The sequence below is a fragment of the Nyctereutes procyonoides genome, unplaced genomic scaffold, assembly GCF_905146905.1.
Source record: "Nyctereutes procyonoides isolate TBG_1078 unplaced genomic scaffold, NYPRO_anot_genome, whole genome shotgun sequence".
NCBI classification, from domain to species: domain Eukaryota; kingdom Metazoa; phylum Chordata; class Mammalia; order Carnivora; family Canidae; genus Nyctereutes; species Nyctereutes procyonoides.
In genome coordinates this window covers 480,538-592,778 of record NW_026575122.1, presented here as the reverse complement: position 1 = coordinate 592,778, position 112,241 = coordinate 480,538, and the positions used below count along the sequence as shown (strand labels likewise).

Below are 112,241 nucleotides of genomic sequence, written 5' to 3'. Positions count from 1 at the left end.
GAGAGAGAGAGAGTAAGAGAGACAGAGACACAGGCAGAGGGAGAAGCAGGCTCCATGCAGGGAGCCCGACGTGGGACTCGATCCCAGGACCCCGGGGTCACACCCTGGGCCGAAGGCAGGTGTTAAACCGCTGAGCCCCCCAGGGATCCGCTAGCTTACTAACAAAGAATATGTTTATCTGTCTGTTCTGTCTGGGAACTTCCTAAAAGACCAAGGTGAGGCACTTGTCTTTGTTTGGTCCAACTCACTCAAGGGGGAAAAAAATCATAAGACAAATGAGCCACCTGCAGCTGTCTAGGGCAAAAGATTACAGTTGAAGCAGTACAACTGAGTAATAAAAACCTGTGAAGAAAATTTGGGAAATCTATACATTCCCCCTATATAGGGGATGTAAAAGGCCATTCACTTACCTAAGGCAGGACACACGGCTAAAAACTCTTGAGAAGATCTTATGCTTTCAGCTCATGGGCTCTAGGATTAGTCCAAGCAGAAAGTGGAAGGCGAGGCAGTAGATCCAAAGACACAAAGATGTTAAAAGTGAAATGATGGGGAAAGATATTGCATACAAATAGCAAATAAAAGACAGCGGAGTGGCTTATACTAATATCAGACAAAATAAACTTTAAGTTAAAAAAAAAAAACTGTTACAAGAGGGGGTACCTAACTAACTGAGGTGGCTCAGTTAGTTAAATGTCTGACTCTTGATTTTGGGTCAGATTATGATGCCAGGGTTGTGAAATCAAGCCCCACATTGGGCTCTGCATTCGGCGGGGGGTCTGTTTGGGACTCTCTCTGTCCCTCTCCCTTTGTCCTTTCTCTCTCTCTCTCTCTCTCTCTCTCTCTCTCTCTCCATTTCCGGAATAAATAAATAGATCTTTTTTAAAAACCTGTTACAATGGATAAAAAATACATTATATACTGATTAAAGGTTTAATTCATCTAGAACACATAACAATTAAAAATACATAAATATCAAACAAAAGAGCCCTCAAACATCCGAAGTGAACATTAATAGAATGAAGGAAAGAAACTGATGGTTCTTGGGACGCCTGGGTGGCTCAGGGGTTGAGGGCCTGCCCTCAGCCCAGGGTGTGACCCCGGGGTACCAGGATCGAGTCCCTGCGGGGAGCCCGCTTCTCCCTCTGCCTATGTCTCTGCCTCTCAGTGTCTCTCATGAATAAATTAATTAATTAATTAATTTTAAAAATATATTTTTTTAAAAAAGAAACTGACAGTTCTAAAATAATAGTTGAAGACCTCAATACCCTACTTCCAATAATAGACGGAACATTTAGACAGAAGACTAGTAGGGCAATAACTACTTAAACAATATCATAACCAACTGGACCTAAAGGACAACATACCCAATAACAGCAGAATATGCATTCTTCTCCTGTACAAACATTATCCAGAAGAGACCATATGTTAGTCTACAAAACAAGTTTCAATGTATTTAAAAATACTTAAGTCATACAAAGTATCTTTTCAGGCTATAAAGGAGTGAAGCCAAAAATCATTAACAGGAGGGGCATTGGGGAATCCCATATAGCAATGGGTCAGAGAAAAAAATCTCAGGAAAATTAGAAAACACTCAAAAATAAACGATAGTAAAAGCACAGCATACCAGAATTTATGAGAATTGATAAAGTGGTACTCAGTGGAAATTTATACCAGTTAATGCCTTTTTCATTGAAAAAAATGAAAGATCTCAATTCAACAAACTAATTGTATACCCTAAAGAACTAGAAAAAGGAGAGTTATCTAAAACTTAAGCAGCAGAAAAAATGAAATAAAAATGATTAGTTGGTGATAAATAAAACAGAATAGAAAAATAATAGCTCAATAAAACAAAAGTTAGATCTCAGAAAAGGCCAACAAAATTGACAAACATTTAGTTATATTTACAGAGGAAAAAAAAGATATAAATAAAATTATAAATGAACATGAGGGCATTACTACTGATGCTACAAATATACAAAGGATTATACAGAAGTGCTGTGAACAACTAACTATACATATATTATATAATTATATATTAATAATTAATATTATAATTATTAATTATTATAATTTACAATTATTGTATTATATAATTACTCATTAATGCATGTATTTAATCTGATATATACGTATGTACATATATGTATTTTTATATATGTATGTATATCTGATATATACACGTATCAGGTTAAATTGACAAATTCCTAGAAGTACGTAAATTATCAAAACCAACTCAAAAGAAATATAAAATCTAATATAATCTATAATAAGTAAAGAAATTGAATCTGTTATCAAAAACCTCACAACAACAACAACAAAAAGTCCATCCCATCTGGCTTCACTGGCAAATTCTACTAAACATTTAAAGTAGAATAAGCGACAATCTTTTTCAAACTCTTCCAACCAGAAGAGGAAAAAATATGTCTTAACTCACTATCCTTTGAGCCCTGTATTGCCTGACACTAAAATCAGACTAAGAGATCAGAAGAAAAGAAAACTGCACACCAATATCCCTATAAATATAGATTCAAAAATCCTCAATAAAATTCCAGCAAACTGAGTCCAACAGCATATTTAAAAAATTATACTCTATGACTCAGTGGGATTTACCCAAGAATGCATGAGTGATTCAACATAAGACAATCAATCAATGTAATATACTATATTAATAGAAAGAAGGTGGGTTAAAAAAGCTATATGATCGCCTCAGTTAATGCAGAATAATCATTTGAAAAAAAAGTATTTTCATAATAAAAACACTCAGTACACTAGGAATACAAGAGAACTTTCTCAATATACTAAAGAACATTTATGAAAACAGCTAACATAATAATAAAGGACTGAAAGCTTTTTTCTAAAATCAGCAACAAAACAAGGATGTCCACTTCCATCATTGCTATTCAACATTTACTGGTAGTACTAGCCAGAGCAATGAAGTAAGGAGAATAAAAAGAAGGCATCAAATTGGAAAGGAGAAAGCTAAACTCTCTACACACAGATGGCATGATCCCATATATAGAAAATCTTGAAGAACCCACAAAATAAGTATCAGAGCTAAAAAATTTTATAGCTGTGGAGTTCAATATCAACACTCAAAAATCGGTCGTCTTTCTATACACAAGCAAGGTACTTCCTGGAAACGATATTAAGGAAAAATATCCAGTTACAATAGCATCTAAAAAATAAAATACCTAAGAATAAATTTACCCAAGTCTAAAGACTTGTGTGCTGTAAAATACAGCATTGATGAAAGAAATTAAAGAAGAGCTAAAAAAATGGAAGTACACTTTTTGTTTATGGATTGGAAGAGTTAATATTGATAAGATGGCAATGCTACCCAAAGTGATCTATAGATTCTTTGCAATCCTTATCAGAATTTCCACAAGTCCCTTTTAGAACTAGAAAAGACAAACTTGCATTAATATGGAACTGGGAAGGACATTGAATACCCAACACAATATTGAATGCAAAGAACAAAGTTGGAAGAGACATTTCCCTGGTTTAAAAGCTAGAGCTTTTAATATATATTAGTTTATATATATATATTTTTTTAAATGTATCAATGATATTTCTCAAAACTTATTTAAATGGACTCAACAGCTAAACCTGAACATTCCCAGAAGAAAACTCCTGGGGGCTCCGTTGGTTAAGCGTCCAACTCTTGATTTCAGCTCAGGTCCTGATCTCAGGATTCTGAGATCGAGCCCTGGTTCAGCCTTTGTGCTCAAGATTCTCTCTCTCTCCCTCTGTCCCCACCCCCAACTGTCTCTTGTCTTTCTCTTCCTCTCTGTCTCTCTCAAAATAAATAAATAATTCTTTTTTAAAAAGGAAACAAAAGGTAGGGATAAATCTTTATTAACTTGGATTTGCAAATGAATTCTTATATATACACCAAAAGCATGAACAACAACAAAAATAGGCTGGATTACATCAAAATTAAAAACCTTGATGTACCAAAGAACATCATCAAGAAACAGAAAAGATACCTTATAGGAGAAATATTTGCAAATCATATATCTGGTAAGGGTTTATATCTAACACATACAAAGAATACCTACAAATCGAGAACAAAGAGCGGCTCAATTAGAATCGGGTGAAGGACTTAAAAACCCATTGCTTCAAAGAGAATATATACATTGTGTCATAACATGAAAAGGTGCTCAACTTCATTATTTTTTAGGGAATTACAAATCAAAACCCCAATGAGATATGTATCACTTCACACCCCCTAGAATGGCCCCCTAGAATTTTTTTTTAAAAAAGGAAAATTACGGATGTGGTGAGATTTCTCCGTAAGTTAAACTTTCAGTTACTATATGACCCAGTCATTCTATTCCTAGGTATATACCGAGGAAATGAAAGCAGGTACTCAAATAAATATATGTACATGTATGTTCACAGGAGTTCAGGATAACCCAAAATTGAAACAACCTAAATATTCATCAACTAAGTAAACAAACTGTACATAACATACAAAAGAATAGCATTCAGCTACAAAAAGGAGTGCAGTTCTGTTAATGCTACAACAGGTATGGACCTTTATGATAGTGAAAAAAGTCCGACACAAAGGGTCACATATATTGTATGATTCCTTTCCTGTTAAATATCCAGAGTGGGTCAATCCATATAGACAGAGAACAGATTAGTAAATGGCCAAAGGTTGCAGGAATGAAGGAATGAGACATTGGGAGTTACAATTTGATGGTACAAACTGTCCCCTTGGGTTAATGAAAATGTTTAGTAACTAGATAGAGTTAGTTGTTGCACAACATTACGAATGCACCAAATGTTGTTAAATAGTTCTCTGCAGAATTTTTTTTTCATTTTATTTGTGTGTACTTCACCACAATGATAATAGTGAATAGTATTTTTAAAATAGCCTAAAATAATTTGGATCTTATTCACCTCTTAAATTGGGAAGCTAGTGTCACCAAAAATGCAAGCTACATTTCATTGGGAGGAAATAATTGTGAATCTCCTAGAGATCTCCATTCACTTAAATGTTTTCCCTTAATTTTACAATTATCTACCATTTCTAGAATACAAAGTGATGTGAAATCAAAGCCATTCCATAAGCATTCTTTTTTCTCTTTGCATAAATAAAAGCAATAGGTTATAAAAGGAGTATTACTTTTACATTAAAAGATTTCTAAGAGAAAAGAGTAGGGAATAAAATCAGAGGCAAATCAAGAACCTCAATATAATAAATTTAATATAATTGATATATTTGATATATCAAATATCAATTGATATTTAGCTACCATTGTAGCTAAATGTAGCTACCATTTTATATTGTGCTTTGTATTTTTTTTATTTTTATTTTTTTATGATAGTCACACACACAGAGAGAGAGAGAGAGGCAGAGACACAGGCAGAGGGAGAAGCAGGCTCCATGCACCAAGAGCCCGATGTGGGATTCGATCCCGGGTCTCCAGGGTCATGCCCCAGGCCAAAGGCAGGCGCCAAACCGCTGCGCCACCCAGGGATCCCTGTGCTTTGTATTTTAAATCTTTTTATCTGTTTTCTTGATTACTTTCTGATTGCCTTAGATGTTTCTTCATGCTATTTATTTTCTTCTGTAGTTTGGACATTATACACTCAAATTCTGTTCTCTCAATAGATACTGACAAATTTATATAATTTATATAAATTTATTTAGTTTATAAAAGTCCAAAACTGAGATGCCTGGATGGCTCAGTCACTTAAGCATCCCAGTCTTGGTTTTGGATCAGGTCATGATCTCATGGGTCATGGCATTGAGCCCAGGCTCTGCGTTCAGCATGGAGGCTGCCTGAGTTTCTCTCTCCCTCTTCCTCTGCTCCTTCCCTTCTCCCTCTCTCTCATAACACAAATAAATAAGTCTATAAAGGAAAAGAAGCCCAAATTCATCAATGATTTTATCCTCCCCTTGAACATTACCTCAAACAACTCTCATTCCTGAAATTTTTATTATTGTAACATATTTTATCTCTTTATTTAAGATGTTATTTGAATTTTTAAATTTAGATAATAATAATTTACCCCCATTTATCATCATATATATAAGTAAAATAAAAATATATATCTAAAAACATACATATATATTCTTTATTGGAGTTCAATTTGCCAACATATAGTATAACACCCAGTGCTCATCCCGTCAAGTGCCCCCCTCAGTGCCCGTCACCCAGTCACCCCATCCGCCCGCCCACCTCCCCTTCCACTACCCCTTGTTTGTTTCTCAGAGTTAGGAGTCTCTCATGGTTTATCTCCCTCTCTAATTTTTCCCACTCTTTTTCTGTCCTTTCCGTGTTAATCCCTTTCACTATTTTTTATATTCCCTGTATGAGTGAAAACATATAATGATTGTTCTTTATCTTCTCTGATTGACTTACTTCACTCAGCATAATACCTTCCAGTTCCATCCACGTCACAATGCCGGATTTCAAGCTATACTACAAAGATGTGGTCACCAAGACAGTGTGGTCCTGGCACAAAAACAGACACATAGATCAGTGGAACAGAAGAGAGAATCCAGAAGTGGACCCTCAACTCCATGGTCAACTAATATTCGACAGAAGAGGAAAGACTATCCACTGGAAGAAAGACAGTCTCTTCAATAAATGGTGCTGGGAACATTGGACATCCACATGCAGAATAAAACTAGACCATTCTCTGACACCAGACACAAAGATAAACTCAAAATGGATGAAAGATCTAAATGTGAGACAAGATTCCATCAAAATCCTAGAGGAGAACACAGGCAACACCCTTTTTGAACTCGGCCACAGCAACTTCTTGCAAGATATATCTATGAAGGCAAGAGAAACAAAAGCAAAAATGAACTATTGGGGCTTAATCAGGATAAAAAGCTTCTGCACAACAAAAGAAACAGTCAACAAAACTACAAGACACCCTACAGAATGGGAGAAGGTATTTGCAAATGACATATCCGATAAAGGGCCAGTATCCAAGATCTATAAAGAACTTAGTAAACTCAACAGCAAAGAAACAAACAATCCAATCATGAAGTGGGCAGAGACATGAAGAGAAATCTCACAGAGGAAGACACAGACATGGCCAACACGCACATGAGAAAATGCTCCGCAATCACTTGCCATCAGGGAAATACAAATCCAAACCACCATGAGATCCCACCTCACCCCAGTGAGAATGGGGAAAATTAACAAGGCAGGAAACCACAAATGTTGGAGAGGATGTGGAGAAAGGGGAACCCTCCTGCACTGTTGGTGGGAATGTGAACTGGTGCAGCCGCTCTGGGACTGTGTGGAGGTTCCTCAAAGAGTTAAAAATAGACCTGCCCTACGACCCAGCAATTGTACTGCTGGGGATTTACCCCAAAGATACAGATGCAGTGAAACGGCAGGACACCTGCACCCCGATGTTTCTAGCAGCAATGTCCACAGTAGCCGACCTGTGGAAGGAGCCTCGGTGCCCATCGAAAGATGATGAATAGAGAAGCTGTGGTCTGTGTCTACAGTGGGTTATTCCTCAGCCATTAGAAACGACAAATACCCACCATGTGCTTCCAAGTGGATGGACCTGGAGGGGATGATGTTGAGTGAAGTAGGTCAATCAGAGAAGGACAAACATTATATGGTCTCACTTATATGGGGAATATAAGAAATAGTGAAAGGGAATAAAGGGGAAAGAAATGAGTGGGGAAAATCAGTGAGGGACACCAAACATGAAGACTCCTAACTCTAGGAAATTAACTAGGGGTAGTGGAAGGGGAGGTAGGGGGGAGTGGGGGTGACTGGGTGATGGGCACTGAGGGGGGCACTTGGTAGGATGAGCACTGGGTGTTATGCTCTATGTCGGCAAATCGAACTCCAATAAAAACAAATTAAAAAATATAAAGGGCTTCCTTTACCGATTCTTAAAGGATAGTTTTGCTAGTGAAAATTATCTCCATTTCCTTTGAGTGGACAGTTTTTATTTTCTCTTCATTTCTAAAAAAAAATTATTTTCACTGGATATAGAATTTTTAATTGGTAGATATTTAAAATTTCAGTTCTTGAAAACTGTGCTACTTCTGGCCTTCCTGGTTTCAGATGAGAAACCCAATGTCAATTGAATTTGTATTCCACTATTGGTTATGTGTTGTTTTTCTCTGTCTGCTTCCAAGATTTTTCTTTATTTTCTGTTTCCAGAAATTTCATTATGATCTTTGCTTTGCATGGAGTCCACTCTATAGGTGTAGTTTTTTTTTTTCCTAAATTTGGGGAGTTTTCAGCCATTATTTATTTGAGCATATTTTCAACCCCACCCAGTTTTTTTTTCTCCTCTGAGACTCCAATTTATGAACATTAGCTTTTTTTTGTATTGTCTCACTGGCCTCTAAAACTTTCTTTGTTCTTTTTCAGTCTACTTTCTGTTACTCAGATTGCCAAATTCTGTTGATCTATTGAAAGTTTACCAAATCCATCATACGTCATCTCCATATTTTTTTTACTTCTATGTCTTTGCTGGGATTTTCTATTTTTTATTTGTCTCAAAAGAATGTGCAATTGTAGGGAGCCTGGGTGGTGCAGTTGGTTAAGCAACTGACTCTTGATATTGGCTCACATCTTGATCTCAGGGTCGTGAGATCAGCCCCCCTGTCAGGCTTTTCACTTCGTATGGCATCTGCTTGTGATTCTCTCTCTCTCTCCCTCTGCCCCTCCCACTCATGCTCTCTCTGTCTAAAATAAATAAGTTTTTAATAAAAGAGCATGTGCATTTGCTTGTTGCAATACTTTAATGACAGATACTGTAAAATCCTTATAATTTAATCTCAACATTAGCTTTATCTTGGTATCAGTATCAGTGGTTTTTTTTTTTCTCATTCAGGTTTTGATTTCTCTATTGATATGATGAATGGCTTTTTACTGTATCCTTTGGACATTTTGGATATTATGCTAGGGGACTCTCAAGCCTATTTAATATGCTTTTTTAGAAAGTGAGGTAAGGTATAGCATGAGGAATGGGGTGGGGGTGGCAGTTCAGCTTTCTTGTAGACCTGCTGGCATCACTCTGGCTAAAGGAGCACAAGCTCACATTGCCTCCACGCAGAGAGTGACGTATTGAAGTTCAGCTTCGCTGGCAGGCTTCCTGACATCTCCCTGGTGAAAGTGGAATCATGCTTTCACTGCCTTGTTACTTGCCTCTGAGTGGGGATATGTATGGACCTTCCCTACTAGGCCTTGCCCACAACAGGGAAGGGGGAAAAAGGGTTCACTCACACTGCTCTGTTGTTTTAGGATGAGGATGGGAGCTCAGCGGTCACAGGAATGGATGCGGGACAGCGTTGATTAGTCTCTTGTGAAAGGACTTGTCACCAACTCATTCTTTCTTACTAATGCTGTTTGAGGGAAGAGGTTCAGCATCCTCCTTCCTCAATACACACACACCAGGGAAGGGGGTAAAAGCGGGGTTCTAATTAGCTCCACCTCATACCGCCTTGTTTATTCGCATAGATGCTAGGTCAGGGAGTGGCTGGATGGTCCCAATGGCACCTGGAGATGGTGAAGTGAGGTCGTGATCAGCCTTTCCTCAGACTACAAGAGACAGCAAGAAAACTCAGTGTCATGTCATTTCTCAAGTCACAAGTTTCCTATTGTTTTTGTGTTATGTCTAGTTACTTTGGTTGCACAAAGGAAGACCAAGGAGGAATGGGACTGCTCTGTCTTTGACTTTTATTAAAAGAAAGGAAGATATGGACATGTTAGGAAAAGTTTAGGCCTATATATATACATTTTTTTTACATGAATCAGTAACTGGGCCAAGGGAAAGCTTCACTTCTTCATAAGGTTATGATTTCATCAGTAATTTGTATGTGGCCCTTTTGTCATATATTATTAACCATATATGTATGGGTTTTTTATTTTTCTTTTTTTAAACATAGAACATTTCACAAATTTCCATGTCATCCTTATATAGAGACCATGCTAATCATCTCTGTATCATTCCAATTTTAACCTATGCAGTGACGAAGCAAGCATAGTATGTTATTTCTTATGCCAGCATTTGCACCTATAATTCGTATTTATCAAAATACAAATTTTTAATAAATGGCTCTTATAGAAGACCCTTTATAGACCTAATGCCAACATGATTTTCTCCTCTCATAGGAAAAAGGAATAAATTATGGTGATAATAATGCTTCTCCAGTAAATCTCACCAGGGTCTCTGCACATGTTTCACAGAAAGAAAAATTTCACATTATTACAACGAATGGAACATAAAATGCTTTTAGAGTTCCTGTATAATCTCTCTTTTCATAAGTTGTTCCAAGTTACTTTTTAAAGTTTTTGCTAAAAGTCAAAAAGGAAACAAAGGAAGCTTCCCATTAGACCCACCGCAAAAAGGTTAGATATAACTCCCTTTTAGCAGAATGACAGATTATAGGAAATAATCCTATTTTACCTCTAAAAATTAGGGAACCAGATTGGCTCAGTCATATGGAAAAAAAATCTTCATGTCTCCATCAGATTTATGAAACCACAAGTAAGAGGTAGAAACCAATGTGACGTGACAATCTATTAATATTGTGTATCAGTGTTTTGACTATAGAGGTCAGTAGAAGTCACTTTAATTTCTAAGTATTTTGGTGTTCAGCAATTGTTGCAGTGCACATTTTAAAATAATGTGAATGGGTTTAGTCTGAAAAAACTGGAGTCTCCTAACATGGCACATGCAGGAATGGGTCAGTTCCAGGTAACAGAGTATTCCTTTATCTCCAGACAAAATGAACCACAGGTGTATTTCTAAGCCAATGTAATATATGTATAAATAATATCATACAAAAGATTATCTTCAGTAAGACATATAGATAGGAGAGAGCAGACCTTTTAGCTCTGAGGATAAAATGTCCTGCTCAAGTTTAGAGTCTAAAATAGATTCCAAAACTATAATCTGAGGCTTAGATTATGGAGGGAAAGTTATTAGACATAAATTATTTATTATATATAAAATGCAGATGTGTGCAAATGGATTGAAAGGTGTACAGATTTAATACAAAGAGACCAATGATAAATTGATCACACCCATTGTATTTATTTGTGGGTTTTCAGTCGTTTATATACAATTAAAATCAAGCCAAATCACCAGCTATATTTTATTTTAAAGCCTCATTGGACTTATGCCAAAACTGTCATTCATATTTTTTTAAAAAGTAAGTCAAGATTACTAGATGGTAAAATATATATCTAAGTCATATAATCACATTTAAGTTAATTAGAGAAAATATATTTCTACTCCAGGATACTGTAATAGCTTTTTCTAGCCTTGATAGACTTTTACAAATTATGACATGGAGGAGGAAAATGCTGAGAATGTCATATTTGTTTACGCTTCTCGGAGTAAAATTTTTTCTTCGGTCACACACAAAAATCTTTGGATTTTCTCAATCAGTCCACAAACTAGCTGAAATATAAGCATTATTATTCAACTATCTAAGGAAGCCAAGATTAAAAGATATTAAATAACTTGTCTAAAGCTACTTATAAGAGAACATGGCAGGTTTGATCACAATTCTGAATCCAAGTGTTTGCTCTTTCCACTCCATCATATGTGTATTTCTGACAAAAAGTATGAGGATCGTAAAATATGACTTGAAAAATGCCCATAGCAACATTTTTAAGTGGTCTGGATAGTCTCTGTCTTTAAACTTCATCAAGTTTTTCAGAAAAGCTTTTACTCAATTGTTCAAATGCTAAGACCACGTTGTCGTCTTCATCTTCACATAGTTCACGCAAGGACACACTGTAAATGGAAACACACACACACAGAGCACACATTTTAGTGAGAGTCAGTATTTTAAGAAGGACTTTCTACAGGCAGGAAGAATTAAGTAAATACCACTAGATGATGTAATGTTAGCAAAATATTAAGAATACTGATAAATATATTTACCTTTAAAAAAACTTGTATACCAAATAATAATAATAATAATAATAATAATAAATAACAAAAGAGTTCCCATGCACTTCCTCTTCATGTCGATTAGCAAGAAGATTTTCAAGGCCACCAAATCCCATCTAACCTTCTCCCATCTCCCTTCAATAGCAGCAACACAAAGTCCCTTCCTTTTCTCCACACATTTCTTTGGAGCCTATTTTGTATTTTTTTGGCTACCGTGTCCAGTATATACTGAAATCCACAAGTAACTACTTCTATGAAGATCAAAATATTCCTTCCTTTACCTACATATGTGAGAAAAAAATTTTAAAACAGAATGTAATAAACAGAATAGTGGCTTTTATTTGTGTTCTAGGGACACCTGGGTGGCTCAGGGGTTGAGCATCTGCCTTCAGCTCAGGACATAGTCCCAGGGTCCTGGGATCGAGTCCCACATCGGCGTCCTCGTTGTATTTTGAATAAATACAAAATCTTTAGAAAAATTTATTTGTGTTCTAATTCACAGAAATCTAGGACCATGTTAGTTTACATGGTAACAGAGAATTAAGGTTGCAGATGGAATTGAAGTTGCTGATCAGCTGACTTTGTGATAGAAAAATTATCCTGAAAAAAAAAAAAGAAAAATTATCCTGGATTATGTGGGTGGGTGCAATATAGTCAAAGATTCTTGTGAGAGGGTTGGCAGGAGAGAGTTCAGCTCAGAGTGATGCAACGTAAGACTTCCCTCACCATTGCTGGCCTTGAAGGTGGAAGGGAACCATGATCAAAATAATGCCAGCAGCCTCTAGAAGCTGTGGAAGACAATAAAGGAGATTCTCCTAAAGTCTCCAGAAAGAAATGAGCTTTGCCAACATCTTTACCGTAACCCAGTTAGACCCATTTCGGACTTCAGGCTTCCAGGACCGCAAGAAAAATAAATCTGCTGATTTAAACCATGAAGTTTGTGGTAGTTTGTTATGGCAGCAACAAGAAATGAATATGCAGGTGAAAAGAAAGGAGAGGAAATCCAAGAATGAACAGTGCAGCTGAGCTGATGAAGTACTGACCACAATCAGGACCTGACATTTCATCAGCCTTTTGCAATTCCTTATCTGCCTTGGTTCCACTAGAGTTCCAAAATTTTTCCTAGTGTCTTCACTGACCTACTGCAGAGAGTGACCAGATCTGTATCTATAACACTGAATTTCTTCCTAGTCCTAGACCTATAATTATGACACTGACCATTTCCCCTCGAACGAATTCCCACAGGTATTACATGACATGTATAAATTCTAAGTCATTGTTTTTGGTTCTTGGTCCTCCTCAAGCTTCATCCTCACTTCTCTGTTTCTTACGTATCCTTAACTAAAATAGAAACCTCATTATCATTACCAGCTACATGAACTTTGACAATTTCTCTGAATTCTATCTCATAAATATTTCTCCAACCAACCATTCTTTTCTATCATTACTCTATTTCCTTAATTCAGATCCACACTCATTCTGACCTGCTTGGGTCTCATAGCCTTTGAGTCTCTGCCACATATATAAACCAACCATATGCCATGGACCCATAGCATATTCATGCCTATATACTGCCTATACATTATTCGGCATATTAAGTCCAAACTCCATGATATGAGAATTAAGACCCTTTCCAATACCTATCCAACTTGCCTTTAAAGTTGCTTTAAACAACTCAGTGTCTTTCCCCATCCTTGTGACAAGTCCCACATTCCCCATGCCAGTAGAATGAGATTGAAGCCTACGCCTGACATATCAGACCACCCTTTCTCATTTCTGTACATTGAAAACACTATTTCCTCTGCCCCATCCCTTAAGATCCTTTAAGGCTTAGTGAAAAAATTACTTCATTTGAAAATCCTTCTCTGAATCCAAGTTTGCCCCATTATCTGTCATCCTACCCCTTATTGCCTTTGAAATAGTTTACAAGTCAGTTTCCTCACACTACACTGTAAGATTATGTTTAAAGCAGGGATAGATTTGTTGATTCTGTACATCTCAAATCCTTAGACGTATGTCTCAGACTAATAGTATTTCAATACATTTTAGATAAATGAATGAATGATATTCCTAGGACCAGATTTTGAGATTAAACCAAAGTCTGTGGCGTTTCTTAGGGTACTGTTGAATAACTATGAGCCACTCAAGAAATACACTACCTAGAGATGCTCAAGATAGTGAGCATTTCCCTCTGCTCTAGCATCCCCATAGTTTCATTCTCTGTATAAAACCTCCAAACAGGTCTGATTAATCTCATATCAAAAAATTGAAAAACAATGACCCAAATACCAAGAGCTTCATGAAGAGATTCATGGTAAATTACATATGTGCATGTATGTGAAGATATATAATTTTAAAGTGTAGAAAAGGGAAAAACATAAAGTATTAAAGTATGTGTAGACTACAGGCTTTAGAAAGATGTATATTTAACCAGGCAATACTAGAAGGGCCTAAGAATGGACCTTCCAAAAAGTCTTAGGATGGATGTATCCATATAAAGTTTAGAGTTGTCTGGGTCCCCACTGAGTCCCACATTCCCCATGCCAGTAGAATGGCAGGATAAAAAACAGGAAGCCAAATGAGAGACCAGACTGATAAAGGCTGGAAAAAAACACTGTATAAAGCAAGAGAGTCTGGAATATGTAAGTTGATATAAACCAGGGACCTGGTGGAGCCCTAAGGGGCCTTCTGATGTATCATGTATCTCACAGACACTGGTTGTGAAAACTGAGAATACTGGGTCTAGGAATTCTTGAGGCTTTGGAACATTATCCTGCTGTTTGCAGTGCCTGAGGCTGGGGCTCTGGTTTGAATGAAACCTTCTGTCAAATGGGATTAGGAATTAATCCTATTATAGAACCAGTGCAACAGGGTGTTGAAGAGAAGCTCTGCAAAATGTTTGGGCAGTTGAAATTTGTCAATCTAACAAGCTTAATGGCACTTTTAAGTATGAGGTCAATGTTTTTCAAATTACCATTAAATTTTTGGAAAATCTGAAATCAACATTTAAAATATATAACATACATACCTGATAGATTTAATGGTAAGTGCAAAATCTTTCAACAAGTCATATGCAGCTCCTTCATGTAGCCTAAACAAAATATACTTTTGAAAATTAATAGTATGAAAACATCAAAGAACTTAATTCATACCGAAATGCTGGATTTGTTGATAATAAATTACTTTTGTCCATCAAGACATATTTACTAGAAATATTTTGCCACATGTCCTAGATGATGATTCAATCAACAGGAATAATAATTATAAATTCAAAAGTCATACGTACGTATCACAACCACACATAATCAATACACACAGGAGACTGATCATCTCAGGAGAAAATCAAAATAGGAAAATTGTAAGCTCAGGAGAGTGAATGGGAGCTGGAGAATCAAAAGGAAAAATAAATCAAATGAATCATTTACTAATGTCACAATTTTATTTACAATAATGAGTCATATTTTGAAAAATGATCAGAATCCCATCCAAGAGGGAAGATGGTAGTGGAGTAGAAAGACCCTAGGCTTGACTCATCCCATGAACACAACTACATAATGATAAAAACATCATAATACCCCAGAAAGCAACCTGAAGACTGACAGAACAAACTCCACAAATGAAGGCAGACAAGAAACCACATTGAAGGTATGAAGAGCAGAGACATTGTTTGGGAGAGAACTGGATTATGGCCACTGCAGTGAGTAAGAGCCATGGAGGTGGAGCAGGCAAGACACAGACTAGCACACAGCGGAGTATACAGGGAAGATGATTTCCCATAACAACTGGCTTGGAAAATGAGAGGGGTCAAATTTCATGAGTTCTTGCAACCAATGAAGCTTAAAGCTTGGAATTTTAAAGGTCAGTGAGCTTGGCTCGGATACGGCCCAGGGTCATTAGAGCTGCTTTTAGAGAGAAGGCAGGGCCAACAATCCATAGATATATAGCATGGAAACAGCAATTTGAAGAGTGCCTGTGGCACACAGTGGGGAGGTTATTTGCTCTTCTCAGAGCATATCCCAGAGAGGCAGTGCTCACAAGAGACCCCTCTGTGAACAAAGAAACTGGTCAGCACCACTTCCCTCCCCCGCCCCTCAGCATAAGCACAGGGCTACTTGAAGGAACCAGTACCATGCCAGCACTCAGTACCTAATTTGTTTATGCCAAACTCTGCACGTGCCATGCTCTGATGGAACCACCCTTCTGAGTCATACTTGCCTTAGTCCCAGCACTCTGGACCCTTTCTTCAGGAAGACCATCTCAAACCCCTCCCTACATTGCATCTCCCAACACAGGAGTTTTTCTGTATGAAGCTATTATCCTCAAAAACAAAAGTAGCTAACTTTCCTAACACACAGTAGCTGATGCAAACGTATACAAAATGAGAAGACAGAGGAATGTGTCCCAAATGAAAGAACAGGATAAGGCCATGGACAGAGATCTAAGTGAAACAGAGACTTTAAAGGAATGATCATAAAGATACACACTGGACTTTAGAGTGGAAGACATGAGTGAGAACCTTAACACAGAGATAAGGAATAACACAGCAGAAATAAAGGGCTTGATAAATGAAATGACAAACATGCTTGATGGAATGAACAGCAGGATGGAGGAAGTAGAGGAATAAATTAATGACCTAGACAACACAGTAATAGAAAGTAACCAAGCTGAACAAAAGAGAAAACAAATTATGCAAAATAAGAACACACTTAGGAACTCAGTGACTCTATCAAATGTAATGACATTCACATTATAGGAGTGCCTGAGTGGCTCAGTCAGTTAAGTGTCTGCCTTTGGCTCAGGTCATGACCTCAGGGTCCTGGAATCAAGCCCCATGTCCAGCTCCCCCACTCAGTGGAGAGTCTGCTTCTCCCTCTCCCTCTCTCCTCCCCATTTACGTCCTTTCTCACTCTTTTTCTCTCTGTCTTCAAATAAATAAAATCTTTAAAAAATTTTTTCACATTATAAAAGTCCCAGAAGAAGAGAAAGAAAAGGGGACATAAATTTATTTGAAGAAATGATAGCTGAAAACTTCCCTAATCAGGGGGAGGAAAAACATATCCAGATCCAGGAGGCATAGAGAATTCCCAACAAAATCAACAAAAGTATATCCACACTAAGACATAACTAAAACACCAAAATACAGTGATAAAAAAAATAAATAAATAAAAGCAACAAGGCAAAATAAGGCAGTTATATACAGGGGAAACTCCATAAGGCTATCAGGGTTGTTTTGGTTTTTTGTTTGTTTGTTTGTTTTGCAGCAGAAATTCTCCAAGCAAGAAGAAAGTGGCATGATATATTCAAAATGCTGAATGGGGAAAAAAAATTTGCAGCCAAGAACACCGTATCTAGCAAGTCTATCATTCAGAATAGAAAAAGAGATAGAGTTTCTCAGACAAACAAAAATTAAAACAGTTCATGACCACTACACCAGTCCTTCAAGAAATATCTTTGAGTGGAAATGAAAAACCAAAAGTGACAGTATGAATGTACAAAACACAAAAGCAGAAGAAACGAATCTTTTTGTAAAATGCCAGCCAAGGAACTCACAAAATAAAAGTATGTAAAATAAGACACCACATACCTAAAACATGGAGAGGAGGGGAGTAAAGAATGGGCTCATACCTAAATGACCATCAACTTGATATAGACTGCTATATGCAAAAGATGTAACCTAATGGTAACCAAAAATCAAAAACCACTAATAAATACGCAAAGAATAAAGAGAAAGAAATCCAAATACATCACTAACGAAAATCAGCAAACTATGAAAAAGAGAAAGACAAGAAAGGATCAGAGAAAATCTTCAGAAACAACCACAAAACAAGTAATAAAATAGCAATAAATGCATACCCACCAATAATTACATTGTATGTAAATGGACTAAACACTTGAATCAAAAAACACAAGGTGACAGAATGGACAAAAGAATAAATAAAATAAAAGACTCAACTATATGCTGCCTAGAAGAACATTTTAGCCCTGAAGACACCCACAGATTGAAAGTGAGGGGATGGAGAAACATTTATCATGCAAATGGATGTCAAAATGGAGGTCAGAAAGCCAGACTAGCAGTACTTACATTGGACAAACTAGACTTTAAAGCAAAGACTGTAACAAGAAACAAAGAAGGATGCTATATAACCATAAAGAGGACAATCCAACAAGAAGAAATAACAATTGTAAATATTTACACACCCAACATGGGAGCACCTAAATACATAAAGTAGTTAATAACAAACATAAATGGACTAATTGATAATAACACAATAATAGTAGGGGACTTTAACATCCCACCTACATCACTGGACAGATGATCTAAACAGAAAACAACAAGGAAACAATGGTTTTAAATCACACACTGGACCAGATGAACTTAACAGATATATTCAGAACATTTCACCTTAAAACAGCAGAATACACATTCTTTTCCAGTTCTCATGGAATATTCTTCAGAATAGATCACATAATAGGCCACAAAACAACCCTCAACAAATTCAAAAAGATCCATATCATACCATACATCTTTTGTGGCCACAACCCTAAGAAACTAAGAATTCAATCATAAGAAAAAATCTGGAAGAACCACAAATACATAGAGGTTAAATAACATGCTACAACACAATGAACAGGTCAACCAGGAAATCAAGGAATAAATTTTTTAAAAAATGAAACAAATGTAAATGAAAACATAATGGTCCAAAACCTTTGGGATGCAGCAAAAATGATTCTAAGAGGGAAGTTTATAGCAATACAGGTCCACCTCAATAAGTAAGAAAACTCTCAAATAAAAAAAAACTAACATTATACCCAAAAGAGAAGAAGAACAATAAGCAAAATTGTTCTTTAGAAAAAGAACAATAAGCAAAACCTAAAACCAACAGAAAGAAGGAAATAATGAAGATTAGAGCAGAAATAAATGATATAAAAACTAAAAGACAATAGAACAGATCAATGTAACCAGAAGCTGGCTCTTTGAAAAAATATCAGTAAAATTGATAAGCCTTTAATTACAAATGAGAGGGGAGACATAACTACCAACACAACCAAAATACAATTATAAGAGAATATTATGAAAAACGATATGCCAACAAATTAGACAACCTGAAAAAAATAACTAACTTCTAAATTCCTAAAAATATAAAATGTACCAAAACTAAAACAGGAAGAAATAGAAAATTTGAATAGACTGCATATCAGTAAAGAAATCAAATCAGTAATAAAAAAAAAAAACCAACAAACAAAAGTCCAAGACCAGATAGCTTCACAGGCAAATTGTACCAAGCATTTAAAAAAGAGTTAATACCTAGTCTCAAAATATTCCAAAACCTCCAAATTCATTCTATGAGGCCAGCATTGCCCTGATACCAAAACCAAATAAAGATACTATAAAAAAGAGAATGATAGGCCAATATCTCTGATGAATATAGATGCAAATATCTTCAATAAAATACTAACAAATCAAATCCAACAATATACTAAAAAAAAAAAAATAATTTACCATGATCAAGTGGGATTCGTTCCTGGGTTGCAAGAGTGGTTCGATATCCACAAAGCAACCAACATGATATGTCACATAAATAAAAGAAAGGATAAGAACCATTTGATCATCTCAATAGATGCAGGTAAAACCCTCAACAAAGCAGGTTTAGAGGGAACACACCTCAACATAAAAAGGCCGAAAAACCCACATGAAAAACCCACAGCTAAAATCATCCTCAGTAAGGACAAACTGAGAGCTTTCCCTCTAAGGTCAGGAACAAGACCAAGCTGTCCATCCTCGCCACCTTCTTCCACATAGTCCTGGAAGTCCTAACCACAGCAATCAGACAGCAAAAACAAGTAAAAGGCATCTAAATTGGTAAGGAAGAGGTAAAACTTTTACTATTTGCAGATGATATGATACTATATATAGAAAACTGGAAAGACTCCACTAAAAATCTGCAAGAACTAATAAATGAATTCAGTAAAGTCACAAGATACAAAATCAATGTACAGAAACCTGTTGCATTTCTATCCACCAATAATGAAGCAGCAGAAAGAGAAATTAAGGAATCAATACCATTTACAATCGCACCAAAAACGAGATACCTAAGAATAAACCTAACCAAAGAGCTGAAAGACCTGTACTCTGAAAACTATAAAATGCTGATGAAAAATGACACAAAGAAATGGAAAGACATTCCACGCTCATGGATTGGTAGAAAACATATTATTAAAATGTCTATATCACTCAAAGCAATCTACAGATTTAATGCAATCCCTGTCAAAATACCACCAGCATGTTTCACGGAGCTGGAACAAACGATCCTAAAATTTGTGTGGAGCCACGTGGGACTCTGAATACAGCAAAGCAACCTTGAAAAGCTGAAGGGATCCCAATTACAAACTTTAACTTACATTATAAAGCTGTAATGATGAAGACAGTGTTACTGGCATAAAATAGACATATAGATCAATAGAAAAGATACAAAACCCAGCAGTAAACCCAAAATTATATGATCAATCGATCTTCTACAAAGCAAGAAAGAATATCCAATGGAAAAAAAGGTAGTCTCTTCAACAAATGGTGTTGGGACAACTGGACACCATATATTCAGAAGAATGGAACTGGAAGGGGCACCTGGGGGGCTCAGTCAGTGAGGCGTCTGCCTTCAGCCCTGGTCATGATCCAGGGGTCCCAGGATCGAGCCCTACATGGGCTCCCTGCTCACTGGAGAGTCTTCTTCTCCCTCTCCCTCGGACCCTCGACCTGTTTCTTCTCTCTCTCTCTCTCTCTCTCTCTCTCTCTCTCTCTCTCTCCCTTTCTCAAATAAATAAAAACTTTAAAAAAAAAATAAAAAAGAATGAAACTGGAAAACTTCATTATACCATATACAAAAGTAAATTAGAAATGCATTAAAGACCTAAATGTAAAACCTGAAACCATAACAATTCTAGAAGAGAACACAAACAATAACTTCCCTGACCGTAGACGGAACAACTTTTTTCTAGATTAGTCTCCTGAGGCAAGGGAAATAAAAGCATAAACATAAACTATTAGGACTACAACATAAGTAGCTTGAGGGGCACCTGGCTGGCTCATTTGGTAAAATGTAGGATTATTTTTTTTTAAAATTTATTTATGATAGTCACACAGAGATAGAGAGACAGAGAGAGGCAGAGACACAGGCAGAGGGAGAAGCAGGCTCCATGCACCGGGAGCCCGACGTGGGATTCGATCCCGGGTCTCCAGGATCGCGCCCTGGGCCAAAGGCAGGTGCCAAACCGCTGCGCCACCCAGAGATCCCAAAATGTAGGATTCTTAATCTCAGGTTCATGAGTTCAAGCCTCATGTTGGGCATGGAGCCTACTCAAAAAAAGAAAAAAAAAGTAGCTTCTGCAATGAAGGAAACAATTAACAAAATGAAAAGACAAGCCCAGGGGATGGAAGAAGATATTTGCAAATGACATATCTGATAAAGGCTCACAACCACAATATATAAAGTATTTATAAAACTCAATACCCAAAAAAACAGTCTATTAAAAAATGGCAGAAGGTCTGAAAGGACATTTCTCCAAGGAGGACGTACGGATGGCCCACAGACACGAGGAGATGCTTATCATTACTTGCCATCAGGGAAATGCAAATTAAAATCATAATGAAAAAAAAATAAAACAAAATCATAATGAGATCTCACCTCACACCTGTCAGAATGGCTAAAATAAAAAACACAAGAAACCGCAGGTGCTGGTGAGGACGTGGATAAAGAGTAAACGTCCTGCCCTGTTGGTGGAGTGAGGCCTGGTACAGCCACTGTGAGGAAAAGGAGTGTGGAGCTTCCTCAGCAGGTTAAAATTAGAGCCACCCTGCTCTCCAGCAATCACACTCCTGGGTATTTATCCAAAGGAAACATAACCCTGACTCAAAGGGCTACATGCACCCTCATGTCTATAGCAGCATCACTTACAACAGGCAAGATGCGGAAGCAGCCGAGTGCTCACCAGCAGCGAATGGATAAAGAAGAGGTATATGTATATAAATACATATGTAATACTGTATTATTATATACCATATATATTTAATGAAATATTATCCAGTCATAAAAAATGAAATCTTGCCATTTGCAATGACATGGGTGGAGCTAGACAGTATAAAGCTAAGTGAAATAAGGCAGCCAGAGAAAAACAGATACCAAGGGCTTTCACTGCTCTGTGTAATTTAAGAATAAAACAAACCAGCGAAGAGAAAGAGAGAGAGATCAGATCACATCACAGAGAGAGGCAGACCAAGAAATGGAGTCTTAACGATAGAGAACAAGCAGATGTTTACCGGGGGATGGGTGGGGGTTGGGTAATGGGTGAAGTGGGTGATGGGGATTAAGGAGGGCACTCGTCATGACGAACACAGAGTGATTAAAATAAAAACTTAAAAAAAAAGAATAAAATCCAGTGAGTGAGCTGTGAAATATAAAACAAGCAAAGCAAACCCCAAAATATCAACATTTTTCTAGTGTCCCGAGTTTTAAATCCTTTAATTCAATAAAGATCGTTCAAGATTTTATGTAAAATGTCTATTGAATTCCTGGTTACTGTGAAGAAGGTCCGTCCCACATCTATATGCTCAGTGTCTGGGCCAATTTCTCCATTCCCAGGTAAATCCAAGAGGGTTCACCCCGCCTTACTGTTTTGGAAAATGATTTCCTTGCCAAAGCGCTAAAACAACTGCCGTATGCTCAGTCCTAAGATGAGTCATAGGCCTTCTTATATACTTTTCTCAGATAATGGTGAGTATTGCATTGTTTGTTATTGTCAGTTTTAAAATATCTTATAAAAAATAAATAAAATATCTTATAAATTGAATAAATAGGATGTTAACAAATGAAAACACATCTGTGAACGTATGGAAATATAATCGTAGGGGACATCTCTAGGTCAAGCGAGGGTGTCTAAGTCCCCAGATTTTGCCGGTAAGCCACAAACAAAAATAACACAAAGTTTGTTTTTCTCTCTCATCATTGATCTGCAGGGAAGAAGAAGTTCCAGTATATTTTTTAGCATGATTCAACTCTACTTTAAGTCATAAAAAGCTTTGCCTAAAATTCATTAGGTTCATCCACAAGATATAAGATGTAGAGACGGATACAGCAGTGGAACTGGAGGTGGAGGTAGAAATGCAAGAGGAAGACGGGGCCAGAGACACAAACGCAGACGTGGAGACAGAAGGAGAGCAAGACTCTAAGTGGTGGAGAAGAGAAGGGGGATAAGCCCACCTGTTGTCCTGGACTAGTCCAGTCAAGGAGCCATGTTTGTAGAAATCAAGTGCATAAGCATCGAGTGGCATTCTTCTCCCTTGGTTGTCAAATGTCTGTGACCACAGCACAGGAGCCCGACTGTGATCGATGCCAATTGTGCGCAGAACCACCTAAGGAAACACAACTCCTCTCGTTATTTGCGTGCAAAGAAAGCCTCCGGCCTCTGGCACCGAGCTGTGAACTTCCTTTCTGTCCTCGGCCTTCTTGAAGCACACCCTTCACCATGAAGGCAGAGGGTGTCTTCCATACACAGTGGGTTGGTGGCGTCCTGAAGCAGGCCTACAGGGTGCTGGGTACCACCTGTGAACCTACTGCCTCAGAGCACGCGGACACTTCCAACCACCCAGCCATGAGAATCACAGCAAGGCTCACTAGAAAAGAAAGGCTAATTTTAATTTTTTTTAATTATTATTATCCTAATTGGCCTAAGAGATACCTTGTAAACGGAGTATCGGAGAACCAGTGCCTTTTCTGTCTGAAGAGTCCGACTGAACGACTCTACCAATCACAAAAACCCAACCACCACCAGGATAAAAAGGAAGATATAGGGGGAAAGAGAAGAAAGATAAGAACAGGAGGTACACAAGTCACTCGCTTTTGATGTCTGCTTATTTTACAACGACTATACGGGGTCAGTAAGAACTACTCCGATACACTAATTGGTACGACTTTTCAAACGGCTTGGTAGTAGCATGGAAAGCTCTTTTATTATTAAGAGTTTCTTGGAATATTCTTATTCTCGCACGATCTAGAAAACTGTTGTGACCTCAAAAATCCAGAAGATTCTACACTGAAGGGGAAACTGCCACGCACGTGTACTAGACATTTGTGGCAGCGCGTTTGTGACAGTAAAGACTGTCACAAGACTTAGAAACAAACACAGTTTCTAAGAAGAGAATAGATCAACGGCTCTGAAATACTGTGAAGTAGTAAAAATAAAATAGAGCTTCATGCGACCACGTGGACGGATCTTGGGAGCATGGAGTTGAGTCCAGAAAACAGAAACAAGAAATGCAGGAGACTGCAGTGAGGATTCCTTTGCTTTTCATACAAAAGCAGCAAATATAAAAAGCGACTTTGGAATACGATGTTTTGTAAAGAATTAAAGAACACAAAATTCAGGATAATTGACATCCAGGCGAAAGAGGGGAGACAAGAGAATAAAATGGAGGAGGAGCCCATGGGTGTTGAGTCCGTGAGTCTTCATTTTAGTTTTATGCTTTACAGCGTATCTATGCGTGATTTAAAGATATCGTGAATGTCCATTTAACATTAAATTAAAAGGTTAACGACCAGTAAAAGCAAAAGAATCTTGAGAGTGTACTAGGATACTAGTAAAGTAAAAGTGTATGGAGTGAGTGGGGTAAGGCAAAGGGCGTGCTGTCTTCGAGGAATACTCTGGAAATCTTCATCAGTGCAGGATGCTTCAAAATAAATGAACTAGAACCACGCTCTTCCCTAGCGCACCATCAGGAACAACGAAAGGCCCGTCTTAGTTCATTCCCTGCACCTTGAAGGTCTCTTCTAATTGATGGTGACTGCGCAGCAACAGGACATAGACATTATATCCTATTAAAACTGTGTCAATCCAAAATAAATAAATAAATAAATAAATAAATAAATAAATAAATAAATAATAAATAAATAAAACTGTGTCAAGTCCCTCCAAAACTCGAGGGGGAAATTTGCATATGGAAAGGAACCAAAAGTTAATGGTAGGTACTGACCATCCGTTAATTGTAAAATAGAGGAAAAGGGAAATTATAATACTTAACAAAATGCCTTGTTTTCAATGTGATTAGCTGCAAACGTCTTATATAAGTAATTCATTGTAATTGTAGACATAAAATACAAGGGAAAAAACCTTCATAAAGTCATTGATCTTACAAGCGTGGTTCAGTCCGCTCTTATTTCTATGCAAGAATTCCACATTCCGTAAGACACCGTTCGACGAGCGTAAAGAACTAGCCTGAGAGCTTCCCCTAGGCCTGAGCAGTGGTCTCTAGTTCATTTTTAAACCATGTACATTATCAGTGAAAAAAAAAATTCTTTCTCATCTCTTCTTTCATAGATGCTTTTCTCTCATCTTATAAAACAAAAATCTTCCTCAAACTTACGTGGGGTTTGAAAACGTACAGGGGTAGCAACAAAGAGCAATATTGCTTTCCTAATGAGAAAGTGGGTGACTTTAAAGGCTACATAAGAAGTGCGTTTTTTTCTCTTTTAAATTAGGTTGCTTCCAATTCCTTGAATTCAACAAAATTAAAGTGGATCTAATTAAGTTGCTAATTAAAAGAACATTAAAAATATATTTGTGATACTAGACTGCTAGGTGACTTGAGACAAACAACTCAGAAGGAATCAGAAGAATCGTGTATCACTGGCATAACGAAAGTTGTTCAGTTCTAAGCTACTTATCTATTTGAATAAGGTTTCTCAACATTCAAATTGAAATTCGATGATGGAAACTTGTTTCATTCTGAAAATAAGTAAATATTCATTCTTAGTTATCTGGACTAATTTATAAGTAGTTTCAGCCACTGCATTAATACATATATTTCTAATACAATATTAATTTTATTTTTAGTAATCCTCATAATTCGTATTATATTTAAGTTTCTGTAATTAACAGAAAATAACCATTAAATTGAATTTGCATACTATTTAAGCTTAGAAATGGATAGGGTGGCTTGGTGTTTAAAAATATATTACATTATGTGAGGGAATGTATAATCTAACTCCAAGAGAAAAGAACTGTCCCAAATTTTAAGTCATTAGAAATTTTATTCTTGACTGTTTTTAATTTTACAATTATGGGTATCCAAATGCTTCAGTATTCATATTCCATTTTATTCATTAAAAATGATATGATGGCATTATTTTAACATAACAACATTTATCTGAAGCTGGAAATTATATCATTAGAAATTATTTGAATTTGTGATAAAAATGTACGTGTCCATATAAAATGCACAACAGTCAGGACTCCTGGGTAACTCAGTGGTTAAGCGCCTGCCTCCGGCTCAGGTCGTGATCCTGGGGTCCCGGGATCGAATCCCTCATTGGGGTCCCCATGGGGAGCCTGCTTCTCCCTCTGCCTGTGTCTCTGCCTCTCTCTGTGTGTCTCATGAATAAATACATAAAATCTTTAAAAAAATAAAATAAAATGCACAAGGGTCAACTTAGTTTCTCAAAATTCTTTTAGGTAGACTATATTACATAATAGAGGACAGACTGACTTGAGATGAGAATGGAATTGAGACACTAGTGTCTAACCGTATCAAATATCACGAAACTTATTTTTTTCACAAACTGTGTTAAAATATGCATTAAATTCCTACAAGATTCCAGCATTCAGAGGATTATCCAGCATATTCCCAATGTGCTAGTTCTCTGTACTCCACTTTGGATATCAGTGATCCAGAAAATATATATGGGATTTGTGGCCTCTGTAGCAATACTGGGAAAGCCCGAAGATAGTTTTAAGTGCTTTATGCATAGCAAACTTGCATCAACCTACAAAGACAGAAGAAAAGCTGGGAATTCTGTATAATGGAGCAGGGTTCCTCAGGCCAACACCGAAAAAAACCAGAAATCCTACAGGGCTCAAGAGTACCATTTCCTGGATATTTCTTTTCATACACCTGGAATTTTTGTTTTTCAATTTGTGAAATATCAAATCCTTCTTAAACAGCCTAGAAGTTTAAATCTCATTCTTTCTTAAAGATCTTTTATTTATAAACCCCATCTCCACTTACATGGTTTGGAGTATTTGGTTGAAGCAAATCACTATCAGAGTTTCCAGAGAGACAAACAAATGGAGAAATTGCTACTCTTCCTTCTTTGCAGCTCATCAAGTGAGACACAAGTTCAGAGTCCTCACATTCCTTTCCTGTGAAATCTGGTCATAATAGATTGGGATAGATCAGTGTTTTAAAAACCAGCCAAATTGGTAAGCTTCATGCACATACCCTAGGCCATGCTACAGAGGGAGTCATTCCGCGAGGCAGGGCCCGTATCAGACTGGATGGGATATATCACGTAAAGTGAGCAGCATGTCTTGGCACAGAATACACTCAGTAACTGTTAGCTACCAATACGTCATCGATATCATAAAATTCTGTATTATATTTGAGTTCCTTGATCAACAGGTAATAAAAGACTACATTTAAATTGCAATGCTAACATAGAATTATTGTTATTACCTTGGTGCTTTCCCCCCCACAATCCTTCCAGACAGGGTATTCCAAGAGGCCACTATCACTAGGTGTGAAAATGGCATATTAACAAGAAATATTTTTTTTTCCATTCCTACTCTTTTTGTTAAAAATTTTATCTATTCATTTGAGGGAGAGTGAGAGAAAGAGAGAGAGCACCAGCAGGAGGAGGGGCAGAGGGAGAAGCAGACTCCCCACGGAGCAGGGACCCTGACTCAGGTTATGATCCCGGACTCCGCACCCCCACCATGAGGGACTCTGGGATCACCACCTGGGCTGAAGACAGACGCTTAACTGACTGAGCCACTCAGGTGCCCCCTCTGTTCCTACTCTCAAAAAGTACCGGATTATGCACCCGAAGTTGGCTCTGATTTGTGACGAAGGCACTGCCATTTGGCCTTCTCTGGGATGCTCACAATGTTCCACTGCTCCCGTCTGCTTTTGTCCACGCTGCTTCCCACTTTAATAAGGCCCAGGAAGTAACAGGCTCTGCTTCCTTTACTTTTTCCAATTGAGGATGTTAGGGTTTAATGGAAGTGGGAAATTACTTCCCATGGCTCAACCCTTTCCTTTTATCCCAGCCAGCTTTTCCTGTTTACTTTCCCCTAGAAGATTTCTATCCAATAGCTTATGAAAAATAAGAGCAAAGATTAATGCATTTACTATGTGCTAGGTACCATTTTAAGATAGTCACATATATTAACTGAATTATTTAAAGCTTACCCCAACGAGGTAAGTAACGTTATTTTCTTTTTTATAGATCTTTTGAGAAAATTGAAGTATGAATATGGGTTATTGAAATAATATGGAATATTGCCCAAGGTCTCACTGCCAGGAATAGCAGGACCAGAGTTTGGGCCCAGGTGACCTGCCAAGAGTCTATATGTATTTCCTCTCAAGAAAATGAGCGATAGAGTGATCTCTCACTTCCGTTCATCTCATAGATATCCTTACTGTTTGTCAGGCTTGCCCCAAAAGCAACCTTTAATCAAGATGGTTCATAAATGACTCTAGTTTCATTCTCCGTTGCCCTTTTCACTTCTAATAACCAAGAGTTAAAAATAATAATAATTTAATAATAATAATAATTAATAATAATAACCAAGAGTTTGTTTCTTGGGGAAGCAAGAAGAATCTCCTTATTTTAAGGCAGACTGATCTTTCTCAGGCTCTACTAGTTCCTGGGAAAAAATAGTCTTAGGAAGATAATATTTTTCTTTAAATTGTTCCACAGTGGAGCTAAGATATACTTACTTATTTTTGACAATGGGAGTTGATATTCCTGTTTCATATCAGCCAATTTGGCAACATTTAGTAGGAAGGAGGCAAATTCCTTTGTAACATTCATGTTATACTCATGTAAAGCATCATTAAAATCCTCCGGGAGATCCTCAAGGAACACCTAAATCATCAGGGAGATCATTAAAAACACTGGAAGGCCAAATATTTTTTTTTTAAAGAGAGATCTATATACCTTCCTTGAAAACTGAAACTTTGGAAGAATGGTAAAGAACACTGCAATACAATTCTGTAGTTACCTCTTCATTTAATAATGTAATTGTTTCATCCCTTCATCCATGAAATTGAGGTAAAATTCATTTTTTTGTTTCTATTAGAAACAAAACTTGTATTTTCACTCTTAAAAATTTCATCCCTTCATCCATGAAATTGAGGTAAAATTCATTTTTTTGTTTCTATTAGAAACAAAACTTGTATTTTCACTCTTAAAAATTTACTTTCACACTAATTAATCAACACCACCATTTTTTTAAAAAAAGTTTTTATTTAAATTCCAGTACAGTTAACTGTGATATTGGTTTGAAGTATAGAGTGTAGTGATTCAACACTTCCATATAATACCCAGTTCTCACCGTAAGTGCACTTTTTCTATTATTGTAGGAAAATTTTTAAAATAATTGAACACATTTCTTTAATAGATACCAGACACAGGACTTTTTTTTTTTTTTAAATCTTCCTTGGTTAGTTTTGGAGGTTGCATTTTGTAGGACTTTGCCCATTTTGTCCAAATAATCAAATGTACTGGCATGAATTATTCATAATATCCTCATTTGTTCTTTTTGATATTCAAAGTAAGATCTGTAGTAATGTCCCACTTTCTTTCCTGATATTTGGAAAATTCATCCTGTTAGATTTTCTATTTGTTTTGTTTTCCTAGCTTCTGAAGCTGAAAAATTAAATCATTGATTTCTTTTCACCCTTTATTCTTTTCTAAGATATGATTATAAGGCTATCAATTTTGCTCTAATCGTTGTATGAATTACATCTTGTATGTTTCTTTTATTATTTTTTAAATAAAATATTTTATAATTCCATTTTATTTTTGTCCTATATGTATTTTTTCTTATTTTAATTTTTAAATTTTCTTTTTTGAAGAATTCTATTTATATTCAAAAGGTATTTATCACAGTAAGCATTACAAGTACAATTTTTTAAAAAATCAGTGTTAAAAGGCTTACTCAACTACATGAACCTGTCTAATTTTCAGGCAGTTAAGGTGTTTCTGATTCTTCTGGTATTTACCTGGAATATCCCATTTTCTATCATTTTACTTTCAATCTTTCTGGGACCTTATAGCTAAGATGTGAATTATATAAACAGCATACAATTGTTGGGGTTTTTTCTTAATAAAATAAAAAAAAAGTTAGTATTTTACCTGAAGTATTTATTACATATATATTCAATGTACTTATTTATACAGTTGAGATTATATATACTATTTTAGTATTCAGTTTCTGTTTGGACCATATATTATATATTATTTTCTCTGTTCTTATCTTTTTAATGATCAAATGTACTGGCATAAATTATTCATAATATCTTCATTTATTCTTTTTGATATTCACAGTAAGATCTGTAGTAATGTCCCATTTTCTTTCCTGATATTCGTAAAATTTACCCTGCTAGATTTTCTATTTGTTTTGTTTTCCTAACTTCTTAAGCTGAGAAATTAAATCATTGATTTTTTTCACCCTTTTCTTCTATTAACACTTATTTGTACACTATTTTAGAAGATAATTGATGTATTATGATGTCAAAACTATTACAAAACATATTTTTAATTTTTACAATTCTTAATACTGCAAGAACCTTAAAATACTCAAATATATTTACCCTTCCCAACACTTGTATTATGACTGTCATGCATTTTAGTTATGTATGCATATTATAAATTCCATAATACATTATAATTATTTTTAGATACAGTAGATATTTATTTATATCTACCCACACATTATCCTTTCTAGTGTACTTCATGCCCTGTTACATTTACAAGTTTAGATTTTTTTGTCTGCCTAAGTATACGATATTTCTTTTAGCACATACACCAAAACCTGTTAGAACTAATAAGCAATATCAGCAAAGTTGGAGAATACAAAATCAACATTAAAAAATAGTTGTGTTTCCAAAAAAAAAAGTTGTTTCTACATACTAAGTATCTGAAAAGAAAATTAGGACAATCTCATTTGTAATATATCAAAAAAAAATAAAGTATTTAGGTATAAACTTAACCATGGAAGTGAAAGACCTCTACACTGAAAAGCATAAAACACTGATGAAAGAAATTATAGCAGACAAAAATTATGCAAAGACATGCCATGTTCATGATTGGAAGAATAATTACTATTAAGATGTCAAAACTATCCAAATTGATCTACAGATTCATTGCAATTCCTATCAAAATCTCATGGCATTTTCTACATAAACATAAAAAACAATCTCAAAAATCAAATGGAATCACAAAAGACCTTGAATAGTCAAAATGATCTTGAGGGGAAAAAAAAAAACAAAGCCAGAGGCAACACATTTCCTAGTTTCAGAATAGATTACAAAGCTACAGTAATTAAAACAGTATGGTACCAGCATAATGAAAGACATAGGTTGATGGAACAACAGAATAAGTCCAGAAATAAATCCACGTGTATATGGTCAACAGATCTTTGACAAGGGTGCCAAGAACACACAATAGGAAAGGATAATTTCTTCAACAAATGATGTTGGCAAAATTTGGTGTACACATATAAAAGAATGAAATTGACCCTTACCATACACTGTACATAAAAACAAACTCAAATGTATTAAAGACTTAAATGCAAGACTTGAAACTATAAAATTCATAGAAAAAAAATACAGACATTATATTTTTCAGAATTGAAAAATATACTTAAATGTAAGAATTGAAACTATAAAAGTCATAGAAAAAAATACGGACATTATATTTTTCAATTCTGAAGTTTCCATTTAATTATATGGTAAAATTCTAATTATCTGGTGAAATTCTCTATCTTTTCATAAATTTTGTCTATCACTTCTCCTATTTTCTTGAACATATTAATCATACTTATATTCATTGTCTCTTAATCCCAATATCTGAATCATCTGTGTATCTAGTACTATTGCCTGCTCTTCTTCCTGCCAATTGGTCATACAGTCTTGCTTGCTTATTTACTTTTTAGTTCTGGGGCTTTTTTTTTTTTTCACCATAAATTTTTAGGACTTGATAGGATTTAAATGATGTTATCTTCCACCAGAGTGAGTTTTCCCATTTTTGTGTTTGGTTATGTGATTAAAATGTGATCACTCCAATCCAAGTAGCGATTAAAGTGGTATTGTTGGTATTGCTGGTATTGTTTTCCAGTTTTATTAAGTTTAAGTTGATACCTGATTTATATATTTTTAATTTTTTAAAAAAAGATTTTATTTATTTACTCATGAGAGACACAGAGAGAGAGGCAGAGACACAGGCAGAGGGAGAAGCAGGCTCCCCACGAGGAACCCGATATAGGACTTGATCCTGGGACTCCAGGATCACGCCCTGGGCCAAAGGCAGATGTTCAACCGCTGAGCCACCCGGGCGTCCCAAGTCTATACCTGATTTAACTCTGTTCCTGGGTCATGACCCTCTTGGGACTTTGAGTATGAGGCTGGTGGGTCTCGTTTACTCAGTCCTAAAAGATTCCCAAAGATCCACCTCTTTCCTACAGAGCTTCCTAACCTTTTACATCTTCCGGCTCTAAAAGTCTTCAAAAATGTCTTGAGAGGAATACAAGCCTGTGAATAAATGCAGAACCTTCCTTCTAGTGGGTTTTTACTTAATAAGTGCCACAAGACTAGAAACAGTTTGGTGTAGTAACCTAACATTTCACGCAGATCTGATGCTCAGTGAACATTCTCAGTAAACTCATAGAAACCCCGTCTCCTCAATTTCTGTCACTCCAGCCCCATGTGGTCACTAAAAGCTTTAATAGCTTTTTTTTTTTTTAATCTCACAGGAGAGGCTCTCTGAATATATGCTAAGTACAATTTTCAAACCCTGTCCAGAATCAACAAATCCTTTGGGAGAAAACCATGATTAGAGATTCCCATCACACCATTAGTAAGTTCTTGCCATTTTATAATTTTAGCCAGCCAAATCCTCATTGTTTCCACAGCTCTCTGTCTCAATACAAATAATAACCACTCACTACGTCCTACTTGGAAGTGCACAAATTTCCAATAACCTTTAAAAAAAAAGACAGAGAAAGAGACAGACAGCGAGAGAGACAGGAGATCTCCGTGCAAAACATTTCTTTATTGTATATTTTTAATATCTTTTTCCTTGTAAGAATTTAGGTACTAACTTTTCTAAGTTAAATATAAATCATTTAAACAAAATGAATAATACCTCAAGAGTATACTTGTGATGAAAAAAATGTGATGATAGATCAGTGACTAAAGTTGTGTTCACTGGTCAAGAGAATATTCCTTGAGGGCTAAGATTTGTAATTTGACATTGTGGAGCTAGACAATATAGATTTGCTCATCTCTCGGTTCCTTGTCACCTTTTACCAATGTTATTTAGTATAACCAGCCTATCCCACTTTCTCAGATCCTACTGGGGTACATTAGGAACAGTATTTGATGCTGATTTAATAATAGCAAATCCTGATCAAAGAATATGTTGCAAATAAAATTGGAAAAGAGTTTTCTTGCCTTTATTCTATGGGAGTCAAGGGATGATTTCTTCAACAACTGTTCTAATATTTTTCAGTGCGGACATTATAGTTCATAAGATGTATTTCTTACCTGGGCCCCACCTCAAGGTGAAAAGACCCTAAGGGAACTACAGATTCAATGATGGGAACTGTTAGTTCATTTACTGTCTAATTATCTACATTTTTATTTTAGCCACTGGATGTCCAGTGGCTAAAATCCCCATTTTTAACATTTAAGTTGAATGTTTGGCTGCATTTCATTTCATGGAAACTGGATGCTACAATTTGATACAATCATACAATAAAATGGAAAACATGAGCAAAATTCTTTATCTTATTTTTCCTCAAGGCATTTCATCTTTTGATAGATTTATGTGCAGAAGCTTATGAATTAGAGGTTAACTAGGACAGTAATCACCAATAGAACAAATTGTTATTCTATAAAACAAATGAGCCCTATATTGATAAAATTCTACTGCTGCTGAATCACTTACGGTGGGATCCACTCAATCACAGTAATTATTTAATGTCACCAGAAACATGAATTTTACCTTTGATTGATAAAACTTGATAGTAGTTTCCTGAAACTTTGCTGGAAGAATTCTTCTTCCAAACAGATTGGCCAATACTAACACTAGCTTTTCCATAACATCTTGAGAAAAATGTTTTGAACCTATACAAATCAAAGATCTTTGTTATAAAGGTAAAAAGGTGCATCAATCTCATCTTTAACATTTCTTTAAAGATTGTATTCATTTATTTGACAGAGAAGCAGGGGGAAGCAGGCTCCCCGCAGAGGCGAACCAGGTGCGGGGCTCGACCCCGGGTCGCCGGGATCATAACCTGAGCTGAAGGCAGATGCTTAACTGACTCAGCCACCCAGTCATCCCCATTTTTGACATTTAAGTTGAATGTTTGGCTGCATTTCATTTCATGGAAACGGAAAATCTGTAACAAATACAGCAACCAAGGAACCGACAGTGTGCAACGGTGCCTTCTTCTTCCTGCTTTCTACTCCCACACTAGTTCATACCATAGTCGTTGTAACCGCAAATCGCCCCATCTCCTCACCTGGATTCCATCCACTCCTCTCACCCTCAACTTCAAGCTATGATCAGTTTTCCTGAAGCATTTTATGATCACGTCTCTCGCCCATTCAAAAAAATCTCCAATTACACCTCAGTATCTAATGAGCAAAATCCAATCTCCTTAGCCTAGCATTTAAGGCTTTCCAAACTCAGCCCACCAATGACCAAGTCCTATCTCCCTTCCTTACCTTCTCGCCACTCACGTTAAGGCACCACCCTTTTGACTTCCTCTCTACCGTTCACGACGCGTGAATATTACACCGGAGTGATTAAAAAGGTGCTACCTTTAATGACTTGGGCTCTAGACTCAGACCATTTATACCTGAATCTTGGCTCTGACACTTATTACAATTGTATGGCCATGGCAGTTTATTTAGCTTCTCTGAGTTTGTCTGAGTTTCCTTATTTACAAAATAGTGATAGCCATGTCACATGCCTCATAAAGTCATCAAATTTTCTACCTCCATGATTATAATAGTATACACCCTCCCACCCCACGCCCCATGCCCACAGAGCTTTTGGGGGGATAGAATTTCCTAAGTACCCTTGTTTCATGGAACAATGCATGCTCAGAGCTTAGTGACTAGACTTCTTGCACAAAGTAAAGTGTTGCTATCAATTATGATACAAGATAAAGAAATGCTATGAGAGGCACTGCATTTGTCAGGAGTTGGGAAATATAACAAATTTAAGCACAAAAAGGAGAACACTTCTTTTAGGGACACTGTTTAAAGGTCTACGGTTTAATTTTAAAAATTGAAGGCTTTTAATTAAAAAAAAATATTAGTCATTGGAATATTAGGCAGGCATCAAAATGCAATTCACAAAAAATTCCATGATACTGGCAAAATATATTTCAAGGAAAAGAAGATTCTAGATTCTAATTAGTTATTTAAATATATAAATTTATATATATTTATACTATATACTTATATATTTACTATACTATATGTTTATACTCTAAGAAAATACGATTGGAAAAAAATTCACGAATACTGATGGTGAATATTATATTTAACATAAGGCTTTCCTATATCTCTTTTCTATGCTCTGCACACATTAAATTTAATTATAAAAGATATTTATTAAAAAATCATATATTTTTAAAATATGCTCTGAGTCCTAGAATCTAGAAATTACCAAAGCTCATAAGAAACTAACATTTTAAAATAGATGACACAAAAGACGGCTGTCTCTCATATAACCTATATTAGTAGGTATATAAAATTTTATTTTATCTAATTTAATATTTCCAAATTATCTAAATATTAACTTGTGTTATTTTTGGCGAAAAAATTTTCCTGAAGTGCTAGCTCCGCTATAGTTTCTGTTGCTATTTTAGTATTATACACAAGAACAGCAAGCTTACCTTTCCTAGTTGGCTGACAGAGATTATGGAAAAGGCCTTTTAGGAGAAAACTGACGAAAACAAAATTAGAAGGCTCATGGTAATGCAGATGTGATACGAGGCCAGCAAACCCCCTTGGTTTACCTTCTTGATCTAAATAGCCCTAAAAAACAAAAATAATTTATTAGTTTGACTCAACTCACCCACGTATAGTGATTAATAACTAACTTATTCAGTGTCAGTTTAAAATAGTATTTAGTACCAATATAAGAGGAATTGGTAATTGTTATCCGGCTCATATGTGACAATCACACCAAGTAAAGAAATATTAGTCATTGGATATAACCTTGTAAAGACCACAAATTAATTCAGCATGATAAAAAAACGAAGATGGTGCCATTCCTATTTCACAAAAAGACAAGGGGCAATCATACCTGTTTCACAAGGAATTGGAAAGAAAACAAGAAGTAAAGTTTCAATAGCTCCGTGATTCTGGGTTGCTTGAAGGACAGCAACGAATGCTTTAGCACGGACAGCACCTTTAGAGAAGAGTATCCGCACCGTGTTAGTTTCATGAAATATATTTGCAAATAGTAATATAGATATGCTCTAATTTTAAGTGTTTTTCTGTATCTTATGATGTTTAGACGTCTTAAAAAAACCTTTCCGGAGAAACAAATATCCTTCCTGGCTGGAGAGAGACTGCCGCTCCCAGGCCTAGCTAACTCCTGAAGGCGACAGCAACGTCTCCAAAAGCATGCCTACCGGATACAAACCACCCAGTCCCAAGTGCATACCCGCAGCTACTCCTCCCGAGTGCTCTCACACCTAGCCAATATTCCTTGCCCAACGTCACCCCGGAGCCAGGTCCCGGGCAACAAGAGGCCACCTGTAGAGCCCAAGACCCAGGAGAATCATTCACAGTCGCCAATCCCAGACTTGCTTACTCTGACCTGTCTCGCCTTTTCCACAGAAACCATAATGAAGGAGGCACCTAAAGCTTCCTGCTCCTCCCGTCTTTTGCCGCCAGCCCAGCCTGGTGTCCTTCACATACAGTGCCCCGTAGTGTGCCGTGACTCCTGTCTCTAAGCCTTGTGAATATAATACCTTATTTTCCCGAGCCTTATCTCTGTCTCCTCTTGTGGCTGCCCCTGACTGACTATCACATGAAAGAATATAAAGGCTGGATATCAGCCGTATGTGCCATACCACAGATACGACGAGCAGCATGTAAGATTCAGTTAAATCTCACATTACGTGCTTTACCGTCTTCTTACATGGCACATCCTTCCTTTAACAAATAGAACATATAAAACACAACCATCAGAAATGAAGCATATTGCCAAATAACCTGGTAATAAATGTGAACCCAGCTTAAGAGCTTACAGCCCTTAGTTTATTCTGGAAGAGAACAAGGTCTGCTGCCGCATGCCCTGCAGTGTCGTGGCAAAAATAACAGAAGTGTGTCGACTAAAACAGAAGTACTGAAAACATTGCTTGGTTTCCGCTGTGAAACAGCACTGGGGGCGTAGTTCAGGTACCTTGGGGCTGCGCACTAACACGTCTACGAAATACCAACAAGAGGAAAATTTCCCAACATCATCACGTTTGAGCCTGTCTGCCATCAGGCCTGGGAGTTTATAGAACCTGGGAAGAACCTGTATTCGTGGTATGGCCGGCGGACTCTGAAATGAAGGTGGGAGGATATGGATGAGAGAGAGAAGGGAGAAAGGCAGGGGGTATGGTATACGTCGTCCTTACTTTAGGATGATTCTTTATGAGGGTCCCCAAAAATGCCCTTTCCTACCACCTCTCTCTCTCTCTCTCTCTCTCTCTCTCTCTCTCTCTTGCTCTACATTTGGTCATAGATGGCAACAGCAAGAAAACAGCAGAGTAGTAAGAGGGTGAGCAAGTCATGGTAGTTCACTGTAGTCTTAGGGCTGTAGACACATAACTAAAGCCCTACTAAGATAGTGAGGACCCTGACGGCAATGCATGCCGCCCTCGTAGCGATGAGTGACATCTACGTGATCAATGTGGCAGCAGGACTGGCAAAAGTAGATCAATAAACTTCCAGTCCAGAAAAGCTACATAAGCGTTAAAATCTACTACACACTGGCATGTGGTTCAAAAGCTATTCATCAGGGATCCCTGGGTGGCGCAGCAGTTTGGCGCCTGCCTTTGGCCCAGGGCGCGATCCTGGAGACCCGGGATCGAGTCCCACATCGGGCTCCCGGTGCATGGAGCCTGCTTCTCCCTCTGCCTGTGTCTCTGCCTCTCTCTCTCTCTCTGTGACTATCATAAATAAAAAAAAAAATAAAAAATAAAAAATAAAAAAAATTAAAAAAAAAAAACAAAAGCTATTCATCAAGCCTCACATTTAATAGGGTATTTGAGCCCCACTTAGGAGGGCAGACAGAAGCCAGAGTGAAATCATACATCCTATTCTTTGGTAATCCAACAGATTGACACTAATGTACCTATATCCAAAAGTGAGAAAATAGAAAAACCCACAATAGATCAATTTTTTATAAGAAAATTGATCCCAAAAAAAATTGATCGCTTTCCTAAAGTTATTCAGTCATGCTAAAATATATTACATGTCTATACGAGGAATGAAGACAAAGATCTTTGGCCACAGAGTGCTTACATTCCAGTGGGGAATATAGAGAAAATAAGTAAAACCATGATTGATAGATAGATGATAGATAGATAGATAGATAGATAGATAGATAGATAGATAGAAGATAGATAGATAGATAGATAGATAGATGATAGATAGATGATAGGTGATAGATAAATGATAGATAGATAATAGATGATAGATAGGTGATAGATGATAGGTGATGATAGATGATAGGTGATAGATAAATGATAGATAGATGATAGATGATAGATAGGTGATAGATGATAGGTGATGATAGATGATAGATAGATAGATGATAGATACCTGATGTACGGAAGGAGGGGCACGCGCTGTATATAAGTGAATCAGGGTCACAGCGCAGCACACAGGAGAAACATTTACAACTTAGAAAGGGCAACGTCAGGAGGCTTTACTGAGAGTAACGTTAGAACCAAAACTTAATGAGGTAAAGGAGTGAGGCTACGCACACGACTGAGAGAAGATGTTAGAAGCAAAAGAAACAGCAACGCCATGGTCCTCAGACTGTAACTGCCTTGAATATCCCTGGGGCAGGCGGTGGGCTCATGGGACAGCAGGGAGACGTGAGAGACCATCTCATGGTCCATCATAAGAAGGGGTAGGGGGCTGACCTATAAAAATTGTTTTCTTGAGATGCCCGGCGGGGCTCAGTGGTTGAGCGTCTCTGCCTTGGGCTCAGGATGTGATCCTGGAGTCCTGGATCGAGTCCCACATCGGGCTCCCTGCGAGGAGCCTGCTTCTCCCTCTGCCTGTGTCTCTGCCTCTTTCTCTGTGTCTCTCATGAATAAATAAATAAAATCTTTTTTAAAAAATGGTTTTCTTAAAAAAGATGGTTTTCTTTATGGAGCAAAATTGTTTTTTGAGAAATGATTTGGCATCCTTGATGGGCACCGTAAGATACGACCTCTGCAAGACAAGGCAAAATAACATAAGGTAAATGGATAATTATGAATTGACATTTAAAAAAAATACTTTATTAATATGTGGAAGAGTGATGTAAGAAATAGTGAAGCATTTCAGGAAAATTAAAATTCCGGTAGCAGACTTAAAATCCACATGTGTATAACTACAGAGGAGAACTGAAACCGGAGAGCGGCAGCAGCGATGTGAAAGATAAATTTCACATGTTCTCCCATAATGAAGAAACACATAGCGATAGAGTACAGAGAAAGAATTCTTGATTTAAAGATTATAATTTTTCCTGATAGAAAATTGGACAAATGAAAACAGAAGCAAATATCAAAGACCTAACTTAAGAAATCTCTTCTTAGTTCCAAAACCACTTGACCGTAGCAAAATGGAAATGAATTTAACATTACTGAATCGTACGCTTAAAAACGGCTAAGATGGTAATTTTACGTTATTTATATTTTACCACAATTTTAAAAACTGATCATGAAGATTCAAAGTTCTTAGCATGCAATAACTAAAACATCAATTTAAAAAATGGCCCACAAAACAGATTTTAAATTTAAGGATTTTTTTAAAGATTCATATAAATACGTAGGCAGAAAAAAAATCAAATTAACGACAAGAGAGTAGGAATTACGTGGCTCCTTTAGGGGAGACTAAAAGTGTCTACTCCTCTTTATTTTTTTTATTTTATTATTTTTTTTCTACTCCTCTTTAACAGTATGCTCCAGAGGAAACGAAGCCATCTTACTTTGATGTGATGAGTAAAGAGAAAATTCTGAAAACTTTATGTCCGTACTTGAGCTTTTTATGTGTGAAGATTACAGAGAGATTTTCTTGAATATGCCAAGGCAAAGAAATAAACCACTCCAATAAACTCTCTTAAATTTTTTTAAAGAACTTGCTAAAATATCTATTCTTCTCTCCTACACAGGAGTAAAAATTAAGAATGCAGAAACGGGGGAGTTTTGGTCTAAAATGATAGGTGCCTGCACTGTTAGACCAGCACCCCCAGAAGAGCCAACTCATTACCAAAGTCCTAAAAGATTCCTCGCATCAACAAACAGTATCTGAATTAATATACAATATTAAATATTAATACTCAATATACAAAAATAATGCATCTTCATAAGAATAAAAATCAAATTGTTTTATTATGAATTTTAAATCTCTCATGGTGAGATTAGACACAAAATATCTTAGCGAAAATTTCAGGAAAAGTTCAAAGTCATATCGACGTCTAATCAACTATATCAGTGTTTAAAAACCAAATGTACATGTGTGGCCAAATACCAAAATGATAATAAGACTGTCCTTGGATGAGGAAACCTGTATGCTTCTTGTCTTCCTTCAACCTTTTATATTATCTAAATATTCTTTGATGAGTTTGGGTTACTTTGTGTTTTTGCAAAAAAATAAACTCATCTGTTACGAAATGATCACAACTAATCATCTTGCGCCTTTTGAAAATGGAACCTAACACAGATCTTTTAAGATCTACCGCCAGGGAAAATTGGACATCCACATGCAGAAGAATGAAACTGGACCACTCTCTTGCACCAGACACAAAGATAAACTCAAAATAGATGAAAGATCTAAATGTGAGACAAGATTCCATCAAAATCCCAGAGGAGAACTCAGGCAACACCCTTTTTGAACTTGGCCACAGTAACCGGAGAAGGACAAACAGTGTATGTTCTCATTCATTTGGGGAATATGAATAATAGCGAAAGGGAATATAAGGGAAGGGAGAAGAAATGTGTGAGAAATATCAGAAAGGGAGACAGAACATAAAGACTTCTAACTCTGGGAAATGAACTAGGGGTGGTGGAGGGGGAGGAGGGCGGGGGGTGGGGGTGAATGGGTGACGGGCACGGAGGGGGACACTTGACGGGATGAGCACTGGGTGTTATTCTGTATGTTGGTAAATTGAACACCAATAAAAATTAATTTATAAAATTAAAAAAAAAAAAAAAGATCTACCGCCAGGGGCATGTGGGTGGCTCCGCGGGGTGAGCATCTGACTCTTGATTTCCGCTCAGGTCGTGATCTCAGGGTCATGAGATGGAGCCCGGAGTCAGGCTCTGAGCTCAGCAGGGCGTCTGCTTGAGACTCTCTCTCCCCCTCCCGCTGCACCTCCCTCCCCTCATGTTCCATCTCTCTCTCTCTCTGAGTAAATAAATAACATCTTTTAAAAATTCAAATCAAGTCAAATCTAGAGCCAGCAGCACCCTTAACTACTCTAGGACAGCACCGATCCCACATGAAAAAAAAAAAGTAATCCTTAATTCCAAATGCCCGTTCAGCACAAATCCTGTGATTGACAGAGGAGACAAAACTAATGATTCTCCTCTCACTCTAGCCCCAGCCCTCCACAACGCAAGACATCGCAAAGCGCAAAAAGCCGGTGAAACTGAAAAGTCATCGCTACAGACCTCTAAAGGAAAGCGAAGCTGACCACGGCCAGGCTGGCAGTGAAGACTCTACCTCCGAGAGTATCAAGCACGGTACCTTACCTTGGCTTTAGCATCCTCTGGGTCGTCTGCCTTGGAAGCCAGCAGCATGAGTCGCAGGACCAGGGTGATGCCCAGAGGGAACTGTCCTCTCAGTTCAGGAACGTTGGATTTAATGAGTTTTTCTATTTTGGGCAATGGAATACCAAAGAAATATACATCTCCCATCAGGTCTTGACCTCGTCTCCCGGCTCGTCCAGACATCTGGAACCGAAGAGAATCACAAAGTAAAACTCCCCTAAACATTTGGTCCATCGCAGCGTGAGAAATGAGCCTTTCACGTGGGGCTGGAGCAAGTAAGCTGTGCGTGCGTCCAACCGTTAGGTGGCCTGAAACTAGAGTCCAACGAAGACAGAGCTGAGAACGAGGCAGTCATCATTATTACGCCCTTGCTTCGTGTCAGAAACGGTGCGAAATATTCATATCATGATATACATTCGAACGAGCACAACGAGAAGAGAAGACTGGCCCCTGACTTCAAATTCACTTAGCGCTGAACTGTTCACCCCAATTCTGTCCTTTCCCACTTCCTCTCCCGTGTTCCCTTCCTACACGCCGGTGTGTTGCACCACCAGCCACCATACAAATCGTGCACAGATTGAAGAAATACATGAGTAAGATAAAGTTCAGAAATGCTACTCGTAGAAAACAGACTCTTTATAGAAGCTGTATTAGTCCTCATCTATTAGGTGCTCAGAATGCGCTAGATCCTTTGCACTGTTCTGATACGGGCCTCGCAACACACACCACATGAGGGGAATATGACCGTTATCCCCGTTTTACGATGTGGGAATAGGAACGCGGGGCACGGAAGAAACTTGTCCGTAGCCAAACACCAGGAGGGGGAAGATCCAGGACTCACACCATGACACCTTGGCCCCAAAGCTCGTCATGGGAAATGTCATAACGCCCTGGCTCCGGAGCCCGACGCGACTGCAAAGGTGACGTGGGAGAGGGAGCTGGCGCAGAACACGGCCCCGGGAGGAGAGAGCACAAGGACAGAGGCCGGGGAAGAGGCGGGAAATAAGAGGGGTGTTCTGTGGGATGGAAATGGGGCCTACGGGGGGATAAGAAGGAAGTGTTTGGAGAGAAGGAGAGGAGGGCATCTTGACGACAGCCTGAAAGTTGGCTGCCAGATGTGGTCCCGCGCCCTTGCGCTCGTGTGCCACTGTCTTCCGTTTTTGTTTTTTGTTTTTTGTTTTTTTCTTATTGTAAATAACTAAAACTAAAACCACTATGTGGTAATGGACTGATTTAGGGAAAGATACCCAGCCAGCTAGCTAAGGCCACACAATCCCAGACCTATTGATTTTAAATGTGTTTGGACCAACAGTGTCACACCAGACCTTTGGGTCTCCCATTCCTGCCTTTGCAGTGTGAGTGAGACACACCACATTTACCCCACTTTCTCCCTGGGTTCTAGACAGAGCTATGGAGCCGTCCCACACTCAGAGGCGATGGGCAGGCCCGAGTGGAGGTCACCGTGCGCCGGCCCACGAGCTGGCAGGTGCCTTCCCGATGGCAGGCCCGGTGTGCCAGCGCGTGAGGGCCGCACATGCACACTGCGACGGGAGCGCCTGCGTGCTGCAATACCTGTCTGTAACTGAGGGCATCCAGGTAGATGGAGTTCTGAGCAAAAACCACGGATTTACAGGGCATATTGATTCCTAAAGCCAGTGTCCCGGTAGCTGTCACCACCTAGGAAGAGAAGAAAGGGATCCTTCACGAAATAGCATTTCAGGAGAAGGCCAAGGCTGGGCTTCCCGGCGCCCCCGAGGGAGCCCCCCTACCCCACACACTCCCGGGGGTCCCAGGGCCCAGGACGCTGTTCTCCTGCCAATGCTTATCTGGCTGATTCACTTCTCGGCTCAAAGGTGGAACAGAAAACCCGGGACCAGCCCAGCCACAGCAAGCACCGGCCCCCGGCCGGCCACGACCCCCCGCCCTGCACACGTGTCCTCGTGGGACTGTGATGCTCAGGTGGCAGTCGCGGGTCTGCTGTCCTCCACTGGGCCCCGAGCCCTCTTGGCCACTGCATCCCCGGGGACGAGCGTCCCTGGCCGGGGACAGGTCCTCAGTGACTGTTTCTTAATGAGGGACTGAAAAGGGGATTTCTTCCTGGCGGGGCAGCAACACCTAGCAACCCGCTTCTGGGCTACTGCCTGCTTCGCCCACGACCACTTACTCGTGAAGGTTATTTCTATGGAAATTACGGATCCTGTGATAATAAGAGCAAAACAGTTTCATTTCCCCCAGAATTGCCTCGACAAACTGACCAGAAAGGCACCAGGGCAAACTTTAATGTTTCTTAAATGATTCAACTTTTGCTCATTTTCTCATATAATGCTGAGTATTCTTTTTTCTTTTTCTTTTTCTTTTTTTTTTTTTAATGCTGAGTGTTTCCAGTGGCCCTCTCTTTCTCTTTTCATTGATTGTTTATATGCCTTGGCTTCATGTCAATGTGGAATAATTTTCTGGAGTTATTCTGTAACTGAGACCTACACATCTGTGAAAATGAAACACATACTCTATTAGCTTTTTCTAAAGTTCGTTAATGGAAACAAAAATGGGAAGAGTAAAAACGTTAAATTTATATTGTAACTAGAAGAAATGCCTCTTTAGAAATGTGTTCTCTACGAGAAAGTTATCACTATTTCCAAATTGCCTTTTCCGGAGTGATCTAATTACTCATTTAGTAAACTGGTAGTACTTAGGCCTCTACTATTTAACGTATACTATTTTATTTATTTTTATTTTATTTTATTTATTTTTTATTTTTTATTTTTTATTTTTTTACGTATACTATTTTAGACACAAGACATGCCAATCAAAATAGGTGTACCTTTCTTCCTCAATGTACAAGCGTGTAGAAAATCTTGTCTCTAGTTACTGTCCTTTTTCTTAAAGATTTATTTGAGAGAGAGAGAGGGTGGGAGTGGAGGGAGGGGCAGAGGAGAGGGACAAGCAGACTCTCCACTTAGCGGGGAGCCCGACGCGGGGGCTGCATCTAGGACCCTGGGGTCACGACCTGAGCAGAAGGCAGAGGCTTAACTGACTGAGCCACCCAGGCGCCCCTCTAGTTAATGACTTTTAAAGTAAATAAATAACTTATTAGTTAGGAGAAAAGCCAAGCAAAGTTGTTAATGATATGTCTTAGTTTTTATCCAGATTAAAATATTACCTTTTGATTTTCTTCAACACATTATTCAAAATTAAGAAATAGTTACCTACAGTAGTATCCTCTCCTTCTCTCCTCCCTCCCTCCCCCTCCTTTTGCTCTCTCTTTCTCACTTTCTTTCTTTTTTTTTTTTAAGATTTTATTTATTTATTCATGAGAGACACAGAGAGAAGCAGAGACCCAGGCAGAGGGAGAAGCAGGCTCCTTGCAGGGAGCCCGACGTGGGACTTGATCCCGGGACCCCGGGGTCATGCCCTGAGCCAAAGGCAGACGCTCAACCACTGAGCAGCCTAGGCATCCCTCTTTCTCGCTTTCTCACATACACAAATATAATATACATCATACAAAAGAATTTGATATGGATACTTTTAAAAACTCAGGGGCTATTTTTAAATATTACTCAAGGTCTGAACTGAGATATATTAATTGTCCTTGTGGATTTATCCAGACTATCTGCACACACCCTCATGTAACATACTACATAAAACGTAATAAGGCTGGCTTTCCAGCTGTGTAAGGTAATCTTCGTCTTGTTTGCCATCAGTGACAGGAGAGAGAGCACGTAGGGGCGACTCAAATAAAAACTGCCAAGATAGGCATGAGCCCCGAGGAAGTGACACATTCTTGCTCTGACTTCAGCTATTACACTGAGAAAAGATTTGACCAAAACCCTATTATAAGTGTCCCCTAAGCTCATGAAAGGATGTCTGTAACAAAGATCACGTGAACAACTGGCAAAATTCCCTAGAAATTATGAATGAAAAAGCAAGGGGTTGCTGTTGCAAGATCATAATAGGCATACTTCATTCCAGAAATATATGCAAAAGTATCTGGTTAGGGAATATTTTAATTCATGAGAAAGAGGTAATAATGAATTTCAAACCCCCTCCCTCAATTAAATAAGATGGAAGACTATGCAGTGATATCCTGAGTTCTAAATATATATATAAAAGATATAATTAGATAAGAAAGAATTGCTATTTTCCCCTTTCATGGACATTCACTTTCATATAGACACAGCTTCAAATTTTAGGATGAAAAAGTTTACCTACCCTAATAAATCCTTTCCTAAAAAGAATCTCAACTAACTGTTTGTCTTTGAAGCTTAAAGAGCTGTGATGATATCCAATACCCCTTCTTGCCAAAGCCTTCAGCTCTGCACCTTTTCTTGTGAATTTTACTCGATCAAACACCATCTGCAAAGTCTGAAAGAAGCAAGAGTATTAGGGACTTTGATCACTTATCTAAGTTGAATTTAAATCAGAATAAAATATTTAAATGAAAGTAGCAGTCATACTATGTAATAGTTTTGTTTTGTTTTTAAAGATTTTGTTTCTTATTCATGAGAGACCGAGAGAGAAGCAGAGACCCAGGCAGAGGGAGAAGCAGGCTCCATGCAGGGAGCCCGATGCGGGACTCGATCCTGGGACCTTGGGGTCACGCCCTGAGCTGAAGGCAGAGGCTCAACCACTGAGCCACCCGGGTGGCCCTTATGTAATAGTTTGACTAAATGAAGCAACTGCTTGAGATTAACTCTACATGAGAACCAAGAACATTTTATGGCAGCAACAGTAACTACAGGAAATATTCCCAAATCCTTGAACATGCTATCTCTGTTTCACCCCACTTTAGAGATGAAAAATACTGACAAAACAGTAAAGAAAACACCTAGCGGAGGCGTGAGTATATGACCTGTCCTAGCCTGAGTGAAGTCAGCTCTCTGTGGAGCCTCAAAGTTCTCCCTGGGCAGAAAAAAACTTCTCCAGGAAGGCAGAGCTGGCTTCGTACCCTGTATGGTCGGAGAGCGCTTACCTCTCACTGTAAATCTGTCATAAATGGTCTTAAACATGGCGATTCCCTAAGGAGGAAATCCACTTGTGTGGAGAGTTATATGTACAAAGATAAACACTGTGTATGAGAGAGAGAGGAAGAAGAAGAAAGAAAGAGAAAGAAAGAAAGAAAGAAAGAAAGAAAGAAAGAAAGAAAGAAGAAAGAAATAAAGAAGAAAGATGAAAGAAAGAAATAAAGAAGAAAGAAAGAAAGAAAGAAAGAAAGAAAAGAAGAAGAAGAAGAAGAAGAAGAAGAAAGGAAGGAAGAAGACAGAAAGAAAAAAGAAAGAAGAAAGAAAGAAAAGAAAGAAAGAAAGAAAGAAGAAAGAAGAAAGAAAGAAAGAAAGAAGAGGAAAGAAATAAAGAAGAAAGAAAGAAAGAAAGAAAGAAAGAAAGAAAGAAAGAAAGAAGAAAGAGAGAAAGAAAGAAAGAAAGAAGATGAAAGAAATAAAGAAGAAAGATGAAAGAAAGAAAGAAAGAAAGAAAGAAAGAAAGAAAGAAAGAAAGAAGAAAGAAAGAAAGAAAGAAGAAAGAAAGAAAGAAAGAAAGAAAGAAAGAAAGAAAGAAAGAAAGAAAACCCTAAGTATCCAAAAGCAAGAGGTACTTCAGTTGTTTAGTCATCCATGTAATGGAATATTGAGGAGATATTCATATGATGATGTAAATTTATGCTTATTAAAAAGGAAGAGACTGTGTAGTTTACAAAAAAAAAGTATACAGTAGAACTGTGGGTGTACATAGTCCCCAATTAAAAATGTATGAAAGGTTCGTCCAAAGGGCAGTGATTCCTTCTGATTGATGCCATTGCTTTTATTATTACTAACTTATATTTTCAACTTCATCGACCTTAAGCATGGATTATTTTCATTTAAAAAATTTTTGAGGAAAAAATGGCATACCACTTTTAGATATTTCAATGTCTTTTTGGTGGAATGTATTAACTATAATGTAGACAGCTTCTGATTTTGACAAATTCATTATTTAAAGAGTATTGAACCACATGTACCCAAATATTCGAATGAGGCATGTGGGATTGAAGTCTAGAATTCAGGATGTGAAAAAGCCTTTCTATGAAAGAATAAATAATAAAAGGACAGACCCGCTCAGGGATTAATTGTTAACAAGCAAGAAATAATCTATAAAGCCAGATCCTGTCCTTTTTAGATGTGCTCTGCAGAGCCCTCGAGTTACACGTAGCTAGGAGGTCACACACAGAGATCTCTGTTCTACTGGAGATCGCATTCAGTTATTACATTCAACACTGTCTACAACTGAGAGATAATGGCTGATGAGTGAAGTCATTTCCTGGAGTATTTCATTCCGAGAGCTGACCTCAGCGTCTATCGCTTTTTGATTAGCATATGTGCACTCCTCAGGGATTTCCAGGTTCTTCTCTAGAATCTTGAGTAGATTATTATGTTCAGCTTCATGTATTAGCTTTTGATCCATTTTTCTGAGATTTTTCTGGCTTCTCTCGTCTCTGTTCATAAAGATAAGTTTTAAGTAATAAATAGATTCAGCTACCATAGTGAGCCCAGGGCTTCCCAGATCCCCTCATCACCCAGACATTCACTCCTACAAACATCTGTACTATTTTGATTCAGACTTCTACTGCACTTCCTCTAATGCACTCCCCTATTAGCCTCTGGGACTGGTGGTCCTTCGGTAGACGTTTCTCTATGTACCCATATTTTCCTTGAATGTTCCCTTTCGTCTCTGCTGCAAGTAGCCTTCTTACCAAATCTAGTTCTCCTCTGTTGCTACAGTGGTGATCGTTTTCTCTGTCTCATGACATCAGGCTTGGAGGTAAGGTAGGTGTCTCCCTTGCTCCACATTGCCAATTTCAGGCCACTGTACCTCTCCCCTTGTGGTAAAGGCTGTGACAGCTCTGAGTTTGGTTGTTAAGCAAGGGCTTTCAGCTACACCGTCCCTGGAGAAGCGTCCTTAACTGACAAGAGCTTCCTAGAAATGCCTGCGAGGTTACAACCTCTCTTGGGAGAGAGGAAGAGTCTACAGCCAGTAATTGACCAATATGAGGTATAGAAATCAGCCCCCTGGACCCAGGCTGGGACATTCTGTGATGCTCCCAGATCTCCCTATTGGACCAGGACCAGCCAATGTTCCAGCAAAACTCACATCCATGCATGTTTTCTTTGCTTTCTCTCTCCCTCTCTTTTTTTTTTTTTTCTTCTTTCACTCTCTTGCAGGTCCTTCATAAGTGTAACCTTTCAATAAATCACTTACACAGTTATCTCCATCTCAGGGTGTACTACTAAGGAATCTTCCCTCAGACACGGTTGCATAAACCCTGGCTGTGTCATCAGACCATATTATCCATTACCTGTCAATGTAACAGCCTTTTATACCCAGCTCACTTACTTTTCTTTAATTTTTTTTTTTTACATTGTCTCCTAGCTGTGAATATAAGACTACTTCAAAATGATAAGAAGGGCTCAGTTGTATCCCATCACTAAGAGTTTCCACCTCCAAATAACATTAACCTTAACTCAAGGGAGAATGATGTGACTATGGAAAGGCCTGGCCCTAATGTTTGCAGAGCATGGGGCAAAGTACTAATGGAGGCCCACATATTGTTGTTTAACTACCGGTTTTAAATCAAAGTAACAAACTGTCAAATAAAATATATTCTCTCCTTCTACCTTGACACATATAGCTCCATAATAATATGGAATTTAAAAGGGGGAGAATGAGCTCTGGGTGGCTATGCCTCCCAAGATCCACCGACTCCTAATATTATAGGAATAGTTACAGATAGAAGAGGGTGGGCCAGAGGGGAACCCTCCAAAACACAAGGCTCAAGATAAGATCCCCTCTTACCCTCCATATAATGGTGGTATTGAACAAGATATTAAAACATCCTTTATATTTTAATATTTGAATTGTTGGTCACTAGTCCATTGGAAATGATGGCTCCCGGTGTCCTGAAGAAAGGTCGCCTAGAGATCAGCTCCTGAAAAGGCTTATACTACCGATGCTGTCCCTGTCTGGGCTCTTCACCTCCCACTACTTCCAAGAAAACATCACAATAAGCAGAGGGAAGATAAGAAAGGTCAGCAGCAAAGTACAGCTTGCTCTAGAGCTTGAGAAATCTGACTCAGAAAAGTTCTAAAAGCTGTGTCTACTTTGAAAAAAAATATCTGAGTTTGATTGCTCGGAATCATTTAAAAATATCTTACTTTCCAAGCAATATGCTGAGCATTGCGGATAAAAAGAGGAAAATATTAATAATGTAGGAAAAAGAAAGACAAGTGAAAAATAACAGTAATGCATCATAATAATTGATCTACTAAACACTGAAAGCGGAACAAGAACACAGGAAAAAAAAGATTACTAAATTTAACTAGGGAATTACAGCAAGATTCAGAGAAGGGAGCAAAATTATGAGTGTAAGCTTTGGGGACAATCAGAAAAGAGTGCACTTAAGGCAGATGGGTCAGATCATGTGAAAACATAGAGGTAGAAGAACAGGTCGTGTAAGGAGAACTGTAATGCTGAGTATGGGTAGAGGGGAGTGGTAGGGAGTAAAATGGGAAAAGTCATGGCAAAGCCCCAAACCTGTTGGCATACAGCAACAGCCAAAATAAGAAGAAAGAATACTGAACATGGAATAATTTAATCAATTTGAGTATTAGCAAGAGCAACTGTTAGCTACGCTGGAGAGTAGTGAACCCTCAGGCTCTGGAGTCTAAAAAGAAGACCCCTGCAGTCATTCAAGGAAGACTCATAATGAGCATCTACACCGGGTGGCAACAGAAGGAGGGAATTACGGGGAGACCATGAACTCCGAGGACCAGAGTTTTCAGGATTCTACATGAGAACAGCAGAGAAGAGGATTCAAAAGCAAAGTTCTCAACCATAAAACTGACATTGCAGTCAGTTCTCAAATCCATCAGATGTTCTCGTATGTGACCGTGATGCTAAATCCCTGTTGTGATCCAAGACACGACGCGTTCTGACTTTGTTCTGAGGACTGACCCAGAGCTGGAGTCACACGCTTCTTCGAGGCGTGATTATGGCAGGTAATAACCCCCCATGCTCACAGGCCGTGGTCCCGCCTCCCGGGAGCCCTGAAAGATACTCGTCTATGCAGCTAAGGTATATGCATATGAATAGCATGACCACCAGTCTTTACCCCATTCTCCCACCCAAACTTACACAATTTGCAAAGAAGTCCAGGCAGTTACTAGAACTTCTTTGTAGCACATTCAATGCATGATTCTGACTGGACTTGTGAAGTACTTTGACCTTTAACCACTAATTCATTTTGTTAAATACTTACATTGTCTTTTGTCTCTCGATGGATTTTTTGATTTTTCGAATTTTGTTAATCACGTCATGGGCCTCTTTATCAGCTTTGGGAGGTCTATTTATTGCTTGTTTTCGCACCAGGAAATTCCTCAAGCTGGCAGCCCTTCCTTCTACATCTCCTAAGTTGAATCTATGAATAAATGAAAAGACCGCTTACCTTGGAAACAATTTCATCAATAAAATCTAAATCATATTTCCATCTACTGTTCACATCCTGACATATACCTGTTGAGTTCTTAATATCCACCTTTAGGAGTTTTATCCCGAATAGGCACACAGGGTGCCTGGGTCAGCAGACTCCTTATTAATTACCTTCTAGGAAACAGTAAGCTCCCCTCCTTGCTGCAGACCTTACCCCGAGGCAACAACCAGAGCCCATGGAAATTTTTCCTGTAAATGTACTCAGATATTCCACAGGTAAAGGAGAGAGAACAATGGATTTTCTCTATTTACATACAGAAAAGAGATCGCTCCTTCCCCAAAACAAGATGAGAAAAAGAAGTTTAAAAACAAAAAAATATATATGTTCTTTTGCTGATTTGTATTATTGTTGTAGTTGCTCTTGTATTAACTCCACTCATCTTGAGGTCTGCCAAGGCCTTAGCATTATATAAAAATATGTAAGTTCAGATTTCACAAATCTTTTGTGAAATTTAGGGATTCCTCTGTGGGTTTTTTTTTTTTTTCATTTTACTGAAATCTAATTGACATGTAACATTCTATAAGTTTAAGGTATACAACACGATATATTTGATACATATGTGCACCACAAAGTGATTACCAATATAACATTAGTTAACACATCCATCACCTCTGCGTAGTTGCCTTTTGTGTATTAGTGTGAAAAGATTTAAGATCTACTCTCTTACTAACTTTGAAGTATATAGTACAGTATTCTGGGTCAGCAGACTCCGGTCTACTGCTTTCTACAGAATTGTGTTTCTTTCTAACTAAAATATGTAGCCATGCTCTAAAGTAAAGTAGGTGAGCTGTGTAACTTTTGGTACAAGTTACACAGTTTTGGTACAACTACCAAAAGTTAAGAATTTTTTTTCCTTGTGCCAACAAAAAAAGGTAAAAGGATTGCTATCTCCAAAAGTTCCAAACACAGCCATACGTCCAATTACCATCATTATTTTAAATATACATCACAAATAATGACCCCCTACTACATGTCTGTTACATATAAACAAGTTTCATTAAACTTTGCCAGCTGAGCAAAATTATGTAGCTTTATTGATTGATTGATTGATTGATATCTGTAGCCTGTTTAAACTTCTATGGCTGAAAGTAGTTTGAAATTGTCTAAAGTAAAGAAAGCATTTTATTATGATCCCAAACTATGTGATCAAAGTTAATCCAGGATATAGTGTTACCTACATAATGAATATATTTAGGTATAATTAAGGTATATAATATATATATCTTTATATATTATACACCTTAACTATATATAATTATATATAATTATATATATTATATATAAATATATAATATATATACCTTAATTATAAATATAATATATATATATGTATATTTAAGTATATAATTTATACCTCACCCAAACTGGATGATTACATTCAATTTTAAGCTATTTTCACGCTATAGCATATATATGTTAGCAAGATTGTGTCTCTAAGTTACAGTTCTCTTAACTTTAAATTAAAAACAATAAAATACACCACCAACAAATACGCTAGCATGTTGTAAGGATACTTTAATTCTACGTGGGATACTTGTGTGTGTTAACATTCAATTTATTTTGCCAAGAATCTCATTATTTACTGGAAATTTACAAGACCTAAATAAAAATATAATAGTTTGTAGTAAGAAGATAACAAAAAAAAAAATAGAGTAGGAAACTATTTAAAGATGGTAATTTGTAATGGCACCAGTAAAAATATTTTTTTTAAGAACTGAACTAGGAAGGTATATTTTTTAAATATGCATTCTGATAAGTGAACACCAGAAATAGTTATGAATACTTTATTACAACAGTGAATTTGTATAATTTTCCTCAACAGAATAAGCTTGATTCAAATTACAAACAAAAACAAATTAAAATGACTTACAAAAAAAACAATGCTGGTAACTTTTCCATTTTCCTTAGCTTTTCAACGAGAAGTGGAAACATGCTGACTGTGTTTTCTGAACTAAAAACTGAATCAGGACAAAGATTCTTCAGAACTGTTTTGGCCTGTAGCAATGAATTAAAAAAATCACTAGTTTTGAATTCTGCATAATAAAGAAAGGAACTACCACTTTCAGCTAAAATATTTTCATAATTGTCTAGTCTGTGTTTCTGTGCTTCTTTAAAATAAAATAGAATAACAAAATAATTATGAAAATATAAACTTTTGTAGAGAATGACCAAAGATATATATACAAATCAATGCACCAAAGAACAACAAAAAGACTAATCTATATACATGCACACATATATGCAATTTAACATGCAATTATGTAAGGCAACACAAATCAGTCAGAAAGAGGTCGCTCAGTAAAGGATGCTGGTGCCACTACTGCAAAAGGTGCAGTAAATCAGTTTCTCTCCATGTCGTGTATAAAAACCACTTTCAGATATGTTTTGAATGTTTTTAAATGACAAAAATAAATGGAAGGAAATGTAAATTAATTATGCTTCTGAGTGGAAAGAGATTACCTAAATTAAAATGTAATGGGAAAAAACCTCCAATGGGAAAAGTCTAGCACATGTCGCTCAACAGAAATGAGAAACCTCAATGTGTGACAACAAAACAAACTTCAAAAAATAAAGACCATCATCAACTTACTTAATATAAATATGCAAAACTTAGGACTCCAGGTTAAGGTTCTAAGACACAAGTAGTTTCTACAAATTGAAATAAAAATCATAAAATAAAATAAAAAAAAAATCCCTACGGGCACCTGGGTAGCTCAGTAGGCTAAGCGTCTGCTTAGGTCAGGTCATGATCCCGGGGTCTCGGGACCAAGCCCGGCACGGAGCTCCCTGCTCAGTGGTGAGTCTGCTGCTCTTTCTCTCTCTCCCTCTGCTCCTTGCCACTGCTCGTTCTCCTCCTATCTCTCAGGTAAATAAAATATTTTTTAAAAAAGAAAGAAAGAAAGAAGAAAGAGAAAGAGAAAGAAAGAAAGAAAGAAAAAGAAAGAAAGAAAGAAAGAAAGAAAGAAAGAAAGAAAGAAAGAAAGAAAGAAGAAAGAAAAGGGGAAGACAAAAAGATCCCAAGACAAACATGACAAAGGAGTAAAGAATGCTTCGGAGCTACCACTACTGTGATTTCAATCTCTCTGCTGTCAAGGCATCAACACGGACCCTGGATACGGGCGCCCCTGTTCTGGTCCTATTATGACGTTGAACAGGAAGGTGGCTTCTGCTGTAGGCTTTAGAAAGCCAGAGGATTAAGCAAAGAGCAATTTCCTTTTCCCCCTTCTATTCTATCTCAAAATCCCTAGACTTCCAGTTCAACATAAAACCCTAAAGTGAACATTGAAGACTAAACCAATAGCAGTAATGATGATGATGATGATGATGGCGATGGCAACGTAAGTCAAGAAAACAAAGAACATAGGGTTTTGCCAAAAAAAAAAAAAAAAAAAAAAAAAGTGAAAATTACCTCCTCGGCATGGCCATTTTTAACCCAACTGGTTAATTCTGCCTTTAAGCTCTCTTCGTATTTTCTGGCATCCAACTTTCTAATGACTATTTTATCCTTAAAATGAATGAATTTCTCCGGATCCAACTCCTTGAAAAGAAATGCCACAGAAGCAAACAAAAAAACATGCAAGAAAATCCAAAGATGTTTCTCAATTATGCATTTAATTAACAGAATTACAAGCTCCTTGAGAGTACAGATTACTGAAGGTCCTCTAACCCCCCACCCCCCCCCAAGTTTCCCTAATAGGATGAATTCTTCAAAGGAAGAATGCAGAGCAAAACCACGTGGAAGATGAAAACACACAGCACGTAGGGCCTGAGGAGGGAAGGGCAGTGTGATGAGAGAATAAAGGAACATGAATCCAAGACGTAAAAGGAGACTAAAATATTCTAACATCCCAGAGATTGAAAAAAAGAAATATTTTCAGGGATTCCGTGGCATTTTACTCCACTAAAGTGAAACACAAAATATTAGCAAGAAGAATGTCTGAGAAGGGGTGATTTTATTTTGGAGACAATCGATCAATAATTTTAGAAGAGGAGAGGCACAGGATCAGAAGGGGTGAGACTTTATCCTTCTGAACAACGATGTCACCATCCACTGTAGTAAAACTAATTCTAATTGAATGTGTAATCATTACGTACCTGGGCCCTGGGCCAGCTCTCCCAAAACTGAAGCATGGTATCATAAAGCTGGACCGTTTCTCGAGGGGAAAGGGTCAGGTCACAAGGGAATCCGTACTTTTCGATCTACAATTAAAATAAAATTTAAGAGTTTCATATCCTTTCATATTATCTCATGTTCTGTGATTTGTCCTGTGAACCAGTGTGACCTCTCGGCCCGGGAGAGCCTCTGTTCAGGGACTAAAACCTTATCTCGTTTTTGAAACAGGAACCGGGAATACGGGCGAAGACCTAGAATGGAGAACAGGACTGCTGGGTGTGTGCCCTTGGGAAAAACTGCCCCCCCCTGGGGGGCGCCTGCGGGGCGGTGGGTTAAGGTTGCCCCGGGCTGGGGTCCGGCTCCCAGGGCCCGGGAGGGGGGCCTGCTTCTCCCTCCCCTCCTGCCTCTGCGCTCTCTCCATTCTCTGTTGCTATCTCTTGCCTCTCAAATAAATAAATGAAATCTAAAAAAAAAAAAAAAAAAAAAAAACAGAGAGAGAGAGAGAGACACTGAAAAAGATATTTTCCTAGCCACTGACATAATGCACTCGGAAAACCAATAAATCATCAACTTTAAGCACATCTTCCAATCCTAATCTTTGGAAAACAACTTGTGTAAATTTCCTGATACTCCCCCAACTGGCTAATAAAGACCCCAGGAGCTTACTTTTCAAGTACGACACAATCTGCCTTTGGCCCCAATTTGCAATTCCAAGACCCCAAATGAATACCTCTCTTTCAGCTCCTGTTCTTCCTTTTTCCTCAGTCAGCCGCCTCAAAGTCACTACCAGGAGCCCAAAAACACTGAAAACAGCACTAAACTAAAATGTTCAAAGGGTGATAAGTGCTGACTATAAACAAAAACACTAAGCAAGAGCTTGACTGATTTTGTAAAAAAAAAAAAAAAAAAATCCACCAAAAAGTGTTTGCACTATTTCCTAAAACGTTTTAATTGGGCTAATTCTCCATAAACTGCTTCTGCATGTCCAATCGGAGTGTCGGAAGCTAAAAGATGGGCCGGGCTGCTTAGGCAAGAAAGCACAACCTGTACCCTGCAGCTGAAATGGGTTTAATTATGAATATGGTTCTTTGTTTCGGAGTACCAACCCAGGCTAAAAAGGGCCAAACCTATTTTTCTTAAGTTCTGAGGAAGGAGCTGGGCCGACTTCAAGACTAAGACGTGGGGATCGCCTTTGAGACACTCAGGACAGCTCCCTTCCCAGGTCAGTCACTTGGTTCTGCTCTAAGCCTTTCTGATATGCGTGTCATTAATTTTTCCACAAGCATTTTAAGGTATAAATTAAACACTCCCGTTCCCCAAAAATTTGCATTGTGGGATTTTTTTAGTGGTTTCAACCGCTGTTGCTACAAATCAATTGCCTGGCAAGCCCTGATCCCTGAAAGGTTAATAGGTCATCTTTAAAAGAAAGGGGGGGGGGCTTAAAGGTTTGTCATCGGAAATGCTAAGTCTTCAAGAAGGGACCATCCTACACAGATTTCTCCACGTCTTTTCACAGCAGGACCCCGTTTTAGCAAATAGCCGTGAAGTCAAGGAACTCAGGTTTGGAAATTCTGCACTAACGAGGCCGAGGCCGTACCAAACACAAGGCCGCTGGGCAAGAAACTGCTTAGTAGGATGGAGACTACAGCAGAGCCTGAATCAGAAAATCCCGTTCTATTTCCTCCTCTAGATGATTCCTCATCTATAATACAGGAATTAAAATATCTGTACTTCCACCTTATAAACCGGTAAAACCAAATGAGATAAACATGACAGGATGGTTTTTAAATCTCAGACTAGTAGGTAAGGAAGTCCTGGAGATCTAATGCCCAGTACAGCGGTTACGGCCGATGCTGTAATACAAACATCAAATACGCTGAGACTGGTCTAATTATCGCCACCACCCAAAAAATAACAATAATGGAAATAACTGTGGGACTGACAGAGGCGCTGGCTGGGGCTGCCCTGCCAATCGCAGTGCAATATATACTATACGTGGGTCAAAGGAGCATGTTGTATCCCGTCCTCCTTTACACTGTCATGTGCCCAATAGATTCGTTGAAAAGTCAATTCGCCTTTGAATTACACTTGTAAAAAAAAAAAAAACAAAACAAACAACAAAAAAAAAAAAAACTAAGGTGCAGATCATTGCCTGGAATGGGCTGCAGATGCCAACACAGTAACGGGATACGTGAGTTTGGATCCTGAGCGTTCTGTTCTCTAATTATTACGACTTGGAAGTGGTGACTCATTTGGCCTAAGAAACAGGTATGTACGATCAACCCGAAAATTATCACCGTTTTTACGACAGGAGTCTTATTTCTGTCACTAGAATGCTTGTGATCTCTATTTTTTTTTTTTTTTTTTTGCTTGTGATTTCTTAAGGCTCTTAACCTTTTATCGAAGGCTGAGTTTCTTCGTTTCTAAAATGTGCAACTCTGCCTACGCCATAGACTCGTCGTAAGAATCAAGTTAGATAAAAAAAAAAAAAAATTCGGTGATGGATGTAATAGGTCTAGGGAGACACCCGGCACCTGGTTGGCGCCTCAACTGTCAGTGACCAACTTACAAGGTTGACTTGTGAAAGCGGTTTAATGACTCTGGCTAAGAGCTGGGATTCAATCCAGTTGTTCTCCGCTAGAGTCACTAATGACCTGGCAAAGCCCGAGCCAGCCGAGGTGGAAAAGGATGGGAAATAGGTCACAGATCCGTACCATCCTTCCTGTGCACGTACTACAGCATTGTGCTACGATGCTGTTCTGCAGACCACATTGTCCCTAAGGCCACAGGCGATGGCAAGAATTGATATGCACTGAGCCGAAAGAGGCGATGGTTCTTTCAAGGACCTCCTGGGACTGACATCTCTCCGTGATGAGCAGCTGCTCCCCCCGGGCTTGGTATTTGGTTGCAAAGGCCGGGCTCTCCCAGAAAGAAGCCTCATGTGGATAGAAGCGTAATCCTTCCCCTCAGCTGGATTAACAAGTTTACCCATCCTGCTCCATCCCTTCCCATCAGAAACTACTTCTAGGATGGAGCTCTAGGGGCAGCGATCAAGGTGGATGTTTCTCTTCTTTACGTTGCCACAATCTATCAAGCTTTTTCTGGCCGATCAGCTCTTTCATGTTGATCTGCGGTACGGCACACAGCATCAGGAATAGTAAGTCTACTCCTTTGGGAAGGTCTGCTCACTCCGTATGGCTGCTGCTAGAGGGGACACACTACATAAACACGTGCCACACAAACAGCTACCAGAACACACTTAATAATGCCCAAGCCTTTGAGGGCACCCTCCATTCCTGCTGCAAAAGTCCAGAAGTCCTAAGGAGACTCTACGACAATACGACCTTCGCAGAAGTCATAGCGGGTCAGAGCACACTGCAGCAGTTCTGCTGCTTCCACTTTGTCCTGAAAATACAGGAAAGCACTTGGACCAAAAAGCCAGTCGTGCTAGGTACTCCAAGCTCACTACACTCATTGCTACTTAAAGATAACAGGCCTGAGGCACCTGCGGGGCTCAGGGGCTGAGCGTCTGCCTTCAGCCCAGGGCGTGATCCTGGAGACCCGGGATCGAGTCCCACGTCGGGCTCCCTGCATGGAGCCTGCTTCTCCCTCTGCCTGTGTCTCTGCCTCTCTCTCTGTGTGTCTCTCATGGATAAATAAAATCTTTAAAAAAGAGAGATAACCTGCCTGGAACCATCCTATGCAAAATAAATATATATATTTTAAATACTACACTGCTCTAAAAATGCCAGGTGACTGTGGGGAAAGAAAAAAAGAAACAGAAAGAGAAATAAAGAGACAGAAAAAGAAGTCTATTATTTATGTGTGGGTTATTATCTATATTCTAAGTTTGGGATGTGAGGTCACAGGAGTTTTGTCCATGTTTTAGTGTTATTTAGTTTGAATTGGGCCATTGCCACACAAGAGAGAAACTTTTGTAATAAAATCTTAGAAAATCACCATACACACCAAAAAAAAAAAATCATTCAGTTGCTCTTTAGAAGCCATTGCATCAGCCCAAAGGCTATAAAGTGGTTCTCACTCATTCACTCCTTCAGGTATTTGTGCAACAGATCACCCCGCGTGCGGTGACCACAGGGTGAGCTCTGGAGTCTCCCTTGATTGTATCCTGGCCCCACTATTTACTTGTGGAGCAATAAGGAGTTGGGTAAGTGCTCTAAGCCTCACCTTCCTCGTTTCTAAAATGGGAATATTAGGATCCCTGGGTGGCGCAGCGGTTTGGCGCCTGCCTTTGGCCCAGGGCGCGATCCTGGAGACCCGGGATCGAATCCCACATCGGGCTCCCAGTGCATGGAGCCTGCTTCTCCCTCTGCCTGTGTCTCTGCCTCTCTCTCTCTCTCTCTCTGTGTGACTATCATAAATAAATAAATAAATAAATAAATAAATAAATAAATAAATAAATTTAAAAAAAAATAAATAAAATAAAATGGGAATATTAACAGGACATCCATCCTCAAACTTTTGTGATGGTTAAAAGGGACAAAATGCATAAAATTCTTAGAATTTACAAAGTAAATGCTTAATTTAAGTTGGCTATCTTTACTCAACATACATGGATTGATCATCTCTTTTATAGACACAGGTTTTTGGGGACTCCTAAGAATTCAAATTTGTCTTCAAGGAGTTATTCTAGTGAGATAAAAGAGATAGCAACTAGCAGGAAGCTGATCATAATTGGTGTCATGCAGGAAATTACAGGCAAAGTACTATGGAGAGAAGGTTGCGTCCAGCTTAGGAAGTCACAGAAGGACTCTGAAGATGTTTCACACTAGAAGATTCATAAAAGATGAACAGGACCTGAACAACCGGCACTTGGCATCTGTGGTGAAATACCCTGGGAACAAAATGCATCACGAGGGCCTCCAGATCTGGGGGCCAGGTCAGAGAAGACCTAGGAAGCCAAGCCAAGGAGCCGTGCAATTAGTCACGTCCATCGGAAAGCCACTAAAGCATGGCGAGATCATAATTAAGTTTTAGGAGGTTTACCTGACAACAGAATTTGGAATGTTTTCTGCTTGCTAGGTTTTGTTTTGTTTTTTGGTTTTTTTTTTTTTTTTTTTTTGCTTGCTAGGTTTTGAAAGGAAGGCAAACTAATGACTGATTATCACTTTGAGAGGCAATGAGAGCTTGAATGGGCCTTTCCTAAGAACAGGATGAGAAAGAAAGATAATTATGCAAGGAAGACTAAGAACTCTTCCTCCACAGGCACCCCGATGCCCCAAATAATATCCTAAGACCTCCACTTTATTGACTCACACCAAAAAATCATGTAATTGCTGTTAAATGAAATGTCTTTTCCTTATTTGACCTGACTTGCAAGGATCAGATTCTCACACGTACTAGTAGCCGTCCGTACATCGTTGTGCGCTAAGGGTTAGTGTCACCAGGGTGGACAGAGAGATGTGGATGCTGAGAATTAAAAATGGACAAAGGGGATCCCTGGGTGGCGCAGCGGTTTAGCACCTGCCTTTGGCCCAGGGCGCGATCCTGGAGACCCGGGATCGAATCCCACGTCGGGCTCCCGGTGCATGGAGCCTGCTTCTCCCTCTGCCTGTGTCTCTGCCTCTCTCTCTCTGTGTGACTATCATAAATAAATTTAAAAAAATAAAAATAAAAAATAAAAATGGACAAAGATAATGTACAAGAATAAGTAAAATTAACAAAAAAAAAAACTTCAGGTTAAAAATTTTAGTCATTTTCAAGCTTTGTGGTTCTAGACACCACTGAGGTTTCATTGATGACCACAAAGTCATTTTTGTTAGTTTTAAAAAACTGAAGTTAGTAAATATTATTTAACCCCGAGAAAGGAGGATCCCCTGCCATTTGAAACAACATGAATGCATCTTGAACACGTCACGCTAAGTTATAAAGAGATAAGTCAGGGGATGAGAAAGAACTGCATCATATCACTTAGATGTGGAATCTAAAAAAGTCAAACCTGCAAAAAAAAAAAAAAAAAAAAAACAAACAAACCACACAGTAAAATGATGGCTAGCAGGGGACGTAACAAATTTGCAATGAGGAAACACAACATAGAGGTTTAACGCAAAGTATAGTAAATATGGACAATGATATTGAAGCATAATTATATAATGTGGCGGAGGTGCTAAATACTGCTATCCCACGTACTTTTCAAGATATGACCGTATCAAATCAGCATGTTGCACACCTTCAATTTATATTATGTCACACGTCACATACATTCAATGAGATAAAATACAGCAAAATAGCAAAATAAGAGATAAAACGACGGTTGAATATCCGTCATACAGTATCAGTTCCGTAATTTCCGTAAAATAGGCAGTTTTTCGATTATAATATGTATACAAGTAACTTGCATTACTCGGAACAAATATGGCTAAAGCTCTACTTACGTGATCCGTTGTTAGCGCGGCACATGGGTGAAAGTGGTCGAAGCAAACGTCGCGATGTTTTATGGAACATATGTGCTTCTCTAAATCGTTGTATCTCTCTCCATAGAGCACTAACGATGAAGAGCGAGAATTTCCAAATCAGTGGACACGTGAGGACTGGAAGGACTTTAAGGTAAAAGAAAAATCCCAAACATACCAAGTCTAACTTTATAGGATTCCTTTACTTGGAAGTAATCTTTGGGAGCCTTGGTGCAACGGCCAGCGTTTCTTTTAAAAGCAGTATTTTCTCTCATTGTCTTGTCTTCTTGTTTCCAGTAGCTTTTCACTGATTGCAGCCACCTTAAAAAACGAATTTACATATCATGTAGACAATAATATAGTTCCACTTCCTATGACATTAAGCATCTTAAATAAAGAAGGCTTCGTGTGCCTTAAAAATGGGACATAGAGGACTAGGCCCTGGAGGCCGAGCAGCCGAGCCTCCTCCCTGCTGCCCGAGGCTCTTGCTTGAATCGCTTACATTCCTCATGTCTCGTTTTCCACGTCCTACATTCCAGAAAAATGGAAATAATCGTAGGAGTAGTAGAAACACTATTTAATAGTAGTAATGGAAAAAAAATAAAAAAATAAAAAATAAAAAAAATAATAGCAGTAATGGAAATAGTAAATCATAAGGGTTGTTGGGTATTTAAGATAAATTAATATTTGCAAAGCGCTTAGAATAGCGCCCGGCACGTGGGAGCCTTGGCTCTAATTGTCACTATTACTAGGCAGAAATCTGGCCCGATGACAAAACAACAGAGACCTTCCAGTGAGTAAGGCTTTGCTCTCTTTCTAAACATCTACAAAGGGGGACAGTGACAGAAATCTCAAGGTCTGTGGCAGAGGATGTCATACCATTTCATATTTTATTTCTTGCTAACAGACCAAAAAAAAAAAAAAAAGGAACACAGATTTATCATTTCTGGTGAACTTTATTTGACAAATGGGAAAAAATGTCCTACTGGATCCCAGATCTGGCAAGGGCGGCCCTTGATTTTCCTTTATTGCGTGTGGCCTCTCTCAGCACCTGCCACGAGGTGCTACCAATGCTCCGTTGCTTGAGTAGCCAGAGCTAAGTCAATAGACTCGCCAGAAAGTCACGAAACCCTTCGGAACCTATATGTAAAGTATAAAATTCAAAGTATAAGAGCCTTTATCCGAATTATAACCGAATTATAACGTAATGCCTACTCAGTGAGATGCTCAGGGTTACTTATAGTAGCTGAAAGGGCCAGAAAGGGACATCGGATCATGACAAGGAGATGCTCCCAGACTTCTGCTCCAATTTCTCCACCAAGACAATGGACCTATTAAAGAAAAAGAAAAAAAACCTCTCCTTTAAAAAGCTAATTTAAAAATGACAGATGAAAGTAAGACACAGAAGCTCCAGTCACTATACACGGTCTCATGTTACCTAGAATTGACCGTGCCGAGTTCATATAAATAGCCCCAAATCAGGTAATAGGAAATCTTGACACGAATTTTCTTCAGTCCCCATAACCAATCCATCAATAATTCCTCTTTCTCTTACTTTCAAAAAGTTCTTTCAAATCTATGCATTTCTCTCCGCGTCCACCGCTCCCAAGTCACCGTCACGTCAGCTGCAACCCCAGTACCCTCCTGACTGCTCTCCTAGCTTCACCTGATGCCTCCTACCTTCTTCGAGTCACGGCCAATACGATATGGCCTAAAAGACAGATTAGATCAGGCCGTGTCCCTAATTAAATGTCTTCCACAGCCTCCCTGCACGCGGGGCAGAATGTTAGCTCCTCACCAGGCTGTACCTCACACCTGGCGTAACCTGGCCCTGCTTGCCTCTCCAGCCTCCTATCAGCCCTCCGGCCTACACCGCTCCCCCCTTGCGTAGCACACCCTAGACTTTTCTGTGTTCCTTCAACACGCCTTTCCTCCCCCAGAACTTTCACGTGTATCATTCCCTCTGCTTATCACGTTTTTACCCCCCCCCCCCCCGTCTTTGCAACTTCCAGAATCCAGGCTAATGTCGCTCCACTAGAAAGGCTCCTCCGACGGCCGCTCCAGGGCCGCCTTCCTACCAGCCTGCTGCCCTCGTGACAGTCAGGACCGCCTGCCCTTCCTCCCGACAACCTGTACCCATGGGGGCCGGCCTCGTCATTTGTACTAATTCCCTTCTTTCAGTCACTCTGCGACCTGAGACCCGGGCACTCGCAGCACCAACAGTGCCTGGCATGCCAGGGGCACCCCTTAAATATTTGCTGAATAAATGAATGAATGTCTTTTAACCCAGTAAGTCTTATTGAACTTGATTCAGAGAAGATTCTCAAACGTGGTCTTCTTTCAACACATTAAATCATGGAACGTGGCAATTAGCTGGAAAGGACCAGCAAGCCAGATGATTCAAAATATATTTTTTTTTCAGGTGCCTGGGTGGCTCCGTCAGTTGAGCATCTGCCTTCTGCTCAGGTCGTGATCGCAGCGTCCTGGGATCCAGTCCTCCACGGGGCTCCCTGCTGGGCCAGGACTCTGCTCCTCCCTCGGCCCTGCCCCCAGCTTGTGCGTGCACGTGCGTGCGTGTGCACACTCTCTCTCAAAAATAAATTAAAAAAAATATTTTTAGACATTTTTTAAAGACTTGATTTGGGCCTGGTCGGATAATACACAACTCTGCTGAATGCACTTTTCTCTGACTCTGACAGAGAGGCACAGCCTTCAAAACCCTGCAGCTTTGCCCTTATATAAAACTGGGGAAATTAAGGTACCCAATGTCACAGCATTTCAGTTTTGAAATCTAGAGTCCAACTACAACTCACGTTCTTGATTGCAAAGAGAGAACTGTTGAATTTTTATTTTGAACGGGAATGTTCAAGGCCTTCAAGATGCAATATATACGGAGTAACCAAAAGTAAACACAAAAATCAGTATCAAACAAATAAAAAAATATAGCCTGCTCAGCAGCTCCAAGTCGACAACAAGAATCATGTTAAATACAAGCTTATCATTCTTTTCCCCTTTAGGGTGAAAATCCCTCGGAGTATTTTAAATCTCTTCCAATAAATATCTTTAATAATGCTACTATAAAAGTGTTGTAAATATCTTCCTTCGGCCCCCATGAATCTCCATTGTTTTCCATCCTGCTCTTTTCGCCCCGGGAAACTGACCTATAGAGACAACCTTACAAGGACTCCAGTGCTTTCTGGTCCCACTGGACTTAGCCAATGGAGAGCCTTGATGGGATCAGGAGAAGGGAAGAAGGATGGGAATGAGGCCTTTCCTTCACCGGGTCCCTTCCTGAAAGGTCACCTTGAACTGGCCCTGACCCTCAACCCACGCAAGTTCTCCCAACGTGGCTACCTGGGTCAGGATCTCCTTCGTGCCTCAGTAACTGCTTCTTTTCCTTGTCCCTTCAAGCGTAGGGCTAGGTCACTACCCCTACGGGACGGGATGCTCGATTGCTGTGCTAACCTTTATAGTTTTCCCTCGCACACACTTTTGGAAAACTCTTCCCGAATTGCTATGTTTTGACTGTGCCACTTGCTTCTCATTTGGGTCCACGGCTGATGAAATAACTTACTTAACTGCTGTCATTGTTAGAGACCAAAATGCTCTGCTTTAGAGATCAAAGACTGGATTTGGAAACCTCTCCCCAGGAAAACGTACATCATGGAGGTTAACCCTCCCCTTGCCGTACAGACCTCTGCAGCATATGCTGACATCCCCTATTGAGTCACGACGCGGAAACGGAGCCAAGAGCCTGAGTACGATTCGCTGAGGAAACCATTCGGAAGGAAGCGCCCCCCCCCGCTGACCTGAGCTCTATACCAAGGGACAAGTGTCTTGAAGCACCAGATATCTTCATTACAGCACAGATGCACGCTAGGAGATCAACCTAGAGCAGTAATACCGAACCTACCTCATCAAATATAACATATCTGATCCTTTTCACCCATGCTTGGCGATGAGGAGCTAATAGCAGAATTTCAAAGCAGGCAGGCACTGTAATAAGTACCTAAAAATAACATTGCATAAACAAAAATTTAATACGTACTTATTATTACGTACAGACTTCATTGTGGGAATATAAACGATAGAATTCCAACTCTTGAATGTACCTAATGACTTAGTATCGCTCTGAGAATATTTTATTAAAGTTGTGACGCAGTACGTTAAAGCTTAAGAAACTATAATTTTTATGGGTCAACGTGGTAAAATATCAGATTTGAAGCTTAAATTCTTATTATTTATTTATTTATTTATTTATTTATTTTTTAATTCTTGTTTAAAAGCATTCAAAGCAATACAAACGGAGAGTTAACCATCACAGGTTTATTTCTTCCTCTGACTCTAAGATAGTTTTGTTTGAAAAATGTCACAACATTAGGATCAACAACAACGGGTGTGGGGAGAAGTAGGACTGGGCCGACGGAGAGGCCGAACTTCAAAACAGGCCTGAGGACACCTTGGCCAACGCGGCTCAGACCTCAGAGCCCATGCGGCTGTCAGAGCCCTTCCACTGCAGGCTGAGATGTCCCAGTGTTTGCCCCCTGCCCAACTCAGCCCCCGGACATGGACTGTGGAGCAGAAATGGAAGAATTGACAGCTGGCATTGGTCCCGACCAGTCCCCACACCTGGGCAGCGGGTCCATCCTTGAAAGGAAATCTGGGGGGCACATCTTCATGTCTGCTCTGCAATGTTCTATGATCAACTTTCTACTTTTTTGTTCAGTCTTATTGATTTATGGATTTGTTAGGGAGGAAAACTATCTATGACTTATTCAGCGTCAGGTATTCTATCAATAATACAACATATTTTAAATTATGATGAGTATCAGGGCGCCTGGGTGGCTCAGTTGGTTTAGGCATCCGCCCTCGGCTCGGGTCATGATCACAGGGTCCTGGGATCAGGTCCCATGTCAGGCTCCCTGCTCAGCCAGGAGTCTACTTCTTCCCCTGCCCCTTGCCCCTCCTGTGCATGCATGCTCTCTCTCTTTCTCTCTCTCTCAAATAAATACTTTATTATTATAAAAATAATAATTTTTCAAAATCATGATGAGTATCCTACTCATCAAAAAAAAAAAAGCGACTATATCCTAATTGTCAAGAAAAAGTCATTCTGGTTAGAAATTGGTGTTTGCTACTTTTTATAGCATTGGGTTCTTCAGATCATTTCGAATCCACTTATAAGCCAAGATTATACAATAAAGTATAACTGAAATCTGAAATCAAAATATAAGTATCCTTAGAGAAAGATGAGTGCTATTTCTCAACTCTGGAACGTGACAATATTAAATTTTCTGTAAAGCCATTTCATCTTTTGTAAATTCAGAAAACTGTTTCCATGAGGCTTTGGGAAGATGTTGAGTTTCTAGTGAAATAGATATATATTAGTACTATTACACATTTGAAAACAAATGCATTAATCAATATATCTCACCTGACAGTTTAAGGCGTCATGACGATAATCCCTTGTAAAAACACCACATAGAGCTTCACCATTTGGCAGACTTTTGGTAAAACGATTATGAACAGTTGCTGCCACTTGATTAACAAGGGCCTGATTGACAAGGAAAGAAATTCAATAATCACATAATAAAGCAGAGATGAAACCTCAAAGAAGGAGAGGAACCGTCTAAAAATGTGTATGATTGTAAGTGTAGAAAGCTTAACAGCCTGTCTTATTCACATCTATTTTAAATACACTAACATGCTCTCTGAGATATTTGCTATGCATAGATCAAATGAACCTCATTGATAAACCTCAACTTAAAGTAAAATGGGGGAAAAATGGCTTAATCAGAAGAAAAACACAGGAAATGTTGCTCACACATCGGAAAAAATGGCTGAATCCCTGGATGACCAAGGCTTAGAAAGGGGCTGTTGAGTCTACCATAGAAGAAAGGTCAAGTGAAGGACGGTCAATAGACCTCTGGTTCTTATGGAAACAGAGAACAGATTGATGGGGTAGGGGTGGGAGGCAGTGGGTGAAATGGGTGAAGGGGGTAAAAGGTACAAACTTCCAGTTATAAAATAGATAAGTAGCAGGCAAGGAGTGGACAGCATGGGAACGCTAGTGGACAATACTGCCTCGCATATTTGAAAGCTGCTAAGGGCGTGGATCTTAAAAGTTCTCATCAAAAGAAAAAAACGAAAAAAAAAAGAGAAAAAAAAAAAAAACAAAAGAAAAGAACGTCTGTAGATACATGAGGTGATGGACGCTAACCAAGCTCACCCTGGCAATCAGTTCACGACGTCTGCATCTCTCAGTGTATGTGTGGTGCACCTTAAGCAGTACAACGTTACGTGCGGATCATACATCAATAAATACATCAAAACAACTAGAAAGTAAGTAAACAATAAAAAGTGAAACAGACTCACCACAGGGCTACATGCAGGATTTTAAAAAGAGATTTAGGAATGAAAGAGAAAATTGGAGTCCCTGCAGCGCTACCTTTGTTGGTGCGACATACACGACCACCCCTTCGTTGCTCTCCTTCAGCACCTTCTCCATGCAGTAGTAGGAAGCATAGGTCTTGCCCGAGGACGTCGGGGCAACGATCACCGCAGACTCATTATTATCCACAACATCAAGGAGCTCTCGCTGCAGGGTCCGGGGCACGTGAACAGCACGTTACCAAAACAAATCCATCATGAGTTCGCTTCTAATGTAATTTTCTGAACTTCAAATGGCATGAAGGGGAGTTGAGAACACATGAAAAAACATATGGGAAACCCTGAAGAACTCCTGGCATTCTCTCAGAAGACAGAAATGCCATGTTTCGAGCCTCGGAAGGTGGGCTCGTATGTGAAAAATGAGCCTGAATAAGATATCTTCTCATTGGGAAGATTTCTTTTTTTTTTTTCCTCCTAACTGTTTGTCATTGATTAAATACAGCCCTTCTCTAAAGGCTTTGAGAAATTAAGTATTTCTAAGAAGTAGCCAATGTGTATTTTTGTACTAGTGAAATGGTAGCTGAAGAGAAAAAAAAAATCAGTCATTCATCATTTTACCACTTAGCTTGTACTTTTTTATAGAGAAGAATGTCAGGTGGCTACTTTGGAGGGCATGCAAAATTTCCATCCTCTCAGTTTATGTTTTTATTCATCGAAATGATAACTAATCCAAGAATCATACATTTCTATGATGGACAGAAGATGGAAAAACATCCCCCAACCTCAGTCTGCACACTCGTGATCTAGGTCCACTCTGGGCCACACCTCAAAATAAAATGGACAACGTGTGTGGGATTTATAGAGAGCACTTGGCTGTTCTGTGTCCTGCGCTAAAGTAAGGAACCGGTCCTCCCATTCCCGAAAAGGAGGCAGGAATTTTTAAAGATATCCTACTATCATCGACAAGAAACATAAAGTCATATTCTGTACCGGAAATCTGTTAGATTGAACTTAGGAAATTGCGCTTTCGTAGCTAAACATGTTCAATTTATCAGCAATTGTATACAGTTCAACTTCTGCAGAAGCACACCATCTTATTTCAAATTTTACATCCATCAATTTTGCATTTATTTATCGAAAGATGGCTACTGTGGTGACAGGCAGAGCATGTAAATGTCTAAACAATGGCTATATTGTTTAAGCTACCACAATTGCTCTGTGCACATTTACATATGAAATCCTACGACGCAGTGAAAACGTGGAGATTGCTCCACAATGATACACCTGGATGACACAGACAGAACTTGAAAAATAGATATGTGAATCCTTCAAAGTACCTCCAAGGAGATGGCCTATTTATAAAACATGAATGAAATGAAAATTTTACTCTCTTTAAATAGAAATTAGTCTCCATTTTGTCATTTCCAACGATGAAATAATTTTAAATGACATGACTCAATATTAAGTTCATGCCAAATATAATATGTAGAGTCACAATAATGAGAAGTTTCTGAGATCACATTTAATAATAAAATACAAATAAAATAAAATTTTTGTTTCATCCCATTATTACCTGCCATGTGTCAGGAATAAAATTCTGAACTCTGGGATCTGGATCTTTTCTCTCATCTCGTATCAAGTAATGACCCATGTATTGTAGTTGAAACCGAACTGGCCCCATGCCAACTGAGTATTTATCTGTTTTCTTCTTTATGTCATCTTCTGCGACCTACGTCATTTCAAAACTCCATTGAGAAAGTGATTTTAAACTAAAATATTATTTAAATAATTAAAATACTTATTACTGAGCACTTTCTATGAGAAAAGCATTTTACCGCCTTTTCAGTTTTATAATATTTATCGAAGGTAATGACCTAAGTCATTATCTTAACTCTCAGTATATTGATAGGCATCAGGATTTTCAAATATCCATTATGGTATTTGTAGCTACAACCTAATACACTTAAAGACAACGGAACAAGGACAATATAGTTCTTAAACTGTTTGCTAGAATTAAACACAGTAGTAGTTTTAAGGATCTGCAGGAATTATCTGGCATTTAATCTGTTTGTCCAGACAAGCATTTGTATTAGTTTTCTAATTCTAGATTATTCTGAGTTCGGGCAGCTGAATTACTAGTAATGGCTTTGAACATAGGAGTAAATATTGTCGGTTAATAAAAAGAAAAATCTAGAAGAGGTGACTGTATTTTCACAAGACACTTAATGTACACCCAATAATTATTCTATTAAAATGGAGCTATTCTGAAAATTACCTGGGTTGGATAGAAAGAACTTGCCAACTCAGCAAATCCTAAATACTTCAGGCATCTGGCTATGAGCTGCTGATCTGCCTCCTGCAAAAGTTCCGGGTATTTTTCCACCAAGGAATAGATCCTTTTCATCATTTGAACAGCTATGTTTAAATCTTTCGCGGTTTCACCTTGGCAAAGAATAAACAATATGATTTTTATAAAGACTATCAAAAATAATGTTTGATTATCCAAGACTAGTCACCCAGCCTACCAATCTGACCTAGTTAAACCCACTATTTAACACTAATAAGGGTAAATACAGCTAAGCTCATTTCATCATTTCCATGGATAACCGGGAAGTAGCTGTGCAAATAATGGCCACAAAGAAAAGTCGTATAGCTCGTGGCAGAAACAAGACTGATAAAGTGCAAGGTTGTGTAAGTGTTCTGGGGAACCCCAGAGCTATTCCCCACCTATTATTTTCATCCCCTCTCTACTATGGTCAAAGAAAAATATTTACATAACTTTAAATATCTGGTTGGAAATTCTGCAGCATTTACCGAGTCCTACTGTTGACCATAGGGAACTATTTGGTGTGATTGTTGGAAGTTGTCAATTCAGTCCGTCTATTGCAACTGCCAGACACAGACGTTGCTAATTCTTCATTTCGGTGTAGGTATACACGCCCTTTTTATTCCTCCTCATTGCTAATCTTCGCACACTTACGATGTCAGGGCTGTTGTCGCTTTCAAATTTCTTCCAGTAAATCTGCATTTTGGCTATCTAACAAATACCCCAAACACCCACTGAATGCTATACGAGACTAAAAAAAAAAATCCATTGTAGAATTCTTACCCTCAAGAGGGTGAGCCACTTAATTTTGATCCTTCTCAGTGGCAGTCACCTGCAAATTCACATACAGCAGCTGGTTTGGGGAGAAATGTGTAAGCCAAACCTTATCTTTCTCTCTCTGACAGAAACCACAGTGAAAGGTTAACTGTGCTAGAGCAGGTTGAGGTTAATAGGATGAGGGTGGAGGGAGGAGAGCCTGGTGACCATGTGTTAGAGGATCCAGGGGCGGAGGTGCGCAAGTCAGACCCATGGCCTAGGCTCACCAGGAGGCACGTCAGCGTGGAGCTCTGGGCACATGACCACCTCACCTGCTCTCCATTTACATCCTCCACCCAGGCTTATTTCCCCGTATCTTCCTCTTCCTGTCTCCTTTTTATTCTACTATATGTGCTACAGAAATTGCAAAGTAGACCACAGGGAAGCCATAGCAACGTTTGGAAGAATCCAGCATGGGCAGCGAACATAATCTTCAGTTTTTACCCAGAAAGAAAATGTGTGCACTTCAGATCTCAAGACCGAGCGGCAGGTCTTTGCTGGTTCCCTTGACGATGCCCATGATTTTATAAGCAGCCAGTCTTTAGCCCATCTTTGACTGATTGCACTTGAATTTGCTTAGGAATGTGCTGCATAGTGGCCACTCTGAGGTTACTCACTGATCAAAGAAGTGACACTTTGAGGAATTTTGTAAGGATAGGATCCCAGAATCCAGTTAATGAACAGCTGTCCTCATTACATCCCTTTATTAATTCTCAAATTCGTCAAAACGAAAAGTATAGAATGACGTATCCTTACCTTGGCAATGTTCTTTCCATGCTTTCAAGCAGGCATTCAACGCTACCATTTCAACTCGGTATTTCACGGAGTTACTTTTACATGATTTCAAAAAATCTTCCAGGTTGTTTATTCCAGAGTTTAAGTTCTCTTTCATTTCCTCCTCAATAGAAAATGACAGAGCATTCCATTTTTTCTCCTCTTTTTCTTCTTCCTTAGCAAATAACCTCTTTTTATTCTCTCTAGCAATTACTTCAGCCTTGGTTTCCTGCCCAATAAGGGAGGGGGGGGCGGGGAGGGGAAACATAACATGAAACAAGTTGGAAATAGTCCAAGATTAAATTTCATATATGAGACAATATTCTTAAGTGTATATTGGTTATTTTGATCATCATCCCATTCTTGAATAGGAACAGTTTTAGGCTCAGTATTTGTTTCTTAAAATTAAAGCCTCTGTTAATTAAAAACTTATGACAATTAAATTTAATCACCATAAAGCCCCTCTGCACATAATTCTGTAGACTTCTGAGTGGTATAGATTACAAATCAAAGAGTAAATTAATAAAATCAAAGACATCAGGCCAGTTTTCTCATGTTTCCTGCGTTGGTCCCTGCCGATCTCTCTGGCGCGGATTTTCCTCCTCCACTCTTCCATGGCCACCCCTGTTTCCTACTTGTCCTTCAAGCTATTCCCTCCATGGAGCCTTCCCTAACTCCCAAGCAAATGTGGTCCTAATCCTTTCCTCCTGAGGGGAAAAACTGGGACTTCTGAGTTCTCTTCCAATTATATAACTCTGCACCAGGGGGGAGGATTTTATGTCTCAGCCTCTTCTACCTATTTTATTGTGGGTCTTTCTTTTTTTTTTTTCATTTGTCCAAGGTGTTATTTATCTAGTTTTGCAGATTGCCTTCAGAGAGAATTTTTCTGTATTTATCTGTAAGTTCACTATGCCTATGGGAGGAGACAAGTTCAGGAACCTCCTGTATTGCCACCTTAGACAAGAACTCAATAAAACTATATTTTTAATTTTACTTCAACATTTCTAAATCCAAGCCTTTAGTACCTGACTGTCTTATATTCTCTCTCAAATAAATATATATTTTATTCTATATAGAAGAGGTTAGACTTTCTTACTAAGTAAATAAAATAACCTAAGTGATCATACATAAAAAGAAAAGTCATAGCATGCAAAGAAACTACCAGAGGAATTGAACAAATATCAACTTAAGATGAAAAAAAAAAGTTTTAGAACTTGATAGAACTAATAGAACCTACATGTGTCTTTTTGTTCTTGGGTGCACTGAAATTACTCTTTGGCTTTACAGCTTGAGTTACAATGAGTTTTGGAGAGACTGATTCTAATGAATTCCCATAATATTGCTGAAAAGCATGATACTTCTGCACGTTCCTAAGATGACGAGGATCTCTAGATTTTTCTGAAAAAGAAAAGACTTATAATGTAAGACTCCTATAGTTTTTCAAGACTTAAAATGTAAAACTCCTAGAGTTTTTCAATAGCATTCTCACTAATTCTTCATGCCATCACACACACACGTACTTTTTATTTTAAAACAGCAATTTAATTTACTTTTGTTAAAGAGGGAATCTTAAGTCAGGCTAATTCTTGTTTATGGGATCATTCCTTACCTTAATAAAGGATGGAAGTGATGAAACAGTCTTTCACTGTCTACATCCTAAAGCAAATATCAGGATGCTAAAAAGAATGTCAGATTCTGAGTATTACCTCTATTATCTGCCCTATGAATGGGTTTAAGAAGAAGGTAGAGGCAAAATCAAGAAGATACCCATCTTGGATACTCTGGCTTCTGGCACTGCTGGACAGAAAAATCCTTACTCCAAACCATAGCCACAGAGTCAAGAGTCTGGGAGCTGAAAAACACTTTCACTACGGAAAAATCCACTGACATAGGAAACTCCAACAATCAAGGTATGACTTCCTCCCAAACCAAAGGAAAATTACAATTAAGGGATAATTAAGCCAGTTGATTTTTTTCCATGTCTGTATCTACACATATCGAATTAAACCACTTGGAATGGATATTAATGGTTAATCTAAAAGATCCCCTCACATCTTGCAGGATCTTAGTAGCTGTTTATATAAAGAGGCTGATACATATGAGGGAGCTTACTATGCGCACTCCTAGATTCTTCTGGAAGTAAGTTTTGTCATCTTGAAGGACGGTGGAGGTAAGCATAGGGGTAGGCAAAGGTGAGATGAAGACAAGGGATGAACCAAGGAGACAAGATCCCTAATTCAGTCTCTCCTGGTCTACTTTTAGTGGTTTCATGAGGCTCCTTTTGCAGTTCCAACCATCCTGAGCATGAAGACACATAAAATACTGGCACTTGTTGTATTTGATCAACTGGGTGGTATGAAAGTGGCTGAAACTGCCTGAAAGACCATGGCCTCAGTATTATGAAGCAATGCTTCAAGTAATACACAAAGATCTTAAGCAACAAACCATATTTATTTTAAAAAGGCTTGAATTCTTGTGGGGACAAATGCAGTATTGGTGCACTTCTTAGGACATCTGCATTTCTGCGTCCCCGTGACTATCAGTAAACGATGGGACTTTTTCATTACCATCTCTACCGACATGCATCTAAATATCTTGTAGACTATCATTATTCAAGAAATATAACCTGTGGTTCATGATACAATTTTTTATTACAAAATAAAAAAAAGAGTGAAATTGATTTTAATTTATTTCACCATAGTCATAGAACTCACCATCGAATTGACACCTTGTCCTGTCATAGTCATCACTAAGGGGTCTGTGAGAATGCCAGTGCACAAGCTCATCAAATTCCTTTTGTTTAACTAGTGAAGTTACAATAGGATCATCACTGTGGGACAAAAAAATATGCATGCTTTAAATTTCATGCCTCTAAATAGAACACAGCACAGATCTCATTTTTTAATATTTTTTTTATTTTTTTCATTTTTTAATATTTTAAAAAACCATCACCACGCTTCCTCTTTCTGTAATAGGATGTGGCTGTTAGAATCCAAAGAGCAGTTTACTAGGTGCTTTAGAACCCAGAATCTACTCCACGTTTCTAACAGTCCCATCAACATCAACAAATATTCATTAATTAATCCACTAATTAAAAATTAATTCATTAGTTAAAAATTCCAGCTGCGGTAATTTTACTCTAAAATTAAAATCATGTTGATTTTAACCTAGCTACGATCAAAGACATTGATAAATTTGCTATAAACTCATTATGTGTCACAAACACATATTGCATCTAATATACTCCATTTCGTAGAATCTTTAATGAGTAAATCATCCATTCCACCCATTTACTGAGGTATTTTCGGTTTTATACCTCTTCAAGAAAGGGAAATCTTTCAAAAGGTCGCCAACGAACTTATCAACCACTTCAGATGACATTGAAATAAATCCCAAATTAGGAACCTTTTTCTTGAAAGTATCTGTAAACAAGTTTTTAAAAAAAAAAAAAAAAGACAATGTCAAATGTGAAACTTTCACACAGGAATATTATACATCATTTTCTAAAACTTAACATTAAAAAACATTTTTCATTGATTTTATTTACATTTATCAATTCAGTTCTAGTTTTCTTTTTTTTTTTTAAAGAAAACTATTAAAAAAATTTTTTTTTGGTTGATTTCCCTTAAAGCTATTGCCCACATTAAAACACTTTGGAACATAGTAGAGTATGAAGAAATAGGCAGCACTTAGGCATGTAGGTAAATGTCTATTTCTTTCATTATCCTCATGACAAGGAATTTGAATACGGAACTCTCACTCATAGATCTATATAAATACTTTTATGGAAATGAAACTTTTAAAAGTAGGGGGAAATATAGAAAATAATGAGGTAATTTGATGTCTTTACAGTATTTTCTTGCATCCTCTTTGCTATCACATATGTACCAGCACATACACACGTAGACCCCATGCGCATCACATGTATTTCCTATGTATAATAGTTGGCTAATAAATACCTTTTTATTTACATCTGGTCCATGATTCTAGGTAAGCTGCCTTTGCTCTGCCTTTATCCCCTTGGTGGCCACCGCTCCCGAGTTTCCTGACACCTTCTTACTGCAAGTCTCTGCAACTCTCTGCCTGAGCGCTCTTCTCCTTACTGCCATGCAGGAGGCCACAGGTGCTAAGGATGCAATGCCCCACAGATAGCCCTCGGCCAAAAACGTGATAGGACTTGTAGGGTAAATGCCCCAGCTATCTTGCCCCTCAGGTAAGACATCTCCGAGGCAGTTTGTACGCCATTCTGAGATTCCCAGTAAAATCTACCTGTAGCTGCCCCGCTGGAAACCCACTTGTTAACACGTCCCGCGTTGGTCTTGTTCCGTTCCGGATCCTACCTAACCATTCCCTTATTTGATCTTCCTGGGATCAATAAATTACTTGTACTTGAGAGTTTTTAGTGGAATTCATCAGGACATAAGAGTGTATATTCTTCCCCCATATTCTGAAAAAATATACTTGTATCAACCCATCCCAAATTCCCCTTAGCTTCCTTTCTCACATTCCTTGGGGGGACATTTGAATCTTCCTGAAATTCATGGAACGGAAATATCGCCCATGATGCTATGATGATGGATAAAAATCAGTTTTTATATTTCTAAACATGTTTATATTACTTCTTAATTCTTAAATATTTTAGGAATCATATATAATTTCACCATAATCTGGTTTCTCTCATTGTTATAGAAGAAGTCTATTGTAGACTAGTTTTTGTTCCTTTGTAGGTAACTTGTTAAGATATTCATTTTTTATATTCTATAATTTTACTATGTTGCATCCAGTGTGTGTACTTATCTGTGAGTGTGTGTGTGCATATGCTTAATTTATCCCACTTGGGATTCTTCATCCATCCTAAATGTGCAAATTATTGTCTCTCATGAATCCAGGCAAATACCTATCCATGATGGGTCATTCTTTCTTTCCAAATCTCCAAATTAATAAAAGGCTAAACTTCTTCATTATACCTTAGTTTTTGACATATTTTTATATTGTTTCATCTATTTCTTTTTTTTTTTAGGTTTTTTTCTAGCTTTATTGAGATGTAATTGACATATGACATTGTGTAAGCTTAAGGTGTATAACGTGGTCATCTCTATTTTTAGGTGTAATTCTTTTGATCTATCTCTAGTTCACACGTTCTCTTTAGCAATATCAAATCAGCTTTTTAACCTGTCCATTGACAATATTTTCATTTCTAACCTTTGGTTACTTTAAAATGTAAATAGTAATTTTTAGAATTGTGTGATTTTCTCATGTTTCAAATTTCATATTTTATTTCTCTGAGCTTTTTAAATATACATATAGCATACTCTACTACTGATAATTACAAAATATGACATTCTAGAGGAAGCTCTATACCATTTTCCAGCGTGTCTATACCAGTTCGCATTCCCACCAACAGCGCAAGAGGTTTCCCCTTTCTCCACATCCTCTCCAACATTTGTTGTTTCCTGCCTTGTTAATTTTCCCCATTCTCACTGGTGTGAGGTGGGATCTCATTGTGGTTTTGATTTGTATCTCCCTGATGGCCAGTGATGCGGAGCATTTTCCCAAGTGCTTGTTGGCCACGTCTAGGTCTTCCATGGTGAAATTTCTGTTCATATTTTCTGCCTATTGTTTGACTGGTTTATTTCTTTTTTGGGTCTTGATTTTGATAAATTCTTTATAGATCTTGGATACAAACCCTTTATTTCATATGTAATTTGCAAATATTTTCTCCCATTCTATAGGTTACCTTTTAGTTTTGTTGACTGTTTGCTTTGTTGGGCAGAAGCTTTTTATCCTGATTAAGTCCCAATAATTCATTTTTGCTTTTGTTTCTCTTGCCTTCATGGATGCATCTTGCAAGAAGTTGCTGTGGCCAAGTTCAAAAAGGGTGTTGCCCGTGTTCTCCTCTAGGGTTTTGATGGAATCTTGTCTCACATTTAGATCTTTCATCCATTGTGAATGTAGCTTTGTGTCTGGTGTAAGAGGATGGTCTGGTTTTATTCTTCTGCACGTGGCTGCCCAATTTCCCAGCACCATTTATTGAAGAGACTGTCCTTTTTTTCCATTGGATAGTCTTTCCTGCTTTGTCAAAGATGAGTCGATCATAGAATTGAGGGTCCATTTCTGGGTTCTCTACTCTGTTCATTGATCCTTGTGTCTGTTTTTGTGTGAGTACCACACTGTCTTGATGATTATAACTTCCTAATAGAGCTTGAGGTCAGGCACTGTGATGCCACCAGCTTTGGTTTTCCTTTTCAACATTCCTCTGGGTATTTGAGGTCTTTTTCTGATTCTATACAAATTTTAGGATTATTTGTTTCCAGCTCTGTAAAAAGCATCGATGGTATTTGATAGAACTTCTACAAGTTCTAGTTCTATAGCTTACTGTTTCTCTTGCAGCTGATTTCCTCTGTTGTTTTATAAATTTGTATTTGTACTCATATTTGGCAGAGTATGAGTAAAATCTGTATCCTGTAAAACCGGGGCTTATGATGTTTTTCCTCTGCAGAGAATGTATAAGATTCTCCTGATCACTTTAATTTTCTAGTTTAGAAAGTTATCTATCTTCTTGACCCTACTAATAGAATAATTGAAACCTCAGATTCCATATAGGAAAATGAACCTATAATTAGAAATTATCGAGCTAATTCATTTTGTATTACCCGGAGATCAGTCCTTCCCTTTATTTTTGGCTCCTGGAATTGAACTTGTGTTGTTTTGAGCTTAGCTATAATACAAAAAAGATGTTTTGTGTGCCTTATCAGCATTTCAATTGTTTCCCCAAAGAGATTTTTCCCCTTATCTATGCTGCCATATTGACAGAAATGAAAGTCACCTTTATCTGACTTTTTTTTTTTTGATTGGCAACATTAGCCACAAGCAAAACTTTTTTTAAAAAGATTTTATTTATTCATGAGAGACACATTGTGAGAGAGAGAGAGAGGGAGAGAGAGAGAGAGAGAGAGAGGCAGTGACCCAGGTAGAGGGAGAAGCAGGCTCCATGCAGGGAGCCTGGCATGGGACTCGAACCCGAGTCTCCAGGATCATGCCCTGGGCGGAAAGCAGACTCTCAACCGCTGAATCACCCACCCAGGGATCCCCCACAAGCAAAACTTATAACTCTTCAAAATTATAGTCATAGCATATCATCCCAATGATATAGCAAAAGGTAATTTATTATTAAAATGCATAGTGCCAGGAAAATATTTAGATCTACGGCATTTAGTTAGTAGTTTTCAAAAAAAAATTTCAGAGATTTAAACTGTTATTTCAAATTAATTTAGAAATTTATACCTTTGATTGGTGATGAATTCTTCTCAAGAAAAGAAAGTTCCGTTGTTCTCAGAGGAAATGGCTTTCCAACAGTGAACTTTCTGACCAACCTTGACACAGTATTCCAGAGATGTTCATAATCTTTCATAATGACATCTCCCAAATTCAAATGTAGGCCTATATAATAGTTAAAAGTACTAAATATTAAAAGTCATTCCAGTATATACAGAAGCACATACTCTGACTAAATTCATAGAGTTCTGAAATATTTGTCAAACTGAAATTTTTGGTGAGTTCCACATTGTGCCTAAATATATAAATTACAATGATCACAAATAACAATAACAAATTGTGAATATGTATTTTTCAGGTAAAAAGAAAAGTTTTACCATGCATAACTATACAACCAATAAAAATGAATATAACTTATTTTTCAGAGACTGAGAAAATTTGTAGAGAGTTGCTAAATTTATATGTAGCTAACTCATTCCAATGTTAACAATATGTAGGAACCAAATTCTAGACATCAAAGAAGTTTCAAGAATGCGCAATGGCTTATAGCTCTCTTAAAATATGTTTTTTTCTTTGACTATTAAGAAACAGCAGAACATTTATTTTAAAAAAATAATCGAAAGGAAAAAAAAACAAAGTAGATATAACATATAAATCAGTTTTGTCTTTGGAAAAAACTTAAAATTTCCTAAATATCTCATAATAGTAGGATGATTGCCTTACTTAGAGTAAATATTTTTAAAATGTTTTCCATATATTTAAATGAAAAAATCAACTGTTAAAATTATCTAGAAATGCCACATACCCATACACATATGTCTTTCAAGAATATTTGAGTATATTAAGCTAAAAATGTTTTAAAATATAACATTCACTCTCATTGCAACTAAATAAAACTTATATGCATGTATAAACAAAGACTGAAAGGAAAATAATTGCTACATTATATGTTGGACATATAGGAAAATGATTTTGAAGTGTTAAGTCCTTTATAATGTTTATCTGTAGATGAAAGTAAAATCATAATAATATACTAAGGTGGTACCTTCAACATTTTCATTTTCATAGTAAAAAGCAATATTCTTCAACAAAAGCTCATCATTTAAGTCTGAAAGGTGAATTAAATTCAGATTCCAAAATTCAAAAATATTCATATTACTTAAGATGAAATATTCACACCACTTTTTCTGAAAATCAGAAATAAAACCAAGTCATTGATGATTGTTATATTAGCAATAAAATATAATACAACTTCAAATCTATCAATAATCCAATGAAAAGACAAGTTGGCGGGGCTCTTCCAAGTCCTATTACTGTAAGTCCTTTCAGGCTGGATAATGATGAATGCTTTATATCTTAAAAGGCTGGATCATAAAATAAAACCAAACCGACCAAAAGATTAATTCAGAATAGCTCTTTATTCTGAATCATAGAAATCTGTGTGTGACTCCATCCAATTTTTTTTCTCACACTAATCCACAGGTACAGTCTCCGTGCTACAGAAATACTTCCGCTTTCGAATGTGCCTCTGTTCTTTCCTGAGGTTTTAATGTTTCCAATTTTACTTTCAGGTCAAAAGGTGATTTAAAAAATAGCATTTGAGGGGATTCCTGGGTGGTTCAGCAGTTTAGCGCCTGCCTTCAGCCCAGGGCGTGACCCTGGAGACCCGGGATCGAGTCCCACGTTGGGCTCCCTGCAGGGAGCCTGCTTCTCCCTCTGCCTAGGTCTCTCCTTCTCTCTCTCTCTCTCTCTCTCTCTCTCTCTCTCTCTCTCTGTCTCTCATGAATAAATAAATAAAATATCTTTAAAAAATAGCATTTGATTGTTCAGGGGTCTAGAAGATGCTTCAAACTCAAAGATTCTCTTTCACCTACACTGGTGTGTACCTGCTGAGTTTATGATAGTGAGGCTATTTTCACGCCTAACACGGGAAGGGTGTCTTTGCTGGCCACGTCTAGTTTAGCGTTGATTAGACGTGAGTAAATTATCTTAGTGAGTGAGAGCCTAGTCATCTTTTCAGTCAATGACAGTGTTTGGGGAATTAGGTTCAGTAGGGGATAACCGAGGCTTCTCTGCTCCACACTCCTTCAATGATAAAACCAAATGCTTCCCAAATATGAACCATTTATTTCTCTATATTGATATGGAAATCAAACCCAGAATTATCCAACAGAAATATAACACAGGCAGGCTGCATATTTTATTCTAAATTTTCTAGAAGTCACATTAAAAAACAAACAAGCAAAATTGTATTTTATTTAACTCAGCTTATCCAAAGTATTATCATTTCAATGTATAATCAATATAAAAATATTAACAGAATACTTTACATGTTTTTCACACTAAGTTTTTTTAAAATCTATTTCTTTTCGGTATAGAGCGCATCTCATTTCATACTACCCACGTTCCAAGTGTTCAATATCCACGTGTGGCTTATAGGCTACCGCTTTGGACAACCTAGCTCGGAACAGATGTTAGGGAGATTGCCCAAGGTTCGTGAAAAAGACATAATTATCAAAGTGGGAGCCTCCTACCTACACTGTAGTTTTACCTACAATAAAATACTAAAGAGATCTCCATAGAGCCATAGAGCAGTGGTTCTCCAAGCTCAGCAGAAGCCTCACCTGGATAGACTGTCAAATAAAACCTAGATTCCTAGGCCCCAGCCCAAGATTAATTCAGTAGCTCTGGGATGAAGCCTAAGAATTGACATTTCTAACAAGTTCCCAGGTGATGTCGATATTGTTGTTCAGGGGAGCCTTCCTTGGAGAACCACTGCCATGTAAGGTTCATACCATGCAATCCTTTCCCCAAATACCACTGAGTGAATAACAGTAATATGAGAATACAGTACAGCAAACAATCCTCATTTTATTCACTTCACGTAAGAAGTGCCACCATGTGTCAAGATTTGAGTAAACACGAAACTCTCCCTTCAGTATGCTTGAGGGAGAGAGGTCCAGAGACCTCAGAATATATCTTTTATTGTGAAAATCTCAGAGAGGCTCCCTGAATTCACACCTTCAGCTACTGGGTGCTACCAAAGAGAAGCATGGAGATAGGCGAGACCAAAGGGGTGCTTGACTATGGGATGATCAGCTGTTTCCCTCATCAAGGGAGCGGAGGGTGGTGGGAAGGTTACAGATTTGGAAGCTGGACGGAGATGAAGTTATCTCGCACCTTGATCATTTATTAGTTGTGTTGATGGGCCACTTAGCCTTTCCGAGGCCAAGGTTTTCTTTTTTCTTTTTTTTCTTTTCTTTTTATAAACTTATTTTTTATTGGTGTTCAATTTGCCAAGGTTTTCATTTGTAAAATGAGGGCATAAGAGGAGAATTGTTATGTCTTAATGAGGCAATACAGGTAAAGTACACACAAAAAGCTGGTGCAGAATAACTGGCAGCTGTTCCTATCATCGCGTCCACAATCCATGCTCCTGGTTAAAGGATGACGTTTTCTATCAGCTAAAACCACAAAGTATATCCCGCAGAACCATCTTAGAACATTCCATCATTCAGAAAGACTTTGTAATATCCTTTCACCTGATGACTACTGTCTATAAAAAAACTGTTTATAAAACTCGTTATAGATGAAAACTATACAAATAGAGCATTCATCTAAATCTGTAAATCAATATCACAATTATCGTATTCATGGCACTCGTAACTGAGTATATGTAACTCATCCTATAAAAAGTTGACAAAAAATCAAATATTATCTGAGAAATAACAACAGAACTCATAGCACAATAACATTGAGGCCATAATGTATTATTTTAGTATCTGACATGTCATATCAATAGCTTTAATGTATTAACCTGACATAACTTTTCGGAAATATCTAAAATAAATTAGGGGAGCCCGGGTGGCTCAGTCAGTTGAGCATCTGCCTTAGGCTTACGTCATGACACCAGGGTCCTGGGATGGAGCCCTGCCCAGGCTTCCCTGCTCAGTGAGGAGTCTGTTTCTCCCTCTCCGTCTCCATCTGCCCTGCTCCCTGCTCATGCACGCTCACACGTGCTCTTACTCTCTCTCAAGTAAATAAATTAAAAAATAAATAAATAATAAAATCTTTTAAATTAAATAAACTAAAAGGACCTGGAAATGCAGTCTTCTTATTCCTTTAATTAACCATAGTCGGCCTCTTCCTAACAGACTATCAAAATGTCTAGAAGAAAGTTCCCCAGTGGGATCTGGGATACAGGAGAATATTTTCTCCCCCAAGCATCAGCAGATAGTATTGTGTACGTCACATCATAAAACCTTTTAACGCTTCTGTTAGAGCAGTTGTAAGTGCTCACAACTATACACCTAGATCCCAATCAATGTATCTTTCCGTTTCTGAATTTTGACTGTTGATCCTACATACCTATTATGCTATTTCAGTAAATATAATCTAAACCCTACAAAGTAAAATCAGTCCAATTCAATTACTTCCTAGTCACACTTAGGTCAATTCTCTTCATGAATCTTCTCTGAATCTCCCATGCCAGGCTTTGATAGGGGTGTTTATACAAGTGTCATTCTCATCTTGGTCCAAAAAAAAAAAAAAAAAGATGGTGCCCACCACTCAGCATGGCTGTCTCCAGTCGTACCTCGCTCTGCAGTACGCTACACAGGCAATAGACCCAGGTCCCTTGAGTAGAGATTAAATGGTCAGTGGCCATGGAGTGACTTTCAGTTGGTTCCATGGACCTCACCGTCTACTGAAATACAGTACTCAGATTTAGAGGGGTCTTTTCCATGTCATTTCCCACTTATCCCCTCATCTGACTCTGAGACTTCTGTGAAGACTAGCAGGTTCCCCTTGCCTCTCCATCAATTAGCATGACCCACTTAGAGCCGACAAGAACTTTCAGATGCCCTCCCTCAGGAAGTACAGGGACCATTTCCCACACTGAACACAACTGAAACTCAATTCCAGTAGGGAATTCTGGCAGCCAGCATACAATACGTTTCAGGCTTATCTCAACCTATATCCAAGGAAGCTGGGGTCTTCACCCACCAATTCCTCATCTGTCCTTGGTGGACGGCTTGAGAACTAATAACCCAGCATTTCAGATCAAGCAAACAAAACCTGCAGGGGGAGAGTTGTAGACATTTAGAGTAAGATGAAAAAGTAAGTGAATGGGAGACATAGACAAGGAAACAACAATAATGTCTGCCACGTTGCCTGATGAAGAGCGTCTTACTCCCACCTGTTGACCCATCCTTCTAACTTTGCATAATGATCATTCACACTTCTTTTTTGGTCGTATCGGGACTTCCATTTCTACAGCTCCTCAACTTGCCCCCATCCAATGGAGTCCATTTGGTTTATCTCCATGAAACCAAGTCTATCATTTTTACCACCTTCTTCCAAAGATGGTAAAATCTATTTTCGCTTTTTTTCTCTTTTATAAAACTAATAGGTCCACTAATAGCTTTTCTGTGCCAAAATTATCTTGTCTCTTTTTTCCATAGCATCCAATCAGTTGTTTTCTTGTGCCTATGGTCATGTTGTTGAGACTGCTAGAAAAAGAAAATCATACAATAACACATATTGATGCCACTATCATTGTTTTCTCAAAAACAAATAAGCCCTCAAAAGTGCTAGGCAGGACATAGTGGTATATCTTTGTTTCTCAATACAATTTACTCCCCTAAAATCCCCAATAAACTAAGTAGCTCTTGTCAGTGTCCTTCACCAGTGTCTCATTCTATTCCTAACCATTTAATATCAAAAGACCTCAGGATTCTATTCGAGGCTCTTTTGTCTTTCCCAAACTAATCTTATCCACTGTCATGGCATTAATTAACTTCCATAGGCTAGTGATTTCCAAATCTTTATCCCGAATTCATTCCACTCTGCTAAGCTCCAAACCAGTATTTCAAATTGCCTACTAGAGAGCTCCATTTGGGTATTTCATTGGCAACTCAATATTTCCAGAACTGAATTCATGATCTTCCTCTGCAATTATATTTCATACGATGGCATCATCCCCACAAATACTCCATGCAGGGAGCCTGACATGGGACTCGATCCCAGGTCTCCAGGATCACGCCCTGGGCTGAAGGCAGGCGCTAAACCGCTGAGCCACCGGGGCTGCCCAAAATTTTCCATTTAAATTGATGCACTAATCCCACTTCTGGGCATGAAGTCTAAGTCAATATCCTCAAGTTAAAGGAAAAGGCTTACACTCAGAGAATCTGGAGAATAACAGCATTTATAATCTATATGAGAAAATGGGCAGGTAACTCATGGTACATTGAACAAAAAATAGTAGCTATTAAGAAATGAGGTTAGCAAAGAGTATGAAAGAAAATTTAAAAATATGTGAAAAGAAAAATATTTTATATATATTTACATATGAATATATTCATTCCAATATACAAATATAAATATACATATTCATTCTAATGTCAGAAACAATAACAGATAACAATAGAAAGTTGTATTCATTAAAAATTAAGAAAATAACCTAAAATATTATAGTTGTTGACTTGAATAATGGGTCACTGGGTGTTTCTTTTGTTTTTTCTATTTTCCTAAAGTCTACAATTCTTTTCTAAATAACGTCTATAATGGACAGAAATAACTATTACATTTATATCTTCAATTCCTCTCAAGAGCAGAACACAATGGTCACCAATCTCTTATAATTAATAACATGAAAACCTGAAACTGACTTAGACCATTAAACCTTTAAGATCCCCAAAGGGCTGACATTATTATTATTCCCTTATAAATCCTTTTGTTGTTGTTGTTAAGCTCCAACATGGGGCTTGAACTCACAACCCTGAGATCAAGAACTGAGCTGAAATCAAGCGATGCTTAACCAACTGAGCCACCCATGCGCCCCCTTATAAATCTATATTTGAAGGTGACTGTGGTTTCTTTATATCAAACGATTGAAACAAAAAAACAAATAATTAAACTAATAAAGAGCATATTTACCATTCTTAAGGAAGTCTGAACGTTCTTGGTCCAGTGGGAAGTGATGAATCTAGCACAGGCTCTTTGAGAAAGAGGTAAGTGAAGTAGAAAGACCACACTGAGACAATGCAGTTTACACAAATCTTCCATCTCTTGCAGGGTTAAGCAATTACTTTCCACCTGAATAAGATAAAGGAGGTAAACTAGAGATCAGCAGGCTATGAAATTTGACACGCATGCGGTGCCACAAAGGTCGGCAGACGCATTTTGCTTGATTACAGTCTTCATTCTGTATGTTTTTGAATTCTCATCTTCATACATTAATTTGGCTACATATAAAATACCGATGTCAGGTAAGGGGATAGGCAACTGCCAGCTAGCCTGCAGTTTACATAAAGCATTTTACAAGTATTTTTAGTTAGGCCCAACTTTACATGAGCTGACCCAGCGGCTAACGAACTCATGATCGCACGGGTCTTTGCACAGGTGAAACCATGCTTTAAAAGCCCTACTCTGTGCAAAGCATATTTTAAAGTTACACTAAATATCATCAGAGTGAATAAACCAGGACCCATCTGAAAAACTTACCCAAATAGAAAAAGAGTAAAGAAATGGGCATATTTAACATGATGGGACAAGGATCTCCTAGCCATCTTCAAATGTTTGCAGGGTTGCCAGCAAAACAAAGCCAAGACTTATTTTGGATTGCTTCCACGGGGCCAGATAGGGTCTAATGATCGGAAGTTCCAAAGAGGTACAGTTGGTTTAGTATCATTTTTGTGACAATAATGTAAAAGTCATACCTAATCATGTAAAAAATATTTTACTAAGAACGTATTCAAGTAGATACTGGAAAACCAAATATAAAGGATGCTAGGTAAAGGTAGTAGGTCCTGTTCATTTCTGAGGGTTCAAAAGTTACAAAAATTTCCATATTTCTTTAATAAAAACCTTCAGGCAGGAATCGCCCCCCAGAAAGACGAAGACCTGGCCACTTGGCTTCACCTGGGATAGCTGCGAGAGGCAACATCCCCTCCACCCCAGCTCCCCACAGGTTGGTGGCATCTTTGTCAGGCCTGGCTCACAATTTAACACTTTCCTGCCCAATCCGGCTTCTTCCCCCTTTTTTCCATGGATGTTAATCTCTAATAAACATTTTACACTCCCACCAAAAAAAAAAAAAAAAAAAAATCCCCCAGCAGTCAGATTGTATACAAAATAGTATGTGTACTCATTGTGTGTGTGTGTGTGTGTGTATTTGTACACATATATATAGGGATGATTAGCTGGAGAGCAAACCCATACTGGATAACAGATTCTTACTCTATCAACCATAAAGGTTAAAAGCTTAGCATTTCTCTACCTAGGATGCCACTAAGACTCTACAGCATGTTCTTTCTAAAGACACTTGGCATTATGGAAGTTGAATAAGACAGACATGGTTTCAATCCTCAATCCACATCGCTATTTAATTAAGGACTGTCTAAACCTCTGGTGTTCCCATATGTGAAATGGGAATAAATACCTTCCTTAAAATGCTGTTGAGAGGATATAAAGGCACAAGGCATATAAAGACCCCAGAACATTATAATGTAAGCTCTCACAAAAAAGCTAATTTCCTTTCTTATTTCCCTTCTTCTGGATGATTGGGTAAGTATGACTAAATGGGTACTAAGGGGAAATGTCTTTATAGTAAAACACTAAATCATATAACGGCATCATAGATATTACTCATAAACAAGTTCCAGTTTTTTCCTCTTTTGGGAGAAATTTATATAAATAAATTGGGGAAATAAAAAAAAGGAAGACAAGGTATATGAAAATCAATAAAATAACAAAAATAGAAAGCAATGGTGTTTCACAGTAAAGTTGTAACAATCGCACCTCTTGGATGTTAGTTTTCTGATCAGAGCTAGTCTTCATTCTGTTTTCTAAAAAGTGATGATACATTCTCAAAGACAATGAGCATGAAGTAACACAAAGAACACGTCGAATGTCAGATCCTTCTGGCCAGAATTGCTTAAGCAGAGAAATAGTTTCACATGCCTGTCACAAAAGAAAACTATAAGTGTCATGATATTTTAAAAAATATTTTTATTGACAAGTAATCTTGCTAGAAGAAATCCTACAAAGATGGATATGGCTACATACTATAAATATTTATGTTAAAAAGGGTGAACAAAATTTTAAGGTGGGAAAATAAATATTTTGGTAATATTAAAATTTAGCTATGTAAAGAGTTCCTATAAATCAATAATACAACATTCAACCTTTAATAAGATGTGAGCAAATAATTCACAAAAGAAATAATGAATATTAACAAAATAGAAAAATGTTCAACCTCTTTAGTAACAAATGAACAATAAATAGCATATTTTTACTTATAAATTAACAAAGAATATTTAATGATAATAGCTCTGGAAGTCATGTGATATGTCATTTCTCTTGTGCTTTGCTAATGAAAGTAGAGATAGGTACATAATTCCTGCAGAGCTATTTAGCAACAAATATGATTATGTATTAAGTATATTGATGCTTTGTGACTGGCTATCAAGTTCTAGCTATCCAGGCTAGGTAAATAACACACAATGTGTACCAAGATGTTCATGCAGAATTATTTGTAGAAGCCAATTCTCAAATAATTTAAGTGTTTTGCATTAGGGAAGTATTTTGCATCCAGTAAAAACAAAATAGTGAAGAATTTTTAATAACTCAAATACATATGGTATGCAAGAAACACAACTTAAAGTGACTCAGAAGGACTAAAAATAAAAGGTGGATAAAAGTATACCAGGAAAATGGGAGGGGAAAGGAGAGAAGAGAGGCTAGCAATTTTTACAGCAGCTCAGAAGAATTCAAGCTCAAAGACATTAAATATGAAAAAGAAAAGCATTCTTATTCTAAAAGCCACAATCCATCATGGAGACATAACCTTTACGAATGATTGATCTCACATGGATAATTATGCAACATATAATGTCACAACCAGCTTTACAAAGCAAAAACTACAGGTGATTAAAGGAACTATATTCAAAAACACACTAATAATAGACTACTCCCAGTACATGAGAAACCAAGTGGACAAAAAATAACCAAAAAGATAGATGACTTAAACGGTACAATCAATAGTGTAGATTCTATGAATTAAACTCTGGTGATAGAGAGTCTCTATTCCTCTTAGGAAAGTGCCCCCAGCGCACATCCCTAAAAATTGGTCATGTGTTAAGTCACAAAGGAAGCATCAGTAGCTTCTATAATGTATAAAAACCATAAACAACACTCTGACCAAAATACAATAAAAGGTAGTATTTAGTTTCTTTTTTAAAAGGCACGGAAACCCTTCATTCTGAAGCTTAAAAACATTTGCAATTAAGCTACTGCTAGGTGGGATCTCTGGGTGGTGCAGCGGTTTGGCGCCTGCCTTTGGCCCAGGGCGCGATCCTGGAGACCCGGGATCGAATCCCACGTCGGGCTCCCGGTGCATGGAGCCTGCTTCTCCCTCTGCCTGTGTCTCTGCCTCTCTCTCTCTCTGTGACTATCATAAATAAAAAAAATATTAAAAAAAAAAGCTACTGCTAGGTGAAAGGGAAATACAAATTGAAATTAAAGAATTTATAAAAATGATTATAAAAACATTACACATCATAATTTACGGGATAAATTTAAAGCAGTGACCAAAGGAAAATTCATTGCATTAAACATATTTAACACTAAAAATGAAAGAATAAAAAAATGGATTAAATTCTCAGCTCCAAAAAGAAAATCTAAAAAGGAACAACAAACTGAACTAAAGGAAAACAAAAGGAAGTGGAATATAAAAGTAAAAGTAAGCAAAAATTAAGAAAATTGGTAAATAGATCTAATTAATAAACCAAAATTCCAGGGATTTTTGAAAAACTTTAAAAAATAGAAAAGCCACTAGCTAATTTGATTATTAATAAATGGGAGAAATAAAAATTCTACAGAATAAAAAGGTAAAGGTAAAATAACTATTGAAACAAGAAATCTTTAAAAAGTATATAGCCTACTTTGCAAACTTCTATGCAAATAAACTATTTGAAATGTAAATGAATGGATAATTTCCTCATAAGAATTAATTGTAAGAATTGACCCCACTGGAGTTAGTAAGCTTAAATAAATTAATTTCCATAGGACAAACAGAGAAAATTAAGAAACTATCCCACAAAAAAGCACCAGTCCCATTTGACTTTATAGGGAAATCCTATTTTAATCTTCAAGACCCAGATAATTCCAATAATCCATAAATTATTTTGGTATATTGAAAAAAAAAAGAAATGTTCTAATTTTTTATGAAGCCTACATGACACCGTGATATCTAACCAAATACATACAGTGCTCAGAAAGAAAATTACAGAAAAGTAACACTCATTTCACTAAGTATCACTATGCAGTATTTTGCATAGTGATGCAAAAATTCTAAACAAAATATTAGCAAACAAAACCCAACATCATATTAGGAAAATAATATCATGATCAAATGGGATTTATTCCAGGAATACAGAGTTGCTTCAATATTTAAAAATACGTTTATATCAAAATGTCATATTAATAAAACTAAGATTTAAAAATCATAATTGTATCCAAACTTTCAATATATATTCATGATAAAAATACTCAGAAAATATAAGTTGAGGGATACAGTCTTAACATCAGAAAATATAGATAGATAAATAGATAGATAGATATGTATATATGTACATATATGTAATACTAGAAACATTTCCACTAAGATTAGAACAAGGCAAAGGTGCACCCTAACTCCGCTACAATCCACCACTATACCAGGTTTGTTACCTAATGCATCTAGACAGGAAAAGGTGATTTCAGGCATAAGAATGGGTAAAGAATGGGATCCCTGGGTGGCGCAGTGGTTTGGCGCCTGCCTTTGGCCCAGGGCGCGATCCTGGAGACCCGGGATCGAATCCCACGTCGGGCTCCCGGTGCATGGAGCCTGCTTCTCCCTCTGCCTGTGTCTCTGCCTCTCTCTCTCTCTCTGTGACTGTCATAAATAAATAAAAATTAAAAAAAAAGAAAGAAATACAAATACTAACCAATGAACCTAACTTTATTAGTAATGAATAACATAACTAACCTGAATGGGGTGTGCAAGAACTAACCTAAATAACTTGGAAAGATATATTGTAACATATTCCATGCCTAAAGATAAAAAGAACTGCACATAAATCCTGTAATCCACTTAGTAAATATGTTTCTCACAAGATACATTTTGCAAGTCTAATACTACTTTATGTATATACTAGAATTGAAAAAATAGGTAAATACATTGTATGTAAGGAGAGATGAATTTCTCATAATTGGAGAAAGAAATTACAAATAAAGAAAGGGGTGGGGTAAAATGAAGGATGTGAAGTTGGACTGGAGTAGAAGTTATCAGTATGGATGCATGATATTTAAGATAGATGATTAGATAGAGATATATAGATGATAGATAGATGATAGATGATAGATAGATAGATAGATAGATAGATAGATAGATAGATAGATGATAGATAGGTGATAGGTGATAGATAGGTGATAGATGATAGATGATAGGTGATGTATGGTGATGATAGATAGATGATAGATGACAGATAGATGATAGATGATAGATAGATAGATAGATAGATAGATAGATAGATAGATAGATATATAGATAGATGATAGATAGGTGATAGATGATAGGTGATGTATGGTGATGATAGATAGATGATAGATGATAGATAGATAGATAGATAGATAGATAGATAGATTATAGATAGGTGATAGATGATAGATGATAGATAGATGATAGGTGATATATGGTGATGATAGATGATAGATAGATAGATAGATAGATAGATAGATAATAGATAAAAGGTAGACGGGTGTATATGCGTGGCTTGGCATACACACAGATGTCCCCTAACTGTGTCTGCTGAAAAGTCCTCATAGCAATGACACCCTGGTGGAAATGAACAAACACAGCTCTCAGGTCTTGGCTCCTAAATGCCATTTTCCAACAAAAGCAACCAGAACTCCTTGGAGAAGTGGTTAATTTCAAGGCTGAGGCAGAGAAAACATGAGATGAGAATGGAACATTCTGTGGTGCTCAAAAGGATAGGGCCTGATGAATCGGAAGAGAAATATACACGTACGTAACCATCACCACAGTGGATGTCATCATACCTCAATAAAGTGGTTTTAGAAAAGGCAAAAGATGGGGAGGGGGTGGGGCTTGCAAAAGACACAGGTGCAAACCTGAAGGAGTTTCTAATGTTCAAACCTAGAACAACTTGAGCCCCAAAACAGTTGCAATATTGGACTTCAATCTATAATATAAAATATCCATTAGTCCATCCTGGTATAAATAAATAAGCAAGTAAAGGGCAGAGACACAGGCGCTCTCCCTTACAATAGGATTCCAAGTGATAAAAGGAAAAGGAAAAAGTGAAATACAAAATAACCATTAGGCAAACAGGTCTAGAGATAACTGTTGCAGACAAGATCCGTTGATGGGCTCTAAAATTAACTGGCAAATTCTGAGAAGAAACAGGATTTGCATAGTTAGGAAATATAGTAACTTTACAGTGGAGAAGGCTGGCACGCACCAGCTTAACCAGTGTTAAGATCTATCCATACCATGAACCCTTTGATATATTCACACATTCACCGGCATTCTTGCCAAAAATGCATTACCCCATTCCAGTCATAAGAAAACATTAGATACACCTAAATTGAGGAATATTTAAAAAAAAAAACTTTTTAAAAACATTAAGGTCACAAAAGACGAGGAAACACTGAGAAACTACTACAGACTAGAGGCTACTAGAGAGAAATGACTATGTAGATGTGGTGTCCTGGACAGAATCCTGGAATGGAAAAAGGACATTCGTGGAAAAAGTAAGTGAAACTCAAATAATGTCTGAAGCTTAGTTAACAGTATTATACTGATGTTCATTTCTTGGTTTTGAAAAATGTACCATGGATACATCACATGCTAGTATTAAGGGACTCTGGGTGAGAAGTCTATAGGAACTCAGTAATATTTTTGTAACTTTTTTATAATCAACAAAATAGTTCGAACAGAGAGTTTAAAAAAATATTCAGCACCTCTTCCATCATATTTTTCCATTTTAAATTTCCAAAAAGAGATTCCAGTGCTAAAATTCGACATTTTTCCAAATGTTTAATCAGGGCTTTATAAGCATTCTCAATCTCCTTTTCATTCTGTAAAAGGAAGTCACATAAATTGTCATAAATAAAATATCTATATTGAAGATATATTGTTAAAATATATTTTCGAGTTCAAAAAAAATTTCACTAATGTAATTACAGATCACCAACAAGGCTTTTAAACCCTGCCAGGCAGCACTATTTTGTTTTTACTGAATTGTTTTTTTTCTGGGAATTTAGTACATTTTATTTTTTTAACAACTTTATGAAAAGTATAATTAACATGACAAAATTCACTCGCTTTAAGGGGAAAATTCAATGGCTTTTGGTAAGGTCACAGAGTTGTGCAGCCATTACCATAATTTAATTTCAGAATATTTCCAACATCTCAAAAAGAAAGAGTGTGTCCATTTAATACACTGTATTTTATTACGAAAAATTTCAAACACACACATAAATAAGGAATAGCATAATCTCCCCCCAGGTACCCATCATCCAGCAACAACCATTACCAACATATACTGCATTTTTATTTGCATTTCATAGAGTCCTCAAAGAGATAAACGAAATAGCCTCGTTAAAATGAGTGTTCAGTAAAGTAGGGAACATATTATCATACTAGAAATAAAATCTAACGCTTAAAAACACCTTCTTAAGCAGAGATTGGGAAGGATGTTTGTAAGGCACTCTTCAAGCTCAGCTTCAGAAATTGCTCTAACAGAATAAAATGGGATCATGTGATCATAGTACCTCTTCCCAATATAAAGATCAATCCCAGGGCGTCCTACTCTCAGTACACAACTAGCGTTGGGTATAGTTTAATGACTGGAGTCCTGACTGAAGCAAAATAAATCATCTTCTCCGGTTTCATGTCAACCGTCTAGATGTCTCCAAATATCATGAGGGGAAAGACACTATTCTCAGCATAAAAAATGTTAATTAACTCAAAAAATCATTTTGCTGAAATACAGCATTATCTTCATATTTAGAATTCACTATAAGTAGTGAAAACTGAACGGAAACTGGATTTATTCATAACATCAGTACGTATTTTTAACTCCCAGAAGTTCAACACAGTAATTGCCAAATAGGCCTATTCAGCAAAAGAATAACCTCAAGGAAGAATTAAATTCTAAATACTTTGAAAGTTCGGTTAATGATTTACTATTATGAAATAAACACTTCACTTATTTTCCTTCCTCATCACCCTTCTCCATTTTTTTTTTTCATTAAAACTACCGTATTAATGATCATTTCACTAGAATGTCTCAGCAACAGACGCATGAAGTCTTTGCCTCCACTTTAGTGCATTTCTGGCCTTTATTAAGTCGGAGGCAGCATGTGCCCTCATGGTTCAGCACATCAGGGCTGGAGTCGAGCTGCTGCTTTTCAAATCCGTGCTCCATTATTCATTTAGTGTTGAGGAGGAGCAGATTAGTTATCCAAGTGTCTGTGTCCTCACCCGCAAAGCACGCATGATGCCAACACCTAACTTAAAGGGCTGCTGCGAAGGTCTAAACAGCGACTCATGAGAAGTACCAATCACGGCTGTTATTACAGTAAGTTCTGAACATATGACTATGTACGTGCATCCCCTTATCATTAATTTTCTAGACTTTTCTATCAAACCTATGATACTTTCCATAGAAGTGGTGGAAATAAAACTAAGTCAAGGAATACGGAAATTTTTTTGTGAAATTCTAGAAGAAATTTGTCGTGAAGTATTAATTACCTCTTTGAAAAATTTTTGTTTTTTGTACGTGCTTGGCATAAGGTATGCATAAAGTCGAAGGACATCAGATGTTTGCCCCGAGGAGAGCACAACGTTGACCTTCATTGCCCAAGACTGAGTAACTAAAAAGCTGAAAAGGTGTGTTTGTAGATGGTTCAGGCCTTCATCCGCAACTATCAGGTAATATGGGGAACTCTCTTCCAAGAAAATTTCCCACTCTCGTGATAGGCATCCAGAAAACGTTCGGACGTCGATGGTCGTATTATGCTGAAGATGAAGGATTAAAGCAGCTCTCAAAGGAAGAAGTTCAGGGAAGCTGAAATATGCACACTCCGCATCCTGTGGCGATGGGATAAAGTGTATCTTTTAGAATTATTATTTAGTTGGTTTATATATATCATTAAAGTCATTAAAGGAATATGTTCCAACACGGGTTTTGCTCTGCTTTACAGTCAGGGAATAGACGCTTAAAGCGTGGCTCTCATTTCACAAATGCAAGCCATAAAACACAGTTTAGATTTACATACACATGTCCCCTTTAAGCGGGCACATAAGAGTCAAGGTTTATCCAAGGTTTATACTTTTCCTTCCTATTCTATTTTTTTTTTCCTTTCCAGTCTCACTCCAAAAAGAAAAAGGATCGAAAAGTAGGCAAAAACAAGTGATGGATGTAAATTATCCAGAACGGGAAGCCAAGGCAAATCCCTTTGAGAGAACGGTCGTAATTTGGTGTGATCCTCCTGAAGCGGCAGAGGTTTTTCTGAACGGATCAAGATGAGTGCAGTAAACTAGACTGTAAACGTTAGGCTAGAATCCTGGCTCTTTATTCAAAACATTGCTTATATTTAAAGATATTTTAAAATCTGACAATAATGTCGATCGCAAAATGACTGAACAGACACACGCCAAAATCCTTAAGAGTAACACAGTGGTTACCTTTAGGGATAGGACAAGAAAGGGGTGGTAGTGGCTAGACCGATCTGTACTTGAAACTGTTATATTTTGCCAATTATATTCATGTTTGGGAAAGGAAGACCGAATATATTCCCTCAGAGGCCTTTACTATAAAGCAAATAATAAACAAAGCAGGATTAATGAGTTTGACATTTTTCTGGGCTCAAATAAATTGCTGAGTTCTGAAGACAGAAGCAGTTCTCAGAGTTGGAAAAGTAGGATCCAGAGCTCAAGCGAGTTTCTGTTGAGATTTCTCATCCTCCCTCATGATCCTGTGTGTCCTTATGCACTTTAATTATTGAGAATACCATATAATCTTAAATGTGGTGATTTCTGAATACTGGGCTATGAGTCATTTTTTTTGTCCTTCCCTTTAAATTTTCTGAATTCTAATAGATATACTGAACTTTGTAATAAGGAAAACATTTACAGAATAGTAAGAAATGTTAGTTTTAGTTCTTAAATCACAGAAAAGGACTACTGTCACGTGTTACCTTGAAGAAAACTACGGCAAATTGTCCTCCTTTACTGACAAGATCCATGAGATAGCCTTCAACCAGATAAAAGAAGTGGAGCTCCTGCCCTGCTTTAATGATTTCTCACATATGCATGTAGTAAGTAATGAATCTCCGTCAATCAGAAAAAATTCAGATTCAACAAAATCATTGAACAGACTGGAATATCTAAAATGAAAACAATTAAAACGAAATTACAACATCGACTACATAAGGCCCGAAAAAGGCAGTAGCACTGTTATTATTATCCATTATCACTATCACAACAGGTGAATTCGCTGAGTAAATGTTTTATGTATGCTAAGACTTTTCAAATATATCCACAGGCATGACTATCCTTTATAGGAAGAAGACGGTATTAGTCCCATTCTCTAGATACAGAAATTGAGGCTCAAAGAGATAGAGCAAATTATGTAAGACCACGTGTCAGAATCTGGATTGGAATCAGGAATTTAACACCTCTGTTCTGCATATAGGCCCGTATCAAATGCTTCCTGCTTAACCAATCTTATTTCTTTATAAATCTTATAGGTTCATTGACAACTGTGTGCAAATAAAGCAAGAGAAAACTATTTCCATTCACCATCAAACTGCTCTAAAAGTTGTGTGTGTGTGTGCAAATATATATATAGAATTATTTTTTATATATATAGAATTATATAAAAATACTGAGATAAACATTACCTTTTTTAGATGGACATTACTTTAATGTCAAATAGATACATAAGATACATGATATCAAATTGTACATCTCTTTATTTCTTATGACAATACTCACTGAGCTTTTGGCACTGCGTTCATAAGCAGCTCTGACATTTTCTCTAAAATCATCATGTGCTCTTCTAAACCTGAAAAGAGAAGTATTGACTTATTATTTGAAAAAGAAAGAATAAAGTTATTTTATTTCTATTAAATCTGTGTAGCTCTAAAAAGAATCATTATGTTATAATTCTTAAAAAAAAATTTAACTTGGAAATTACCCATTCTTGATGCTACCTGGGGCCCGAACCTGAACTGCAGAAAATGACAAACCTACAAAGAAAGAAGAAAAATCAGAAATTCATTTATTCCATCAACGAATAGTTTTGAGTGACTACTGCATATTAAGCAAAACATCAGGCAGGGAGAATACAAGAATGAACCAAAAAGGCAACATGCTGTCAGTTCTCATGGAGCTTAAAATCCATCAGGAAAGACAAATATTAATCAGATAATTATGCACACGATGGAAAATCACAAATGTGACAAAGTCAAAGAGAATAGAGGAAGCTTCCCTACCAAAATAATGCTTGAGCTGATTTCTAAAAGATGAAACAAGAACTAATTAAACAAGGAACGAATTAAACAAATTAAACAGGGGAGAGTAGCATTTCAGGCGGAGAGAACAGCAAAATACCACGTACAGAAATCCTGTGGCGCGAAGGGGTATGGGCGGTCCTAGGTCCAAAATAGAAGCCAGCCAGCCTGGAGTGGAGACGGGGAGGGAAGAGCTGGCTGTGCTAGAAGAGGACGCAGAGCCTTTGAGGGCATGTTCTCATCCTAAAATCCACGGATGGCTTTTAAGCAGGTAGTGTTATGAGCGGCTATCCGTTTTGAAAGAATCCTCTTGCTTCGGTAGAGACGATAGACAGGATGGGAACAAAGTTCCTGTTACTGGGGCAGAGAGAAAAGCCATTGTGCAGGAGGGTAACCGTCATAGCTTGGTGTAAGATAGTTTGATGGTAGTTTGCAGCATCCATGGATAGTAAATAATTAGAGGGTAAGTTTGACATAATTTGGTCACGGATCTGATACGGACAGAGAAGCGGGGAGAGTGAGTGTTGTCAGGATGACTCTTAGGATTGCACCTGATGCATTAGGATGCAGAACGAGGCCATTCCCTGGGCAGGACACCTTGGAACAAACCCACATTTCGTGGAAAGATCATGAGTCCAAATTTGTGGCCAGTCTGAGTTTGACTTGGTTTCAAGACCTGCTGTAGAATATGCCTCGTGAGTAATTAAATATGCGGGTCTGGAGGTCAAACACAAGGTCCGATTTAGGCCTGAGTATGTGAGCAATTTTAATATTATTGCACACGAGGCCATTGATATAGATGAGCTTGCGTGGACAGAGAGACACAGTATCATGCAAGAAGCAAAAAGGAATGAAAATCCGGTTTTGCAGATCACAAATATTTAATAAAGGCCAAGAGAGAAGAGGAAGAGTCTGTAAAGGTAACTGAGAAAGGACTGTCAAAGAGGAGGAAGGAAACCCACTTGAGCACGCTGTCAGGAAAACCAAGGAGACGTCCCTCAAATATACCCTACAGTATAGGGCAGAGAAACTTGATGATGATGACGATGATAGATAGATGATAGATAGATAGATAGATAGATAGATAGATAGATAGATAGATGATAGATAGATGATTGATAGATTAGATAGATGATAGTAGATGATAGATGATAGATGATAGCTTAGATAGATAATTGATAGATAATAGATGATAGATTAGACAGATGATAGATGATTGATTAGATAGATGACAGATAGATAGATAGACGATAGTAGATGATAGATTAGATAGATAATAGATGACTGATAGATTAGATAGATGATAGATTAGATAGATAATTGATAGATGATAGATAATAGATGATAGATACTCATTCATATTACATGACAACTATGAAAAGTACACATTTTTAGACTGAGAAGCTTTTCCAAGGACTAAGAAGAAATGACCAAAGAGGAACATAGAAATAGAACTTTCAAATTGCAGGGATCCCTGCGGGGCTCAGTGGTTGAGCGTCTGCCTCTGGCCCCGGGGTGTGATCTTGGGGTCCCACGTCGGGCTCCCCGCATGGAGCCTGCTTCTCCCTCTGCCTGTGTCTCTGCCTCCCTCTGTGTGTGTCTCATTAATAAATAAATAAAATCTTTAAAATTAAAGAAAAAAGAACTTTCAAATTGCAGAGCTCTAAGAGCAAAAAAAATGGAGATATGTTATAAAGAAATGGTAAGTCAGAGAGGCGTAAGGTGTAAGGTGTCTAAACATGAGCACTATTGGCCAAGTTCTGAGACGTACTGTAGCCTAGTGATCTCGGGCAAACTATTGACTCTCTCTGTATCTCAGTCCACTTATTTATAAAATTGGGACAGACAATGATGATATGCTCCTTTCGTTGTGTTTTTTGGGATTTTTTTTTTTTGGTTGTGTTTTTAGGCTATTTAAGTGTATGAGCTGATGTATACAAATTGATTAAAATAGTACCTGGCACACAGAACTGCATAAAATGAAAACCATCACTGGATATTTTGATAAAAGAAAACAATGTTTTCAAAGTTCCTAGGGGAAAATACCTTGAACTTTGAATTCTGTACCTAGTCATCCAATCCATTAAGAGGGAGGAAAGACAATATCACCAGACATTTAAGAAGTCAGATTTTCACCAACCACATATCCTAACTGATAATTTTATTTTAAAGAGATAAAACAGAAAATTGGGGGGGGGGAGATCAAGCATAGGACAACCAAGAAACAGTGAAACGACATATGATCCAGAAAAATTAGAGGAAGCTCTAAAGAAAAATGGGAGGATCCATGATACTTTGAATTTACAAAAGCATCAATTTCAAACAGCAGTCTTAATAATAAAGAACCACATTTCAAGCCAAACATATAGATTTCTTCTACAATGAATAACAAAGTAAATAATTTTGTGACTTGTTTACTTGGCTTTCCATTTTTTTTTATTCAACTAGAAACAAATCACAAGATTTAAGTCTTAAAATACCGTAAACTATGATAAACCCTGACAATATAAAACCACTATACTTAACCAAATTGGGAGGTTCAGAAAGGGACGAATAGTAGAAAAGTGTATATTAAGTTCCTTGTTTTTTATACCAGGAAGTCCAGAGACAGTATCTAAAGATAATATATCAAAAGTGAAGGATTTCTGGAATCAAGAAGTTCAATTGCCTTCCTCACATAGGTACGGAATCATGGGGGATCCAATAACATAAATGGGGAAACTTCATTTATATTTATATTACCACTTCTGATGAATTAATAGATCTTGTTATTTTTAGGGGATAGCAACAAAAATACAGGTAAATATCTACCGTCATGTGGAACTGCACCATTGTTGAAATGTTCCAAAGAAAAGAAAAAAATTTTAACTTGTTTAATCAAAACTCTAGCAGCAACAATTCATTGACAAGACATTTATAAGAGAGAGGACGTGTTAAATGACACCAGGAAGACTAGAATCTCTACGACAAAAAAAAAAGAAGCAGGAGGAAGGGAAGGCAAAGGAAAGGAAGGGAAATAACCTCAATTTATTAACAAATTACAAGCAGATGAAAGAGATTGTGACAAATTGAAAGCTATATCATCCCATCCTAGCAGTGCCAGAACCTTACTTGGATTCTGGGTTAAACAATCTTTAAAAGAAAGAAGAGAAAAGTAAAAAAAAAAAAGAGAAATCAGAGATTATTATGGCCGGGACCACCCAATTTAGGGAAAAAAGCCGAGGGAGTGGAGGCACCACTAGACAGAAAGACTCAAATTCCCAAAGCGCATCTGGAGAAGAGCTGAGCGGCAATGGACGGAATTCTTGACGCCCCCACCCCCGACCCCCAGCCCCCCGACCCCCGGCACCTAGGCCCCAGTGCCCCTGGCCCCAACCTCCAGGCCCCCAGCCCCCAGGCCTCAGGCCCCCAGTCCCCCAGGCCCCCAGCCCTCCAGCTCCCCAGGTCTCAGGTCCCCAGGCCCTCAGGCCCCAGACCCCCAGTCCCCCAGGTCCCCCAGCACTAGGTCTCCAGCCCCCCAGGCCCCCAGCCCCCAGGCCTCAGGCCCCCAGTCCCCCAGGCCCCCAGCCCTCCAGCTCCCCAGGTCTCAGGTCCCCAGGCCCTCAGGCCCCAGACCCCCAGTCCCCCAGGTCCCCCAGCACTAGGTCTCCAGCCCCCCAGGCCCCCAGCCCCCCAGGCCTCAGGCCCCCAGGCCCTCGGGCCCCAGACCCCCAGCCCCCCAGCCCCCCAGCCCTAGGCCCCCAGTGCCCAAGGCCCCCAGCCCCCTGGGCCCCTGGTCTCCAGGCATTCGTGTTCTTAAATTTTGAGTTTAAAGATGAACAAGACATAGAAATAAATATTTTATTATTTGGTTATGCACAGCAAGCATAGTGCCTCCCACTTTTCATTTACGTGATATATGCTTGTTGCATTGGTTGAATGTCTGCTACAGGCTGACGCTTGGGATAAAATATGAGGAAGGGGCAGTATCCCTGCTCTGAAAGGGCTTCACAATCCAGTTAGGGCCAGAAGGCCTATGTGGGAAAAGTCTAGCACACACCCTTGTGTGTTTATAGCATGCAGGGAATACTTGCTGAGTGAGTCAATGAATGAATAATATTTGGGAATGGCAAAATCAAATACACCTCGAATGTTACAATAAGATGTTTCAAGAGTGTGATTATGTGTTAATGAAATCAAATATATCACTATTAAAAAAAAGGCTCCCAGCCCCCCAGCCCCCCAGGCCCCAGCCCCCCAGTCCCCAGGCTCCCAGCCCCCCAGCCCCCCAGTCGCCAGGCCCCCAGCCCCCCAGCCCCCCAAGACTCAGGCCCCCAGGCCCTCAGGCCCCAGCCCCCCAGCCCCCCAGGCCCCAGCCCCCCAGCCCCCCAGACCCTAGGCCCCAGCCCCCCCAGGCTCCCAGCCCCCCTGCCCCCCAGTTCCCAGGCCCCAGCCCCCCAGTCCCCAGGCTCCCAGCGCCCCAGCCCCCCAGGCCCCAGCCCCCCCAGGCTTCCAGACCCCCAGTCCCCCAGTCCCCAGGCTCCCAACCCCCCAGCCCCCCAGGCCCTAGGCCCCAGCCCCCCAGCCCCCCAGGCCCCAGCCCCCCAGCCCCCCAGTCCCTAGGCCCCAGCCCCCCCAGGCTCCCAGCCCCCCAGCCCCCCAGTTCCCAGGCCCCAGCCCCCCAGCCCCCCAGCCCCCCAGTTCCCAGGCCCCAGCCCCCCAGCCCCCCAGCCCCCCAGTCCCTAGGCCCCAGCCCCCCCAGGCTCCCAGCCCCCCAGCCCCCCAGTTCCCAGGCCCCAGCCCCCCAGCCCCCCCAGGCTCCCAGCCCCCCAGCCCCCCAGCCCCCCAGCCCCCCAGGCCTCAGGCCCCCAGGCCCTCAGGCCCCAGACCCCCAGACCCCCAGCCTCAGGCCCCAGTCCCCCAGGCCCCCAGCCCCCCAGCCCCTCAGGACTCAGGCCCCCAGGCCCTCAGGCCCCAGCCCCCCAGGCCCCAGCCCCCCAGCCCCCCAGTCCCCAGGCTGCCAGTCCCCCAGGCCTCAGGCCCCCAGGCCCTTGGGCCCCAGACCCCCAGCCCCCCAGGCCCCCAGGCCCCCAGTCTCCCAGCCCCCCAGTCCCCAGACCCCCAGCCCCCCAGGCCCCCAGGCCCCCAGTCTCCCAGCCCCCCAGTCCCCAGGCCCCCAGTCCCGAATGTCCCCCTGAGGGCGGGCAGGGTGCGACCTGAGGCTCCTGGGATGAGGCCACTTGTTTAAGCTCCAGCCTAAGGAGACAGTGCCTCGACTTCCCACTTACGGAAACTTCTACTAAACTAATTCATTTTTATTGATTTGTGCCGCTAAATTTGCGATTTTTTTTTAAGATTTTATTCATTTATTCATGAGAGACCCAGAGAGAGAGAGGCAGAGGCCCAGGCCGAGGGAGCAGCAGGCCCCACGCAGGGAGCCCGAGGCGGACTCAATCCCGGGACCCGGGGTCATGCCCTGGGCTGCAGGTGCTGCTCCACCCCTGAGCCCCCGGGATCCCCTAAGTGTGCGATGGTTACACAGCAGTGGAAAAGCCACGCATGTCCCTTGAGCTCGAGCATGGTCCCGTCCCTGCTGCACCAGGAGCAAACCTAACGCCCGAGCACCCGAATGCACGAGGAGCACCCCTGACCAGTCACATGCGGATTCGGATTCTGCAGGTTTGCGGTCGCGCTCCGGGGCTGGAGGCTGGGAAGGTGCCTCAAGGGGGGATCCCGGGGCGGGGGGTCACATCCAGGTGCCCTCAGGCCCAGGTACCCAGCACCGTGCCCCTGGCAGGACCCTGACCTGCTGACCCTGGGGCTTCCCTAACACCAAGAAGCCACGTCGCCACAGGCCTGCCTATCCCCCCCGACCTGGCTTCGCTCCAGGATCACACCAGGCCCCCGCTGTGACGGGGGCGCCCCCAGCCCAGGGCAGGCAAGCCCAGCACGTCCAGGGGCGCCCACAGCCTCGAGTGAGTCCCCCTGTCGTCCTGGGCCCTGGGGACACCTGCACCCTGAGTCTCCCCTGAGTGCCCCTGTCGTCCTGGGCCCTGGGGACACCTGCACCCTGAGTCTCCCCTGAGTGCCCCTGTCGTCCTGGGCCCTGGGGACACCTGCACCCTGAGTCTCCCCTGAGTGCCCCTGTCGTCCTGGGCCCTGGGGACACCTGCACCCTGAGTCTCCCCTGAGTGTCCCTGTCATCCTGGGGAGCAGCCGGACGGCGCAGGGAGGCACTGGCCTGGGCCCGGAGCCTGGGTCTTACCTGCTGCCCCGGAGCTGCAGGGCCCCCTGTGGGGCCGGGCGGCAGGGAGTGAGGGCGGAGGAGCCGAGGCGGACCCCGCCTTTATGCCCGGGAAGGGAGTTTTGGTTTCCTTTCTCCGGTCGGGCGTCTGAGTTTCATTTCCTGAGCGCTGCTGACAGCTCAGGAGGCTGTCATCGTCCCCTTCACCCTGAGCCTAAAGAGGCAGCGACAAGGATCACGCAGCCTTTGGAGTTTGGCCAGAAACTAGACCGGGCTCCTCCTGCCTGTGGCCCCGCTGTCCCCAGATGCTGCTGTCACCCACGCGGCCCACGGTCTGGCTGCCGGATGCACCTTCTAGGCGGTAGCCTGACCCTGAAGCATCTGTCGGAGACCTGCCCACCGGAGGCCGCCTGGGCCGGGCGCCCAGCTCCTGGGCTCACCAGCTGCATCGAGGCCTTCATCGTCTCATCCATAAAATGACAAAACAAAGCAGGTGGCCCGCGAGGCTGCTGCGAGCATGAGCAGCAGGATAAGTAGGAGGATGTCAGCGTCCCGCCAGCTCGCCGCGGCCTCCGGGCCACCCGGCACCCGGCCTCCCAAGCAACATCCTCTACCCCAGCTCCTGGCAACCGTGCCCTCCTCCCCCCTCCCCCTCCTCCCTCTCTCTCTCCCTCTCCCTCCATCTCTCCCTCCCTCCCTCCCTACCCCCCCAGCCCCCTACCCTCCTCGTCCTCCACACTGTAAGGTGCTGCAGGAGAGGATGACAACCTCAGCCCCCTGCCCCTTCCCCACCAGCCTCTCCTGCTACCTGTGCAGCCCCAGGGCCCCTCCCACGTGCACCACACCCCGAGCCCCCGGGCCCATCCGTCTCTAAGGAGCCCCCCCTCCTCGTGATTTAGGGTCAGATGCCCCAGGTTGCTGGGCTCACTTTTCTCTAGTTTCTGCTCTGGAAATCCTTAACTTTGAACAAGAGAATAACGACTTTCCGGAAGGGAAGGAGACAGGTTTCTCGACTTGTTCACATGCTCCGAGGAACATTCATGCAACACCAATAGGGCAGCTTGCCCAGGCGGCTGAATGCTAGTGCATCGCCAATGACAAAGACTCGAATCTCATTCCTGAATTTACAGGGGCCGCTGGGCTAACCTCGTTCTCCAGGAAAAGCCCTGCCCTCGCACGTTTGGTGCGCACAGGTGAACGTCTAGGTACTACCCTTGCTCTGGGGAAGTCGGGATGCTAGGCCGGCAGCTAAGCCCGGAGCGATGCTGCTCCAATATCCAGCCTGGTTGCTTCGGGGGAAGGAAGGGCTGCTCGTAAAGCGACTTACATTCAACAGGTGAGCAGTTAAAGAAAAAAAAAAAACACAAAAAAAACAGGTGAACCGTGACTCCAGGGGACGTGAAGGACGGGCGGAGATAATCTGCAGACCCCCATTCCGCCCCTGCTTCCCGGACCACCCAGGGCTTCTAAAGAAAATGCCATTTACAAATCAGTTCTTAGATTTTTTTTTTTTAACCTGTTTAATGGCTGTTTACTTAATTTTTTTGGAGTTAGGAAGTGATTTACATCTAGCTAGCAATTAAGACTATTTTTATTTTTCTTACCACCTATGCAATAGCTGGATGGAGAGTGGAAAATAGGTCACGCATCGTTGGTACTTATCCTCCCTGTTGGATTAATGCATTTCATAGAATTGTGGATTTTTTTTTTGTTATTATGGAGGTTTAGATGGCTCCGTCTAGTGATTAAAAGGGGATGACAAATAATATTTTAATCAAAGAGCTGACATATACCCTGGAATTTGTAGCATGAGGTAACAAGCACAAGGACAAAATGCCAACATGCCAAGAATAACGGGGGAAAAAGAAGAATCGCGCCTGCATCCTTGATGGTATCGTCGAACTCCTGCACTGGTTTTCCAGACCTCACATTGTTGCGATTACACGTCTATTGCTTAAATTCTGCTGGTTGAGGTTGTTTCTTGCAGCCAAAAGCATTCTTAGCCTGTCTGATGCCTCAAGCCGAACTTCTTCTTTCCCACCTCCTCGCCCATCCTGTCCCTCCTCTGATAAGCCTTCGGCTAATGGCACCCACCCAGATGCCCGAGCCAGGATCTCAGGGATCTTTCTCAACCCCTTCCTCTCGTTCACCTGCCTCCGTAAATATATGGACTATTTCTTGCTCATCCTTTTATTGCCGATTCCTAGTACGATGTCTGGTACACAGGAAAAACTCAAAACATGTTATGTTGGATTAAATAGTCAATGTCATGGATTAGTACACAGACACTGAGCAGAGTCAAAAGGATAATCTTGGGGAATATATATATATTTTTTTAGATTATGGTGAATTTTGATGAACTAGCTTTGCCCCTTGCCATAGACTATCTTTCTCTTGACTACAATTCTTATGTCTCCCTGGTTATACGTGTCCTTCACGGAGACATTGTTGGATAAGCATGATCGTATTTTTTTTTCTTGGACTCTTTAAAGTAGTTTTATCTTAAAATTCCTCTTTCATGATATTTCTGTCCCTTAAATCAGTACTATTAAGCTACAGTCCGTGTTGCTCTTCCTGCCTTGCACCTGCCAGACATTCTGCGTCTTTGTGGTGACTTCCACTAATGTCTGCTCTATTCCTTTGCGTTGGTTGGTTGTATTAACCTTATTCTCAGAATCTTGGGTAAGTTCTCTATTTCTCTATGTACAGGATAAGGATATAATGACCAGTCATGGGGTGCATAAGCTTGTGGGGAAATGAAAGAAGACCAGATCTGAAATGGGAAAGAAAAAAAAAAAAAAAACCCTAGGGTTTGTGTCATAGTACCTCCTGCGTGTATGACTTTAATCAAGTCAAGAAACTGAATCAGTTTTGGTTTTTGACACTTATAATGAGCGGCAGAGCTACACCTATCCTGTCCCTTTCACAACACTGTTGTGAGAATTGAGAATCCTGCGTGTGCAAGGGGGATATGGGACGTGTCTTTTCTGGGGTGCGGTAACTGGCACTTGAACCACTGAGCAAGGCAGTTACGGGACGGGAGGAGGTGCATCTCCAGGGGGAGAAAGATTAGGCAAACGATAATGTCCCAAAGCGCCAGCTTACAGAGTCCAGGCACACTGCGAAATCTTCTGTGCTTGAGAACAGTTTCTGTTTTTTTCTTTTTTTTTTTTTTCTTTCCTATACAATGTAGAAGTCGCTGGAAGAAACGATGGGGGATAAATTATGTTCAGAGATATACGAACTACTGGCAAAGCTCTAAGTCCTCCTATATGGCTCGTCCCAGGATTGCCACACTGAGCCCCTAAGCTCAGAATCCGAGGAGGGCTCTCCCCGGCGACCTCGGGTGGAGTGATTGGAACCCGAGGGTGACCCTTGTTCAACCCTCTCGTGTTACAGTAAAGAAACGGAAATTCAATGAAGGGAAATTACTGGCTTTAGTCGGAGCTAACCAGGGTATGATGAGGACCCGGAGCCCAGGTCTCTTGGCCGCTGTGCTGGGAGACGCAGCCGTGTTAGGATCCTTTGTAATGCGCTTCCAGGTAACTCATCACCAGTAAGAGTTCAGGCGCCGAGATTTTTGAAAGATTTCGTTGTTGTTGTCGTTGTTCTAGAGAAGCGAGAGCAAATTCAAGGCTCTCTCTACCGTCATACCCATCTCTTATTTACATTCCCTCATTTCCTGAAGAGGAAATATTAGGGATTATATTCAAGCTCGGGTACATCAGTGAGAATATTTGTGCCTTTGTGTCCTAACAAAAAAAGTTTAAATAGCGCAATGTGAGATCACATGATGTCCGGGAGAGCCTCTGAGAGTCTGCCCTTCTGTGATTTTTTTTCCCCCTCTGAAAGGAAAAAAATAGGGCCTAGGGATGATGTCGTATGGAGAAGGACACTGTGTCCCTTAACACCCACACCTCAAGGGGCACCAACGACTTTTTAATCTCTCTTCCGTTCTTAGAGAGTCTCAGATCTCACTGGATATTTTCACTAAAGACTTCTCGTGCTTTTACTAAATTCATTCATACCCTCCTTTAGTCACCAAATATTCAGAGGGCCTCTATGTGCCAGACGCCGATAGTATAGATGAGCAAACAAAGAGACCATTCACTGAGCTTATACTTCCATACTTTTAGTTCTAAAGTGAATAATAATGATTTTTTTATTTTTTTATTTTTATTTTTTATTATTTATTTTTTTATGATTTTTTTTTTTAAATACTGGGAGAGTAGTTAAGACTGTGGTGTGCTATTTCATGATTAGCCTCTTTGTCAAGCCATGCTGTAGGACACATTAGAGCACTTAGTAGAAAAAAGTACATTTCAGTGGGTATTCAACAAATATTGATAACGATGGTGACGATAATGATGTCAGTGATCACCGTGACAAGGATGAAGTAACCAGGGCACCTTGCAGTTTGTGGTAAACAATGGCAACGACACAGCAACGTCTGCCGTTGTCTTCCAGACAAGCGCCCGAGCGTGTCCGTTAACTGGAGGGATTGCTGCGAAGCCTCTTGGTAACAGGCAGCCTTTAATCCAGGCAAACGGGGGAAATCGGTATTAGCTGGATGTCTGCAAGAGGCCACTGATTGTACGAATAACACAGTTTCATGGTAATCATAAACCTCTGAAGAGGGACCAATGGGGAGATGAATATTTTTGGAGGATTTTCGGGTAAGGTCAACATGGTAATGAGAACTGGACAGGGTCCTTGTGGACTCCGGAGTCTGACTGAGCAGCCATCAGCTGTATCTTTGCTGAATTACGAGGGCGTTAGATCCCAGGCTCCCACGCTCTATTTGTTGTCATCGTTAGCCACGCTGAGGCCACGGGTAATGTCACAGGACTGCGAGTCAAGGAAGAACAGCTACTCTAGCAGTGGTGCTCAAGAACCCGCATCTGCTGTAAAATCTGGCACCTCCCTGTTCTCATCTCTCATAAAGACTTGTTGAAGGGATAGATGGATGCTTGCTTCTCAGATTTCTAGGATAATATAACCCTCGGCCAGCCTGACGGACTCAGATCTTATACACAGATCTACAAAATCTTTCATAATGCATTCTGACATGGCACTTTTGCCAAGCTCATTTCTTCATATTGTAAATTATTTTGCACAGGGGGCTGCTTTAAATCCTACGCCAAACAAATCAAGGTCACTCGATAAGAATCCGTCTTTCCAAGTCTTAGACAAGAACCCACTCTCCTCGGATTTGGGCCTCTGGAGTATTTATTTCAAATGAAGACTTGAATGAAGATGTGAATCATTATCAATATTCTTATTTGCTGTATCTGTCTTCTGTGGGGGTAGCCAGGGCTAGAGAAAATGAGGAGTGGAGATTGGAGAAGAAGCAGGAAATGTTCGGTTTTGTTGGGGGGACAGGGAAGATATGAGCTGAAGTTTGTGCTGGCATGGAGTCAATCCCCTGAGCTAAGACCGTGTAAAAGGGCCCAGGCTTCTATCCATAGGGAAGGGAAGAATGACGGACACGAATTATAACACAAGGGGAAAAACATGTGAAGGATTCATACATTTCAAAAGCAAACAAAATGAAACAAAACAAACAACAACAAAACATACAAATAAAAATGGGCAAAAGACCTGACCATATGTTTCTCCGGAGAAGATATGTGAAAGGTCAACAGGTACAGGCTAAGATACTCAACACCACTCAGGGAAATGCAAACTGAAACTATGACGTATCTCCTCACATCTGTTAGAATGACTCAGAAAACAAGATAAGAGATTACAAATGCCGGTGAGAATGTGGAGAGAAGAGACACCTTTGCACCGTTGGTAGGGATGTAAACTGGCACACCTGTGTGGAAAATAGAACGGAGGATCCTCAAAAAATTAAAAATAGAACTATTATATGATCCAGCAATTCTGCTGCTGGGAATATATCCAAGGTAATGAAAACACGGACGTGAAAAGGTATCTGCACCCCCATGTTCAAAGCAATATCATTTATAATAATCAAGACAAGGAAACAACTGGTGTCCATCGGTGGATGAATGTATGAAGAAAATGTGGTGTGTGCGTGCGTGCATGTGTACATATATATGGAATATTATCCACCCACGAACAAGAAATCCTGACGTTTTCAACAACATGAACGGAATGTGAAATAAGTCAGACAGAGAGAGACACCGTATGACCTCACTGACATACGGGATCTCTATAAAGACCCACACACACACAATAAATAAATAAATAAATAAATAAATAAATAACCCCACAGAACCAAAATTATAGAGAAAGAGATCAGACTTGTGCTCACTGGAGGCAGGGGTTGGAGGGAAGAGGAATTGAAAGTACCAAGGTTCAGTTATAAGATAAAGAAGTACTAGGGAGGTAACCCGCAGCATGGCGCTACATGAAACACCATGAAGTTGTCAGAGCAAACCCTAAGAGTTCCCATCAGTCGGGTGGAATCCTTTCCTTTTATTCATTTCTTTCTTTTTATTGTATCTATATGAGGAGATAAATCTTTGCTGAATCTATTATAATCATTCTACAATACATGCAAACCAAACCACCTTGCTGTAGGCCTACAGTGATGCATGTCAATTATTTCTCGATAAAACTGGAAAAAATTATAACACAATACTTTTTTTCCCAGAAAAAAAAAAAAGAAAATATTTTATAATTGCATCATGCTTTGCCGCAGCTCAGGTGCACACACCTAACCCAATTACCTGGAGAAGGAGGCTAATTTTCACAAGGCAGGGAGGGAGTTTGTACCCTTTATCAGAGGTGGTGATAGTAGACAAAAGACTTTGCCAGTGCTTTGCATGAATGATGGTCTCATTCAATCCTTAAAACACGTCAGTGAGAAAGGGAGCTTTCCTATCGTCATTTTATGCATGAGAAAACTGGGATTTAGGAGATTTAGGGGCCAACTGCCTGAAGTCTTACAGACACCACAAGCAGTCTTCCCTGATAGCCCATGTGCAGCGTACTGACCTTCTGTTGATCCCGAGGGGGAAATGGGGCTCAGAGACGTTCAGCGAATTGCTCAAGATCACACCGTAAACAGCAGAGGATCAAACCTAGGTCAAGTATGTCAGACTTTAATGCAGTGGCGTTCTGTTCTCATCCTCACATACTCGAGGCTCACAGTCTAAGTGGTACCTACGGTGGCACACTCGGCATTTGAAACATCCCCTAAAGGAGACTGATACGTACCGTCTTTTTCAGCCATATTCCCTTGCACGCAGAACCTTAGGCAAAACTCCGGTGCTAATAACCCTTTATTGGAGGATATGCAAAGGCGAAGTGGGCATGAGGCTGGCAGGAGGCAGAACGGCTGTGGCTCCATGAGAAGTCAGGCTCCGGTGCTCGCTCACCCGGTCTGCTTCCAGCCACGCCATAAGGGACCACGCACCGCAGAGAGAGGAAGAGAGAAGACTTTTTCTGAGAGCTCTTTCCTGTTTTGCCTCTTGACACGGGACATTTGTTTCCGGGGACGTCAACTCCCTTGCAGTTTTGGGTTTGAAGTGCCATCTTTATTTTTTATTTTGTATACTTAAAAAATTTGTCTTTATTCCGAACAAATTTTATCACGATTTGAATGGGAGTGGGCCTTTTTTCATTCTCGCCCAGCGCTCAGGGGATGCTTTCTATATGCAAATTCCTGTTTGTTCTTCAGCTCAGGGAACTTTTCTACCATTATTTATTTTGTGAACAATATGACTAGTGTTTTTATAACAAGTGGCAATTTGGACGAAGACACACAGACACGGAGATGCCGCATGAGCACGAAGGGAGACATCGGGGCCACATATCTGAAATCCAGAAGGGGCTGAAGGTGGCCAGTAAACCAACAGAAGCTAGGAGGGGGGCAGAGAAGA

The 112,241-nt window shown here is 39.1% G+C and overlaps 1 protein-coding gene and 1 non-coding gene across 2 annotated transcripts; both read right to left on the bottom strand.

The window, feature by feature from the left end:
* Positions 1–9,876: 9,876 nt before the first annotated feature.
* On the bottom strand, positions 9,877–9,981 carry LOC129517042 (U6 spliceosomal RNA). The gene has a single exon (XR_008665929.1). It is a non-coding gene; the product is annotated as a U6 spliceosomal RNA (small nuclear RNA).
* Positions 9,982–11,262: 1,281 nt separating this feature from the next.
* LOC129516957 (probable ATP-dependent RNA helicase DDX60) lies at positions 11,263–104,461 on the bottom strand. Its single transcript, XM_055336553.1, is given in 39 exon segments — positions 11,263–11,745; positions 14,933–14,995; positions 23,157–23,308; positions 26,957–27,099; positions 28,670–28,817; positions 33,960–34,081; positions 35,866–36,007; positions 36,279–36,383; positions 41,938–42,138; positions 43,528–43,632; positions 46,165–46,317; positions 48,274–48,421; positions 51,242–51,400; positions 53,343–53,467; positions 54,882–55,010; positions 55,568–55,672; positions 61,982–62,091; positions 62,178–62,320; positions 63,215–63,330; positions 65,913–66,008; positions 67,434–67,553; positions 68,448–68,597; positions 69,963–70,118; positions 70,665–70,831; positions 72,288–72,534; positions 73,543–73,703; positions 75,020–75,135; positions 75,622–75,727; positions 79,590–79,745; positions 80,626–80,767; positions 86,517–86,675; positions 88,380–88,541; positions 93,606–93,722; positions 95,401–95,739; positions 96,849–96,940; positions 96,943–97,037; positions 97,648–97,717; positions 97,850–97,901; positions 104,410–104,461. Coding segments are annotated over 38 exon segments (5,124 nt in total). The 5' UTR covers positions 97,854–97,901; positions 104,410–104,461; the 3' UTR covers positions 11,263–11,645.
* Between the last annotated feature and the right edge of the window lie 7,780 nt (positions 104,462–112,241).